General features: G+C 42.6%; 1 protein-coding gene across 1 annotated transcript; it reads right to left on the minus strand.

The window, feature by feature from the left end:
* Window positions 1-394: 394 nt before the first annotated feature.
* Window positions 395-102905, minus strand: DCX (doublecortin). The gene is made up of 7 exons (XM_075835829.1): window positions 102818-102905; window positions 96646-97029; window positions 73481-73821; window positions 35802-35904; window positions 27159-27275; window positions 3501-3595; window positions 395-911 (listed from the first exon to the last, which is right to left on the minus strand). Exons 2-7 carry the CDS (start codon window positions 97007-97009, stop codon window positions 855-857), a joined length of 1077 nt encoding a protein of 358 aa, XP_075691944.1. The 5' UTR covers window positions 97010-97029; window positions 102818-102905; the 3' UTR covers window positions 395-854.
* Between the last annotated feature and the right edge of the window lie 41274 nt (window positions 102906-144179).

The following is a 144179-nucleotide window of genomic DNA, read 5'->3' on the forward strand; positions in this document are numbered from 1 at the left end:
GGAGTGGAATTGTGCTGAGGAATAAGGAGGCCATCTGGTGCGAGTTAGTCACTCCCTGCACTGTATTAAGGAATATTTTCCGCTTATTAATTTAACCACCCAAATCCAACATCCGTGTAAATATTAAAATGGCAATTGTTCATTATATTCAGTTCAAAGACAGGTGGAGGAGTATGTCATTTTTTAAATTTTTTCAATGAAAACTGATTGAAACGCTTGTACAAGACAGTGACCAAAACTAGTGACAAATGGTCCCAATGACAGTAGTGTCAAATTCTTGTCTAATTGTCATGAATTTTTATTTTAGCTGTGGACAATTATTGGTGCTTGGGATAAGGCTTTATTTTAGATTTAAGAACATTGCCTAGTCTGTATAAGTAAAAACCAATTGTCATTGAGCAATTTGATTTAATTTCTTGGTACAGAATGTAATAGGGGAATCTTGGTTATCAATATAAAACATACAAAATAATCAACAACATACACTCAACATTTCCTAGTAGACCATACATGTGCCTTGATTGTTACATCATGATATAATGATGCAATTCACAAAAGCTGGTGATAGCTGTCATCATTTACAGCCATTACAAGCACCATGATTGGTACTAGGGTCAACTCAAGAATGGCACACATGCATACAGTACATCATTTTGAAGCCTGCTTCATCACTATAAAACAGTTGGTTATCCCTGTCAGGTTGGGTCACATGTAATTCATGACACAAACTAAAAATCACATAAAAATAAAAATAACAGTGAAAGCTGTAATTGGATCCTTTAAAAAAGCACCAAAGTGCCGGTCTGCTCTGACGTATGATCCTCCTCATGGGGGATACAATACACTGTTACTCTTTACATGGAGTCCCCAAGGGAATCAGAGTCATCCAGGGACAGGGGAAGGTACAGATCCTGTAAAAAGAAACAAGAGCGGCATTTGTTAACTTCAAAGAAAATTAACTAATAATGAGACATGAAAACGTATCTTCTCACTGGAGCTAAAATCCCTCATACAATGTATACTGGGTCGACAACCATAAACTGTTCAACGTATGCAAAATATACTACGCAGCTACACCCTGTATGATAGGTTATGGTAACAAAGCTCCTACTTGGGTATCTCGCCACCCTTCTATATAGAAGGGAAAATGGATTTCAGATGTAGTGATTGCTACATCTAGTAGTACCCTACAATCTTCCTGGCACAGAATGCTAATGGATTATTTTTTTTAAACCCTGCAGTTTTGTGTAATATTCACAGTATACGCAGGCACGGTACAAAATTAGAGAAAATATAGAGCAGATAACTCACAAAATCCAGAAGAAAGGAAATTTATTTCATATACTCATGAAAACCCCAAGAATTAAAAAAGGTATATCAAATTCAATATAAAAACACGGGGCACGCTGAACACAGCACTTTCGAGGCTTTCCTTTCTTCTGGATTCGTGAGGTGTCTACACTATATTTTCTCTAATTATATACAGGGCTGCTTATGATGTAGATACTCCATCAACTTTGACGTTTTTTAAAAAAAAAATCCATTAACATACGGCCCACAGGAGATCATGGCGAACTACTTGACACAATCAATCACTCCATCTGAAATCCAATTTTTTGTATATTGGAGTTTGGTGACTATCAATTTTTTGTGCTCTGCTTAAGTCCACTCGGATACGGGCTGCCGCAGTTCTATTCATTCTTTGTGCACATAAACCTGAAGTTAAAAATATATAATATTAACATTGGCATTCCCGCAATCTTTTTAATGTGCTAAAATGCCCTATTACTCAGGGATTTACCTAGGGTACTATGGATTACATGGATCAAATTTTGATTCAGGTTTTCTTTTATTTGCATAGCTTTAAAAAGGTATTGGCCCCATTCAGATGGCTCCTAGTATTGTGTGTATATCACACTGGTTTCTAAATGTAATATCCACTGTGAACAAGTTACTGCTCCCTTAACCGGTTCAGGACCGGGCTATTTTGATCCTTCAGGACCGTTTTTAGCACGCGTTAGTTAAACAGCTATAACTTTTTTAATTTGTTGGGCTAGTGACATGATTTTTGCAATGTTTTTTCTGTAGCCAATGCAGGTTTCTTTTTTTTATACACATCGTCTTTGCCATTTTAGAATTTTTAGGCTTAAAGTTTGAAAATAATAGTAAAAAAATAAGCTTTTTGACTTTTTCGCTTTTTTTTTCTGGTAATAACATAGTTATACCCTAAAATAGTATCGTCCTTGTCTACTGTAAATTGTAATATATTACATGTCTATTTTAGGGTAATTGGCTCAGGACTAGCGTTACGACAATGATTGGCGGAGACGACAAAGTTTTTTTTGGGGTGGATATTTTATGTGTATTTATTATAAATTTGTTTTGCACTTTATTTTACTTTTATATTTTTTTATTATTATGGTCTGTCCCTCAAAGGTCAGAAAAGGCCTTTGGGGGTTTTTTTTTTTCTACTTCTTTTATTGTCACTAATAGGGCTGTGCTGGGTCTAGTGAGACCCAGCCGCAGTCTGCCACTAACGGCATGCCGGCGATAATGTGACCAGTCACATGATCACCAGGACCAATAGGAGGCAGCGGCAGTGCTCATTGAGCGCTGTGTAGAAGAGATTAGAGCGAAAGCTGCTTCTATCCTCTCTTCAGGGTCCCCGGCAGTCACTGACCGCTCAGGCAGCAAGCTAAAACCCGCTCCGTAAATAGTCTATGGCGCAGGTTTTAAGAACCCGAACGCTCGCTGTGAATTTACGAATTTAAGGGAACCGTTTAAAAGCGTTTGTACAGTCATAAGAAATTGATGGCCTATTCTCAGGATAGGCCATCAATATCTGATCGGTGAGGGTCCAACTGTCGACACCCCCACGATCCGTTTTGAACGGGGCGTGGGGCTCGTACAAGCGCTGCTTCCCTTCATTTCTTTCCTGCTTGTATTGTGAATCGCCAACAAACTTTTAGTGGCGGTTCACAATATTAAAGCCTTCTCCCAAGTTAATGGGAGAAATGTGTAATACTTTGAACCACCGCTTCATGTAAGTCGGCGATTCACAGTATGAGCAGTGTCAGTAATGAAGGGGAAGCAGCGCTCGTATGAACTCCACAGCCCCTTCAAAACAGCTGATCGGCGGAGGTGCTGGGAGTCGGACCCCCACGATTAAATATTGCTAATAATACTGCGGTAGGCATAAAATAATTGTGCTTTAGATATAGATTTAGTATACATGATGATATAGAATATTACTGAAGCAGGTCCAGCATGTCACCAAAACAGGTGGTACAGTCAATGGGTTTATTAAAATTAATTAAATATGTTATAATATAATCATTTAATACTCATTCTAATAATAATAGTTTTATCCTTCCTTGTAGCAAAAAACTAAAATTGTTCTCTTTCATATATATTTTCCTGTCAATTATTCTAGTAAATCAGGCATAATTGTGTAAATAAATTGCAGCATTAGGGATCAATCAGGAGAAGAAACATAATACCTTGTGCTTGCGAAGACTTCCAGGACTGGTTGGGGTAGAGATTGGAGACTGCTTGGATTTAGGTGTGGATAGTTGACTGCTTGAAGTACCATTAGCTGTTAAGAAAGAAACACAGATTTATAATATAACATGTTGGTATATCATATAATTACTCAGCCTTCACTCACCTACAGTAGTATTATTGAGGAAGAATGAACCCGGAATCCCACTTATAACACATTGTTTTGTTAGTAATGTAAATGAATAAAGCCTTTGTGAGCCAAAAGCCTGTGTCCTGCAAGCCTGGCTCAAGATTCATGAATTGGGAAATCAGGAATGTTCTGCCAAATCATATGACACGTGAGACAGCCCCACTATATAAGTTAAAGTCATTAACAGCACTATAGATACCAGTGTAGAATTTTATTACCCTCTTGTTTCTTCCTAAGGTTTGCTGGTCTGAATTTTACCCCTGGCAGCGTTCTCTGTGTAGAAGACCTAGGAAGCACAACAAGCAATCCCGTATTCCTGACCAGCCATATACTTTATATATTCATTGACCTGCCATAAACAATTTTCTGTCCCCCTTCTATATCATTCCCTACCACGATATATTTGAATTATGTGATATTCTAAACCCCTCCAATTATTAATTTAGGTTAGCTGCGTATACAGCACTCCAGAAATTTTCTATTTGTAAGGCTCCATTCACATCGCGTTAAGGCACTACGTTAATCTTGTACGTCGGGAAAGCTCCCGACGTACAAGATAAATGTGTCCATAGGGCTCCATTATCCTGACAGAGACCAAAAGAGTTTCCTTTTGGCCTCCATTGGTCTGGTATACTTTTTTTTTTTAAGGATTGATTAGCGTAGTAGACTATTCCATCCTGAGGGATCCCGCAGAAAAAACGTATACCACACGTTATACGTTTTTTTAACACGGGAGCCAATGTACGGCATCCGCCACAGGTACACATTAAACATATGCCTCGGGGAGCTCCCAACATCACAGTATATATATGGACAGTGAAGTCAGGAGCTTCCACAACGTTGGAGTGCTTGGGCAGAGCGTTGGCTCTGTCCAGGGACTCCGGACCTGGGAAAACTCCTGAAATCACAGTCCATATATTAACAGTGACTTCAGGAGTTCCCGATCGCTGGATTACCTGGCAGAGCACCAGCTAATGCTCTGCCCGTGGACTCCTGCACTCCTCCTGACGTCACCGTCCATAAATGGAGAGTGACTTCAGGAGTTTTGCCAGGGCCGGGCCCCAGGCAACGTATCCCACTGTATGCCATATAGTGGTATACGTTCAGGCCTTTTGTACTGATGCATACGTTGGTGGTCTTCCCGACGTGTACCCCCTGACGGAAGCCCCTAACACAATGTGAATGAGGCCTAACAGAGGTAAGAGCTAACTACTAAATAATTGCCATTTTGCTGTGCTTTGTTTGCAGAATTCTAGAATGATTTCTTCTGCAATATGGACAGAATTGCCAAAAATAATGAAACATTTCAGTGCTCTGTACCTGCAGAATTAAAAATTTTTGTATCCACAGAATCTAACAATGAGGGGTTAAGACATTGACTAAGTGACGTGTATTAGCCCTGTTGCACACGACCGAGTGCCACTCGGACGGCATACATGGTCATGTGCATTAGGGAATAGATATAATTGTAGAAACTCAAATCTACAATAAGAGATGTGGCAAATACAGTATATAGAGCTAGAGAAGTCCATGGTAGTTCTGCATTGTGAAGACAAAATATTCACAATAAAAAATCGTAAGGCACAGTGAAACATCCTTGACCATGTCTAGTAGACCACACACACACACACACACACACACACACACACACACACACACACACACACACACACACACACACACACACACACATCGATTAATTTACTAAACTTTTTCCAGTAAATACATATGCTTAATAATCTAGTATTGTGGTAACTGCTCATGACATAATGCATTTACTGTATATAAATAGTAGAATCAAGTATGGCCTGTCTCACCTGCATGATGATTGCATTTAAGATTTCTGTACATTTACAAGGCAATAAATAGGTTTGTGTCAACCATAGAGGTTTGCCTGTTATGATTAGGGGTTCCTTAAAAGATTGAGTATTGTATTTTAAGTGGGTTCCCAGCTGTTATCATTCCTCATAACAGAGTCTTATGTTCTCAGCACTCATTCCCAACTAAAACCTGTTAGCTTTTCGGCAGGGTTACCATTTTACTGAACAGTGCTGAAACCTCTGAATAAACACAACTTTAGGAACCAAGTCTTACTTTGGAGATCTTTTGCCCCCTGGCATTTGTCACAAGAAATATTTCAAATGTTGGTATTCAGCAATGATTTAGATTTCACGGTATGTCAAATCTCACAGCAAACTAAAAATATATTACGTACCTTGGTATTTACAACATTGGCATATTGTGCCCGGGCCTGCTGGAGGCCAGACCTTAGCCACATCACTATTGCCTTGACATGTACAGAATAAGACAGGATGAAAGATATACAGAGGGCAGAATAAATATCCAATTTCTACATTTCTGCTAAATGCCGCATATCTCTAAAATTATGTAGACAACTGCTGACATTTAAGGAAAAGGTAAAAAAATCACCACAATGAAAACATGTCTGAATCATCCAAAATACAGAAGGTAAATAAATTTCAGGCTAACCCGTTAGTGACCGCCAAAACACCATTTCACGGTAGCCACTAATGGGCTTTATTTAGATGAATACGCCTTTTCACGGCGCTGCATCGGAATAAATAAACAAAGTAGGTAGCCGTTAAATCTCCCTGCTCTCAGCTACCTCCGGTAGCTGAGAGCTGGGAGCAGCCCTGCACGAACAGGCGAGATCGATATCAGTATCGATCTCACCAGTTTAATCCCTTTCTCACCCCACCGGCATCCTTAGATAAGATCGCAGGATGCTGGTGGTTTCTATGGCAGCCGGGGGGCCTAATAAAGGCCCCCAGCTCTACCACTAGTTATGCCTGTTATGCCAGAGGCATGGCCAAGCAGATGTCTGTCCATTTTATACGGACAGGCACAAATACACTGCAATACAAAAGTATTGCAGTGCATTATAACTGTGATCGGAGGATCGCATAGTGAAGTTCCCTAGTGGGACTAGTAAAAAAAAAAGTTGCATAAAGTTAATAAAAATAAAAAAAAAAGTAAAAAAAACGTACAATTATTTGGTATCGCCGGGTCCGTAACGACCCCAACTATAAAGTTATTACATTATTTAACCCGCACGGTGAACGCCGTAAAAAATAAAATGAAGAACAATGCAAAAATTGCTGTTTTCTGTGAATCCTGCCTTAAAAAAAATGTGATAAGAAGTGATCAAAAAGACGCATCTACTCCAAAAGGGTACCAATAAAATTGTCCCGCAAAAAAAAAGCCCTCATATAACTGCATTGACGGAAAAATCAAAAAAGTTATGGCTCTTGAAATATGGAGACACGAAAACAAATTTTGACAAAAAAAGGCTTTTTACTGTGTAAAAGTAGTAAAACATACAAAATCGATATAAATTTGGTATCGCTGCAATCACAACAACCTGCTGAATAAAGTTAGTGTTATTCATATCACACGGTAAACGACGCAAGTTTAGGACGCAAAAAGTGTGGCCAAATTGCAGTTTTTCTTCCTATTCCCTCCCAAAAAAAAGTTAATAAAAGTTAAATCAATAAATTTTATGCACCCCAAAATGGTGCTATTAAATAAAAAAAGTTATAGCTCTTTGAATGAGACGATGGAAAAACGTAAAAAATAGCTTGATCATTAAAACCTAAAATAGGCTGGTCACTAAGGGTTTAAAAGTCTTTTAGAAGCTTTGCAAAATATTTTAAATGAAAGTAAGCATCAACTAAATGTCAACTAAGACTGGCCAGTCTCGACTTATCCAACTGCTGACCCGCTTCTAGAAAAAGACCTGCGCCATTTATTTATAATATGAATGCTGCCATAGTGGACGGTCAAATTGTTAAATAATGTAGGATTTTTTGGGATTTTGCATTAAGTATCTTTTATACATTAGATGGTTGTTTAAACACAAGAAAAGCGCTGTTAGTGCGTCTGCTTTTATTAACTTTCTATGGCAATGCACGATTCACCAGGTTAGGTAAAGCAATGCCCTGAATATCTTAAACTTCTCTTTGATTATATTATTATGGTTGCCAGAAGAACCTTAAGATTCTAAATGGGATAAGGCCCTCTTCACATCGCCTTTATGCCTTCTGTCGGAGGCATACATTGGGAGGACTCCCCACGTATACCTCTGACTGAAGGCTGCAACGTATCTCACTGTATGGCAAACAGTGGGCTACGTCGGCCCAGAAGTCACTGTCCATTTATAGATTGTGATGTCATGGGGCTTCCCCAGGGCCAGACTCACAGGGGAGAGCAGCTCTGCCTAATAGTGGCATCTGTCACCATAAGCTATCATGTTAAAAGAACGTATACCACGCAGTATACTTTTTATGCGCAATCCCTCAGGATGGAATAGCGTAGTCTATTACGCTATTCCATATTTAAAGAAAAAAAAAAAAAAGGTATACCAACATATACACTCCATTGGCCTCAGTAGGGCTAATGGAGCCCTATGGACAGGTTTAACATATATCTTGGGAGCTTTAAATGTAGTTCATAAAACGCGATGTCAAGAGGGCCAAAAACGTTGGAACTCATTTATTAAACATTTTTAACTTATATTTCATAGTCCACTCTTATTCTAGATCTATAATACACATTACTAAATTTTTCACTGACAGGTTTTAATATCAGAAAGTGATTTACTTAAGACATAACGATTACGGAGATAAATCGTACTACATAGACGCTGCTTATCTCTTCCTGCAGACATGACCTGGCACATATCGATTTTGAAAGAAGCTCCTTTTCCTGAGTAACTGACATGTAATTCTCCCTCGGTCTTTAAAAAGAGGTTCTTCAGCAGCTGCAGTGTATATTATACAATTCTGTGTCCACATCTTCTACAGAAAATTAGAATACACACACCTTAGATAATAATAATAATCTTTATTTTTATAGCATCTGCAGATTCCGCAGCACTTTACAATTTAGGCCTTTATAATTAGATACTGTGGACATTTTTGAAAAGGATGAGGATGTTTTATATCTAGGTACGGGGTATAGAGAAAAGACCACGGCGCCACATAGTGTAATTCAGTAAGGTAGGCTGATGGAGGAATGAAAAACCATGCTCACCAGATTGCCGTAGGGTAAAAGCGGATAAGCCACGAGTGCTGCTGCCAGATCCAATCCGGTTACCGAGGGAAACCGCTGATTTGTAGTAGGTTGGTGGAGATAGATCCGTTTTTCTCTCCACCAACCTACTACAAATCAGCGGTTTCCCTCGGTAACCGGATTGGATCTGGCAGCAGCACTCGTGGCTTATCCGCTTTTACCCTACGGCAATCTGGTGAGCATGGTTTTTCATTCCTCCATCAGCCTACCTTACTGAATTACACTATGTGGCGCCGTGGTCTTTTCTCTATACCCCGCACTTAGATCGGTTCCCATCGGCTCCCTCCGAAGCTGATATCCCGATTACAGGAGCACCTCTACCTGGGCGAGATCTTCTTTCTTCTTACCCACTGGTTGTTGGATTCCCCTCCTGCACTGGCAGCCGCATGAACCTTTGAGAGTTACCAGGACATCATCTATATCATCATCTACCACCACTCGTTTACTCCTCTAACACCTGATTTCTCCAAGAACTATGTTGGACTTCGTCACCAACAGAAACCTACTACGGGAACGGCTCATTTTGGAATCAATTGGAAACGATGTTCTACCTGGATCCCCTCACATAGTGAGTACGAACCTTTCTGCGGTACAAACCCAGAGGATGACTGACCTTTATTTATCCCTAGAGGATGCCTTGAAAAAGGAAGCTCTACAGAGCATAGACTGCCGTTTTCTATTGTTGTACATTTCTGAGAATATTGCACCTAGAGGTCTGAGGATTTTAACCACTAACCCTTATCCTGACGACACTGTCTTCAGCACTGACTGGAAAACCTTCACCGACTCATGCCATACAGGCTACTTAGAAAGGCTACATAACAAACGTACCTCACTTAGCAATAAACTTAGCTCCGAAATTATGTTGATTAAAGACCAACTCCTAAGCTTTGAAGACCAGTGTGATTTCTACAAACTAGAGAAATCCACTAATAATAGGCTAATCATCTATGAGAAAGAACTCATCTCTAAGAAAGCGAAAAAATTGCTGAGAGACCGTGCAGACTATAATCTTAATCCCTCCGGTGAATGGAGACCCATTTCCCTCCCTAGCTCTCACAAGAACCCCACCGTGCCCGAATTTAACATTGTGCCGAAAGGGAACAAATTAATTCAGGCTAATCCTATTACTCCTCGCGAGAAGAGTTTTACATACAGTAGATCTTTCAGGAATAGTTCCAAGACTAGACCAACCAACATTGGGGCAATCCCCCAAATGCAAGTTTGTGACACCATTGTAAATAAAAAACACCCCTTGACTGACGTCCCCAACAAACCAACCAAAAGCGCAATTCCCAACATCATAGCCAACATTTCCCGTCCCCAAGGATTTAAAACTCAACAAATACCCATTAACGCTTTTAAATCCTCTGACCTAGATCTTCATCTCTCTAGACTTATTTCCACTACTGAACCAATGGAATTGCCCCTCACCAGCAACTCCCCTGTATTCTCCTTCAACGACACGATGGACGACAGCAATTCATCTCTATTACAATTATCTACCCATAACTCCCCTCAGTCCCCCAATCCGAATTCACCCGTCATCATATTTCATCAGCCTCCAGAAGGTTCAGATCCACCTCATAGGTATACCACCACGAATACTGAGACAGACCTAGCCACCTCTGCCCTTGATTATACTTACACAGCAACATCTTTTTTAGGTCTCCCCTCACAGTTAGTCGGCCCCCCTCTAACTCCCACAATCATGAGCGAGGAATCACTAATGCCATTCATCAGGAGCCCGAAAGCCCAAACAATCACCAACCTATTTTCCATGCTACACAAAATCTCTACGAAAAGAAAGCTGGCCACAGACCTAGAGGACGGAGAGGAGGAAAAAACCGAAACAAACAAACCTTCCCTCAGCAAAAAGAGGAACCTTGTCCCCCACCAGGAATAATAAAAATATTCAACATATCCTCTTATACTTTGAATACTCATGAACACAGTTTACTCAGCAAAGGTCTTTCATTTTGCCCAACATCATCAATTGATACTTTCGAACTATTCATGGACCTCAACAGATTCATACGTAAACTAACCCTGACAAGACATTTTGCTATGGCCAAACACACCACCACTCCTGTGGATGCCTCTGAACAACCCCTAAACAGTCCCCTTACCAATGCCATCCCGGTAGATGTCCACCCGAGGTCAACATTTTACCCAACTCATCACCAGGGGCCCTTGTTGGAAACTTTTTCCACCCTAGTCAATAACGATTTCAGGTCAATCGAAACACTAGCACACCACCCTGATAACCTAACCCCAAACGAAAGAAAAGCTTTGAAAACTCTCCAAAAAAATGCCGACATTGTCATCCGCCCGGCAGATAAGGGAGGAGGCATAGTTATCCAAGACAAAACAAAATATCTCTGCGAAACCACAAGAATCCTGAGTGACACCTCATTCTACCACACACTTGCCTCTAATCCATTATCCACGTACATATCCGAATACAAAAACTTCATAGAAACTGCTGCCACCGATGGTCTCATCACTAAAAAAGAGAAAACATTCCTGTCCGTCCCTTTTCCGAACATGCCCTTCATGTATCACTTACCCAAAATTCATAAGTCACTTTCAGACCCCCCAGCACGCCCGATTATATCTGGAATTGGCTCCCTTACCAGCAACCTGTCCCATTTCGTCGACCTTCACCTGCAACCATTAGTACTCACCCTACCATCATACCTAAAAGACTCCACGCAATTAATCAGAGACTTGAACAACCTCAATTTTGATCCCCTCACATCCCAAATTAGCTTTCTGACAGCCGACGTCACCTCGCTGTACAGCAACATCCCACACAACAAAGGCATTGAAATAACAGAATCATTTCTGTCATCCAACACTGCAATCCCTGAGTCACAAGTTCAATTCATTATCAACTGCATCAGATTTATTCTCCACCGTAACACTTTCAGTTTTAACAATAAATTTTACAATCAAGTAAAAGGATGTGCAATGGGCACTCGGTTTGCACCAGCCTACGCAAACCTCTACATGGGTGCCTTTGAAAATACATACATTCATGGCCCCCATCGATTCAAGAGCAACATATTACTATACAGACGATATATAGACGACCTATTCATAGTCTGGAGAGGAAGCAACGAAGAAGCTTCCCAGTTCATTGAGAACCTCAATAGCAACAACTACGAACTAACCTTCACACACACATTTTCCCCTGTCTCCATTGACTTCCTTGACCTTACTATCAGCCATGATAGAGTTAGCAACCAATTCATTACACAAACCCACTTTAAACAAGTAGATGTTAATAGTTATATCGATTTCAGAAGCGCCCACTACCGCCCGTGGCTTTTAAACATACCGTTTGGCCAGTTTAGGAGAATCAGGAAAAACTGCAGTACAGATAACCATTATCAAAAAGAGTGCAATGTACTAGAAAAACTTTTCATCGACAAACACTTCCCCCTAAAACTAATAGAAGGTGCAAGAACTAAGGCCACTGAACTAACACAAAACTCCTGCCTAAATCCGCCCCTCAAAAACTCAGGGCCTGCTAAAAACTTCAACACCAATTTCATCACCACGTATAACAAAGGAAACAAAATTATCAGGACAATTTTGGGCAAACATTGGCACATCATCAAGAGTGACCCCTTTCTGAAAGACCTGATTCCGGCCAAACCCAGTATCACTTTTAGGCGGTCCCTAAACCTCAAAAATATTCTAGCCCCTAGTAGAATCAAGAAGCAAGTATCATCAAACACGCATTTCCTGTCCGATCTGAAAGGATCCTATAAATGTGGTCATTCCCGTTGCCTATGCTGTAATATCATTAGTAACAAAAAACACACATATACATCCACAGTCACCAACGAATCTTTCCCTATCAGAACATTCCTCAATTGCGGCAGTTCATACGTTGTTTACCTTATTGAATGCCCATGCCAACTACAATACATTGGCAGGACCACCCAATGCCTGAGAACCCGGGTCAATAACCACCGCTTCAATGTTAACACCGGCTTCGTGAAACACAGTGTATCTCGCCACTTTGCTCAGATACATAAATGCCAATTTAACCTAATCAGTATTACTCCTATAGAACACATCCATCCAGATGTTCCAAATAGGTTCAATAAACTAAAACAACGGGAAAATTATTGGATTTTTAAAATGGACACACTACATCCAAGGGGCCTGAACGACATTTCGGAATCAGCCTTGGACTAACCCTACCAACAGCAACTATCCCTCATGCATTCACGATTCTATAGCCAATCTACTTGTTGTAAATACACTACTAGTAAAACTCACGATGCTCCCGTTATTCAAAATCCAGACAATTGAAGTAAAAACATCTTTACAACTATCCCCCATATACACATATATTACTATATTACTGTATTACAATATATTCCCCTTACCTACGTATCCTCAGCAGAGGTTCTTCATTCTTCTCCTATTACATCCACACGAACCCCCGTGGTTTGCGTGTCAACGTGCGGGCCACCATGCGTTCCACCACATGCGCCCCACCTCCTAACTTTGGTCCCTCCCGGCCACCGTAGTTTACATGGTCTCCTTGACAACGATTCAAACACTAAGAAACTGAAACCGACACACTATCTAAATACCTAATTCTGAGAGAAGTAAACAACAACAAACACACATTATTGCCGTCCTAAGTTTATTAACACTGTTTTGGGAACTATATCCTATTTTTCAATAAAAGGCTGCGTTCCCATTAGTACCGCAAATCCAGATGTGACACGTATCCCGTTTTAGCTTATCCTCCATTATACATTTTAATTGTGTATTTAACCAAGTACCATTTGTTTTTATTACTTAACCTCAGTATATATTGTTTTCTCTGTTGTTTGCCTATTTTTATCTTGAACTTTGACCCCCAAAGTTTTTTGGCTTTTTTTTTATGTCAACTTCTGCCTCATCTGAATTGGGCCAATCACTACTCAGTGGTGTGTATTTATACTGTCCTGTTTTAAAACAATTTTATTCCAGTTCGGCGTCGAAACGCGTTGCTACTGCAATAAAACATTCATCAATATTACAAGAGACTACTCGTTTCTCCACCGACTTGTACCACAAAGCAGCGCCGAGATAGATCCGTTTTTATATCTAGGTAGCTCATCCTTAAATCAGCGTCTAGTGTAAATTCTAAGGATTAATGTACTCCCTACTATAAATTATAAAAAATATTAGAAAGCACCTTCAATTTCTGTGGATTGTATAAACGCACTCAGTCTGTGGCCTTGTGTTTGTACATGGTCACAGAGCTTCTTGGTAAACTTCTTCAGGGAAGTCTTAAGATACATCTGTCTGAGCTTCTCTTCATGTTCCTCATTGTGTTGTAAATGAATAATACTGCATTTAACGTTTTTACACTGTACTTTCCCAGTAAACTGAGGGGAGAATCTATCAACCTTTCTACGCCAGTTCTCTGGCCCCAAACATCGCAAATTGCCCTTAAATATGCAACTCTTAGAAACGTTGTGCCTCCCTCGCCACTTTTGTAAAAGGGGGCATTACTTCCCAAATAGGGGTGGGGCCACAGCAGCTCGACAAATTTATTATAATTTACACCAGAAAAACTGCCATAAATTATAGATTTCCTTCAGTGGGGCATAGCAAGGTAGAGGCCAGTGCCAGGGAAGCATACCTTACCCCCCCCTGTTTAGACTACACCCCCTTTCACCATCCCCATCGGACAATTTAAAAAAGAAAACAAAATAATTATTCTCACCTCTCCTCTAACTTCTCTCCATCCGTGTCCCCTCAGGCTGCCACAGCATGCTGCGGCTCATATAAGGTCCTGACAACGAACAGCTTCAGGATGTCGTATGTAAGTCAGCACTCAAGACGTTAAGTGCTGCATTGCATTTAAGGCCCAGATGCTGCTCGGCGTCAGGACCTTGTTTGAGCCGCAACATGCTGAGGGAACCTGAGGAGACATGGAGGAAAGAAGCAAAAAGGAGTGGTGAGGAGAGTTTAAATTGTTTTTAATTTATGTCAAATGCCGGGAAGAGGGGGGGGGGGGAATGAATGTCGCACTGCCGCTGGATATACCAACAATTTTAAAATCCTGGATAACTCCTTTAAACATAATTTTATAATTTACATATATTATTTATCTACATAAAAAAGTTCTGTAACTTTGTAAATACACTTCATTACTTATCTTGTACTGATCTTGAGTTCTATCTCGTATTATAGTCCAGAGCTGCATTCATAATTCTGTAGGCTTTAGAGCTCAAATCTCGCAGCATTTCTTGGTAGCTCAATAGGTGCACAAAGCTTGCTCTGATGATTTGCATTTTGGGAAGTATAGTCATTCAATAGGAAATATACAGTAATCCAATATAGGAGAAACTGACTTACTGCATTATAGGAGCTCAGCTATGGATATATCTATCAACAAGCTTATTGACTGTTTTAATAGCAACCAGCAACCTGAATGATATCCCATTATCTATCACTTTCATTGCTTGTCTGAAATGTTGCCACAAGTACATGCATTGCACTTACAGTATGTATGGAAGTTCATCAATTGACCTGGTATGGCCATCAAAAGTAGATATCTTTGTGATGCTTCTTGAGTGAGATCACTCTGGGTGGACTATTCATGAAGGGATTTGAATGTTAGTTCAACCTTTTAATCCGAATGCTGTTCCTACTTCCTTTTGTTCTCGGAAAAATTGCTTGATCCTTGGCAGTGAGATCATAGACACATTCCCAAAAACAATCTGTGGCGTGTGCATGGTTGTTGTATGTGAATGGATCAAATGAGGTTGTACTTTTTGAAGTTTCCATGCCAGACGAGCCTCATTGCTCGATGACTATTAAGCCTAGAAGCCAACAGACTCCCTTGTTTGCCCGACTACTCCATGATTTGTTATGAAATCATAAGTCCAAGGAAAGACAGCTACACACCACCAGGTAAGGTAAGCTGTGTGACGGCAGGTATAGTCCAGCCAGTGGGGCAATGTGGTTGGCATTGTAATTGGTGTGGCTAAAAGTAGAAGGTGTAGGTCAGTGGTGGGTCGAAGATTAATTTACCTAAAGACCCACATGAATTAAGAGCTGGTCCTACACACACGGCTTTCCGTTAATATGAATCATTCATCACTAAAAGCATGTCATGAAGAGTATATTTGGAAATTGCATCAATAACAGCTCCTCATGATATTATTGTTGTTTTTTTGTTTTTTTACATGTAATGGTTATCCAGTGTATTGTTAATGGGCTGCAGACAGATTGATGTAAAACAGCCATTGGCTGCTGACAAATTTATTACGAAATTAATTTACAAGAATTTGATTTTCCATGCAATACTGCAAACTTTTATAGGGACAATCCAGCTGTATTTTCAATAATAGCATTAGATTGTGCAATTGCGATTTCGGCAATTCTCTAATATAATCCTAAAATGAACTACTTAGAGGACAACATTGAGAAAGTGGAGCATACTGTATCCAAGACTACGATCACATACTATATACTGGCTGTAAGATGAATTTAGTGCTAAGGGAGTTACACAATTAGAACAATAGACAGTTTGACTTAATGTAAAAAGTGGCAACTAGGGCTTTGGCATGCACAAAATATAAGGCTTCCAATCCCCAGAAGAAGCAAAACATTTCAATCTAATAAAGCACGTAGGAATATTTGTTTCTTTTGCAAATACTTGTTATTTCTTTATCAAAATATCCACTAGACAATAAATATATGAAGGTTATTGTTAAGGATCTGCCAGGCACAGCTTCTGTATCCACACCCATAGGTAATCAGTCTGCACCTACTTCTATGTCTGTGAGACTGACTCCATCTTCCACCACTCAGGATGGCAGGCTTAGGAGTGGGAGAGCCTATCACAGCCTGGCCAGCCGGAGCTAGCTCCCGCCCTCTGTCTATTTATACCTGCCTTTCCTGTTCCTCCTTGCTTGTGATTCTTCTCGTTTTGTTTCCTGGCCCTGCTGCAGCTTCTTGAACCATTTGACCCTGCTTCATATTGACCCTGGCTTACTGACTACTCTCCTGCTCTGCGTTTGGTACCTCGTACACTCCTGGTTTGACTCGACTTATTCACTACTCTCCTGCTCTGCGTTTGGTACCTCGTACACTCCTGGTTTGACTCGGCTCATTCACCACTCTTGTTGCTCGCGGTGTTGCCGTGGGCAACTGCCCCTTTTCCCGTGCTTCTGTGTACCCTTGTCTGTTTGTCTGTCGTGCACTTATTTAGCGTAGGGACCGTCGCCCAGTTGTACCCCGTCGCCTAGGGCGGGTCGTTGCAAGTAGGCAGGGGCTGAGTGGCGTGGAGATTAGGGCTCACTTGTCTGTTTCCTTACCCCCATCATTACATAATCACAAGCCAATATACCTACTCTACCCCGGTCCCTCACACTACTATGGACCCACTTGAGACCCTGGTTCAGCAAATGCAGGGTCTCTCCCTACAGGTCCAGGCCCTGGCTCAGAGGGTCAACCAGCCTGATGCTACCATGGTAGTGCCCCTCACCTCACCTCTTGAACCCCACCTCAAGTTGTCTGACCGGTTCTCAGGGGACCGGAAGACTTTTCTCTCCTTTCGGGAGAGTTGTAGGCTCTATTTTCGTTTAAAACCCCACTCCTCAGGTTCTGAGAGCCAGCGGGTGGGTATAATTATGTCCCGACTCCAGGAAGGGCCCCAAGAATGGGCATTCTCATTGGCTCCTGACGCCCCTGAACTTTCCTCCGTTGATCTTTTCTTTTCTGCTCTCGGGCTCATTTATGACGAGACTGACAGTACTGCCTTTGCCGAGAGTCAGCTGGTGACCTTACGTCAGGGTAAGAGACCTGTTGAGGAGTATTGCTCTGACTTTAGGAAGTGGTGCGTAGCTTCTCGGTGGAATGACCCTGCCTTAAGGTGCCAGTTTAGGTTGTGTCTGTCGAACGCCCTGAAAGACCTGCTAGTTAGCTATCCCTCTTCTGACTCCCTAGACCAGGTTATGGCTTTAGCGGTACGACTTGACCGACGTCTCAGGGGAGCGACAACTTGAACATTTTTGTGTTTTCTCCTCTGACTCCCCCATGATGCCTCCCGAGGTTCCGTTGCTTCGTTCTTCCACGGAAGACTCGGAGGTACCTATGCAACTCGGGGCCTCCGTGTCCCCCCAACAACGTAGAGAGTTCCGCAGGAAGAATGGTCTCTGCTTCTATTGTGGGGATGACAAGCATCAAGTGAACACCTGTCCTAGGCGTAAGAATAAGGAGCCGGAAAACTTCCGCGCCTAAGTGATCATCGGGGAGGTCACTTGGGCGCACAGGTATTTCCCGTAAATATGAAACATAATAAAATCTTGCTTCCCTTTCAGGTCTCTTTTGGTGGTAGGTCTGCTACCGGCAGTGCCTTCGTGGATTCAGGGTTGTCTGCTAATATCATGTCTGTGGAATTTGCTATGTCTCTAGCTATGCCTTTGATTGATTTGCCTAAACCTGTCCCGGTAGTGGGTATCGACTTAACTCCTCTTGCTAATGGTTATTTTACACAGCATACCCCTGTTTTTGAACTCCTTGTTGGCTCCATGCATTTGGAGCAGTGCTCTGTACTGTTGATGCAGGGATTATCGTCCGATTTGGTTTTAGGCCTTCCCTGGTTGCAGTTGCATAATCCCACGTTTGACTGGAATACTGGGGATCTTACCAAATGGGGTAATGAATGCTTGACGTCATGTTTTTCTGTTAATTCTATTTCTCCCCCTGAGGAGGTGAACACGCTACCTGAGTTTGTTCAGGACTTCGCTGATGTTTTCTCTAAGGAGGCCTCCGAAGTGTTACCTCCTCATAGAGAATACAATTGCGCTATCGATTTGGTACCAGGAGCTAAGCTCCCTAAGGGTAGGATATTTAATCTCTCTTGTCCCGAACGTGAAGCCATGAGAGAGTATATCCAGGAATGCCTGGCCAAGGGTTACATTCGCCCCTCTACTTCTCCGATAGGTGCTGGCTTCTTCTTCGTAGGGAAGAAGGATGGTGGTCTTAGGCCATGCATTGACTACCGTAACTTGAATAAGGTCACTGTAAGGAACCAGTATCCCCTTCCTTTGATTCCTGATCTCTTTAATCAGGTTCAGGGGGCCCAATGGTTCTCTAAGTTTGATCTACGGGGGGTGTATAACCTTATCCGCATCAAAGAGGGGGATGAGTGGAAGACTGCGTTTAACACGCCCGAAGGTCATTTCGAATACCTCGTCATGCCCTTTGGGTTGTGTAATGCTCCTGCGGTCTTCCAGAATTTCATAAATGAGATTTTAAGAGATTACCTCGGGGTATTTCTTGTAGTGTACCTTGATGACATACTTGTGTTTTCCAAGGACTGGTCCTCCCACATTGAGCATGTCAGGAAGGTGCTCCAGGTCCTTCGGGAAAACAAACTGTTTGCGAAGACCGAAAAATGTGTGTTTGGGGTGCAGGAGATACCATTTTTGGGTCAAATCCTCACTCCTCATGAATTCCGCATGAACCCCGCCAAGGTCCAGGCTGTGGCGGAATGGGTCCAACCTGCCTCCCTGAAGGCGTTACAGTGCTTCTTGGGGTTCGCTAATTATTACAGGAGATTTATTGCTAACTTCTCGGTCATCGCTAAGCCTCTTACGGACCTCACTCGCAAGGGTGCTGATCTCCTCCGCTGGCCTCCTGAGGCTGTCCAGGCTTTTGAGGTCCTTAAGAAGTGCTTTATCTCGGCCCCAGTGCTGGTTCAGCCCAACCAAATGGAGCCATTTATCGTGGAGGTTGACGCGTCCGAGGTGGGAGTGGGGGCTGTCTTGTCCCAGGGTACCAGGTCCCTCACCCATCTCCGTCCCTGTGCCTACTTCTCCAGGAAGTTTTCGTCCACTGAGAGTAAGTATGATATTGGCAACCGCGAACTCTTAGCCATTAAATGGGCATTTGAAGAGTGGCGCCACTTCCTGGAGGGGGCTAGGCATCAGGTAACGGTCCTTACCGACCACAAGAATCTGGTTTTCCTAGAATCTGCCCGGAGGCTAAATCCGAGACAAGCTCGATGGGCGTTATTTTTTACCAGATTCAATTTTTTGGTTACCTATAGGGCTGGGTCTAAAAATATTAAGGCTGATGCACTGTCGCGTAGCTTCATGGCCAGCCCTCCTTCGGAGGAAGATCCTGCTTGTATTTTGCCTCCAGGTATAATCATTTCCTCTATTGATTCTGATTTAGTCTCTGAGATTGCTGCTGATGAAGGTTCAGCTCCCGGGAACCTTCCTGAGAACAAGCTGTTTGTTCCCCTGCAATTCCGGCTAAGGGTACTTAGGGAAAATCATGACTCCGCACTATCTGGTCATCCAGGCATCCTGGGTACCAAGCACCTCATTGCCAGAAATTATTGGTGGCCTGGGTTGCCTAAAGACGTTAAGGCCTACGTCGCCGCTTGTGAGGTTTGTGCTAGGTCCAAGACTCCCAGGTCCCGACCAGTGGGCTTACTACGTTCTTTGCCCATTCCCCAGAGACCTTGGACCCATATCTCCATGGATTTTATCACCGATTTGCCTCCATCTCAAGGCAAGTCGGTGGTGTGGGTTGTAGCAGACCGCTTCAGTAAGATGTGCCACTTTGTGCCCCTCAAAAAACTACCCAATGCTAAGACGTTAGCTACCTCGTTTGTCAAACACATCCTGCGTCTCCATGGGGTCCCTGTCAATATTGTTTCTGATAGAGGGGTACAATTTGTTTCTTTGTTTTGGAGAGCCTTCTGTAAAAAGTTGGAGATTGATCTGTCCTTCTCCTCTGCCTTCCATCCTGAAACTAATGGCCAAACCGAGAGGACTAATCAGTCTCTAGAACAATATTTAAGGTGTTTTATCTCTGACTGTCAATATGATTGGGTCTCATTCATTCCCCTCGCCGAATTTTCCCTTAATAACCGGGTCAGTAACTCATCAGGGGTCTCCCCGTTTTTCTGTAATTTTGAGTTTAATCCATGGTTCTCCTCCGTTTCACCTGGTAGTTCCAACAATCCCGAGGTAGAGGTCATTCATCGGGAACTGTGCATCGTTTGGGCCCAGGTTCAGAAGAACCTAGAGGCGTCCCAGAGCATACAAAAAACTCAGGCAGATAGAAGACGTTCTGCTAATCCCTTGTTTATGGTCGGGGATCTGGCGTGGCTATCGTCAAAGAACTTGCGCCTTAAAGTCCCGTCCAAGAAGTTTGCTCCCCGGTTTATAGGGCCGTACAAGGTCATTGAAGTCCTCAATCCTGTCTCCTTCCGACTGGAGTTGCCCCCATCTTTTCGAGCACACGACGTGTTTCATGCCTCCCTTCTTAAACGCTGCTCCCCGTCCTTGGCTCCCTCGAGGAAACCTCCTGTCCCCGTTCTCACCCCTGAGGGGGTAGAATTAGAGGTGGCCAAGATTGTGGACAGCAAGATGGTCCAAGGCTCCCTCCAGTACCTGGTCCATTGGAGAGGATACGGGCCTGAGGAGAGGACTTGGGTACCTGCCTGGGATGTTCACGCTGGAGTATTGGTCAGGAGGTTCCACCTTCATTTCCCCAATAAACCAGGTCCATCTAGAAAGGGTCCGGTGGCCCCTCATAAAAGGGGGGGGGGTACTGTTAAGGATCTGCCAGGCACAGCTTCTGTATCCACGCCCATAGGTAATCAGTCTGCACCTTCTTCTATGTCTGTGAGACTGACTCCATCTTCCACCACTCAGGATGGCAGGCTTAGGAGTGGGAGAGCCTATCACAGCCTGGCCAGACGGAGCTAGCTCCCGCCCTCTGTCTATTTATACCTGCCTTTCCTGTTCCTCCTTGCTTGTGATTCTTCTCGTTTTGTTTCCTGGCCCTGCTGCAGCTTCTTGAACCATTTGACCCTGCTTCATATTGACCCTGGCTTACTTACTACTCTCCTGCTCTGCGTTTGGTACCTCGTACACTCCTGGTTTGACTCGGCTTGTTCACTACTCTTCTGCTCTGCGTTTGGTACCTCGTACACTCCTGGTTTGACTCGGCTCGTTCACCACTCTTGTTGCTCGCGGTGTTGCCGTGGGCAACTTCCCCTTTTCCCTTGCTTCTGTGTACCCTTGTCTGTTTGTCTGTCGTGCACTTATTTAGTGTAGGGACCGTTGCCCAGTTGTACCCCGTCGCCTAGGGCGGGTCGTTGCAAGTAGGGACTGAGTGGCGTGTAGATTAGGGCTCACTTGTCTGTTTCCTTACCCCCATCATTACAGTTATTCCCATGATTTAACATCACCCTGAGTGCCAAGTGGCCATAGAACATCCAGATTAATATTTATCCCTGGGAAGTCATGGTTTAGTGCGGAGACTTCACGAGAAGGAAAAGTTGGTACCTTGCTACGCCGAAGACGCCAACATGAACCTGGATCCTGCGTGTCAGAGACTCGCAAAACCAGTGTTCACCGAAGCCGTCAGTCCTGCTGACCTGACTAATTCGGCTGTGACTAAGATATTGCTTATATGTATCCAGGATATATAGAAGTTCTATCTAAAAAAGTAAACTTTTTTTTTTTTTTTTAAACAAAACCCATTTGAAAACTTGTTTAAAATACAATAAAACTTTGATTTATATTTTAAAAAAAACAGCTTCAAAAAGGTTTACATAGTCTTTAAATCATCTGAATAACCTACATGTATTTATTGTCTTCCGGATATTTTGATAAAGAAATAAGTATTTTCACAATAAACATAAGGCGTTACATAGTCATTATTTTTCTCTTTTTAATAAAACATCTATGGAATCCCTTCCCATCTGTCAGTCTAAATAACCTGTATATTTCTATGTTAGTTTTTTTGCGTTTATAACAATAATTCTGTGCGATTTTATTAGGTTTTGTAACATCCATTTAAACATCAGGTTTCATCACCTTACAGACTGACATATGCTGTCTCTGTGGTGCTGCCATCTTTAAAAGCCCGAGGGAGCAGAATGTAAAGTCAGGACCTGATAGACACTGTATCTCTAGTGTATAATTGCCGCAGCCTTGTCGAAATGCTTTTGTCTCCTTTCTCCAACCCCTCCATTAAGGAAGCATGAAATTAAAGCCCGGAAAACATCCCTTGCTGATTAGATTTTCTCGTTTGCAGGATTAATTTAGAACTTTTACAATTCTAGGCATCCTGAATTGCTTACAAAAGCGATGTAGTGTCCTTACTTTACTTTATTATAAATTAATAACCGAATAACACCACTTAAATTTTCAGGGAATAGAAGCCAAAGGCATCTAAGTGAGCAGGTTCTAAAATCTTGTCAAGTAACAATGGTTACACATAGCAAAGCTCTTGTGATATCAGAATGGAATGAATCACCTATATTATTTTTACTAATTAAAACCAGATAGTGAAACATCATTTTTTTTTCTAAGGTGTTTTTATTTCTTGATTCTAGATTTTTTTAAACTCTATTTTCAGTACATCATTTTTGGGGCAGCCATCTTATCTGTATTACCTTATATTGTAATGCGGTCTGTGATAATGAAACTGCTGAGAAGTGATCTCTACAGAACAGGAAGTGTCTGTCTATTGTGAGGCTCAGTGGCCAGAGTGAAAACTGCAAGATATGAGGATTATTTTTTAATATAGATATGACATCGAAATTATTAAAAAAAGAAAAGTAAAAAATATGTTTAACATAAAAACTTGATTTAAACAATAAGTAATTTTCTGATGACACATTCCCTTTAAGGCAGCCAAATGCTTAAATATCCTAAATGAAACAGTTTCAATGGTCTAATCTGATCATTTCCATTACATTAAGGGTCCGTTCACACGTTGCATAAATACTGTGGATTTTCTTCAACAGAATTAGTTACAGTAGCAGCAAAGTGGATGAGATAGAACAAATCTCATCCGCACGCTGTGTAAATGCGGAGCAGAAAAACGCTCAGAAATTGACATGCTGTGTGGAATTTTATTCCGCAGCATGTCAATTGTATTTGCGTAAAAACTGCTTATTTGTTGTGGGTTTTCCCCATTGTATTCAATGGGGAGGTAAAACCTGAAACAAATAGCAGTTGTTGCTTATTTTTGCAGCAGAATTAGGCTATGTTCACACGGGGTATTTTGCCGAGTTTTTTGACGCGGAAACCGCGTCGCAAAACTCGGCAGAAACGGCCCGAGAACGCCTCCCATTGATTTCAATGGGAGGCGTCGGCGTCTTTTTCCCGCGAGCAGTAAAACTGCCTCGCGGGAAAAAGAAGCGACATGCCCTATCTTCGGGCGCTTCCGTCTCCGACCTCCCATTGACTTCAATGGGAGGCAGGAGAAAGCGTATATCTCGCTGTTTTATGCCCGCGGCGCTCAATGGCCGCGGGCGAAAAACGGCGCGATAATTGCCGCGAAAATCGGCGTGCAGGGAGAGGAATATCTGCCTCAAAGTTCCAAACGGAATTTTGAGGCAGATATTCCTCCCCCAAAATACTCTGTGTGAACATAGCCTAACAGCGATTGCTCCGCAAAAATGCAACTAAGAAAAAAAATATCATACTAACCGGAAGTCTGTTTCTTCCTCCATGCCGGCCTCCTGGAATGACGTTTTATTCCATGTGACCACAGCAGCCAATCACAGGCTGTAGCGGCGTTCACATAGGATGAAATGTCATCCCAGGGGGGCCGGTCTGGATGACGTCTCAGGGCAAGCCTCCTGGAATGACGTTTCATCCCATGTGACTGCCACTGCAGCTCATCCCAGGAGGCCTAAATGCTGTAGTTTGCCGCAGCGGACTATCCGGGCGAAAAACTGCACCACATTTTGATGTGGTTTTTCGCCTGGAATTCCGGGGCAGATACGCAGTGTAACTTTATGCAGCGTAAGTATGATGCGGGGATCGTAGTTATTTCTGCACAAAGCACCCCACTGAAACACCAATGTACAAATGGAGGGGGCAATAATAAAAAAAGTTCTGTGGAGTTCTTCTTTAACTGCAGTACAAGAAACAATGAGGGGGCCCTTTAATTTTACTCCAAGTGCCAAAACCCACTAATTTTGCGGATCGGTGGTAGTCCCGGGGGTCGGTTCCGGCTAATTAAAAATTAATAGTCTATTTTAAGAATAGGTTTTCAATGTGTAAAGGAGTTGTCTCAGAATTAATTTAAAAAAAGAAAGAAGAAGAAAAAAGAAAATCAGACATAATATAGTGCATGACGATCTCTTTTTAACAAATAACCGGCTCGGTATCTTATATGGATCCAGAGATCTCCCCATTCATTGCTCTGCTACATTTTCTCCAGGCAGGCAGCTCAGGGGGAGTGTCCCTTCTGCTGCAGCTCCTCCCCCTTCCGGTCATAGCTTGTATTGCCAGATCCTTCTGTTTCACTGCCGCTACCTCCTCTCTAGGAGAAGCTTTATAAATGCCCCCAATTACATGTCTTTTTAGACGGAGAGCTCAGCCCTATATAACTAAAGAAGACAAGTTGCGTTTCTGAAAAAAAGCTTCTTCTCTACTTCTTTACTGACAAGCAGAGAATAAAGCATTTTCTATTGGCTGGTGGCAGTTAGGGAGTGGAACGGAGCACGTGCGTCCTCCCTCAATCAGCTCAGTAGGAGGATGTGCACAATACTATACAGATTGAACATCAGGGGGCGCTATTATCATGAAGTAAACAATATCTCGCAACTGGAGCACATTTGTAACATAAGGTAAATTACAAAACTGTTTAATTTTTAATGCTAAATTATATTGCTATATCATTTAAAATCCTGAGAATGCCCTTTGAATACAACCCTAACTTTGTTTCCCCCTTAAAAAAAATTAAAATAAGCTATTTTAGGGACCACCAAAATCTGTAGATGCAGTATTGCTTACAGGGATATCACATCTTAGGTATTTATGGCATATCCCCATTCCGAAAGTTCCAGCCGCCGCATTCTCTCTCTACAGCACTGAGCTCTTTCCATAGATCCCCTAGACTTCAATAAAGAGGGCTGTGCACAAGCAGGGAATATGTCATAAATGCTTAAGGCCCCATGCACACGAACGTGCTTTTGCGGCCGCAATTCCCCCGAAAATCCACGGGAGAACTGCGGCCCAATTCATTTCTATGGGGCCATGCACACGACCGTAGTTTTTACGGTCTGTGCATGGCCCGGGAGCCCGCACCGCAGAAAGAACGGACCTGTCTTATTACGGCCGTCTTCTGCGGTCCGGGCTCATTGAAAATAATGGCCGCGGCCATGTGCATGGCCCGCGATATGCGGGCAGCTCGCGGCTGACAGTCCGCTGTTGGCCGACCCGAAAATCACGGCTGTGCACATGACTACGGTCGTGTGCATGAGGCCTAAGATAAGATATGCTTTTACGATGTGCTTCATCTGTGGAAGGTGAGAATACCCCTTTAATGAGGATGTATTTTGTAAGTATTCATTGGCCGCCCTGTTGTTTATCGGTCATCCAACAATTCAATTCAAAGCTACAGTTTTCCAGATAAGAAGAGAATCTCAGATCCTGGGTTCAGGAGTATAAAACTACAGATCTCTCAAAAGCACTGTGACGCTTTAAAGCGGGTGAGGGACAGTGTCGGAACTACCGCTGTAGCAGCTGATGCAGGGCACACACTTCAAGGGGGGCCTAGGCTGCCCGGCTTGGCAAAAACCACAAAGGTGCGAGCCACGGCCAAAGGGGAAGGGGGACCTAGCCCGCTTACAATGGTGGAGCAGAGAGCCAGTGGCTCCCTACCCCACCACTTACTCTAGTAAGCCACGGGCTGTTTTAGGACTGTGACCTGCTAGAGGACGGGAGGATGTCTGCTTGATGTCCTGGCACAGGCAGCGCTATGATGTCACTTCATCGCTTTTCCTGCGCCGAGCAGAAGATCCAGCAGCTCATCTTGGGAAGTGGAACAGAGTTAGGCGAGTTTAATTTTGGCCTTGATATACTAGGTTTTGTTCAGTAACAGTATGGTCATATTTGTTCCTTGTATAGTGAATAATGGTATTATGTGGTAACTTACTAACTGTACAATTTAGAGGTATATTATCATGAATGGAGAATGGTCTTATACCTACTGTATATACCAGAGGGGCCCGCTCATCCAAGCTACAAGCGGGGTCGGGGGGGGGGGGGGCCTGGGGTTCACGTGCAGAATTTGTCATGGGGCCCATAGGACTCTAGTTACGTCCCCAGTGGGGGGTTATAATTCTGCATAATGAATGAAGATTTATATGCTATTGAGGATCTGTTGAAAGTAGACTGGCCTCTGTAGTGGTTGCCATTACTGTCTATAACCTTTGAAAAACCTAGACCTGACCAAGATAACCCATAAGAAGCTGAATAGAATATTAAAAGACTTCACACAAATAAGGAACTTCTATTTTTTTTTTTATTTTAGACAGAAATATTTTCAATATCTTGCCATCAGAACTGTTCCCCACCTGAGTCAGCAGGAGATTTGCTGCGACGCGTTGGTGCAGGGCTCTTGGCAGAACTTTTAAGACCACTAGAACTTGATTTTACAGTCTGTGGTGGAGTTCCTTTCATCACACGACACTCTGAAAGGTGAGAAATAGAATATGACTGGGATATAATGAAAAATGCAAAAGTTATCCAGGGCTGCATATTGTCCTTGAAAAGCAGAAAATAATTAAACAAAATGAAAAAAACAAAAAAAACAAAAACAAAAAGGTAAAAAGTACACTGAGATTTGGCCAAGCACAAATAAAACGTCTGGTACGAACATACATGATTTATATATAGAAATCAAAAAGAAATACATTCCAATGTATTCCCCCTCTAGCCCTGAATGTGCCAGACAACAAAATCTGTTTGCGCCTGGATTTCCAGCCGTGGAGTTAGTTGTGAGGTCAGGCAGAATTCATATTCAGTCGCACAATGCCAGGTTTTCACACTAAGTGCAGAAATGAGATAATACAACGGCAAAGAAATCTGCAACATGTCAGCAACCTCCCCAAAGCCGAGAGATGCTTTGCTGCACATTTGTAAAAAGAAACATAGCAAAGTAACAGTTCTTACGATGTCCTCAGAGGAGAGTAAACTTGTCAAATTAGGTTCTCGACAAAATAAGTGCTGACTAAGAAGGTCTGTTCACTCTCACCACCGCCTGGCCAGCAAGGTTTAGGGCATGCCCAGACGTGGCGGATTTCTTCCGCAACTGTCCGCATCAATGCCGCACAGAATCTGCGTTGCAGATTCTGTTGCGGATCTGCCCAAAATGGGCAATAAATTGATGCGGACTAGCCGCTGCGTATTGAGGTGAAAGTACTTCCCTTCTCTCTATCAGTGCAGGATAGAGAGAAGGGACAACACTTACCCTAGTGAAAGTAAACAAATTTCATACTTACCGGCCGTTGTCTTGGTGACGCGTCCCTCTTTCGGCATCCAGCCCGACCTCCCTGGATGACGCGGCAGTCCATGTGACCGCTGCAGCCTGTGATTGGCCTGTGATTGGCCTGTGATTGACTGCAGCCGTCACTTGGACTGAAAAGTCATTCTAGGAAACCGGACTGGAGGAAGAAGCAGGGAGTTCTTGGTAAGTAGGAACTTCTATTTTTTTTACAGGTTGATGTATATTGTGATCAGTAGTCACTGTCCAGGGTGCAGAAACAGTTACTGCTGATCGCTTAACTCTTTCAGCACCCTGGACAGTGACTATTTACTGACGTCGCCTAGCAACGCTCCCGTAATTACGGGTGCACACACGTAGTCACCCATAATTACGGGAGCCCCATTGACTTCCTCAGTCTGGCTGTAGACCTAAAAATACGTAGGTCCAGCCAGAATGAAGAAATGTCAAGTTAAAAAACCAATACGCACCGCAGCACACATAACATCTACATAACATCTGCGGACTTCATTGCGGAACTTAGAATCTCCATTGAAGTCAATGGAGAAATTCCGCAATGAGTCCGCAAACAGTCCGCCACACGTCCGCAACAACCATTGTATGCTGCGGACACCAAATTCCGCACCGCAGCCTATGCTCCGCAGCGGAATTGTCCGCAACGTGCAAACGAACCCAACCACAAAGCTGTGGAAGGCAATGGAGAAACGGGTCCGCTGCGGATTTCCTCTGCGGAGTGTCCGCAGCGGAATTCCAGAGCAATTCCGCTACGTCTGGCCATGCCCTTAGGATGAACCTTCCAAAAGGCAGGACAACAAATCGCCTCAAAGAAGATGATATTAAAAATGAATGTGCGGACTATTGAAGTGTATTTTCGTCACATGCACTTTTTATGTGGCTATTTTGGGGGGGGGGGGGGACAAGTCTAAAAAAAAACTCCAGTTTTCTTTTATACAGTCGATGCATTTTTTGTTTTTAGGACGTTCTTTGTGCCGTTTTTTTTTCAAAATAGTTTTTTTTAAAGTTGGAAATTTTACATTACAAATCATGTGATTTAGTGAAACAAGTTTTTTTGAAGACGAAGAAAATACTATGGCGGTCCATGGGTAAAAAAACCGCCACAAATTGCTTGAAAAAACGCCAAACCAATCCCTTGCTGCAATTTGCAAAAACCGCCACGGAGTAAAAAAACTCAAGACTAAAGAGAAAAAATGGCAACAAAAAACAATGCAATGGTTGTAGTGCTTTCAATATTTCTCTAATGACTATCAGTCAACATCTGGCCGCAGCATTTTTGCTGTAAGAAATGCGGCAAAAAAAAAAAAAGGCCCCCCAAAATTGTGTGTTTCCTAAAAAAGCTTTGTGTGAACGTACGCTAATATTAGTATAATGGGGTTCCCAGAGTCCTATGTTGAAGCTCCTAGGCCCCAATGCATGCAACTTTCTAATATATTTTGTGTTAAGATCCTCACCATTTTCAATATACTGGTTTGCTGTCGGTGAATGAGAATACTCTCGTTTACAATCAGAGGGAGCATACCTATAGATAGCTAGTTCTAATCTGGGAGTGCAGTCTATTTTTGTACCTCTAGTTCTAATTTCGGAGATGCTCTGTGAGCTAAATACAGCAGCAGATGCCCAAATCTCTCAGGTAGTTTGCTGCAATGTATCAGTCTGGTGTTCAAGCTGTTAAACTCACAAAATAATTGCCTAGACGGGATATAGTTGCATCCATTTCTCAGATGAGAGCAGGACTAAATGTGTACACCCTCTGAGGTAAACAAAAGTTTCATCATTCACTCACAGCAAACAAATATCTTGAAAATGTTGAGAAATGTAATCACAAAGCATATTACATAGTTGTAGAACATTTCATTTATACAGCGATTAGGCTTTGTCTACATAAAACTTGAAAACCCATTTTAGGTCGCACAGATATTATGTTATGTGATGGCATCTCTCAATGTATATCGACAACCCTTTCTTAGAATAAAGAGGTCCCAGCGATTAACAGATTGCCGTGGGACTAGTTTATAACCCTCCACGATGACATCTAATGACTGAAGTTCCGAGCAAACGCTCATGTCACCTGCAGGGAACAAGGAGTATTACATGGCGCCATTCAAATGAATGAGCACCCATCTAATATATGGTCACATTGAGTCCTCCAGAGTGGTAGCTGCTCTTTACATCAACTCTCCGATTGGGTTCATAAATGGGATGGACCCCCCTCTAAGATGTCATATGACCTAATAGGGCATATAGAAATGGGTTGCCAAGATTGGATAACCACTTTAAATTGCGCTATAACTGTAACGGTGGGGGGGGTAGGGAAACGGACAAGTGAGCCCTAATCTACCCGCCACTCTGTCCCTGCCTACTTGCAACGACCCGCCCTAGACGACGGGGTACAACTGGGCGGCGGTCCCTGCGCTCAGTAAGTGCATGACAAACACGACAAACAAACAAGGGAACACAAGCAAGGGAAATGGGCAGTTGCTCGCGGAAACACCGTGAGCAACAGAGTAGTGAACGAGCCGAGTCAAGCCAGGAGAGTGCGAGGTACAAAGCGAAAAGCAGAAGAGTAGTCGGTAAGCCAGGGTCTGTATGGAGCAGGATCAAAAAGTAGCAGGAGCTGTAGCTGGGCCAGGAAACCTCAAGGAAAGAATTCACAAGCACAGATGGACAGGAAGAGCAGGCTTAAATAGACCGAGGGCGGGAGCTAGCTGAGTCTGGCCAGGTTGCGATAGGCTCTCCCACTCCTAAGCCTGCCAGCCTGAGTGGAGGAAGCTGGTGTCTGTCTCAGGGATGTACACTCAGGTGTTGACTGATTAATTCTGGGAGTTAACCCTGAAGCAGTGCCTGGCAGATCCTTTACAGTACCCCCCCTTTTATGAGGGGCCACCGGACCCTTTCTAAGTGGACCTGGCTTACTGGGGAAACGCAGGTGGAACCTCCTGACCAATACCCCAGCGTGAACATCCCGGGCGGGTACCCAAGTCCTCTCCTCGGGCCCGTATCCTCTCCAATGGACTAGGTACTGGAGGGAGCCTTGGACCATCTTGCTGTCCACGATCCTGGCCACCTCAAATTCCACCCCCTCAGGGGTGAGGACGGGAACAGGAGGTTTCCTCGAGGGGGCCAAGGACGGGGAGCAGCGTTTCAGGAGGGAGGCATGAAACACGTTGTGTATACGAAAAGACGGGGGTAACTCCAGCCGGAAAGAGACAAGACTGAGGACCTCAATGACCTTATACGGCCCAATAAACCGGGGAGCAAACTTTTTGGACGGAACCTTGAGACGCAAGTTCCTGGATGACCACCACACCAGATCCCCGACCACAAACAGGGGGTTAGCAGAACGTCTTCTATCGGCCTGAGCCTTCTGTATGCTCTGGGACGCCTCTAGGTTCTTCTGAACCTGGGCCCAGACTGTGCACAGATCCCGATGAACGACCTCCACCTCGGGATTGTTGGAACAACCAGGTGAAACGGAGGAGAACCGTGGATTAAACCCAAAATTACAGAAAAAGGGAGAGACCCCTGACGAGTTACTGACCCGGTTATTAAGGGAAAATTCGGCGAGGGGAATGAAAGAAACCCAATCAAATTGACAGTCAGAGACAAAACATCTTAAGTATTGTTCTAGAGACTGATTAGTCCTCTCCGTTTGGCCATTGGTTTCAGGATGGAAGGCAGAGGAGAAGGACAGATCAATCCCCAACTTATTACAGAAGGCTCTCCAAAACAATGAAACAAATTGTACCCCTCTGTCAGAAACAATATTGACGGGGACCCCATGGAGACGCAGGATGTGTTTGATAAACAAGGTAGCCAACGTCTTGGCGTTGGGTAGTTTCTTGAGGGGCACAAAGTGGCACATTTTACTGAAGCGGTCTACCACCACCCACACCACCGACTTGCCTTGGGATGGAGGCAAATCGGTGATAAAATCCATGGAGATATGTGTCCAAGGTCTCTGGGGAATGGGCAACGAATGCAGTAAGCCCGCTGGTCGGGACCTGGGAGTCTTGGACCTGGCACAAACCTCACAGGCGGCGACGTAGGCCTTAACGTCTTTAGGCAAACCAGGCCACCAATAATTTCTGGTAATGAGGTGTTTGGTACCCAGGATGCCTGGATGGCCAGATAGTGCGGAGTCGTGATTTTCCCTAAGTACCCTTAGCCGGAATTGCAGGGGAACAAACAGCTTGTTCTCAGGAAGGTTCCCAGGAGCTGAACCTTGATCAGCAGCAATTTCAGAGACTAAATCGGACTCGATAGAGGAAATGACTATACCTGGAGGCAAAATACAAACAGGATCTTCCTCCGAAGGAGGGCTGGCCATGAAGCTACGCGACAGTGCATCCGCCTTAATATTTTTAGACCCGGCCCTATAGGTAACCAAAAAATTGAATCTGGTAAAAAACAACGCCCATCGAGCTTGTCTCGGGTTTAGCCTCCGGGCAGATTCTAGGAAAACTAGATTCTTGTGGTCGGTAAGGACCGTTACCTGGTGCCTAGCCCCCTCCAGGAAGTGGCGCCACTCTTCAAATGCCCATTTAATGGCTAAAAGTTCGCGGTTGCCAATATCATAGTTACACTCCGTGGGCGAAAACTTCCTAGAAAAGTAAGCACAGGGGCGGAGATGGGTGAGGGAGCTGGTACCCTGGGACAAGACGGCCCCCACTCCCACCTCGGACGCGTCAACCTCCACAATAAATGGCTCCCTTTGGTTGGGCTGAACCAGCACGGGGGCCGAGATAAAGCACTTCTTGAGGGTCTCAAAAGCCTGGACGGCCTCAGGGGGCCAATGGAGGACATCAGCACCCTTGCGAGTGAGGTCCGTAAGAGGCTTAGCGACGACCGAGAAGTTAGCAATAAATCTCCTGTAATAGTTAGCGAACCCCAAAAAACACTGTAGCGCTTTCAGGGAGGCAGGTTGGACCCATTCAGCCACAGCCTGAACCTTGGCAGGGTCCATGCGGAATTCATGAGGAGTGAGGATTTGACCTAAAAATGGTATCTCCTGTACCCCAAATACACATTTTTCGATTTTGGCAAACAGTTTGTTTTCTCGAAGGACCTGGAGCACTTTCCTGACATGCTCTATGTGGGAGGACCAGTCCCTGGAAAACACCAATATGTCATCAAGGTACACTACAAGAAATATCCCCAGGTAATTTCTCAAAATCTCATTTATGAAGTTCTGGAAGACCGCAGGGGCATTGCACAACCCAAAGGGCATGACGAGGTATTCGAAATGGCCTTCGGGCGTGTTAAACGCAGTCTTCCACTCATCCCCCTCTTTGATGCGAATAAGGTTATACGCCCCCCGTAGATCCAATTTAGAGAACCATTGGGCCCCCTGAACCTGATTAAAGAGATCAGGAATCAAAGGAAGGGGATACTGGTTCCTTACCGTGACCTTATTCAGGCCACGGTAGTCAATGCATGGCCTAAGACCCCCATCCTTCTTCCCTACGAAGAAGAAGCCAGCACCTACCGGAGAAGAAGAGGGACGAATGTAACCCTTGGCCAGGGATTCCTGGATATACTCCCTCATGGCTTCACGTTCGGGACAAGAAAGGTTAAATATTCTACCCTTAGGAAGCTTAGCTCCTGGTACCAATTCAATAGCGCAATCGTATTCTCTATGAGGCGGTAATACTTCGGAGGCCTCTTTAGAGAAAACATCAGCGAAGTCCTGAACAAACTCGGGTAGCGTATTCACCTCCTTAGGGGGAGAAATAGAATTAACAGAAAAACATGACGTACAACATTCATTACCCCATTTGGTTAGCTCCCCAGTATTCCAGTCAAACGTGGGATTATGCAACTGCAACCAGGGAAGACCTAGAACCAAATCGTACGATAATCCCTGCATCAATAGTACAGAGCACTGCTCCAAATGCATGGAGCCAACAAGGAGTTCAAAAACAGGGGTATGCTGTGTAAAATAACCATTAGCAAGAGGAGTGGAGTCGATACCCACTACCGGAACAGGTTTAGGCAAATCAATCAGAGGCATAGCGAGAGACATAGCAAATTCCACAGACATGATATTAGTAGAGGACCCTGAATCCACGAAGGCACTGCCGGTAGCAGACCTACCACCAAACGAGACCTGAAAGGGAAGCAATATCTTAGTACGTTTCATATTTACGGGAAATACCTGTGCGCCCAAGTGACCTCCCCGATGATCACTTAGACGCGGGAGCTCTCTGGCAGCATTCTTACGCTTGGGACAGTTGTTTACTTGATGCTTGACATCCCCACAGTAGAAGCAGAGACCATTCTTCCTGCGGAATTCTCTACGTTGTTGAGGGGACACGGAGGCCCCGAGTTGCATAGGTATTTCTGAGTCTTTAGGGGAGAAACGAAGCAACGGGACTTCGGGAGGCATCATGGGGGAGTCGGAGGAAAAAACACATAAACGTTCACGTTGTCGTTCCCTGAGACGTCGGTCAAGTCGTACCACTAAAGCCATAACCTGGTCTAAGGAGTCAGAAGAGGGATAACTAACTAGCAGGTCTTTCAGGGCGTTCGACAGACCCAACCTAAACTGGCACCTTAAGGCAGGGTCATTCCACCGAGAAGCTACGCACCACTTCCGAAAGTCAGAGCAATACTCCTCAACAGGTCTCTTACCCTGACGTAAGGTCACCAGCTGACTCTCGGCAAAGGCAGTTCTGTCAGTCTCGTCATAAATAAGTCCGAGGGCAGAAAAGAAACAATCAACGGAGGAAAGTTCAGGGGCGCCAGGAGCCAAGGAGAAGGCCCACTCTTGGGGCCCTTCCTGGAGCCGGGACATAATTATACCCACCCGCTGGCTCTCAGAACCTGAGGAGTGAGGCTTTAAGCGAAAGTAAAGCTTACAACTCTCCCGAAAGGAGAGAAAAGCCCTCCGGTCACCTGAGAACCGGTCGGGCAACTTGAGGTGGGGTTCAAGGGGTGCGGTGAGGGGAACTACCAAGGTAGCATCAGGCTGGTTGACCCTCTGAGCCAGGGCCTGGACCTGTAGGGAGAGACCCTGCATTTGCTGAGCCAGGGTTTCACGGGGTTCCATAATGGTGTCAGGGACCAGGGTAGACTAGGTATAGGGCTTGTGAATTTGTAACGGTGGGGGGGGTAGGGAAACGGACAAGTGAGCCCTAATCTACCCGCCACTCTGTCCCTGCCTACTTGCAACGACCCGCCCTAGACGACGGGGTACAACTGGGCGGCGGTCCCTGCGCTCAGTAAGTGCATGACAAACACGACAAACAAACAAGGGAACACAAGCAAGGGAAATGGGCAGTTGCTCGCGGAAACACCGTGAGCAACAGAGTAGTGAACGAGCCGAGTCAAGCCAGGAGAGTGCGAGGTACAAAGCGAAAAGCAGAAGAGTAGTCGGTAAGCCAGGGTCTGTATGGAGCAGGATCAAAAAGTAGCAGGAGCTGTAGCTGGGCCAGGAAACCTCAAGGAAAGAATTCACAAGCACAGATGGACAGGAAGAGCAGGCTTAAATAGACCGAGGGCGGGAGCTAGCTGAGTCTGGCCAGGTTGCGATAGGCTCTCCCACTCCTAAGCCTGCCAGCCTGAGTGGAGGAAGCTGGTGTCTGTCTCAGGGATGTACACTCAGGTGTTGACTGATTAATTCTGGGAGTTAACCCTGAAGCAGTGCCTGGCAGATCCTTTACAATAACTATATTGTCTATATGGTATCTCAACTCACCATTTTCATCCAGGGAGAAGTCATCCTGAGCATATCTAAATTTTTCTGGGCCACAGGCAATAAATACGTCATCCTCGCCAAAGAAATCATGCAGACAAGTAACCTGGAAGAGGAAGAAGAAATGCAGTTGAGCAGGCAGGATAGTATGGACACGGTTGTGCTTCTTTCTTGGAAATTCTATATCATAAATATCATTTCATTTTATTATGTTGTCCAGTTGTAGATAGGTATAAAGCATTTGTGGACACAAGCAGATTGACACCAAATGATCTTGGTTGCCAAGATAGGAGGGTAGAAAATAATCACTGTATATTATAGTGCAGTTCACATTGCTACACAGCATCATCTTTCTTAAAGGAGTTGTCCACTACTGAACAACTGATGACCTATCCATCAGATCAGTCATCAGTACATCGGTGCGGGTTCGACAACCGGACCCAGCAACGTTAAGCCGCTCCAGCTATCTCCGGGCACTGGATGTTATGGCTTATTATGCTATGTACGGAGCAGGAAGCAGTTGGCTCCGTACAAAGCATAGCAGCCATGCTGCAGTACTGCGGCTCTGCTCCTATTCACTTGAATAGGACCAAAACTGCAGTACTGCAGCTCGGCCGCTATTCAGTGGCCGCAGCCAACTGCTTCCGGCATGTACATCCGATGCTCGGAGGCAGCTGGAGCTGCTTAACGGTGCGCGGTCCGGGTGTCGGACCCCCACAGATTATGCACTGATGACCTATCCGGTGATCATCAGTTCTCCAGTAGTGGACAACCCCTTTAAATTTATTCTAACAACATACAGACATTTTCAGTGCTGGCATCTGGTCCCTCATAAGTCCACCTTTAGCGTCAATGTAAATTACACAGGACACATCAGGAATAAGATCTAATAGGTTATTCTTAAAATAACCCCAGAAAGTAATGGACCCCTGCAGCAAATGACCCACTTTGTCAACTGCAGATGGAATTATTTGCTGCTGAACCTCACGAGCCTTGTTATGGCTCAGCTTCAATATCAGGTCAGTGATCCCCTGAGGATCCTCTGGTCTTTGGGTGGGCTAGTCCAACATTGCATTTGCAGCCTTCAGCCTTACAAAGAATCTTAATAGAATGTGTAGGGCAGTCCTATATTTCACTTGACCTTTACGCTAGACATGCCTCCAGCTCTACATCGGACTCTAGAGTCAATACTTCATTATTCTAATCATTATCATCATTTACTCAGTTCTTAGGGATGAATTTTAACAGAATGTGTGAAGTTCATGTAATCAGTGATTTCAATCCGATTTATTTATTTCCATAGAATCCCTTTAAATGAAAATAGGAATATAATGCTCTAAATGATGATAATACATACTGTAACTATATGCTAAATCAAAGAGGTGCCCCATAAAAATGTATTCTTATAAAAATCTGAAAAAGCCCTTCTGCTCCTTCTTTGCTCTTTGCTCAGTAAAACCTGGCAATGACGGACGGACCCTGTGCAAGAACAGCATGTGTACGGGTACAGGTATGTGTATGCTGTTTAAAAAGGGTTGTCCCACGAAGATAATTGATCACCTATCCACAGGATAGGTGATAAATGTATGATCGACTGCAGGTCTGACCACTGGGGCCTCCAGCGATCACTAGGGTCCCGTGTACCAGATTTGAATTGAGCAGCGGTCGCGCTATTCATTCTCTATAGGACTGACTGAGATAGGTGAGCACTATACTCTATTCATTCTCTAGGGGACTGATGAAAATAGCAGAGTGGTAGTGTGTCCATAACTCAATTTAAAGAGGGACACTGGACAGGACCCTCGTTCTTGCGATCTTGGGATTTTCGTAGGACAACCCCTTTAACAACTAATATGTCAAGGCTAAATTGATCACTATATAAATCCTATCTAACAATACATTCAGTAGTGGGCTACTTTCTCTGGTATATTCTGACCAACCGGTTGTGAGCCAGTGAAATTATTAAACACAGTTCTTTACCTATTTTATTTTTTTAAATTTATTATATTTGTTCATAATTTTGGGGTATTAAAGATTTCACCCAACATTGAATTTTTACCTGCTCCGGTCAAGTTTAACCAGAACACATATTGTGTGAAGAGCTGGGGATTATCATATATTTAAGTTCTATACCTGTTTTCTCCTAGAGCGTTGTTTTTTTTCTAGGGCCCCTATGCAGCTGCACAGGCTGCCCTAGTTCGGCTCTTTCACCTTGGTGCTGTGGTTTCCTCTTTAATAGTATCCATGATGGATATGACGGATCTGTTATGATCGCTTTGCCCCCTCCCATTGATTTTATAATTGTCAGTCAGATTTGCATTTATTTTACTGAATAGAACAGCAGAACATGCTACGCTATTCTGCCCTTCAAATAGCAATGGAAGTGTGAACAGAGCCTAATTTGGCCATTAGTTGATGACCTGAGTATTCTAAGAGAGACTGGTTGCTAGGGATGCACTGCTTACAGCAACTATTTAAAAGGTTATTTCTATTAGGTAATGTATCCAAGGCAACCAATCTGATACACCAACTGGTCTGACAATGTGCTGAAAGCAGGGAAGGAAACATTTCCACTTTATTCTCCTAATTAATCCGAATTATGTAAAAAATGCATTAAGATGGGGGACCTCAATTCTTTTAATTTTGTGTTGCTTACTTATTGTGCACAGTTTGAATGAGAATATTGTAATATTGCAAAACAGTGAAATCATATAGTCATGCTTGCTTGTAGATTTTCAGGAATCTGTGCAAAATCCCATGCAGAGAATAAATATATTTTGAATAATAGGATCTCAATGAACTCCTCACCATGCAGAGGTCTGCAATTCACCCCTAAGTCCCCCCCCCCTCTAGTAATCGAGGAGTTAATCATCTTAAATGCTGCCTTGAGCTGCCAGCTCAGAAGTCTTATGGCGCTAGGATGTGAGCTGGTAACAGATTATTGCTGGGGGAAGCAAGCTACTAATTTGATTCAAATTTCTCCAGCTCATTATACTGTGTATTTATAGCAACGGTTTCCAGAAGCCTAGAGGCAAAGAAGATCTGAAATTGCACATTTTGTCTGAGTTAGGAAAACAAAGAGAAGCTGGATGAGGGACCTCCCGTCACAGCAAGGCTGTCACAAACAATGGCGGTTCAGTCATTAATAGTGGCGCCACACCTCCCACATTGTAGTGTTCCCGTCCTTCTCTTTATAGTGAGGGTGATGCCAACAATCACGATTAGGTTTACAGGATCACAGACAGGCAAGGATTACTCACTCATTCCATAAAGGAATAATACTGATGGAGTAGAATTTATTACATTAAAACTGAAGCGGACCATAGACAGGAATTTTTGTCAATTTAATTGTAACACCACAAGGGATTTCAAATACTCTTGATCATATCCAGAAAATCCACAACTATTCTCTTTAATGCACCATTTCTATAAAATCATTGCTCACTAGTCAGATTGGAAATACAGGTTCATACCAGTTTCATGTCTACGATTATGTATTAATCAAAACGTTCCTTAAGGTTTTAAAGGTATTTTAGTTATTTTTGTCTGATGACTTTAGTGCCAGAGATGTAGCAATTATTGTTAATAATTGATATATTGTGTGAATCATGTCTATTATGATGTTGATGGCAATCTCTAGCCAGTACAAAACTCATATATACAGCTACTTTGTATAAAGCTGGCTATAGTTTTCCTGATGTCTCAGTAACATGAATGATCACTGGGACATCTGTCTGTCCTCTAAACCCTCCTAAGTCATCAACAGCGCACAGGGAGACTGCAATATAGCAAGGCTTTCCAATGCCTAGATTCAGTTTGCGATCCTAGTCCTGTATGTAAAATACCCAGGCCAACGTAGATAAGCTTTTTGGCAGCCCCTGGCACTCCGTACCCTGGGCACCCCCAGCTATGCCCCTACAGCAATGGTCTGATACTTTTCTAAACACTCAGTTTTAAAGAGGCTCTGTCACCAGATTTTGCAGCCCCTATCTGCTATTGCAGCAGATCGGCGCTGCAATGTAGATTACAGTAACGTTTTTATTTTTAAAAAACAAGCATTTTTGGCCAAGTTATGACCATTTTTGTAGTTATGCAAATGAGGCTTGCAAAAGTCCAAGTGGGTGTGTTTAAAAGTAAAAGTCCAACTGGGCGTGTATTATGTGCGTACATCGGGGCGTTTTTAATACTTTTACTAGCTGGGCGTTCTGATGAGAAGTATCATCCACTTCTCTTCAGAACGCCCAGCTTCTGGCAGTGCAGATCTGTGACGTCACTCACAGGTCCTGCATCGTGTCGGACACATCGGCACCAGAGGCTACAGTTGATTCTGCAGCAGCATCAGCGTTTGCAGGTAAGTAGCTACATCGACTTACCTGCAAACGCCGATGCTGCTGCAGAATCAACTGAAGCCTCTGGTGCGCTCGTCTGACACGATGCAGGACCTGTGAGTGACGGCACAGCGTGATCTGGCAGAAGCTGGGCGTTCTGAAGAGAAGTGGATGATACTTCTCATCAGAACGCCCAGCTAGTAAAAGTAGTAAAAACGCCCCGATGTACGCACATAATACACGCCCACTTGGACTTTTACTTTTAAACACGCCCACTTGGACTTTTGCAAGCCTCATTTGCATAACTACAAAAATGGTCATAACTTGGCCTAAAATGCTCGTTTTTTAAAAATAAAAACGTTACTGTTATCTACATTGCAGCGCCTATCTGCTGCAATAGCAGATAGGGGTTGCAAAATCTGGTGACAGAGCCTCTTTAAGTAGTATTTTGATTGTACAAAACACTTGACTTTTTCATATGGGGCAAGAAAATCCCCATCTCTGACTACAATTATTATTTGTCTGATTGGCATCACAGAGATGCTGACCCACCAAGACTGGTATGTTATGGTGTTGCCGAAAAACGCAGCCTCCCTTTATAATTATTTTCTAATACACATGAATTTTAAAATAATTTGCCAATTCCATCGTTTTGGGTACTAGTCATGGGCATGAGGAATTCAAAACAGCTGTACAATTTCTGCAGGTATGAATATTTCTTATACTGAAGTTCCAGTGTAAAAAGGTAACCACTTTTTAATGATTAACAATAGTCACAAAAACATAATTTACAATGGGGGCGGGGGGGGGGGGGGGGGTCATTTCTTAAGATTAAACGCTGCAGACAATATTAGAGTAGTAGAGGCGCAAAAAGGACACAAGCACACTATTTGTATAATATACGAACATCACTTTTTTCTCTTTTACATTCGGCCAACAGTTTTCGGTTTGTGGGCATGTTTGAAAATGGATCAGACTGGCACTTAATGCAAATACAGAATGACATACAAAAGCATGAGTGACATTTTATAGTTTTTATGATCCAACTAGTGTCAGCTTTGAGCCGTCATATATTGTGCATATGAGTTTTTCTAAATGGTCAAATGGTACACGTTGGCATTACCAAGGAGATATTTAATCTGTTATATACCAGCAAATGGCATGTCTGTTTGTATTTACGTGTCATCCTTACTGGGACATTTTTGTGTCATAGATTTATATGTTACTGTTGTTCATTACTATAATACCCAGTGTCCTATATGTTACTGATTTTTAGTGGGTCTATAGAAACATATAATATTTGGGTCAAATTCAAGTAGATGCATGCACTTTCTCTGTATATATGGCACACATCCGATATTTTTGCTGACAAAACTGGCAGCAAAATGACACTGGATAAAATGTGTCCATTCAGGTTTATCAAAATCTCTCTTATATGAATTAATCTGCGGTTACATTAATTTCTTACAATTCTGACAATGTTGAGAGATACATGGCACGACTGGGCAGACCATTCAAGCAGATTAAATAAACAGCTGTTATCACAGTGCAGGAGGTGTCATATCTCACCATAAAGGTCACAGCCATGCAGCTAAAGGAGTTACCCACCATACACATACTTATCTGCGGCAGAATTAATAATTATACTCATTGCTGTCTGTCCTGCTGCCAGTAATTACCCACTGCCAGAAGGAATGGCCAGGAAAACTGATGTCATAGTTGGCGCAGAGGCTAGATTTTAACCCCCTTACAGAATATTTCTGTTTCATGGAAATTTACAATCACTTTCATAGATATACTAGTATAAATGGTTATACACCAGCAGTTCTGGATAGATAGTTGGCCTAAAGGAACGATTTTCACGTCTTTGCCCACTATTGAAGTTATGTCTCCAATTTGCTGGATAACCAATAGAAGTGAGCTACTTAAATACCGTCTGTTGTAGGAAGTTCTTGCTGTATTTTTTAGTACTGGAACTTGTTTGGTTTGTTGACCGATAAAAAGGAGCGCAGCCTATGTTACAGGACTTCTACAAGCTTCATCTGCCTGTACATGGCTGGTACAGTAATAGGAAACAATTAGGCCATGTCGTTCCCTTGAGGTTACATGTATAATAAGTAGACTTTTGTATTTATTTGGGTATATTAATGTCATGAAGTGATGCACCTAGGCTGTAATAATAACAACGTGACTTGGATAGAAGATCAGGACTTGGACATACTAGTCATAGTAACATATTAAGGTCTAGGCCCCATCATGAATACGTGTAGAAGTTTGATGCTCTACACTGTAAAAAGAATATAGGAGAGCTGGAGAATGTCCAAGGCCGGGCAACTAGATTATAACTAAGATGAGTATTCTCGCCTATAACGAGGTTGGAAAAATTAGGATTAATTTGCTTGAGGAAACCTTAACCATGATTTTATTAGTATGTCTAAATATATACAAGGTCAATATTATAATTGGCACATGAAATATTAATTTCAAGAACTATACTGTGCAACCACAGGATATTATTTACAGGCTGAGGAAAGAAGGTCCCATAATCAATATAGGAAAGGGCTCATTATAGCAAGAGTAGTTGAATTCTGGATTGCCTGACCACATCGTAAAAAAAATAAAAAGACTTAAAGGGAGTCAGTCAGTAATTTATATGATACCAAATGGATGCTAATGGGTAATGGGCGGGGGACATACCTGTGTTCCTGGTTGCATTAGTGGAAAAAATAAGTTTTATTCTGTCGTGCGTGGTGCCAGCCGAACCAAGAAGAGTCCGGCATCTAGTACTCCAACCCCCCTACTCTCCTATGCAGATGATTCAACAGTCAATGGACTGCATAAAAGAGGGAAGGGGTTGGAGAGCTATATGCCAGACTCTTCCAGGTTCTACTGACAGACTCCCTTTAATTAACAAAAATGTCTGAATATCTCTTGACTAGTGATATTGAGATCTATAATTCATAAGAGAGCAGATTGATGTTAAAAAGATCCAGGTAAAATTGGCAACAATTGGCCTAATGGTTTTGCTTTACCTTCCTCTAGATCAGATGTGTCTTTTTCCATCCGAAGTAGCTATGTAACCATAAAAGAAGCCATTTTATCAATCCTAGTTGTGTTGGTCTGGCAGATAAACAATGCCACTTATGGCAAGCCTAAACTTTTTCCCTTTTCCAATAAAGCCATGTAATGGGATAGTGGCAGTATTTGGTAACGTGGCCTAGATTTACTTTAGTGGGCTATGCTTTTCTGCAGTGATGCAGGATTTAGTGCACGTATTTAGAAAGGAAATGTAACTACCGCATCCTAAGCTCATAGTTACCAGCATTGATTATCTCTTATGTTTCCTCAATGTTTGTGCACATTGCCTGCTGAGACCCCCTTTCAGTGCACGGTTTTGAACTCTTTATAGGAGACAAAGGAAGAAAGATCTGCTCTGATTAGTCCATATATAAAAGGGTAACAAACCCATCGTTTTGTTTTTCATGACTGCACAGAGGCATAAGTCCTTTATTGGACAGATAATGAACATAATGACCTACATAGGTTTGGTGGAAAATCCTTTTATGTTTTCTATTATAGAATTTGTGTAATTGGATTACTTACAACAGGTCAGCTGAATTGTACTTTGCAAATAGCCTCTTGTTGGTCAGATTGGGCAAGCAGGAAAGTTGTGAGGAAATTCACTTTCCTGCTGCTTCCTTGTCGAATAGCAGCCACAGGATAGTTTACTATAGCGGGTAGTGGTTTTTGCATTAGGGATAGGGACGTATATTGAGAGACGGGGTCGCCATAGCAAAGATCGAAATGTGGCATCTTTCTTGTACCGGTTAACACCGTCGCATCCCTAACCACCGAAGACAAGAGGACTTGATGCTTATTTACCCCTCATTTCCTTTTCATGATCCCCGAGTTGATTCCTTACACCCTTGTTAGTAGGACCTGTGGAGAGAAAATCCCTGCTAAGTTTCTCACCACCCTTTAAAGACAAGGGATAAGGCCAACCTGGGCTGTGTAGCTTCTCACCAGGGACCCCATATCAGCCGCATGGGAGTCTCTATGGTATTATGCCTTTGAAAAGAGTACAGGCTGCAAAAAATACCTATAGCGATGAATTTGATTTTCCCACGGTTCTTTGTTCTGTTTCTTTTATCAATCCAAGTATACAAAATACACTATCGAATATATCAGTGAAAGGCTTACTGTATATAAACCAATGATTCAACCTTATATTGGTTGTTTAGTTGTGATCTTAAAAATTCGATGAAACTTTGGGTAATGCTTACCTACGAAATCATTCTTTAATATTGACTTTCTTTGTGATTTTAAGCTGCACCATTATGGAAAAGCTGGAACCTGTGACCACAGCTTAGCTAGATACAGTGCTAGTTGGAAAACCTCCTCCAGGCTCCCATATTAAATTTGACTTGATAATTTAATGTAATGCTATAGACAACACAACTGGACGCCAGGCAAAGATGATGTTTACTATGAGACAATATTCCATGGCCTTCTGCTCCTTTGGAATGCATTATCCGTCATAAAGAATGGTAAACATTGTATTCACATGGCAATTCATTAAATATGCTCCTATTCAGTGACTGTATGAATAATTCCATCACAGTAATGTATAATATATTGTGACTATTGCTACAAGAAACGGGGTAGTGAAAAATTCTTCCCCTTTTCTAGGTGGAAAATATGTCAAATTTTATTCCCTTATGGTACTCCAGCACATTGTAAGGCCTGTCTGTGCCATTTGTATTCATTGTAAGCAGTGCGGTAAGAGTGCAATGTGTAATGTTAAAAACAGCCAACTGCATAATTGACTGCAGTGAATTAGAGCGCTTATAGAAAAAAAAACCTGCTTGACAGTTTCCTCACGTCGTCTGCCGGTTTTCAGCAGGCAGACTTCTCTTGGACAGCATCCAATTCAACTCCAAGGATTCAGAAGACAGCCATCTAATCTACCTTATACAAGATGGGAAACAGGAAATACAGGAATGCAAGCCAGTCGCTTCCTGGGACATATAGAATTAGCTGCGTGCTTGATCACTGTCAGTAGGAATGAAACTGGATGAAAAGGGGTTAAAGAAGACCCGTCAGCTCTCCTGACATGACGGTTTTGTAAATACATGTATCCATCATAAAATAACCATTCTGGAGCATCTTTTCTTAGAACTCTGTACTGCCGTTCCTCTGTTATACCCCCTCCAAATTTATGAATAAATTGACACCTGGGTGTTATTAGTTAAGGGTGTGTCCCTGCACAGACCGATACTGTCCAATCAGTACTCACAGTCTTAAGGGGGTTTTACACTGGACAATTATCGGACAAACGATCGTTCATAGAATGCTCATTGCCAATAATTGCCCTGTAGAAACGGGGCAGCGATCAGCAGATGAATGAGCAAACGCTCAATCATCTGCTGATTGTATCGTTTTAAAAAAGTTAATTATTATCGTTGTCGGCAGCACATCTACCTATGTAAACAGGGAGACGTGCTGCCGACATGTATGGGGACGAGCGATAGGAGTAACGACCGCTCATCCTCATACATAGCTCCTTGTGACAGGTTCAGGCAAGCGTCGATCAACGAGCGGTCTCGTTGATTGGCGCTCGCTGCACCGGCCAAAATTGGCCGATGTAATCGGACCTTTAGCCTGTATAGGGACAGGCCACTTTGACAAGGGGAATAGTAACACTTCCTTTTCAATTTATTCAAAAATTTCTGGGAGGAATACCAGAGGAACAGCACAACGCAGAGTGCTAAAAAAAAAAAAAAAAGTGCTTTAGAATTGGGACTTCATATGGAATACAAGTATTCTCTAATACAAACATGTCAAGAGAGCTGACAGGTCCTCTTTAAATATGAAACGCTAAGATGAACATTACAGGACCGCTTGCTATTAGTCATGATTGCTTTTTATGGTCAACCCACTGTGCTGTACAAGGGGAATCTATTCTAGATCACCTGAAGGACCCTGAGGGACTGGCTTTGTTGAACACGGACATTACATACCTGGCTTGCTATGGTCAAGAACATGAATAACCACATTGTTGTTAGTTGTACTTTATTGCACTTCTGTTTTGTCATTTGGTTCCACATTTGTTGTTTGACCTAAAGTTCCTGCAGGGACACCATCCCACATTTAAATTAACTAGTTGTTACTGGGGTATGGAATAACTTGTTACTTCCTGGTGGCAGTTCTCGATGGATCTGCCCCTCCCTTTCTTCACAGCAGGAGAGCGACGCTTTACAGTTAAAGTAATATAGTCTGGAATTGAGATGAGCAGTGACATCACCAGCCCTCCCCTGATAAATCTGCCTCATCACTCTGCTGTTTGCAAGCTTTCTTTTTTGTCTTAGGGTATGTTCACATGGCAGCGTCCATTACGGCTCAAATTACGGTGTTGTTTTCAGGAGAAAACAGCACCGTAATTTCAGCCGTAATGGCATGTTGAGGCGCTATTTCGCTGCGTCCATTACGGACGTAAATGGAGCTGTTTTTCCATGGAGTCAATGGAAAACGGCTCCATTTACGTCTGAAGAAGTGACAGGGACTTCTTTGACGCGGGCGTCTTTTTTACGCCCCGCCTTATGACAGCGGGGCGTAAAAAAAATGACCGTCTGCACATAACATCGTAAGACCCATTCTAATGAATGGGCAGATGTTTGCCGACGCTTTGGAGCCGCTATTTTGGACGTAATTCGGGGGAAAAACGCCCGAATTACGTCCGTAAATAGTGTGTGTGAACATACCCTTATATAAGGAAGTAACTAACTGTAGTCTGTAGTGCAGCTTGTTTGGCAGAAAATCACATGAAGACAATTTTTTTTTAATTTTGTACAAAATAGGTCACTTTCTGATAATAGTGGGCCTCTTAAATTCCAAAACGATTATATGTCCTAGTATTATTATTATTATTATTAATTAAAAAAAATATGTATATACCTAGGTACCTAGGGCATGTTAATTTACGAGAGTCCCAAAATAATTTCCAAACTGGTCATCCCAAGAGCAGATGTATAACATATGCATACATAAAAGTATTCAATTATTTTTTTGGGTGTTGCAATTAAAAAACTGTGGAGTGTACACACATATATATATATATATATATATATATATATATATATATATATACACACACACACACACATATATAAATATATACACATTATATATATATATATATATATATATATATATATATATATATATATACACACACACACACACACACACACACACACTTGCCTGAGAATCAAGCTAGATTATGCTCTACTCCACTGTGCATGTCAAGCAAGTGATAATTACAGTCATCTATCAAATCCAGACATTCCGCTATTTTGTATACTCTTATCCTCCCTAATGCAATTGGCAGGCAAAACAGAAAGGCAAAGGTTTCAGTCTTAAAGAATGACAATAAAAAAAAAAAAATGTAAAAAAAAAAAAAAAAAGATCAAAACCAGACATCAGCCCATTAGATAACAGGCCAAACATGACAGCTCTCGTCACTCTAGTATCTCAATAACATCCTTATTGCTTGCCTTGTTTTGACAAATGTTCTGACAAGTCAAAAGTGGCTTGGAAATATTATACTTCAAAGCCATGTGAAATGAAGGTTCTACCTTCTAAAAACCAAACAAGCATGTTAAAAATCCATTCCTAGAATCCTACAATTCAACGTATTAAAGAAGTTTTACTTTTATTCAAACATAAAGCCGTCAGTCCCAAGAAATACATAAAATAAAAGCTGGAAAATAAGTAGGATGATGTTATGTTACTCTTCAGGCTTATTCATTTATTTTCCTCATCAGAATATATTATTTCTCTCCATCAATTAATTGTTAGCTTTTTTAAGCTAAAATGCATGCAAATTTTTTAGTTTAAATGTATATAAACGTCCAGAGCTTATGCAACTGTGGCCAATCAAATATCAACTTTAGGTTAGGGCTACACAGCAATTTTGGCCCTGTCTGCATTTTAGGTAATGAAAGTTAATGCATCGTTTTGCGACCTGCTAGCTTCCACAACTGCGAGCAAGAAATACAAAAAACCCAGTGGACTTCTTGCGGTCGTGAAACATGTGGGTCGCAAAGTGAGCACATTCATTCACATTACTGCAATGTACACAGCACCACACTGCCACTTTGGACATGCGACCTATGTCACGGATAAAGTTGCCATGCTGCTTTAGCCTTAATTTTTGCAAGACTTATATTAGGCCCTTGCATTTATCTCTGTGGCTGTTTTACTTTGTCTTGTTGGCACAGCGAAAAGTATAATGTGAAAGTGGCCTTAGGGCTCATGAACAAAACTGTGGCCTTTGATCGGTCCGCAAACTACGGATCCTAGTTTCCGTATTTGTGTTTGTAATGCCTCCAAGCTGCTTCCACAATTTTTCTGTACGTACATATATTACTAGGGCTGGTGTTATGGGGGACAAACTGGGCAATTGCCCAGGGCTCCTTTCTTCTCAGGTCCCCTGCCCATGGCTGCTACAGGGTCCTAAGCATGAGGAGACCCACACCGCCTGGCACATAACATTTATGGGCCGGGCAGCACGGGCCCCCTCATGCCCGGTGGCGTCGCTAGCACTGGGGGAGCCCCGATACTAGTGACTGCCACATTCAATTGTATCTGCGTCCTCAGACGCAGATACAATTGAATATTATAGGCTGCAGGCCACGTTAGGCCTATAAGTCCCTGCGCAGGCCAGCGTGATAATGTCACTCACTGCATCACGCTGGCCTATGCAAGGAGGCCGTGGAATGCTCCGTCCATCGCGAACGGGGTTAGGTACAGATGTAGCCGTCTTTACCTTGACTTTTAACGTATTAAATAAACAATGGCTAAATCTCTGATCTTGACTTTTTCAATGACTTTCCAGTGGCTTTTGTTGTGCGATATCACGCTGCAGCAAGTTATCAGAATCAAGTTAAAGATGGCTACATCCGTAAGTATATATTATAATTTTTTTTGTGGGGGCTATGTGGCACTATTTACTAGGGGGCTGTGTGACTAGGAGAGGGGGCTGTGTGGCGCTATCTATAGGGGGGCTGTCTGTGGCGCTATGAATGGGGCTGTGTGTGGCTATACAGGGGAGGGCCGTGTGGTGGTACCGACAGGGGTCCGTGTGTATGTGGCGCTATCGACAGGTGGCCGTGTGTATGTGGCGCTATCGACAGGGGGGTGCGTGTATGTGGCGCTAACGACAGGGGGCATTATTACTGTGTGTGGGCATGGTTTACGGAGGGGTTACTTCTATTGAGTCGAGCACTAAGGGACCATTATTACCATCTGGGGCACTGTGGACTATGTATAAGTGGGGAGGGTGCTGGAAAAGCAAGAAACCAACATGTCTGTGTGCCAAATTCTGCAGAGACGAGTCGTGGCTGGAATAAGTTGTGACAGTGGTCTGGGCCGGCTGGAGAAAAGAAGGGAAAGTGAACGACTAATCAGAGAAAACATCACCTGTGAGTCACTGGATATAAATGTGCTGTAATCACTTATATGGTCCACAGAGCTCCTGTGTATAACTGGCATCTACCATTATATAGTCACTATATGGGGGTAATATTATATGGTCTGCAGTGCTCCTGTATATAACTGGCATTCACTACTATAGGGTCACTTTATGGTGGTAATATTGGTCTTTGTGTAGTGGTTTTTATTCAGTAACAGTATGAGGATATTATTCAGTCACTATGTGGTTATGATGTGGCGGTATTATGTAGTAACCACATGGGGTATTATTCAGTCGCTATGAGGTTATGGTATGGCGGTATGATTTGGACCTTATATTGTGTTATTATTGGTAAAATTGGTCTTATAATAGTGGACACAGGTCCAAAAAATGCGGATAGCACACTGAAGAAAAACACGGTCCTGTGCATGAGCCCTTAGGCATTATGCACACAACCGTGTTTTTTTTTGTCCATGTGCTGTCTGACCCATTCATTTAAAGGCCCCATGTACACGACCGTGATGTTCATGGATCCGTGTAGGGGCCGCAAAAACTCAGGACATCTAATTTTACTGTCCTTATTTGCAGATCATGTGACCTACTCAGGGGATCGGGACAGATTGCTGACATCAATTCCAGCCTTCCTTTTTTTTTGTTCAAATCCGTGAATACTGATGGCCCCATGGAAGGTTTTTTGTGGACAAGTCACTTGCAAATGCAGACAACAGATCTGTGTTTTTTTGGACTGCAAAATCACCACGGTCATGTACATTAGGCCCATTTTTTACACTTCCTTTTAATTGCTTTGATGTACTTATTTTGTACTGTGTATGAGATATATCTTGTTTTTGTCCCATTTACGCCAAAAGCACAAATGAAAAATTTGACAGTTTTTTCCTGAAATGTGTTTTTTGTAGATTCTCTGGTCTCTAGACCAGTGCTGTAAACTAACAGCTTAAACCTGTGTCATTGTCAACTTTACTCCCACAGACTTCAATGACAACAGGAAGAATGTTGAATTAACCTTTGGATGTGAATAAAGAATATATAATTTTGCTGAAAATCAGTAGGGAAAGCAAAGTATTTGCAAACGTACTTGAGAATTCATGAATAAATGGTAAAAAAAAACAGTTTTTAAAAGTGGAATTTGCGGTTGATTTAGAATTTGCACAATGGTGTATTTTACGAACTAAAACGAGAAATGTGTCCCGTCGTGTCACAATAAAATAACCACTCACGCATTTGTTTATATGAAGGTTATTCTTGAGCTGTGTATGCAAAGTCCCCTGTGCGGCAATTTTAAGTAAGCTACCTGTTCTTTAGTCCCTATTACAATACATCAGTCAAGTGCTATAAGCATAAATTAAGTCCCCCACCAGCAGGACAACATCACACTGAATGTCTCAATCTTTTGTGAGTTTTAGTGCTATTTATAGTTGTAATAGCTATAAAAGAAATGTAAAAATCAAGGCAATGTAAGAATTGTTATTCTTATCAATAAAAAATATTGGTCTGATTTGTTATCTAACTCTGATCTCTGATGCAGAAGAAATTTGACATTTATGGGAATTCTGCTCAGCTCTACAATTTATCAATATAGTTGCAAAGGAAAAGAGTTGCAAATAGCAACCAATCAGATTACACCTACTACTCCACTTTTCCATGGCACCAGGTTTGATAAGCCTCACCCAATGGTTGTCATATTGGATTGGTCTTTGCTACGGGGAAATCCAGTCAAAAAGTATCTAACATTTCAAAGCTGCATAGATGTTAGCAGGTCACAAAAGTGTAATCTGAACTTTGGCCAATATTACATTTCCAGAACAAAAAGACTTCTGCACGCTTTAGTGTGCCTAAACATCATTGCTCTGAGGTCACAGTAACTGGACATATCCAATTAAACTTTGTAAGCAAATGATCTCTGAGCGACACCAAAGAAGATATTCTATAGTTATGGAAACGGAGGTCTGAGCTTATGGACACTAATGGCATATCCTCACGTGTCTCTAGAATAGTTACGCCTCATGCACACGACCGTAAGGGTTTTTACGGTCCACAAATATGAATCCAACGGCTACGGATACACATCCGTAGCCGTCCGCAATTGCCGTAGCTCCCATAGGACTTCTATGGGAGAGTTCATTACGCAATTGCGGACAAGAAAAAGATGTTCTATAATTTGCGGATCATTTCTACGGCCCCGACACACATCCGTAAATATACGGAAAGGTGTCCGTGGCCAATATAAATGGATGTGTCTGTAATTTCATCCGTAATTACAGATTCCGTAATTACGGTCGTGTGCATGAGGCCTTAGAAAATGCATTTAGAGGGGATTTCTCCCTGTGCAGAGAAAAACTGGACCAAATGACGTTCTGATATGTCATAGATACAGAGTGTAATCTAATCTCAAACTCCACTGGTTTCCAGAATGAAAGGGTTAAGGCTTCGTTCAAATCTGCGCTAGGGCTCTACATTCGGAACGGAGCCCAGACAGACACAAACGGAAACCATATGTTTCCGTTTCCATCACCATTCATTTCAATGGTGACGGATCAGGTGCCAATGGTTTCCATTTGCCTCAGTTCTGCAAGGGTTCCGTCATTTTGATGGAATCAATAGCGTATTCGACTACAATATTCATTCCGTCAAAATGACGAAAAAATTTCCGTGTTTCTGTCAGTGGACGTCGGAACGGAGCCCTAGTGCAGATGAGAATCAAGCCTTAGCTCTAAAAACCTGTTCAGCCATCTAACCTGTACAAAGCGGAGTGCAGCTTCTGCCAATGGTAGGTGCAAATAGGTGTTTGGTCCTTAAAGAGAACCTTTCACCTGCCCATACATGTGCAGCTGAGTGCAGCATGTAATGGGCAGTGCTTCACAAACACTCACTTTAAAAAAAAAATTAGATCTTCCTCCATATTTACATATCGGTGCCATTATATTTGGGGCCCGATATGTAAATAAGCGCCATAACTATCAATGGGGCATCTCTATCTAACTGGCGTGGGGGCGTGATGTCTTCGCTCTGACACTGTCCAATCAGCTACGGACACTGTCAGGGCGGCTTGCGCGGTGTTCCCTCCCGCAAGAACACACACACACAGACTGGTGGTTCTGCAGAGAGCGCTCCCTCAGTCTGTGTGTGTTCTCACGGGAGGGAACACAGCGCAAGCCGCTCTGACACTGTCCGTAGCCGATTGGACAGTGTCAGAGCGAAGAGATCACTCCCCATTGACAGTTCAGGGGCTTATTTACATATCGGGCACCAACTATAACGGCACCGATATGTAAATAACGGAGGAAGATAGGAAAAAAAAGTTAAGTGAGACAGTGTTTGTGAAGCCCTGCCTATTACATGCTGCACGTGTATGGGCAGGTGAAAGGTTCTCTTTAACACGAAGTTCTCCTGATCCATGGAAAGTAAAGAGTTCTCACAGTCTTATGAAACTCACTGTTTTGGGCCTTCTCATCTCCCTCCAGTTCATTTACTTAAAGGGTTTCCCAGGTTGACATTTTTCCTGGGCTATGTTAGTGGTAAACCATCTATGACCTAGTAGACCAGTGGAATGGAATTGCTTATCGTATCTGAAATTGTGCAAAGTCAGGTATTCTTTAGTATGATCTCAGCTCAGTACTAATTAAATAAATGTGTTCTCTTTACCAATATCCAAAGTCTCCACTTGTGTTTCCTTGAAAATCTTGTCAGCATTCTCATAGATGAACTGCATGTGAAAATTGTAGAGTTACAATAACTTGTCCTTACCCTACCTCTAAGATTAGTCTATGAATAGTGTCAGTAGCTACATATTTGAAAAAAAAAACAGAGGCATAAAAACAGATCTAGATTAGCATAACCAACCATAAAAGACAGAACATCGTCCACACAGTAGCCAAAGGCTGTATTAATTGTAATTAGAAGTGTTTAATTCCAGCTAATCTTCATTAATAAGACCGTATTAGCAGTGATTGAATGTGATTTCCACACTTCCTATTCAACAGTATTTTGCACAGAGACATGGGATTGGTATTGTTTTCCAGCATATTATTATTATTATTATGAAAGGTCCACGTAAATGCTACAAAATGAATAATGATTGCATATAATAACGTTGCCAGAATCTGGTGGATATATTTATTACATAGTCCAAAGTATTGCATATCTGGCCCCAAAAAGATGAGCATTTTTGTGGATTCCAAATGTCTAAAAATTCCGTCACCGAACACCATAATGAATACCATAAAAGGAAGATATGGAAAAACGGTAACACATATTTAGGGTGGGAAGAAGAATTTGCAAATGTTATATCGTAGAAAATGTGGTTTAGAAACACCTCATTACAGAAACCTATAATAGGCTTTCAAAAGAAGAAGTTCCCTACCCTACATCTTATATGGGTAACAGTTCAGTGAGCAGAAAAACACAGTGTATCCATTAATAATAAATGACTGCAGTTCTATAACATATGCCTTCTCCATGCGTCATCAAAAGTAGACACGAATTTAAAAAATAAAATCGATCACCAATTTGTTCAGATTTCAGTGCCACAGATAGATGGTGCTACTTTGGGGAGTTAATATTCACAGCAAATACATACACAATACACAATATAACCATGACAGAACAGAATTTCCACAGTAGCAGCCATATAAGAAGAGGAGCCTCCTCAAAGAATGAAATCTTATGTAGTATCTTGGCATGTGAGTACGTTCTACAATAGTAAAGGCACGATGTATTCAAACAGGACAATACTACAACGTAAAAAAATACAGTACCAGCTATATGCATGAACATGTTTGGGGGTTCATTTTGAAAAATATTTTACCTATCGGAATCAAAATAATACGGCAATGAATAGAAAATATTTTACCACTGCGTCTAAGAAGAGCATAGCAGTTATCTCGCACTGTCTCGGATAAGAGATCCCACCCTGATGCACTTACAATTTATTTGCAAACTTATTCAGAAAAATGTATTCTCTCTCATCTAGCATCTGGGGATGTGGCTGCTTTTATTTTTTGCAGTGCACAAATAAATCGATTTTTAAAAGAAACACAGCACTTGTGAAAAATTGGCTCAGATAGCTTTGTTCTACTACTGCTAGAAATAATCCCACTGCTCTGAGAAAAATACCCAGGAGGTTGGCATGAAACGCTTTACTCTCTGCTTGTAGAACTGCCAATCTCCAGATTTAAAGCTACTATGTGATTATACTTATGGGGAAACCCCAGACATTGAAAACGCTCTTTTGTTACTAGATGTCAGATAAAAATCATTTGCCAGAATCTCCCCTGAGCTTTTATGTTCTCCGTTAATATTTACACTTAAAAACTGTATATTCTACTTTCGGCATCTCTTTCAATTCTTTGAGGGAATCCGGTCAGTGCTTACAAGCCATTTCCTGAGAAAAATTAAAAAGAGACTTTCACCAATGTAATATATACTGGTGCAACAATTGCCAAACACCTAAATACAATATTTAAAGCAAAAAAAAGGCAATGTGTGTGAAAACAAACACAAAAAACAATGCAATTGTGCATTCGAGTTTCATCAACAAAATACTAAGGCTTTTATTGCATTTTTTAACAGACCCAAAAAGGACATTAAACTAAATTCTAAAAAGTACTTAATAAGTACATAAAAAAATCGGCAAACATAGGGGTGCAGACCCTGATAAGATGCTACCACCTGGACCAAACCTCCAAAAGATATAAATTACCAATAAGATTTCACGAAGATGGTATGAAGCACAAAGCGACAGCCATATACAAATAAATTACCAAGTTGTATATAACATCAAACCATGTTACTGTAATGTGTGGGAAATGCATTCCCAAGTAAATGGGGCCATTGTGTTGATCTACTATACCCAGGGCCTTAATATGTCTTGTGGTGATTTATTTGGTATTGTGTCTTTAAGTGCTACTGTATGACTGTCTTGCATTTTGGGGTTGACTGAGAGCAGAGCGCGGAGTCTGAGGAAAGGACTGAAACCGAGGTATCATATGAGGACTAGTGAGAACCGGGCTAGGTTGTATCTGTGCTAGGGCCTATAGCTGCCTGAAAGCAAGCAGTGGTTGGGGAAATTGGCCACACTCCATAAAGAGCTAGCTAGGCGGTTAGAGGCAGAACACAAGGAGACCTTCGGGGTAATCATAGTGAAGAGTAAGGCTATGTTCACACGGGGTATTTTGCCGAGTTTTTTGACGCGGAAACCGCGTCGCAAAACTCGGCAAAAACGGCCCGAGAACGCCTCCCATTGATTTCAATGGGAGGCGTCGGCGTCTTTTTCCCGCGAGCAGTAAAACTGACTCGCGGGAAAAAGAAGCGACATGCCCTATCTTCGGGCGCTTCCGCCTCTGACCTCCCATTGACTTCAATGGGAGGCAGAGAAAGCGTATTTCGCGCTGATTTATGCCCGCGGCGCTCAATGGCCGCGGGCAAAAAATGGCGCGAAAATCGCCGCGATAATCGGAGTGCAGGGAGAGGAAAATCTGCCTCAAAGTTCCAAACGGAATTTTGAGGCAGATATTCCTCCCCCAAAATACTCTGTGTGAACATAGCCTTAGTCTGCAGTGTCGAGCAATAAGAAAAGGACTTCGTGAAAGAGCCAGTTCTCATCCCATAGGTCTAAAGGGGCCTTCTTAGTGAACAGCCATAATAAGTACGTGTAAATGGATAATAAGGTTTCCAAAGGATAACATTTTTAGGTAGTGGAGGAGAGGTCCATGCTTCCTCAGGTTTATTGTCTAGTGTATGTTCAATACCTTCTATATCATGCCATAAAGTAAATGAATACAGACACCTTTGTGTTAAATTACCATTGTGCCTACCAATGATCCACCATTGTAAAGCAGCGTGATGCATAATTTCTGCATTCATTTCTAGTCCGGTCTCACTGCGCCTACGAGATTATTCTCACTTGTGCTCTAAAGTCTGACAATATTCTATTCACACTAAGTTCAAACACATGCACACAAGAACTTGTGAAACATTACCTGTAAAATACAGAAGAATAAGCCCTTCGTATACATGGCTACTAGAATAGTATACAACAAATTATCTAACAATAATTATATATAATTTTTATAGAATAGTAATCTTATATATTCAATTTGTTCGTTTGTTTGTTGGACTAAATGGAAATCTCCACTACCTAAAAATTTTATCCTTTAGTGATATTATCCCTTTATACATTGTTAGGCCCAGTTTTTTGCAAGCAGAATAGGCAAAATACGCTTTCTCTGCCTCCCATTGTGTCAATGGGAGGTCAGAGGCGTAAAACGCCCGAAGATAGGGCATATCGCTTTTTAAAGCGAGCGTTTTTTACCGCGGTAAAAAAAAACGTGTCCGCCTCCCATTGAAATCAATGGGAGGCATTTTCGGCAGTTTTTGGGCGCGTTTTCCGACGTGGTTTCCGCGTGTGAACAGGGCCTTATTGTTGTGACATGGTTTTATGTTATATTAAGGCCTGATTCACACGAACGCTGTGCATCTCGGACGTGAAAAACTGCAGTTTTTCCACGTCCGAGGTGCATCCGTGCTCAGCGCTGCGGGACGTGATGTCACGCATCCACCATAGTTGAGAGTCTATGGAGGGATGCGTGATGCGTGAAAAGATAGGACATGTCCTATTTTCCCACAGACCCCTCACACGGTCCGCTGAAACAACGGCTGTGTGAACGGCCACATTGAATTACATAGGTCCGTGGGACGGCCGCTGTTTCAACGGCCTTCCCACGGACGTTTAACACGTTCATGTGAATCAGGCCTAAAAACGTAAACATTTCTTTGAATATGGCATACACAAGTTATTTGGTGCTTTACAACTTGCTAGTGGCATATTATTGGTCATTTATATATTTTGGAGGGTTGGTCCACGTGGCAGCTTATCAGGGTCTGCACCTCCACGTTTGGCAATTTATGTAAGTTTTAGATGATTTTAACTTTTTGTATACGTTAATTAATACAATAAAAGCTTCTGTATATTTTGTTTTTATCAATTGTGATTTTTTTTTTATACATCACTTTCTTTTTTGCTTTATACAAGCCTTGTTCTTACATTATTAATCACACTAATACCTCATACCCCCAGCCATATTCTGGATCAGTATCAGACAGATCCTGAATACAGTTCTCACACAGCACATGAAGTACAATATGGGTCTGTACCTATAGTGCAGTCCAAACACGACCATATGACTTTGTGCACATGAAATTAATTTGTACATGAGCCCTAATACACAAAGACTATAAAGAATTTCTAGGGGTTCATGTATTGTCTGAGAGAGTAAGTAGCCATGATACCCATTTTATCCATACATGGTCTACTTTTCATCTCTCTGGTGCAGTTTGGACAACAAACTGTGAACTTTAATTGATTGTGAAGGGCAACAAGACCACTTCTTGATGGAGCCAGTTTTAGTAAATTTGGCCTGTATAGAAAAAGCCTGAGCATAAAATCAGAGTCCTTGGCAAAAATTACATTTTAGTCCAACAATAAAACGACCAAACCGGTACAAAAAAAAACATTTAGTCAATGCACAACTGGCCGTGTGTGGTGTGTGTGTGTTTTTATATATATATATATATATATATATATATATATATATATATCTCTAACGCACACATACACACACACACACACACACACACACACACACACACACACACACACACACACACAGTACATTGCAACTCTGTAGGTAGGACTAGGTCTGTAGGGGCTTTCAGCCTCCCAACATGAGAATGTTTTTGCTCTTCTTTATATTAAGCCATGTCAGCATGCGGCAAAAAATTTGCAATAAATATAGTCACATGCCAAACCATTTCAAGATCGGAATACCCCCTTAAGTAATGTGTTCTAATGTGAAAATATACAGCACATATAGAGCAATAATGTCACAACTGAAATGCACAACAAAGCCGACCTTCATATCACTTGGAAGGGCATACAATAATCTAGTTTAATCTGATTTCTTAGCTGTCTCATGGACATCTTCAAAGATACTGTGGTCAGTGAAAAACAACTTTCAGGATCAGGGCCAGCTCCAGGCAGGACACCACAGTTGTTGGCCTGTGAAGATGTGCAGCTGGTTTATCCTCCGTGAAGAACAGAAACAAAAGCTCCAATCGCGATGGGGCTTAAGAACATTTACTAAAATGAATCAAGCAAAGAGCATTAAATGGGAAAGACAAAACAAAAAGTTTGAAAACTCGACCTTGGTTGTTGTGTAATTTAATTGTGAAGAAATATTAAAAGGATCATCTCTTGCCCTTCCATGTGTTAAATTGCTGGCCATTCATTTGAATGACCAGTATATAACACAATATGTGCCCTGCAGCGGCTGCTGCAAGGGAATATATATATATATCTATATATATAGATATATATATATATAAATATGCCCAGATGCAGCTTCCCCTAGCAATAACAGCTGATCGCTGGGGTTTCTGAAGCCAACATCAATTTTAAAAGGGGTCAACTTGATGAGACAACCAGTTTATCTTTAAGTTCTCTGTAGATTTTGCATTTTTTTTAACCACTTAGTAACTAGAGACTTGTATGAGCTGTGCTTCTACCAATCTAGTTCTATCTGTTCTTTCTACAAGTGCCTAGAGTAATTAAAAATGATAACAGTGGATAGAAATGTTCATACTCTGTAAATAACAAAAAAGAAATAAAAATAAATTTTTTTTGTATATATGGCTATTCATATGAAAATAGGATGTGGAAAGTAGGAAAGTTGGAACAGGCGCCTAGTTTAGTATTTGCATCTAATATTAAAAACATGTACTAGAAATGTTTACACAAAATTTCATCTATCATCATGTGAACCAAAATAAGCAACTTTCTAATAGTAAATTTACATAAAATCCGTCTGCTGATCCCCCTGAAATGGAGAATCGGAGGGAATGAATTAAAAATCTACCCAGCTGTTTCAAGGATGACAAATAAGACCGATCCAGCTGAGGGCCCTTTGTGTTGCCGAGGCTGTTTCCTAGCAACCTGAATTTGCAGCTGCCAGACTACAAGCTAGACTATAGTAATATATGTAACGAGGGAAAGGTGTGACCACACGAGCCAGCTCTACCTCGCAGATATACATCACAATGCTATAGAAGCATCTAGAAATATGATGAAGGATACACTGGCAGCGCCAAAGAGAAGGTTATTAGTTTGTAGGCTTCTGCTTTGGATATGATCAATGGATTTACTTACAGTACATTTAATGGAAGAAAAAAAAATAATTACGATAAAAAACTCCGTATGAGCTTTCAATAGGTTTGATCTTAACATTCAGCCCCTGAGACTGTAGATGTATGGACTGTAGATGTATGGAGTTTATTTACACATATATGTCCTTATAGCACAATCGATAGAGGTGCCGAATACATTGTATGCAAGAGACTAAGCAGAATGGACGTGTGCCGATAAACACAGCTCCTCCACAAAAAACAATGGTGAGATAAAATCATGGAAGTCAAAGGACTTTACCATAAGGAACATTAGTTAATACTATGGCATTGTTTTGTGAATTATTTTTTAAATATTATAAAATATTGTAAGTAGAGATGGCAGAATTTATTCTCCATGCCTAAGAGTGCTACCAAACTTTTTCATATTTGCTCATCTTTAGTTGCGAGATGTGATAATTAGACGCAACATAATAGTTTAGATTTAAAGTGTCAATGTACAGTATTTTGCTCCCCCATCTGATCTTACATCAGACAGGGAGATAGGCTAGTAGCACGCCGGGCGGTAGAGTTGCTGACACAACTGTAAGGCCAGGTTCCCACGTGTAAAAGCTGCGGAATTTCCGCAAAGGAAGTGTGCGGACATTCCGCAATTTTTACAGTAGCAGCAAAGTGGGTGAGATTTCGGAAAAAAAACGTGATTGTTAATAACATGACCTGCGGTGCAGAATTTAATTCCGCAGCATGTCAATTTATGCTCCGTTTTTGTTGAATTCATTGGGGAAAACCCACAACGAAAAATCAATGGGGATGCAACCCTTACAACAGAAAGCCAAGCACTGTTACTTTTGCTGTGTAAATCGCAGTGGTTACGCCGCCAAAAATTACAACGCCGGAAGAAAAAAAATAACAAAATCATGCTTATCTAGAATGCCCTCCTCCTTCCTGCAGTCCAGCCTCCTGGGATGACGTTGCATCCCATGTGACCGCTACAGCCAATCACAGGCTGAAGCGTCACATGGCCGCAACGTCACCCAGGGGGGCCGGAGCGGATGTCAGAGGAGGGAGGGGGTAAATATTAACGGCATTCTTCCGCAGCAGAATTTCCGTCAGTGTTGTGGTGCAATTTGTCAGACGGAATGTCCTGCGGGTTCCAGGTCAGACACGCTGCGTGATTTTTATGCAGCGTATCCATCCCGTGGGAACCCGGCCTAAGACGCCCATGGAATCTTATGCAGGAGTACTAGACTCCTCAGACGTCGCATTGTTGCCTTTGCAACTGTGGTGCCCAGTGTCTTTCTATGTCCGATATAAGATGGGAGGGGGCAAAGTTAGTAACACTATAACATTTTTGGAAAAGAAAAAAAAAAGTTTAATATTAGAATGTTTATATTTATTCCTGATTATTAATTATTTCCGTTTGGAAAATAAAATGGGCAATTGGAGTCATGGCTACAGGACACAACATAAAATTGTAGTTGCAGTAATACTGATAGGATTGACATTTTCAGAGCCCCCTTATTCCCTTAAAGTGGTCCTTTACTATAATAAGTGATCAGACACAACAGATTAAACATTTTTCTAGCTGAAAGTTGTACTCAGCAGTTTGTGCGTTCTGCTGTAAGTGTTCATTGTATTTAATTTACAAGTGTTTATGAGCACCCAAGAAAAAAAAAAAACACCGTTGACCCCACACATTGTCTGCTAAATCAATATGCAAAATAGGTACCTCATTTTATTGACCTATATTAAGCGCATGGCCATACGACAGATGCCAAAGCCTGAACTAATGGCGACCTTTGACTTGTCTTCCCCCACTGCCTCTATTCCCATAGATTACACTTTTAATCACTTGGAATATTATACTCCAAGTGATATTGAAATATACTGAATATGACATTCTACGATGTCAAAACATGAAAACAAGTTAATTACAAAGTCATATTAAAAGGCTAATTTTAGACAGATGCTAAAGTTAAAATTGGGAAATGTGGTTTACCTTTGATCTATATATAAAAGACTAGGCGTGAAAGATGAATATATACAGGCATATGTTCAATATGTGTTCATAAATGTTCCAAAAATGTATTGTTTATATTATTTTATCTTTAGCAGTAAGTGACATGAAACTTTAAAACCTATGCAGGCATACGTTATAAGATGTTACTATTATTGGTCTAATCTTGTAGATAAATGGGAACAGGAATTCAGGACACTTATAAAAACTAAATATTGATATAAAGATAAAAGCTATTAGTTCGTTTTAGCATCTCCAGCGAGAAGTTGAATTAACACATAAAAATGATTTCATTCTATTCAAATTAATTCATTAGGGCACATAACACGACTGTTGAAGTCCTTACAAATGGAAATGTGGGGGGGGGGGAGGGGGATTATGTTACTATGGTATAGAAAACTTCTTGATAGCTGGTTAAAAAAAATATAAAAATGTAAATGTAGGGATAAATGGATTAAAGAATTTGGTGGTCTCAGAATCGGATTGGGATAATATGTTAAGAGGGATAGCAAAAACCTTATTTAATAGTTCAGTTTATGACACAATTTATTCTAGTTCATCATTTATATACAGTGGACATTCCGGATGAAAAAATGCACCACAATTTTGTGTGGTTTTTCGGCACAGGACTGGAAAAAAAAAAGAGGGGTGATTGTTGTGATAAATTCGTGGGTTCAGGGCCAAATATGGTACATCTTTTATGGAGATGCCCTTAGCTCCATAACTATTGAGCACAAATTATGGAGGTTGTGGAAAAAAAAAAAGTGTAAAATATTAGAGATTCAGATCCCTGGATATGTATTTAAAAAAAATAAAAAATTGATATTGGCATCAACATTATTGTTTTTGGCATGTAAATTAATCCTATATTTTTGAATTAAGAGAAACCCACCATGTATAAAAGGGATGGGTTCGATTAGTGGACTATGTTGCTAGTAATAAAAGTGTTAGATTATATATAGCGAGAATTTTTTTTTTTAAATTTCCTGGAGAAAAGAAAATAGAAGTAGATGGGTATAAAAAAAAAAGAGGGTGGGAGAGTGGAGGAGCCGTCTTTTTCCCCTTGGTATGGTAATTTGTGTATGTAAAGGATTTGGCTGTGTCTATAGTTTTCTGTATCTTTGTATAATTGGAAGACACAACAAACTGGAAAAAAAGGGGCTAATGTTATACAGATGCTAAAGTTAAAATGAATATGGTGTTTAATGCAACTTTTGAATTGTTTTTTTTTATAAAAAAACAAAAAAAACTAATCTGTCAGGTCAGCAGGACTGACTGCTTCGGTGACAGCAGGTACTGTATGTCTCTGACACGCAGGATCCAGCTGTTATTTATTGCATTAAACCCCATAATACATCGCTTTATATATTTTTTTAAATTAAACAAAGTGTTCAACGGTTTACATAGCCTTTAAGCTATATATAAAATGTTAGACGACATAGATGCCTCCAAACAGGCTTTTATTTATGTTACATAAATGTTACCAATATGTAACACGGAGCTAAAAGCCTCACCTTAGATTAGATTACATTTTTAGATATTTAGGTTGAGATCATGTACTGTACACTTCATACGCAGCACATTTATTCATCTTTCCTCATTTGCCTGCAGATGAGCAGTTAAAGAGGCTCTGTCACCAGATTTTGCAAACCCTATCTGCTATTGCAGCAGATCGGCGCTGCAATGTAGATTACAGTAACGTTTTTATTTTAAAAAAACGAGCATTTTTGGCCAAGTTATGACCATTTTTGTATTTATGCAAATGAGGCTTGCAAAAGTACAACTGGGCGTGTATTGTGTGTGTAACATCTGGGCGTTTTTACTTCTTTTACTAGCTGGGCGTTAGGAATGGGAGTGTATGATGCTGACGAATCAGCATCATCCACTTCTGTTCGTTAACACCCAGCTTCTGGCAGTGCAGACACACAGCGTGTTCTCGAGAGATCACGCTGTGACGTCACTCACTGCCTGCCCCAGGTCCTGCATCGTGTCGGCCACATCGGCACCAGAGGCTACAGTTGATTCTGCAGCAGCATCAGCGTTTGCAGGTAACGCCGATGCTGCTGCAGAATCAACTGTAGCCTCTGGTGCCGATGTGTCCTCGCTCGTCCGACACGATACAGGACCTGGGGCAGGACGTGAGTGACGTCACAGCGTGATCTCTCGAGAACACGCTGTGTCTGTGCACTGCCAGAAGCTGGGCGTTCTGAAGAGAAGTGGATGATACTTCTCGTCAGAACGCCCAGCTAGTAAAAGAAGTAAACACGCCCAGATGTAACACGCATAATACACGCCCAGATGTAACACACATAATACACGCCCAGTTGGACTTTTACGTTAAACACGCCCAGTTGGACTTTTACTTTAAACACGCCCAGTTGGACTTTAGCAAGCCTCATTTGCATAAATACAAAAATGGTCATAACTTGGCCAAAAATGCTCGTTTTTAAAAAATAAAAACGTTACTCTTATCTACATTGCAGCGCCGATCTGCTGCAATAGCAGATAGGGGTTGCAAAATCTGGTGACAGAGCCTCTTTAAGTGCTATTACAATTAATGTGGTTGTCCAGTCTGAGCCATTCTCAGTGCAGCTTTGTCCATTGATTTCAGTGAGTGTCTTCCAATACATTATTTATAAATACACTGACACAGCGGATTCCAAGTCAATAATAGCTGATGGGGATGTCCGAATGAGAAAACCCCTTTAAGTAATAGATAAAAAAAAAAAGAGTATACTTTTCCTTTAAGTACAAATGTGTTTTTAAGGGGCTTGGATGTGTGATAAGCATAAGATCTGATTTATAGAAGTATTTTTGCTAAGGAACTAATTAATGTCGGTCTGTGTCTAATTTACATTGTAATCCATGAGTCTGCAGCAGTTGATAAAGTTTAAGATATGGCAAGGAGGCTTAATATAAAGATTAATTTTGGCGTTTCGTCAATTCAGCTATTTTTGAAATGCTTGTTATATTAATCTTTTCATGGATTTCAACGCTTAAGTACTATATGTCAGTGTCCTCTATTTTCACAGCTGCCAGAGCCTTCCGCACTTAGAGATGTCCTAGTAATTTCTTAGGTCAGGATTTATAGTAAGAAGGGATTCAGGACCATTGACTCTAAATATTGTAGATTTATTGACAATAAAAGTGTATTTGTACCCTATAAAGTATTATTAGCTGATATATATTTACTGATGCCTAAAATGCTTAAAGAGAATGCATCACCCTATTTTTACTGATTAAAACAATACACTAAAACATACTTTATTTACATGGGTATGGGGGCAGCATTCTTGTCTGAGAGGCTGCAACATCAGTTTGCTTTACAGTAGTCCCCTAGACCTAAGAAAAGAAACCTACTGGCTCCTGAGAAGAGCTTTCCACATCACCTATTTCCAATGTGAACCTCTTATCTGCCTCCAGCTTTATAAAAGATCTTACCTTTCATTGTAATCCTGCCTGTGAAGATAATGAGATGATTGCTGAGAAGTGATCTCTACAGAACAGGAAGTATCAGCCCATGGTGAGGCTCACTGGCCAGTGTGAAAATTGCAAGATTATAGGATTTAAAAAAAAAAGATAGTAACATGAAAAAAATCACCATCATTTTAGATTTAACATAATAACTTGATTTCAACATTAAGTAATGTCTGATGACGCATTCCCTATAAACTCTATATTGTCCATTGGTGAACCGAAACAAATTTTGAAAAAGAGAATGGTTTACATAGTAGTGTTCAAATATAGTGTTATAATTGAAAGCATTGTCTTTTATAGCAGGGTCCTTTTGCTTGTATTCTGTTGACAGAAAAACCAAATGGAATTTATTTTATCCATCCCACGTTTTGCATAATGTTTTACTAAAATGCTCCTGCCAGTAAAGGCCCTTTTATAGAACGCTTCTTGCCATGTGTGAACAGGGCAGTGATCAGCAGATGGATGAGCAAACGCTCGTTCATCTGCTGATCGTATAGTTTTAAAAATGAAAAATATTAATCGATGTCGGCAGCATATCGATTAATAAGCAGGGAGACGTGCTGCCGACATGATAATGTATCGGGATGAGCGATCGGAGTAACGACCGCGCGTCCCCATACTAGCTGTGACGGGCTTTGTGAGAGGATCTTAAGGGAGGACTCTAACCAGCAATGGTGTAGACGTGCGATTTAGGGTATGTTCACACGACAGCGTCCGTAACGGCTGAAATTACGGGGATGTTTTCAGGAGGAAACATCCCCATAATTTCAGCCGTAACGGCATGTGCAGGCGCTTGAACGCCGCGTCCATTACGGACGTAATTGGCGCTGCTTTTCATTGGAGTCAATGAATAACGGCTCCAATTACGCCCAAAGAAGAGACAGGTCACTTCTTTGACGCGGGCGTCTATTTACGCGCAGTCATTTGACAGCGGCGCGTAAATATACGCCTCGTGTGAACAGACAAACGTCAGCCCATTGCTTTCAATGGGCAGATGTTTGTCAACGCTATCGAGGCGCATTTTTCGGACGTAATTCGGGGCAAAATGCCCGAATTACGTCCGTAATTAGTGCGTGTGAACATACCCTTAAGCATTGTCCTAACTAACAGTCATGTAGCTTCAACACATGTGAATCTATAGTTTAAATAAAAGTTGCATGACTTGGCTGATTCAGTATTAAAAAATGGCAGGAAAGTATATTTGTATTGGATTATATCCCAGAAATTCAATGGAATGTCTATGTTCTGTCTAGGAAAGGTAAAATAAAGCAGAGATGCCTAGGGTCTTTTTGATAAAATACTAAAAAAACATTATTACTCATTTTAGATTATTACGTTTTGCAGCAGCAGCCAACAAAGTAAAATTAATTCCCCACTGAACTTTCTGGAATGGGCCATTTTGGTATTATATCTTACAATAATCGACATGAGAAGGTCCCATTCACAGTTCAAGTGTGGCCAAATACTTGAGAAGTATTGATCGCAAACAGGACCACTTGTTACTCTGGTCCAAATGGAGATACTGAAACTGCTGCAGGTAGGGGTTATACATTTTCCCTCTTAGATAGCATTCAGATATTTTGCTGCAATCAGTACAATCTTTGAAGTTACTTATGTCCCTAAAGTGATACACTAGGCTTCAACATGTTTAGTAAAGCAACGTCAATTCCTGTTAGAGTGGAGAGTCATACTATAGGTATACCATGGGTAAAGTAATTGGTCTATGAGGCCATACTACACCTCCGTATGTCTCAAATTTCATACAGAAGCATATGGGGAAGTTTTTATTCTGTTCAATTTTTGCGGTATCTGGCAGAAAAAAATGGCACAAAGTATGTTGACACCCCTCCTAATTTTTAAGTTCAGGTGTTTAAGCCACACCCATTGCAAACAGATGCATAAAATCAAGCACAGCGCCATGCAATCCCCATAGACAAACATTCCTAGTAGTGTTGCTTCTAGCGGAGATTATCTCTGTGATATGGTGCCGTACGGAGCCACCATATGGAATGTAGAACTTAGTGGTAGAGTACGGAGTGAGTGCTGCCATACAGGCTCTGCTGTATACATTAGGGGCTAAAGATAGGATGCCCGCAATTTTTTCCATCAGAGGGCCTGGATTTACAATGTCTACCTTAGAAAAATCAAAAAAGGTCAAATGATTTCTTCCTTATTAGACCCAATACAGATGCTTCAGCTGCACATTATAATAATATGTTTCATCATTTAACTGTAGAGCCCTTTCATTTTATCCTATATCAATTATGGGTAACTTATGTTAAGCATGATTTGAATCTGCCCTTTGATCTTTTATCAGATTCCAACAACTATGCCAACCAGCTCAGGAAACAGTGAGGAAATTAAAAATAAAATGTACGGAATTATTCAGATTTTTTTTTTGTTGCAAATAATAATAAATTGAGAGCATGAAATGCAAAGATGGAATTTTCATTATACACTGCTATAGTAAGTACAAATAGACAGATTTGTTCTTCAGACAGAATTCCTCATGGAAGAGAACAGGCTCTCGGGATGTTTGTCAGCCTGGCAGCACAGTATTTGTATGTTTATCTAGTTTGTAAAGCTGAACACACATCATGAAGAAATGTTCCGTTTATAGGTGAAGCATCTTATCAATACATGTGTTTCTGTTGAAAACCTCACTGGATGTAAAATGGTGGAACAGACGGCTGCCTTAGGGTAATAACGCCTTACTACATGGCTCAAATATAGACATTCACAATGCATTCCTGCATCTCAAAACCTGTGTTTACTCTAAAACCAACAATTTCCCCGTCCTTCTCTTCCCACAACCCAAATTGTACCTCATTCACATTGATCTGTCCACAAAATTCTCGAGGTTGTACAATTCCTATCAAGCGATAACACATATGGTGCTTGTGGTAAACAATAAGCAGGTAAATTTAACCAGCTGCCTAGTCTATGAATGGTGGTCAAATCACAGCTGTGACTAGCGCAACAAAGAACGTGTGTGACCAGGTCACTGGTACCTGGTCTACTCATTGTTCTACCATTTGGTTTATTCCTGCAGGGATGGTTTACTGATATTATAGCCTCAATGTCTGCCAAATCACAAGATTTATATTGAGGGTTCTGTGCTAGGTTCTGCATCTGCGTACACACCGAATGGTCGAGTTATTAGAGACACCTGCCCTTTCATGATTCGAGCTTCCCTGTATAGAGATTAGACACGTGACCCCGGAGTGCAACATAAAATCAAGTTAGCAAGTTTTCCGTAGACCAGTTTCAGTGTGAATCCACATTAAAATGGGAAAGTCAAGCGATCTGAGTGACTTCAAAACAATGCATGGTCATCGCTGATAGACTAGCCGGGGAAAGTATTAAAAAAAAAACAACTCACAATCTTGTGGGGTTTTCTCCTGCAATAGTGTCGAGAGTATACCAAGATTGGTGTGATCGAGGAAAAATATCCAGTAAAGGAACATCCGGTGGACATCAACAACTCGTTGCCGAAAGGGGTCAGAGGAGGAGGTCAAAAATCGTTCTGATGAACAGGCGACGCACAATAAAGAAAATTGCAGCTGAATACAATGCTGGTGCTCCAACTAACATGTCCGTATGAACAGCTAGTCGTTCCTTAGCACGAATGGGCTATAACAGCAGACAACTAGTTCGAGAGCTATTGCTGTCTAAGAGAACCAGAAAGGCAAGACTCCAGTGGGCACAAGAGCACGAAAAGTGGATCACGGAGCACTGAAAAAACATTGTCTTGTCAGATGTATCTAGATTTATGTTGCATCATACTGGTAGTAGTGTCAAAATTTGGTGCAAGCAGCATGAATGGATGAACTTTTCCTGTCAGATGTCAACAGTTCAGGCTGGTGGAGGTGGAGTAATGGTGTGGAGAATGTTTTCATTGGCACACCCTGGGCCCTCTGATACCTGTGGATGGACGTTTTAACAGTAGGGCTTACCTAAGCATTGTAGCCGACCAAGTTCACCCATCCCTTCATAGCAGCTATTTACCTAATGTCAGAGGAACGCTTTAAAAGCTACTGCAAGAAACTATCCTGTCATCACAGGCCAATATTCCTACAGAACAAATTCAACACCTAGTAGAATCTATGCCACGATGAATTGCTGCAATTCTGAAGGCCAAAGCGCTACTAGATGGGTTTCTCTAATAAAGTGGCCATTCAGTGTACAGTGTAACTCACACTATAGTGTGTGTGTGTGTGTGTCATTACATATATATATATATATATATATATATATATATATATAAACTCTTATAAAAACTTTTTCTGCTAGCCTTGGTTCTTCTGCGCTCTGTTTTTTGTACAATTGGACCTGAGAGCTGGTAGGACAAAACGGACGATATCCATGTGGATCGTGCTATGAAGGTGTACTACTGAGTTTCTGCTGTTGTCAGCACTGACATCGCTATTGGACGATTTCATATTTTACTCCTACCAGTCTTATGCCTAAAAACTGGATGTAACGGGTGTTCTGAGACTTGCATAGCCACCCCATCAGTGTTCAAATATATCTGCTTGGCAGTTCACAGTTTTGTGCAGAATTTAGTACAGAATAACTGCATAATTTCTGATAATAGAAACAATGAACAGTATAACCCTGTGTAACTTCACAAATGTCGAGCTTCACTTAAAAAAATAAAAAAAAAAAGTGAAAAAAATAAAAATTGAAACCTTCGTGTATTGTCTGGTTTAGTAATAGTCTTAATTGCTTCAAGATGCTTCACATTCATTCTTAGGCTCAGAGAACACAGAGATTCCAATTGAGCAATTCATAATTGTCTTAGCAGGAGAAGTAAATGTGATATTTTTAGAAAAGTACAGTTGTTAGCTGTTGGAAATTGAAAATCCAAATGTAGTTTGAGTGTCCTAATTAATTTGTGCACTCTGTTCCTTCTAGGACTAAATGCTAAAGGATCCATTTCTTTTGTTCTGAAAGCCGCTTACACCAAATCTTTATTGTAATGGCTGGCTACACTATATTAGGAACTTGATGGTGCATGAAGATATAAAAATGAAATGAGTGCAAGGTTACCCTGATTTATAAGGTTACGTGCAGCAGCGACCTCAGTAAAAAAAAAAAAAAAAAATTATACATAAACCTCCTTCTGCTCTCCTAATACAATATATCTGCCACAGCATAAAGCTTATATCATATTACTTTGAGTGCACTATTGTTAACACTTTAGAAACCAAACTAAACGCCTTTTCTTTTTACTTGTTATTTTTATACTAAGAAGGATTGACCACAGTTATTGTTTAGGCTGGATTCACACGAGCATGTTCGGTCCGTAAAGGACGGAATGTATTTCGGCCGCAAGACCCGGACTGAACACACTGCAGGGAGCCGGGCTCCTGGCATCATAGTTATGTACGACGCTAGGAGTCCCTGCCTCGCTGCGGGACAACTGTCCCGTACTGTAATCATGTTTTCAGTACGGGACAGTAGTTCCACGGAGAGGCAGGGACTCCTAGCGTCGTACATAACTATGATGCTAGGAGTTCGGCTCCCTGCAGTGTGTTCGGTCCGGGACTTGCGGCCGAAATACGTTCCGTCCTTTACGGACCAAACATGCTCATGTGAATCCAGCCTTAAACACCATGCAATGATATGTTAAAAACATAATGCCATGTATTTATGAAAAATACCCCAATAAAATACCAGTTGCCTTCCACCGCCAATTTTTTATCTATTAAGATGTAAGAAAACATGCCAACGAGATATTTTCTATCGAAGCTAAGTAATTTTATAGTAGAAATAGATCTTTTACATATGTGTAAAATAGATGTTAAGTAGATGTTAGGGCAGAGTTTCCCAACATTTTCAGGCTTGAGGCACTCCTGGAAAAAAATAAAAAAAAATTCCTCAGGGCACCCCTACCAAAAATGGTTTACAAAAAAGACATGAGACGGCTAAAAACAAGATCTACACTCTTAGGGTATGTACACATGGCATTTTTTGTAAGGCTGAAAAAATCATTCAGGAATTTTGAGGCAGATTATGAATTGACAGCGTTGTTTGATGATTTTTTTTTCACGTTTTTTTCTATTTTGTTTTTTTAAGCCGTTGAAGCTGATGCAAAAACCGCAGGCAAAAAGCACTCCAAATGAGCACCACAGGTTTTTTAAGCCTCTTATTGACTTTAATGGAAGGTCAGATGCAGAAACCACTCGAAGACTATCAGCCCCCACTCACATTAAAATGACCATCAGCCTCCCACAAACAGAAAAATGACCATGAGCCCACCTCTGTAAAGTGACCATCACAGACAGAAGTTCGTTCCTTCTTCAGCAGTAAGCACACTATAACGTCGCTACAATCAAATCATAGAGATGTGATTGTAACGGCACAAAAGTGTTCTTATTGCTAGAGAAGGAATGAATACTTATGCTGCCCAGGACCGCAGTGTTAATGGCTCCGCTCAGTCGGGCTCTTCTGGCGGGAAGTGGTGGGCGGTACTTGTAGCAGACGTGCATGCGTCATGTCTGCTACAAGCATAGGTTGGAGAAGTAAGCGTCGGGGGCGGTTCTTGTAGCAGACTTGCGTGCATCACATCTGCTACAAGCAGAACCATTTTTTTATGGTAGTGGATGAGCGGAGTGTAGCGGCACTCCAGGACGGTTCTCACGGCACCCCAGTTGGGAAACACTGAGTTAGGGTATATAATACATTGCATCATGTCGTGAATAAATTAAGATTTTGGCCACCTAAATAGAAAAAGGAAATAATAGAACCTCAGATTGGGAAATTAAACCAATTATTATGAACAATGGCGTTTATTCGTAGAATTAATCTCAATATCATTTATGGCAATAAAAAAAAATATGAATTTATAAATGTTCTGCTTTGCCTTTCTGTGGAGCAACAAGAAATGAGACAGATCATGGCATGCAGGCATGAAGTGTCCCATGAACTTAGAGCAGGCAGGAAAACCTCCAACATCTGTACATGACAGAAAGAAAAAATTATAGCTACACTATAAGGGCAGATTCAGACGAACGTTGCGTTTTTGCGCGCGCAAAAAATGCGCCGTTTTGCGCGCGCAAAAACCACTTGACAGCTGCGTGTGTCATCCGTGTATGATGCGCGGCTGCGTGATTTTCGCGCAGCCGCCATCATAGAGATGAGTCTAGTCGACGTCAGTCACTGTCCAGGGTGCTGAAAGAGTTAACTGATCGGCAGTAACTCTTTCAGCACCCTCGACAGTGAATGCCGATCACAATATCGAGAAACCTGTTAAAAAAAAAAGAAAAAGTTCGTACTTACCGAGAACTTCCCGGCCGTTGCCTTGGTGACGCGTCCTTGGTGACGCGCCTCTCTTGACATCTGGCCCCACCTCCCTGGATGACGCGGCAGTCCATGTGACCCTGCAGCCTGTGATTGGCTGCAGCCTGTGTTTGGCCTGTGATTGGCTGCAGCTGTCACTTGGACTGAATTGTCATCCCGGGAGGTCAGACTGGAGGAAGAAGCCAGAAGTTATCGGTAAGTCAGAATTTCTTTTTTTTTTTACACGTTCATGTATATTGGGATCGGAAGTCACTGTCCAGGGTGCTGAAACAGTTTAACTCTTTCAGCACCCTGGACAGTGACTATCTCCTGACGTCGCGTACCGGAATTTTTTTTGCCGGGTTCGGTTCGGTTGTCCGGGTTCGCTCATCTCAAAGACACTCCGTTTGGATGTTTGGAAACAGAAAAGCACGTGGTGCTTTTCTGTTTACATTCATCCTTTTGACAGCTGGTGCGCTGTTTCAGTCGGTTCGCACGGAAGTGCTTCCGTGAGACCTGCGTGGTTTTCACGCACCCATTGACTTCAATGGGTGCGTGATGCGCGAAATACGCGGAGATATTGAGCATGTCGCGCTTTTTGCGCAGCGGACAAACGCTGCGCAAAAAGCACGGACTGTTTGTACTGCCCCATAGACTTGTATTGGTCTGTGCGTGGCGCGTGAAAACCACGCGGCCCGCACGGACCCAATACACGTTCGTGTGAATCCCCCCTAAGTGGCACAAGGTATTAATGATGCACCCTGTTTATCATGAATGCTATATTTTACTTCAAAAGGTCTTACTTTACTTTAAAAGGAGATGGCCTATTCTGATAGTTGTCTTAGCTTTAGCTATAATCCCCAAATAATCCATAAATACGTCAATAACTGTACAAATCGTCCCCTACCTGTTTTCCATCCAAGGTGTACAGCTTCTTTACTACTCCAGTCTCCAATTTAATGGCTTCAGTGATATCAGTGAGGACTTGTTCAAAGGAATGGGCTGTCTTCTTGTTGAGCAGGACACGTACAGCCTTACGAGGCTTTACTCCACTACGAATGATAGTTACCAACTTGGGACGGACAAAGTCCTTGCTCTCCCTGGATTGGGTGTTGTTGCAGGTACCCAGGGACTGTGGGCTCTTTTGACCGGCTGAAGTCTTCACATTCACCGACCAGTTTGGGTTAACATTCTTTGTGTATTCCAGTTTCTTGAAAAAGTTATCAGATGAACAAACATAGCTCTCTCCTAAAAGATATAAAACATAAGTAGAATTTTAATAACCTATATTTCATCTGCTGATATTATTTTGTTGTGCATGTAGATATTATGGTTTTATAGTTTTTAAGCTTCACTTTGGTGCCACTTTACATAATATGTAAGGGGTTTGTATCATGAACAGTTAAAAAAAATAAAAAATAAAATAGTGTACAGTGTACTCCAGCAGAGAAACAAAGTGCCCTTACACCCTTCCTCTCCCAAAATTATTTGACCAGCAATCCACGACAACATGCTGACGGTAACTAGATGTGTAGGGAAAGTTGTTGGATTGTTACTGTGGTTTTTGACATTCAGGGCCGATTATAAGAACGACAATCTTGGTCATGATCTCCAGAAGGGCCCAAAAAAAAGATTGCCCTCTTTATAAAAGCTGACAGCCATGGAATGGATCAGGGAAAATCAGATAAGAATGGCAGCCATATGGTGTGGCATGTAGCAACTGTTGTAGCTGTTTGGAGACCTGATGCTCTATATTTCACTAATAGGCCCCTTTTACATCACATTCGGGAGATCTGTTCTCCCTTATGGAATTTAGATCAAAAGGAGGTTCCGAGCACAGCTAAAAGGAAATATTTATTTTACTTGAGTCATGCTCTAATCTTCCGAGTATGATGTAAAAAGAAGGCCTTAGTTTGGGGCTACACACAAGATGTATGTTACTTATATTATTTCTGAAGATAAAATTTGCACATGAATGCAACTGGTCCTAAATTTTCCATCAAAATGGGAAATTTCTGAGAAATTTCTGAGAAATTTACATGTATAGTAGCATGCAATTTTCTCATAGGAAATAATGGACCGCAAGTGTGAAGTCACAGCAGAGAACCAGGTATATTCAGACGTTGTTTCACTCTATTATTTATGTGCTTTTTGGCACGATTCTGTACATGTTATGACGAATATTACCAAATCTATTTATGGAAGTTGGTTCTGTTGCTGTATCAATGCACGGAGCTTGATTCTGGAACATAATCAACATACTGAGCTTGGTACTGGTATTGTATTTATGCAGTAGCATTGGTTCTGGTACGGTTTTTATGCCATAAGATAAGTGCATAGATACATTAACGAAACCAAACTTGGTTCTGTTACGGTACTGCACTACACCTATGTATTTAGGGGCTGGGGCAAAAGGCTTTGAAATTCTGAGGCTGGAGATGTGCCCACACTATCCAGACTGACCAGGGCCCATGGCACCCTTAACCCGCCCATGTTGACATTTGTGTTGGTTTAGGATTCACCGCCTGGAAGAACGATTAAAAAGTAGTTTATTAGTTGTATTCATAAAATTGTGGCTCTACCAGCCGTTGATACCAGACCAGGCTTAAGCAAGTGATTGGCGACAAGAAAGGTGGTGTAGAGTGATTGATGTCTCCTTTCCACCCAAATCACCACCTATCTGCTTGTAGTATAAATAACGCTATATCCTTGCCATTGATAACTGTCTATCTAAATCCTACGCGTTTCATCATCACATACAAGGTGATGCTTCCTCAGGGATTGATAGATTTCGATTTATTTCAAATATCGTTAAATTCAAAAGTAGTGAAGAGATAACAATGTTACAGCACTGGATTGCACTGTTTATGTGCTGATTCGTAGCCTCCAGACGCATGCACGGCTCTGATACACTGGCCGTACACGCGCCGGAGATACTAAGGACTTAAAAGGCTGAGAGCCCGCCCTCCAAAAGTCGTCCCCTGAATGAGCCGCCAATCCGCATATTACACGGCAACCAGTGACGTGCCAGAGGCGGCGTCCCGGGGACCTAGCAACCTAAGAGGGTTACTGGACGATCAAAGCGTCCATGGTAACTAGGGGACGCTAGACGCGGCTCCTGGGTTGTCAGTAAACAAAAATACATCGTGTGAATATTGTGGTAGCACACGGCCCTGTGAACAGACAAGGCCGTGTGGATGCAGGAGGAGGAACTCAGACGTACGGAGAACCGTCTCGTTCCGAGACTATCTTACCAACTGTGACACCACAAGTGTCCTTATAGTATCCTAAATAAGCCCGGGATCACAATGAATAGTGTCCCAGGGCATCGTAGGCAGGAATAGGTTAGGAGAAAGCGGCCATCCCGTACCGAATAATCCACAGGAGGGCGCAGCGCCCGGATTAAATTCGTAGCTCATGTTAACCTATCCCATAGCGAACCTATAGCAAATTAAATCAACCGATACCGGTGCCGTATGTGGGATAATGGGGTATTAAATTGTGTTAAGAGCCAGCAACAGACCTTGTGGAGAAACACGATAAAAAACGCGATAAAAAACGCGATAGGAACCGCATAGTGTGCATGAGGACATAAAAATTGCATGCATAGATGTGTTGGAATAAGGTATACGGTACAATATATGGATGCCCAGACCAGTAATCAGGTGGTGCGGTTAAAGGAAACACGAATACGAGATTTGTTCATTAATGCCATGCGGGTTGATAGTCTGCATTTTGAATATCCATTCTGCCTCTTTTTGGAGTATTTTCCTATCAAGGTCCCCACCTCTAGGGAGGGGTCTCACATGTTCTATACCCTGGAACACAAGAGCCGTAGCATCCCCGTCATGGCAGGACCACACATGTCTTGATACAGGGGTATCCACTTTCCTTCTGACGTCCCCAATGTGGTCCCGTATCCTTCTCCTAAATTCCCTTTTGGTCTTGCCCACATATTGTAGGCCACATTTGCATGTCATGAGATAAACAATGGCCTTTGTTTTACAATTTATGAATGACCTGTTGTCAAAGGTTTTGCCAGTATGGGTACTCGTGAAATTCTTGCTGCATAATAAAGACACACAGGCTTTGCATGTTCCGCATCTGTATGTCCCTCTAGCACTATTGTCCAGCCAAGTGCCACATTGTGTAACCGGTTGTAAGTGGCTATGGACCAATCGGTCCCTGAGATTACGTCCCCTCCTATAGGTAATGAGCGGGATGTGTTGGTTTACTTATAAAACTTCGGGACCCCACGCACAAAATAAAGAAGAGGTTTTGGTGTATGTGTCCTTTTCGAGTAACTGGGGATTGGGCCCTAATGAAGGAGGATTGGCAGCAGGCAGGGATTTTTGGCTCCCTGCAGTCAAATTTAGATAACTGCTTAGCAAACAGCATCAACAATGCCGAAGGACTCCCACACAATATCCTTTGATGTTATAATCATTCCCTTAATAAACCGGAGCACTTGGATATTACAGCACATCAGCAGCAAGGACAAAATTATTATGACATATAGATTAAGCAATCGCAGCACATGTTGGAGTTATTCAGTTTGGGGAAAAAAAACGGCTATGGAGCAATCTTAATCACTATACAAAAATAGTAGAGCGACAGTAAAGAGAGATATTTCAAATGATCTTTTTATACCTAGGCCTGTAACCATTACAAGAGGACATCCTCTATGTCTGGAGGAAAGAAGGCTTCACTATCATCATAGGATTCTTTACTGTAAGTGCAGTGAGAATATGGAACGCTCTACCTCAGGATGTTGTAATGGTTAATTTGTCTAGATGCTTTTCTTGAAAGTAATGATATTACAAGTTATATGTGCTAGATTACTGGAGATGGGTCATTGATTGAAGGATTTATTCTATCGTATTTAGAGTAGGCATCACTTGTTCCAGACTAATACAAGGTAAATGACAACTACCGCATGGTAGTGTTGTTTACCTTCCTCTGGATCAACACTGTAGAATTATAGGTTGAACTCAATGGACTTGTATCTTTTTTTGACTTTTCTATGTAAACATGTTACATTAAAAAATGGCGTTTGAAAAATAGAGGTCTGTAGAAGCTGTACAGCAAGTCAATATGGAAAGAAGAGGTGTTGTTGGGATCTTAAGAACAATGCATGACAAGACCATTGGTGCTCCATACAGACCATAGAGAATCACAGATGCCTAATAAATACTGCATACTCTGCAGGTTAACTTCTGCTGGTTTTAAATGGTTATCCAGAATGGGAGGTATCTTTAAAATAGACCCAGGCAGAGGCATTATTCTACACTTTTATCACGTCTTACAATTGACCACATATAATTTCTATATAAATTCTATAAAAAAAAAGTGTGAGCTATATTTTCATGAACACAGAATCACAATATCTGTATATGGTTTGGAGCCAACGCATCATCATAGTTGTAGAAGGTGACACAGGAAAAGTATTCTAGATGGTTATATTTGACTTGAGTATATGTCTGGCATGATACAGCAAGTCTCATATAACATAAACCCCATATTTGTTTTTTCTGTCTCTAAAATAGATCTCATAGCTCTATATGTGGTGTTGTTTTTCATCCGTCCCGTTGAGGAATCTCCCATCTTAAGAACTAGGAAGATTAATGAGACAGATCTTTCCACACTGTATTTTCTCAGCTCACTATTTCATTGCAGTAGTACAGATCTTCTTAAAGAAGTTTACTTCAGAATCCATTTACTTCAAAGACAAAATAATCCCTGTTTTTATAATGAGCAGTGACCCTAAAATGTTAAAGGGGTTGTCCACCTTCTGACAATTGATGACCTAGCCACCAGATAGGTCATCAGTATGTCATCGGTGCAGGTCCGACTCCCGGACCCCGCACCGATAAGCCACTGCGGTGGCCTGTGGGCACCGGATGTTATGGCTCATAATGCTATATACGGAGCCCGGAAGCAGTTGGCTCCATACATAGCATAGCGGCCGTGCTGCAGAACTGCAGGTCTGCTCCTATTCACTCCTATTCAGAGGCCAAGGGCGACTGCTTCCGGCATGTACGTCCGATGCACGGAGGCACTAGACCAGCTGATCTGTGCAGGACCCGGGTGTCGGACCCCCACAGATTATGTACGGATGTTGTCATCAGTTGTCAGAAACTGAAAACCCCTTTAAGCAGTACATGTAAAACATTAGAGCTACAGATCCACCTATTTCAGGTGTCTAATGAGTAAAATACATTTCTGCAAGTGGAAAGACAATGGATCCAGCAGCAGGCGACAATTGTATCAAGGCTGTGCAAGGTAAACCTGAATCTGTTGCCATAGAAACAATGCGAGTTATAAACAGCGTTCTACAAAAGGCGGTCTGAATGTGTATGCAGCTACAAGACGGGGTTAAAAACCTTCAGTTCTATTAATGGCATTTATTTATCAGAAAAACGCCTTGCAAAAAAAAAAAAAAGCTTCACATAACTGTACCTATTTCCTGACATTTCTAGAAGTATAGGAGAAACGGAGGCTTCTTATAGGATTAGCATTGCTTGCCAGTCCCTCTAAACACATATCATACCCATCCGTTTTAATTTCTTTCAGCTTCTAGGCCTCAATGGGATTTGCAAATTAATTGGAGCGGTTTTAGCTTTGCCGAAAAAGAGCACATGCTTATCTAAACAGCCCCTTCATTCCAGCAGCCTGTATCCTATTCATGAAATCTCTACTGCGTGACTGTCATGAATTTCTGCCATATCCCTCCCGCTTTCATTTATAAATATATATGCTAAAATATTCTGTTTTATACCTCCCTGTCAGTAGGACCCGCAGCACTTTCAGCTTTAATGTATTCACTTTTTTAGACCAATATCTAGTACAGATTGTGAGCTAGGATTTATGTGTATTTTTAATTGGAAATCATTAATAGACAACGCTGCTAATTACTCTAAAGAAAGACCCCGAATAGAAAGAATATTTAGTGTTACATTGCACCGCTTTATTATTTACACTTGTATAACGTATGCCATATAAACTTCATTGCAATCAATGTGAGGTTGGGTGTATATATAGAGGCTATTCAGGATGGAATCAGGGTTCTGTATCCAACAAATTCACATTGAAAAAAATAGGTCAATGTTATTTAAGAAAGAGTTGACTTTTTGCTGTATTTTGACATTGATTGCTGTAAAAAGTGACACACTTCCATTACAACGCTGTCAAAATCGATTTACCTAACATAGCCAACCCTGTAGCTCAGTGCTTTGCATTGCGGTTTTATTATTACATTAAGAAAAAAAATCTACCTTTGGCCATGATGTACCACGAAGTAAGCAGAGGATCCTCATAAGTCACCAGCAAATCGGGGAACGAGATCACATTCCACTGTGACCACCCTCAGCACCGAGTTCATAATATGAAAAGCATTGGATTATTTTGCCTCTATCCTGTTCTAGGCGTCTTTCCTTCGTTCCTACCCATCTGCGTGTTTTTTCACAGAGCCTTCCATTCTTCTCCTCCATCATCCTATGTGATTCTCTAACTGTACCTTAGCCTTTAAATGTAGGTGGGATCACTAAGCTGCTATGTCTGCTACCTTGGTAGTTTACACTCACACAAGGAAGACTTGAATGGAACCTGTCACCAGCATTTCACCTATTGAACTCTACTCACCCCTCGCTGGCCGCTGCGGTCAAAAGTTCATTGCCGTTATCCCCTCTCCTAAACTCCTCCTCCGACCGTAAATAACGGCCTGCAAACAAATCGTGCCCTTTATGCCAATAATACGTCAGTCTAGTTCGTTCCTCTTCTTATGCCCGCCCTGAATGCCGAAATCTCGTCTGAGATTGCGCGCATGTGTCAATCAAAAGTAACGAGGCGGGGTTAGCTCGGAAAGGCTTGAGGAATGAAGATATGACTCATTAGCTCATTAGCATACGGCACGGGAACACTAAAAAAAATGGAACACTGAAAGGTACAGAGCCTACTTAGAAGATAATTATGGGTTACATAAAAATAATTTTTCACCCACTATCACCGGGTATTGCTGGTTTAATAAGTGAAATGCTGGTGACCGGTTCCCTTTAAAGGTGTGGTCTCATAAAAATTCTTTATCACCTATCCACAGGATAGGTAACAATTGTACGAATGCCCCCCAGCAATCCCAAGAACGAAGGTACCGTGTCTCCCGTTTCAATGAAGCGGTGGTCACATGTGCGCTTCATTCGCTCTATGGGACCGACAGAGATAATGGAGCGCTGTACTTGGCTATTTCCATCGGTCCTATAGAGAATGAATGGAGCGGAAATGCACACGTACATTCAAAGTTTCATTTAAACAGAGGGACACGGGCCCTTTGTTCTCATGATCACTGGTGGGGTCCAGCGGTTGGAACCACAGCAATTATACATGTATCACCTATCCTGTGGATAGGCGATAAAGGATTTTAAGGAGACCGTGCCTTTAAAAGGAGTTGTCTCAAAGACAATCCCTGTCAATATGCTATTATTATGGCATATGGACATCATATATGGGGCACTCCTGCTCGGGACCCCAGCAAAGAACTCTTCTGTAAAAGTGGCTTTTCACTCTGGCGGACCCAGCTTAGTCTTTGTATTATATTTTCAAACCAGGGAACAGAGGAGTAACAGTGCTATAGACGCCTAGATGGGGAAGAAGTGCAATGCATGGGATTGTGGGAGGACACAAAAAAAGAGAATTTAAATAGGTAAATGAACATTTAGGTTTCTAAAGAAAAATGTGATTAGGTTGATATAAAAAGGATCTGTTGCCTCTAAGAACCATGGGAGAGCTATAGTATCCTGGAAAATTGTTCTACATCTCATTGTTCTGATATTCACATGTCTGGGCATTGGGAAAGGGGGAGGTAAAAAGGCATGCGACCGAGCATACTGTGTATCTCCCTGGGTATTCCTGCAATTTAAACTCTGAGTATTGCAAAGACGTGGGGAATTTAGGATATTTTCTGGGACTGTCCTAATTATTTGTAAGGGGCTTGCAAAAATCCATTCCCATGCTGCAGAAAAAACAATTCAGATGTATGGAATGGATTTTCAGTCGCATACATTTCTGTAACAAATCTGCTGGGAGTGAATATACCCCGAGATTGCTTTGCATGTTGTTCCATCGTATAAACTTTAAAGTGGGTCCAATATGGAGCTTTACTTTAATATCGTCACATTGTATTATTTTTTTCTTATATTTCCAGAACACCATGGCATTTGGAATAATTTTATGTATTTATAAATTTGTACTATATAAATCAGGCCTTTATAAAATTTGTTACAATGTGTATTATATCAAGTTTTAACTATGCTTTACTTAACATGGCTGCAAGGTTAAACAGATTGTTCAGTTCCTGCCTACTAATATAAACTCTGATCCATGAAATTACATAGGAAGAGAGTCATGAAAATGCTCTGCCACCTGCCATTACAATGCAAAATCTGCCTCTTTTTACTAGACAAGGCAGCCTCCCAGGCAGAGGGATGCTGGTCTGCCAAGTCAGTACTGCAAGGGACAGATGGCCCAATGGTAATGACAGCACAGAAGACGCAGTGAAACTAATGAGTGATTATATGCTTTGTTCTTATATGGACATCAAAGAAACTTTCCAGTGTTAGGCCGGGTTCCCACCTAGCGTATATGCTGCGGAATTTCCGCAACGGAATTCTGTGCGGAACCTCCGCAGAATTTACAGTAGCAGCAAAGTGAATGAGATTTAGAAAATCTCATGCCCACACTGCGGGTTTTTCCCATTGAATACAATGGAGATGCAAATCCCGCAACAGAAAGCTGTGTACTTTTGCGCAACGTATCTGTCCTGTGAGATAAGACTTGAAAATGCTCTCACTTTGTACATACCCTAATAAGTTATGGATCATTTATACTACTACTCTAAGAGCACATGCCTACAATTTGGAGAATGCAAATAGTGTAGATTCACCTTTTGAGTTGTTTTGTGTTAAAGGGTTATTCCCACCTTAAAAAGGCGACAGCATATTGCCAAGATATTCAATCACTTTATGAATGGTGGGTGTCTGACTCCTGGGACCACACTGATCCTGAAAATGAAGGGACAGCAGCGCTGAATAAGTGATGAAACCCCTTCACAGTTTTTTCATAGACAGCAGCGCCCAAGTCACCCACTTATGGCGATATGCCATAACTTTAGAAGATGGGAATACTCCTTTAACCTATTTATTTATTTCAATCCAGTCCTGATTTTTGGCTAAAAACAGCAATACTCATGAACATTCCAGTCCAGAAGCCTTTTATGGTGGATTCTTATGAACATTATTTTAGGTATTATATTTTTGTTATTACAAATACATAGTCCGCCCCGTGTGCAGGTATTCGTAATATCCAAATCACATGGAAACATTTAATACCAGATCCAGTAAATAAGTGTGTAAAATTCTACAGCATGTTATTTGCAATGTCATCAACCATATAAATGTATCCTCATTGTATACCAACATGATCGCTGCAGCCAATCACAGGTCTCAGTGAGTATACGGCACAGGATCGCTGAGGCCAGTGCTTGGCTGCAGCAAACACTTGGGTATATGGGGATGTCATCGCTGCAGCTATGTCAATACACAGCAGTGGGGAGGAATGGAGCGGCGGCGCTGAAACGACAGATCTGTGTGGTAAGTAATGGCTTTTTTTTTCTTTTTTTTTTTGCATCCCTCCTACATTGGCCAATTTTTTAAATAACTAGGAGAACCCCTGTAATATCAATAGCGGAATGAAATCAGAAAAAACATGGAGAAGCTTAATATAAACTAGCTACCATACCTCGGAATAAATAAAACACAGCATAATCATGTTAGCATCGAGTGACAAACAATCATGGTTAGATCTTACCTATCCTGTGGTTTACGGCTGTCACTTGTTTCCATAGTTGGGGGAAAAAAGTGGACAGAATTGTTATGGGGGGGGGGGGGTATTATGACTTTCCTGGAGTAGACCCTGGGACTTGCCCTTTTGCGATAAAGCAAAAGTTATCTGCCATGACAAGGGGTGAACCTGCCAGGAATGTCAACCTGTATAATCCGTCTTTGGCGCTAGTCCACAAGACTGGAGTTGGATGTTTCCAAGTTAATTTAGGTCTTTATATTGTTTTAATATCATTGCGAATAACAAAAATCTTTATCACCCTGCTGTGATTCATTTGTGGGCTTTATCTGGTCAACATGTGATCTATGATAGCATACCTCTTTATTATATGATGCCATAACACAACGTTTTTCATTTATGTTATACTCCAGCATGACCATTTTAATTTCGGTCCCCCTCCCTTTCAGTAGGGTAACAGTCATCACTTCTGGGTACGCTTTCCACTAAATTTTGGAACATGGTTGTTGAGATTTGCATTGGTTCAGTCATAAATTACTAGTGAAGTTAAGGCCCCCTGCACACGACCGTGCTCTTAATCACGGTCCGCGATTATGAGCACGACCGACAACAGCCACCCGCATTTGCGGGCCGTGCTCCCATTATGAAGTATGGGAGCTCAGTCCGTAAAATCAAAAAATAGGACATGTCCTATTTTTTGCGGAGCCTTTCTATGGCCCAGACACCTACCTATAACCATACGGGAAGGTGTACGTGGTCAATAGAAGTGAATGGGTCCATAATTACGAACAGGAATTACGGACTAAAAATACGGTCGTATTTGAATGGGGCATGGAAGAAACAAACTGGTGGGGTAACAGCTGCTGTTCCAATCTTTCAGAAAGATGTTAAATAGAGTTGAGGTCAAGGTTCTGGGCAGGCCAGTCAAGTTCTTCCAAATGAGTCTATTACTACACGTTTAAAATCACAGTTCTATCAAATGTTATTTCATGCAGTAGCAATAAGATTTCCTCTTTTTGGAACGAAGAGGCCCAGTTGAAACTAGGAAACCACTCCAGATCATATTTCCTCCTCCAAAAAAAAACAAAACTTTGTAGTGGGCCTTTGACCAAGAAATGTTCTCCTAGAATCTGCCAGGTCAACATTTGTATCTCAAACCCCCAGGTAAGGCCCCATGCACACGACCGTAGAATTACGGATCCATTCACTTCTATTGCCCACGGACACCTTCCCGTATATTTACGGGATGGTGTCCGTGCAGTAGAAAGGCTCCGCAAAAGATAGGACATGTCCTATTTTTGCTTTTACGGACCGTGCTCCCATACTTTATAATGGGAGCACGGCCCGCAAATGCGGATGACTGTCCATGCCCGTAATCACGGACTGTGACTACGGGCACGGTCGTGTGCAGGGGGCCTAAGAGATGTGATTCATCACTCCAAAGACCAGATGAACAATTCTTCTGCTGACAGAGCAAGTAATAGGACAGACATTTTAGGCCCCATTCACATCACGTTTTTGGCAAACGTTTAGCATATTGCAGGGAAAACCTCCCGACGTATACGTTAAACGGAGTCTGTGAAATATGCCTAACAGTGGCATCCGTCACCCATAGACTATTATTGCATCCGTTTAATATACACGTCATGAAAAGCTCATGACAAATATGTTAAACGGATGCCCTACTGTGGCAATAGTATACGTATGGAATAGTCTACTAAGCCATTCCATACCTTATTTTGTGGTATATTGACATCTACCGTTCAGACGAAGGCTAAAAGGAAATTTATGTTGGCCTTTGTTGGGATAATGTAACCCTATGGACATATTTAGCGTGTCCGCCAGGAGCTTTCTTGGCGTACACGCTAAATGTACATGACAATGATGTATAGAGAGTTTACCTGGGCAGTCACTAGATATTTCTTTTAGCACTGTATATTTTGTCCAGTATATCTAACTTAACCGCTTTCATATACTGTAGGGGATTATGGAAAAATACATAATGTTTATATAATATTTTCCGACCAGTGAGTTGATCATATTGGGAGTTTCCAGTAAATGAATGAATCTGATAAGAGCAATAGTTTTGTGTATTTGTGAAATGGAACATACCATTTCCTGTGGGAATTTCTACATTTATATATGAAGATAATTGTTTCCAACTAGTCTTCAGGAAACCAAAGCATTTAACTTTATGTTTATGATGATGGTAATAATGAATAAAGATCAATATACACTATATGGCCAAAAGTATGTAGACACACCTATACTTGGTAATTAAGAGGGATTTCAGTCACACCCATTGCAAACAGGTGCCTAAAACCAAGCACAAAGCCATTTTATCTCCAGAGGACAAACATTGTTAGGCTTCGTTCACATCTGTGTCAGGACTATGTTCATGGATTTCGTCTAAGCTTTCCGTCAGGGGAACCCATGAACCAAATACAAACTGAAACCATAGGTTTCAGTTTGCATCACCATGGATTTCAATGGTGACGGATTCAGGGCAAATGGTATCCGTTTGTCACCGTAGTTTAAGGGTTCCGTTGTTTTGACGGATTGAATAGCCCTGTTGACTACAGTATTGATTCCGTCAAAACAACGGAACCCTTAAAAAACAGTGACAAATGGTGTCAGATCCGGTGCCAATGGTTTCCATTGAAACCAATGGTGATACAGTTTCCGTTTGGATTCCGTTCACGGGTTCCCCTGATGGAATTCACCAAGGGAACCAATGAACGGAGTCCCGACGCAGAAGTAAATGAAGCCTAAGTAGTGAAAGCATTTAGGACTTTCAACACCTCAGCCAAGAAACAGTAGACCAAGCAAACTCACAGAGGATGGTCGCCGAGTGCCAAAGTGCATGACGCTTAAAAACGTTCTATCCTCTGTTGCATCACTTGCTATAGAGATCCAAACTGCCTCTGGAAGTTACATCAGCACAAGAACTGTGCATCAGGAGCTTCATGTAATGGGTTTTCATGGCCGAGAAGCTGCACACAAGCCTAAGATCAGCATGTGCAATGCCAAGCGTTGTCTAAAGTAGTATAAAGCACGCCGCCACTGTACTCAAGAGAACATGTTTCCACATCTCCAGAGTAAGGAATCACATTTCATTATCTGTCAGTCTGATGGATGAATGTGGGTTTAGCGGATGCCAGGAGAACGCTTAGTGCATGGTGCCTACTGTAAAATCTGGTGGAGGAGGGATAATAGTCTTTCTGCATTTGGGTTAGGCCCCTTATTTCCAGTGAAGGGTGATATTAATTTTACAGCATACAAAGACTTTTTAGACAATTGTATGCATCCAAATTTGAGGGAACAGTTTGGGGAAGGTCCCTTTCTGTTCCAGCATGGCTGTGAACCAGTGAACAAAGAGAGGTCCATAAAGACATGGTGTGACGCGTTTGGTGTGGAGGAATTAGAGTGGCCTGCACAGTTTTCTTACCTCAACCCCATCAAACACCTTTGGGATAAATTGAAACGCCAACTGTGAGCCAGAACTTCTGATCCAACATCAGTGTCTAACCTCACAATGGCTCTTTTAGGTGAATAGGCACAAATTCTCAAAAGACACACTCCAAAATCTTATAGAACGCCTTCCCAGAAGAGTGGAGGCTGTTCTAGCCGGAAAAGGAGACCCAACTCCAAATTAATCCCCATGAATTTGAAATGTGATGTCCAACAAAATCTTATAGGTGTGCACATACTTTTAGCCATATAGTGTATATTAACTTACAGCATAATTAATATTTATAGACGTTGAGCAATTCTAAGAATAATTACAATGAAAATTAATTAATTAAACCTGCCCTCATTGTTCATCGCTATAAGGGTATGTGCACACGTAGTGACCAAAAACGTCTGAAAATCCAGAGCTGTTTTCAAGGGAAAACAGACCCTGCTTTTCAGACGTTTTTTGACCAACTCGCATTTTTCGCTGCGTTTTTCACGCCGTTTTCGCGGCGTTTTTTTACGTCCGTTTTTGGAGCTGTTTTCATTGGAGTCTATGAGAAAACAGCTCCAAAAACGTCCAAAGAAGTGTCCTGCACTTCTTTTGACGAGGCTGTATTTTTACGCGTCGTCGTTTGACAGCTGTCAAACGACGACGCGTAAATAACAGGTCGTCCGCACAGTACGTCGGCAAACCCATTCAAATGAATGGGCAGATGTTTGCCGACGTATTGTAGCCCTATTTTCAGACGTAAAACGAGGCATAATACGCCTCGTTTACGTCTGAAAATAGGTCGTGTGAACCCAGCCTTAGAAAAACTGAGAAATACAAGTGAAATAGCTACAGGCAAATCACAAATAGGAGGCATGACCAAGCAGTTCGTGATATGATCAATACATTGCTATTTCATGCTCCACTTGCATTGTTCAATTTCCAGTAGATAGAATGCAGTGTAAAGCACTCAAAACCAATGTTAAGCAGCATAAGGGCAAGCCTTATATTTTTAGAATAGAAAATACTGCAGACATTTATAATTCACACAACAGGAGACTTAAAAGTGATTCATATTTTTTGAATCTACTGAATAAACAATTTTCCCTAAAAAAATAAAAATAAACATTATTAGAATTCCAACCAAACAGGGTATAAAAGATAGATAGATATATAGATAGATAGAGAGATATATAGATAGATAGAGAGAGAGATAGAGAGATAGATAGATAGATAGATAGATAGATAGATAGATAGATAGATAGATAGATAGATAGATAGATAGATAGATAGATAGATAGAGAGCCGCATAGCCAAAATAGCAATAGTAGGCGGTGCAAGCCCGCCAGGGACACGACCAAGGTCACCCAGATGTATAAATCCAGAAAATCAGGCAGCACTCCAGAGATATTGCAAATAACGGTTAAGAGTGCCTTATTGATCCATCAGTTCAGTGCAACGTTTCAGCTCTACAATAGAGCCTTTCTCAAGCATGAGATATATATATATATATAGAGAGATATATATATGAAACACAACTGACAACTCGGCACACTTGGGAATGAACCTGTCCACCAGACACCAAAAGAGGTTACCGTCATACTTCCTAAAACTTTCTAACACATATCGGGCAGAATTTATACTCAATGACAATCCACTGAAATCTATAACCCATACTGTGATTTAATGCTATTTATGATGGTTTTTGCCGAGGTCTCCATTGCTTGTGATTTTTAGAGACTAGAACTGGGCCGAAGCAAAAGTGTTATTTTTCAAAGGACATAATTTCAAATGACTGTGTTTTAGGCTTTGTTCACACTGGTTTCTTAGCCATTTTGTCAGGAATTCCGGTATTTTTGGTGGCAAGAATAGTGCAGTCTGTAGCACTATTTTTCCTTTTAAAAAAGCACAGAATTCAGATGGAAATCTGATGGACTCTATTCTGTTGAGACTCCTTCAGAACCAGCAACATGGTCATCCATTATAATGATAAGCCATTGCAATAGTGTGAACAAAGTATGTCATGTACCAAAGTTATACATTTTGGGGTATGCTTTAAGAAATCATGGTTCCATGAGTAAACTACTGCAGTCATGATTCTCTCTTTTACATATATAACATTGTTAGGGTTAATTGTATATTCCTTATTTTACAGCTGTATGAAAAAAGTAATTGTTTTGGAATAGAAGCAACTCCGATATGTGATGGTTAAGGACACTTGAGGATATTAATAAAAACTAAAACATATGGTAGCATTCAATGGAGCTGTACTTCAAAAAGATATAGCGTACCATTGTAATAATAGCCATCTTATCTTACTCAATGACAGAAGGTCAACCCAAGCTGCTCTTTTTCTCTTGGCTAACCAGTTAGGACATGATTTGAGGTCCAATGCAGTTAATCTTTTCAACAAAGTAACTATGACATTACTTTTTACATTAAGCAGGGCCTCATAATTCTAGGCCGTGATGTGACCCTTTAATACACAAATTAGTAAAAAAAAAAATCTGCTTAATGAAATCCACGGTCTGCTATTCAGCAAAACATAATTTATTTTTTTACTTTCATAAATTCTCTAGAATATGCTGGGTCTTTGATCTTTGTAAGATAAAAGTACTTAGCTTTGCAAAGTGACTGATCCCATATTAAGACACCATCAGAAAGCAATTATATGAGATGAAGTAAGGTAACTCTGCAATGTTATTAAACATGATGTAAAGAAAACTTCCATGAGACAATTATGGGAGTGTGTAAACTTAAGAAACTTGTCATAATGGCAAAAGGTACAGTAGGCACACAGCTAAGTTATATGAAATTGAATGCCAAGTGGTTACATTCCTCTGCAGTACAAGAGTCTATAATTGGTATCCAAAGCCGAATAAAAAAATTACAACTGTGTACAAAACCTATATTCCTTAGCAAAAGCCTTAAAATGTTTACACTTGGACATTTGTATTATAATGTCCTGATATATACTATACTATGGTCCTCGGCCCCATGCAAAATTTGTACCCGGGTCCTTCACCTACAGTACCAAGGGGTCTTTTATTTGGCGGAAGGGTCCTTGGGCCCTGGTACAACTTATATCTCTGAACCCCTAATAGTACACCGCTGCTTAGGAGGGAAAAATTAAAATGCCCCCATGATCACCAAGTCTAAACTTTGCTAAACCATAACAAAGATGTTAATTTCTTCCTCCATCAATTGTTACATTTGTTCTAAGAAAGTGAGCTAATATGAAAATTTGCAGTACTCCAAGAGTGATTGAAGCTGGCCATAAATGAATAGTTGGCCCTCCTTGATTGTCATGCAGCCCGAGGAATGGGCTGTAACTGGGCCAGCAGATGGTGGTGTGAACCCTCCTTGACTACAAAGGATTTGATTTGGGGCTACTCTGGGAGTTGAGTCTAAGGGAACCCCAGGGCTTCACTCTTTAACCCCTGTACAGGGATGTGGACTTTGCTGTGGGGGTACCCCAGATTGCTACATCTGGAGTAGTCTCCCTTGGTGAAGGCTGACGTGAATAGAAGCAGAGTGGTTAGGAAAGCTAAAAGGTTAGGGCAGGCTGCAGGGGTTTGTTACGGTAAACGTAGTTATAGGTCAGAGCAGGCATGGATGGTCAAGAACAGGCAAAAGGTCGGTACACAGGAATTCAAACACTAAACAGCAGAAATGACTTGGAACACAAAAGGAAACAAATTGCTTTGGCGAAGTGTATTGGGAGAGAATGTCCTTTATACCTATGGTGTCTGGGAGAATTTGACTTTGGCACACGGTGCGCCTTTAAGAATACATGGGTCATCGCGCGCTAGCACCCAGTGACTAGCGTTGGTGACCACAGCGGTCGCCAGATGCAGAGCGAGGACTGAGAGGATGGCAGCATGAACCGGGGAATTGTAAGTACGAGGCAGAGAGTGGGGCGCGCTACATTGATATGCCATTTTCCACTTTCTGGATATACTTGATTTATAAGCATTTCAAATATAATGGATTGATATTGATTTTCATGCCTAAACTTTGGCTCTTCATAACATATAGACATGGTTAAAATATATATTACAGTTGCATTTTTCAGCATTTTTGCATACAGCAAGATCTAGAATAGATGATACATAAGTATTTAAAATTTGACCAATTTTATCCTTTACATTGCACTGGGTCGGGTATTTATTTTACAGTATTGTAAATTAAATTTTAACCGGATATGACATATATAGATGGGTATTCAGGTTTAAATATAGCAGAATATTTTCTGTCCGCAGATGTTATGCCATTTGCACCACTGCTTTTGAGGTTTTTTTTTTTTTAAATCAGCTAGGGGTTTTCTAAAATGAGCCATAAATGCTTTTTAAATAATGTGTAAACTCATCAATCACAGAAGAGTGCGGACCTCCTGGAGAGACTAGGCATCATATGCCAAGCCCCTAAGTGGTTTCCAACATTCAGAGCAAGCATTTATTGCTTTCTAAGGCAACCTTATCCAACTCCATAGCAGGAAATAATCCAGCCCAGAGGCATCTAATCACCAAAGTTAATAGCAAAATGTTTCCTGGGAGGAACAATACAATATGTGGACAAAATTCTATATACAGACCCAATGCAGTGAAGTCAGTGTCTGTCTGTACAATTTGGAAACAATTAACAGACGTAAAGCTCAGGTGACTGAAAAATATTCTCAACCATTATTACAATCTCCAATTTTCCATGATACATTGGGCACTGGGGGGGGGGGGGCATATTTGTTGTATCTTGCCAGAATAAAACATATATTAACCACTGATCACTAACTTAGAGCTGTTTTTTTTAATAGCGGTTACAAATGGAAGACATGGTGTCACAAATGACAACCAATCAATACAATTCTGATAGCTTGCCATCCATGGGGCTAGCTTCAAGCTATACTAGGAGATTTAGGCTGGACTTTTTTATATTTTTTTATATCTCAAGCTGGTCAGGAACGTAATGATTATCATTAACTGTCCAAAAGTTTTATGATTGTTACATATAGTTACATAGTTAAGGTTGAAAACAAAGACACACGTCCATCAAGTCCAACCTCTAATCCTAACGTAGTGATCCAGAGAAAGGCAATAGCCCCATAAGGTAGATGACAATTGTCTTATTAGGGTAGAAATTGCTCCCTGACTCCAAATATGGCAATCAGAAAAAATCCCTGGATCAACGTCCCATCTCCAGAATCTAGTACTCCTAACCTGTAATATTATATTTTTCAAGAAACACATCAAGGCCCTTCTTGAACTTGAATATCCTGTGGCAGAGAGTTCTATAGTCTCACTGCTCTCACAGTAAAGAATCCCTGTCTGTGATGAAGGTGAAACATTTTCTCCTCCAGACGTAGAAGATGCCCCCTTGTCTTTGTTACAGGCATAGGTGCAAAAATATCATTAGAAAGATCTCTGTACTCTCCAATTATATATTTGTACTAGGGCTTTTTTGCCAAAAAATAAAATCTAGAATTTTTTTTCAACCCCATGGGCGATTTTGGATTTGAATCTCGATTTTCTTAAAACTGTTAAATAGATTGAAAAAAAATCTTGAGATAATTTAATAAAATTATTTTTTTTACATAAATTACTTTTTAAACATATATTACTATAATAACTGTACGTAACGTAACACAATTTTATCAGAAATACAACTGGAAAAATGTATATCTAATGGATTATAACTTCTATAAACCTGTTCCCCGGCAGGGAACAGGTTAACAGAATCTGTAATCAATTATGCACTGCGTCCACTAACATCCATCTTTGCCCCTCATCACATCAGCTGGTCTCCGACATTGCGGGCGAGACCAGTCTAAATTGCAGCAGGGCCAAGCCGATAGCCCTGAGCGGCTACTTTGGGGAGAGATTACATTATAGTGTCCAAGTCGGAGCAGGACACTGTAATGCAAATGTCCAGATTCACACGACTGTGATTGGACTGTAAAAAACGGTCTGTATGTCAGCTGGATTTCCCAGTCTAACCACTGTGTATGTGAACGGGACTCCTGACATCATAGTCATTTAGGCTACATTCACACCACAGTGAAAAAAAATGGGCATTAAAAACGAAGAGTTGATCAATAGCCGTTTTGCATCAGTTTGTCTCCAAATTTTCATTCATTTCCAGTCCATCTGTCATCAGTCTTTCATGGGCGTTAAAAAAACAAAAAACGTATGGATTCCATTTGTCAGGGTTTTTTTTTGTTCCAACCCCCTGAAAACACCACAGTGCCGATGTAGAACCGCAATGACCTGGTGGGTAGTACCTACATAGACAGTGCCAGCCGTAGATAGCACCACATTAGCTGCCTCTATCGGGAGTCCTTGAGGTCTGTCTATATAGGGACAGTGGCGTCAGGGGCTCCCTCTAAGAGCGGAATCCCCTGCCAGAGGGTCGGCAATGCTCTGGCCAGGGATTTTGCTCCAGGAGTAGCCCCTGACACGTCAAGGGCTTTCCCAAGACAGGAGTCCCCAGCCAGAGATCTTGCGATGCACTGTCCAGCGGCTCCGCTTCTAGAGGGAGCCCCTGACATCACTGTCCATATGGCAAAGACATCAGGGACTCACTCTAGGAGTGGAATCCCCGGCAAGAGCGTCGGCAAAGCTCTGGCCGGGTATTCCGCTCCTAGAGGAAGCTATCGTGGTGCTATCTAGAAGGGGGTATGGCACAATATTAGGAGTTCCATATTATGCTGTTCCATACTGTATCATTTTGTTCAGTACAGATCAGCAGTTCCATGGGGAAGCAGGAACTCCTAGCACCATATATGACTGATGCCAAGAGACCCGTTCACACGTACCGTGGCCCGGCTGGGAAATCCAGCTTACACATGGGCCGTTTTTTCACAGCCCAATCAGGGTCGCGTGAAACGGTAGAGGCAGAGCCGGGACAGAACAGGGAGCAGATAAGGGCGACGGGGTGCAGCTTCTCAGACGGGGCGGACCAGGCATGTGACGAGGCAGCAAGGCGGAGCTTCCTCCTTCAGCATGTTGCCACTAGGGAATCGATTCAACGATTGTTAAAAATAGAATCGTCAGAAGCCTTGAGGGCGAATTAATTTGATTAATCGTCCAGCCCTAATTTGTACATTGTAAAAAGATTAAGCCATCTTTTTTCTTAAAGGGGTTTTCCCATGAAGGACATTTATGACATATCCACAGGATATGTCATAAATGTCAGATAGATGCAGGTCCCACCTATCTCTAGAACGGGCCCCATAAACCCCGTTCTAGCTTTTTGTGCTCACGTTGCCTCCCAGCCACTTACTGATTACATGGTCAGGAGTTACGGAAACAGCGTAACTCGCTGAGCTATGTGGTCTTCGTAACTTTTATGGAACTGAATACTACTTACGAGAACAGCGTAGCTCGCATGTTATGCTGCCTCCGTAACTGCAATTCACTACTATGGGAGTTACGGAAACAGCGTAGCTCAGCGAGTTACGCGGTTTCTGTAACTCCCGACCATGTAATCAGGAAGTGGCCGGGAGTCAGCGTCAGTGGGTTTTGTTCAACTTTATAATTAGTTTAATTTTTAAAAAATTTACTTTTTGAGATACAGCTGCTCTGTAGCCTGTATACAAAGCAGCTGTATCATGCATTAAGACCTGAAGCCGCCAAGTCCGCAGGCCTGACGGGTTCAATATCAGCAGGTCCTGCTTGTCTGACACGTAGGATCACATTTATGTTATGAACTTAGATTTGATGGATAACAGGTGAATCCTGCATGTCAGAGACATGCAAGACCCGCTGACACTGAACCCGTCAGTCCCGCGGACCTGACGAGTACAGGATTCAGCGTAAGATACAGGTGCTCTGTATGCAGCATAGAGAGCAGTTGTATCTCAAATAGTAAAAATGTATTTTTAATAAAATCTAATTATAAAGTTGCTCAAAACACACTAAAAGTTAAAATAATGCCTTTCAAACATGTACATAGCCTTTAACCAGTGAAGTGTCCTGAGCTTTTGGCATTAAATCCTCCCCTCTGCCTTTGAATGATGGGTGTAGTGGCATAGCTCCCAACCATCCCGGATCCGGCGGGACAGTGCCGGTTTTTCACCGCTGTCCCGGGAGGTCTCGGGCTCCCTGTTGCCAGCCATGCCCTCTCCCCTCTGTAAGGTCAACGTAAAGCAAATTGAATTTGCTTACGTTGACCTTACATAATGCAGGCAGCTCACGAGTCACGGTCTGACTGTGGTTCGTGAGCTGCCTGCTCCCAGCGTGAGTACGTCACTACGACGCTGGGCGCAATAGCACTATGTTTGCCCGGAGTGAGGATGCAGGACACGCACTCAACATTTATAGGCACCACGGCACCAAGTCACCGGTCAGTAAAAAACAGTGTGGTGAGTGAAGTAAAAATAAACAGAGTGCCTGGAGACACTAGCGTTTCTAACATCATAAAATGAATGACATTTATTTATTTTATTTTAGCAATGCTAGTGTCTCCAGGCACTGGCTTCTTAAATATAAAAAAGCCCAAGTGGATCATGCCCCATATAGAATTAAAGGGGGTTTTCTCACAAACATTTATCCCTAATCCACAGGATAGGGGATACATGTGTGATCGCTGGGGGTCTGACCCCTGGGACCCCCAGCGATGAGGAGAATGGGGAGCCGAAAGTCCCCCGCAGTGATCCATAAAAATGGAGCGCTGATGTGAAAGCTCGACCATTGCGCCATTCATTTTTATGGAGTTGCCGGAGAAATCGGTCCGGGAAGTCCTATGGAAATGAATGTAGCGCTGGCCGAGCATGAGCACCAGCGCTCCATTCTTATGGAGCACTTCGGGGGACTTTTGGTCCCACGTTCTCCTCATCGCTAGGGGGCCCCAGTGATCACACATTTAACCTCTTATCCTGTGGATTAGGGATACATGTGGTTGTGGGAAAACCCCTTTAATTTGTAATACATGATGTTTCAGATCCTGAATTGATCACGTACTGCTGCAGCCAATTGCTGGCCTCAGCGGTGATACTGCCATGAACGGCACATGATTGCTGAGGCCAGCGATTCGCTGCAGCTATGGTGTATTATACTCTATGGGGTCCGCTATGGAGCACTATACTGTATGGGGGCATCTGTGTGGTAATTATACTGTATGGGAGGCACGATGGTGTATTATACAGTGTGGTGGTCCCCTGTGTCATACTCTGGCCTATCCAGGTGACCGCTACCGCCTTAACTCAAAAGCAGAGGGGACGGTTTTGGGAGGGTAGATAGATAGAAGTTGGAATCTAGCTGCTTGCAGTTCTTACTTGCACTAGTTTTCATATACTGTATGAGCCCAGTTACGTTTAGAAATATAAATCAGTTGCAAATTTGCAACAGGGAAAGATCGAACCACCACTTTGAGTCAGGCAGGCAAGGATACGCAGCCTCTACCAGTACCATTCTTTAGCATTGACCAAAATTCCAAAAGCAGCACTGCCCCACTATTCCCCCCTCCAGGATTTGCAGTGCAGACCCTTTAACACTACACAGCACTTATGTGCCGCCAGGCAACAGGAGAGACTGATTCAGCAGATCTGACGGAGAAGGGACTCATTTTACGGTGGTGCCCTCTAACTCCTGACCATAAAAAAATTTGGTATAATGAAAAGTTCCACTTAATATATTTATCCTGTTTATTTAGCATTTACATAAATGTATCCATGTATGATTTGAGAATGTGATATACATACACGTAAACACAGATAAAACATATTTCTGCAAAAATATTAAATTTTTTCATATAGTTCATAAAAATGTAAGAAAACTTTAACCCACCTTCCTCAAGTTCATCCATACTGGAGATTTTGTTGATTCCATCAATAGTGTAAATGAAGCGAACACCCTGGGGCAAATTAATATTATCAGAGAGTGACCTGGTCAGGTCAGCTAGGAGGGCATCAAAACTTCGGAACCGATCAGTAGACACAGCATACACTATTCCCTTGAAATATCGATCTCCATTACGGTAGAACCGGACCTTTTTGGCTTTCTTTTCGTTGCTGAGAGCTTGCAAAGTGCGGGTTCTGTAAAAACTGCAGTGGGCACTGTGTGTAGGACTGGGCAATCCGTTCATTCGAGATGTTCGTGCATTCCTGGAAGTCTTATCCCTTTCATCAAAGTGACCAAAATCGAGCTCCATGTCTGAGTTCCTCTGGAGACCTAGAAGAGTCATTCAAGCAGAGATGAGAATGTTTCTCCCATGTCTCGCCCAGAGATACTACAAAACAGGGCAATCCCCATGTAACATTAATAATTCCTTTTACTTGTTACAGGCACATTCTCATGTTACTCAAAGATTGTGAATAATTTATACCAAAAGTGACTCAACTGAGGCATGGTGAAAAGCACGGATTGCTAATTGAGACAAACAGCAGCCATAACACCTGAGCCCATACAAATCCTGGGCATTGTCTGGTCCTTGAAGATTAATGAGCTTAGTTTATTGCTACAAAGGTGACATTTTGTTTGAGGATTTTTGTCTTAAATAGAATTTTATAGGATTAGTTAAAGACAAAGAGACAGAAAAAGACAGGGAGTAATTCTGATATTTAAAGTTTTTGTACGGTTTTAGGAAATTAATGTTATTTTTTGTATAATTAAAAGTTATACAATTTTCCAACATAATTTCTGGGGTTTTTTTGTTTGTTTTTTTAAGATCTCTGCTTGTTGTTGTTCAGCAGGAACATTCATGGTTTACTTCCACTGAATAAAATTCTCTCCATGGTCATGTGATGGACACACAGGTGCATGGCTCGTTACAGTATATGCATCAGAGCTGTGTCTTCTAAGGAGCCGATCACCTGTGTGTCCATCACATGACCATGGACAGAATTCGAACATTATATTTTTGGGACATTATCTGCCACATGTCTGCCCAAAAATATTGTCTGCTGCATTTTTTTTTACCAATGGCCGACAGTTTCCGTCTACACCCATTCACACCCAGGTCCAATATTAGAGCAGGAAAGTCACTGGAAAATTAAATCCTAAAATCGGCTTTCTTGCAGACTGTCAGCAGAGGTAGATATTTTTTAAGACAAGGCCTAGTCAGAATAAAGGACATTATAAACAGTAAACTGCATGATGGATTCACAGTAAATTAGGTTTTTGGGCCAATGCCACACCTTATTATAAGATTGCCACCCTCCTTTGAAAGGAAACCATTCCAATAATAGAAGTGCAGTGTATTAGAGTTTTTGTATGCAGCTACATTATATTCAATCCGGGGTACACTAAAGAGAAAGATCACTAAAAGTTTCCAAACGTGTATAATCCAGTAAATGACATTCATCTGAAGGTATACAATCCCTATTTTTTTTCGGGTCGTATAAGAAAACTTGACAGAATGTAATAAATAAATCTGCGTTGGACACTCCTGCTTTTTCACCATGACACAGACAGCTGATAGTTGTGTTAACTGCCAGGAATTGAATGGGCATACCAAATGTTTATATTATATAAAAACTAGAAAATAAAATATATAAAGATCCATAAAACAAAGTTCTATAAACGTCTCCTATAATACTAGATATAATTAGGAGATTTCAGGCACAGCTGAAATATTGTCTCTTCTATATTATGGGTATGATCCAAAATGTTGGATTTCATTTTACTTACACATCATCATATAAACGGATCCTGTACATTATGGCAGAAGTGTGAACACCACAAAATTGTCTCCTGTGTTTTATTCCCAAGCCTTTACTTCTATAGTCTTATCGTTTGCCTATAAAAACGCTTTTATCAAGTGCAGTTTACAGTGTTTCCCATGAGTCATCTCCATGAATCTGTTTCATTCTTTTACAAGCCACCACATTTCCTAAATATAAAAGACACTCCTAGCACATGTGGCATGATGTCATCTATTTGATTCTGCCGCAGCCTTAGTCGACACAAAAGAATCAGTTGCCATGGCTGAGAGATGCAACAAGAAAGCCAATTATCACATGGCATGTCCTACAAGTCGTATGACCATAGGCAAAGCTGCCAGCCAAGACATCGTGTGAGACAGGACATTCAGATGGGATTAAGGAGCTGTCTAAAGCTAACATGATACTGTACGAATCAGGATTACAAGACTAATTTCAGAGGGAAAGACTAAATTCCCTGCCTAACAATACAGATTATTTATTGCAGTGTATTTCAGTTAATGCTCATTTGTGCCTATTTATCCATAAAGATCACCATAGACGACATTTTTGTACAGAAATGTAACAGAAAAAAAACAATATTTTTTTAAAATAACAATATATAAAATAAATACAAATGTCCCATAAACAAAACCATTAAATAATAGCCGTAATATTGATCCTCTACTAAGACATCATGTCCAGTATGTTGGATATGCCTCATTCACAAATCAGGAGTCATCAGATTGCCAAATATATGTCAAAATCAAAGGATTACAATAAAAATGAAAACATTTTCTCTCTCTAATACTGTACTTTTTCCAAATGATTCAGAGAACTGCACTTGATCATATGCGATTATTGTACTTTAACAGAACTATTACAATGGCTCAATATTGGATTTACAAATCCTCATGTCTGTGGCCACCTATCCTTTACCATTATCTGATCCAGCTCATAAAGGCCCTTTTACATCGGCCGGTGCAGCGAGCGCTGATCAACGAGACATCGTTGATCGGCGCTCGTTTGCTCCTGTCACGCGGATCTATGGATCGGGACGAGCGGTCGTTACTCCGATCGCTCGTCCCTATACATTATTATCATGCCAACGATAATATTTTACTTTTTTAAAGCGATATGACCAGACGACGATCGAGCGTTTGCTCGTTCATCTGCTGATCGTTCCCCTGTTTACACAGGCCAATTATCGGCAACGAGCGTTCTATGAATGCTCGTCTGAACAATAATCAACCAGTGTCTCCCTTAAGATGTTCTGCATGTCAATTTAGATTTAATGTGACTGACACTGAGAGGCCTCACACGTCCCTCAGTCATCATGTCATGGAGTTCATTCAGCCAGGACGACCAAGCCGTTTGCTTTTATTTCTCTTTATACTTGCCAAAATCATTGCAAGATGGCCACAAACAAGCCAGTAAGATTTGGTTGTAGCTCTGATTCAGCTTTATCATCCTCTAATATTGTCTGTGTTATTTCTATGTAACTACTAGACAAACCATTGTTTGGGCATCTATAGCGGTCAACCCAAATTCTTAAAATAGCAGAAACATTCGACTCAGTCAATGTGTATATTACTTCAATAGAGCAAGAGGGGATGAGCAGCTGCCAGATAAAGCCAGTGCAGATCTCCAGGGGATCATTTCACACGATGGCAGCCCTTGTACAGGCCCCATAGACATTAGAATGTAGATTAACCTGACAATAAAAATTGAATGTCTAAGTGACTATACACCAATGTTCACTTTCTTGGACCTCCACATGTAAATTTAAATTTCCTTTTTTTCCTCACAGAATAATTAGTAATTTTTTTTAATTACACATTAAAATTTGGCATTTATTTCTACCATCAATAGTATAAAATATTCAAATAAGTGGAAAACTACTTCATGCTAACCTGTGGTGTGGTGCTGGAGTCCATTTTGGAAACTGGAGTTTTCAATTGTAATTATTTATTGAAAAGCCTTTCACACTGGGTGATGAGTAGTTTCCTACACCATGATGTTTTTGGGCCTCATACGTCCGTCCAAAAGTTGTAGATCCAGAGGGGTCAATGACATACAGAACAGGAGTTGCAGGTGCCCGTTTATTAATTTAGATTATGGTTGCCAGCGGAAGGAAGATGGCAGCCGGAAACCAGCGCTGGATTTGCCACCAAACAAAGTCTTCTATAACTGATTGTATATCGAATTCTAGTTCAGTTTGTATTAGAGTGAACGGACGATATAGTAAAGAGATTCATTATGTATTTTGTAGCTAAATACATTGAACTTTAATTGGTCCTTAGAAAATCAATAGAATTTCTTTACAGTCCCAATGCGGGAGATTTACTTAGACAGGAGTTTCACAAACCAGTCTAAAAGCAAAATAGGTTGGTGTAAAATGCGCCTGATTTATTAAGAGGTGCACGTCTCTTAATAAAGAAGGTGCATTTCTGGCTGTACATGCGCCAGGAAGGGGGAATCTACGCCAGCTACAAGCTGGAGTATATTTCGACTATAATTTTGGCCAGTTTCTGGTGTGAAATATGGAAAATTTGTCAGCCTGTGGAAGGTCCACCCACTTTTCGGTAAAATGGTGTGTGTAACACAAATGCTGCAAGTCACATTTTTTTGCAACTTTCGCGCCATTTATTTTTCCAGAAAACTGGAGTAAAACTATTTATCAGTTCACTCCAATGAACTTAGGCTTCATATCTGCAGTTTACAGACCCTACAATGGTCAACCTATTGTCCATCGAGCTCAACGGACTAAAAAAGTATGGTGTCACTTGGCATGGCGTCACTTGGCATGGCGTCACTTGGCATGGCGTCACTTGGCATGGCGTACCTCTTCCTATTTTTTACAGTAATAAATCTACACCAGTACCTGCTTATCGATATAGGTGCCTTTATGTAGGAGGATGGGTATATTCAAACCATGAATTCTGAATGCCACCTTGGCTAATTTATGCAAATCTGAACACATGCACCTAAACACTATTGTTCCTGAAATGCATACCACTAAAACATGGGTTCATAGGGCCATCTCCCATTAACAAAGGATTATTAATCAACAGCCGACACAGATAACCCTCACCCCTTCTCATATCTATAAGCCAAAAATACTTCTCAAGATTTGCTATCCAAATTTAACAAAATAATTCCTTTGTGCCAGGTAAGCACCATTAAGTCTTATGAAAATACACAGTCCAAAATTAGAGTCCATATTTGATAGTGAAAAGATAACAGGTCCTGAATCTGCTCTCTATTGTTTCAGAGCGGAGTATGTGACAAAATGTACATGTGGATTTAAATAGACATCTTTTACATCTCTATAAGCTCCATGCTGCAGAAAATGGGTGGAACAAGGCAACTGTTAACACATCCCATCTGCAGCATAGAAGAATGCCCACCGAGGGGTTAAGCCCATATGACAATTGGCCTCTCCCATAGTCTATATATTTTCCAAAATATCCCCAACCTTCACCTCCCACTATGCTGAAAGATATATTATTACACTACTATATGGCGGCATTAACAATGGGTCCACACCTTTCCATGTATTCATTGTCTCAATACACTTTTATCAGTAGGAAATTATTATTCCCTTTAAACCCTTTTTTATGTGGTAAATAGGTAATAATTTTATTCTTCGTGCCATGTGTGTCATATTATTGGTATATCACATTTTATTATACTGTGGGTATTTTATTAGACGTTACATTATTATATGTACTCTTTCGGCATTAATCCTTATTTCACGTCTTGTCTGTCAAACTCACCGTTACCGTAACAACCACCCTTTAGGTTGGGTTCCCACAGTGCAGATTTGCTGCAAATTTTGCATGCGTTTTTTAAGTCAAAACCAGGAACGGAACCTAAACAGACGAAATATATAACGGATGGGCTTATAGGTCTGCTCTCCTGGATCCAATTCTGGTTTTGGCAAAATCTGCAGCAAATCTGCTCTGTGGGAACCCAGCCGTACAATTGCCACCACACGTATTTGATCACTGTCACCTATGTGATACAAGGAATGACAGCCCTCAGTAGATCCTCTCGATGCAGCCCCATGCTTCCTATGCATTTTTCTCAGCACAGTATTAAAATGTGTGCAATATACGTGCTCAGAATACTAAAAGGAATAGATAATAGTGAATCATTGATTTTGACTCCTGATTTGGATAAAAGTCAGTGGTCTGAATGAACGCAGTGAATGAGAATGTTCCAATATCGTGATGTTCTATACATTTCCCACCATTGTATACTGTCCCTTTAAAATGCACATGCAGAGATGTTACTGTAAAGCTGCGACTACTCACCGGACTAGCACTGGTACAAGCGGAGGATGCTGCTGGAATGACTGCAATTTCCAATCTGCCTTTGTTATCCAAGCTTCAAGCCAAGGGATTCCTGCCAGGGTGGGTGAGACTGCTCCCCGGTCCTAGTGCCTAAAAAGAGCGGACTCCTCCTGCTTTGCTTTAACCCTTTGTCTGCTGCTATTTTAACTCCTATTCTGCTTCTAGAATTTATTCCCCTGCTTCATCCCATTTTTATCATGCAGCTACAATATCATACAACCACTTTGTCCATTTGTGTATATATGTGAATCTTTAGATGCTATGTTAAACAATCGCTGATGAAGAGATCTAGGTAGTCTGGAAAGTGTGCTATTTGTTATCATATATATTTTAGTTAGCCATTAAAAGGTATCATATAAAGATGTAGCAGGCCTAAACGATCCATATAACTCTTTTGGGTTGCACCATTTTAGCACCAACATAAGGCGAGTTTCAGACGGCTGCTGTGTGGCTACATTTTGCAACCTTATGCGATTCTGCTGAACCAAATTTAGATCGCCATAGAACCTGTTGGTGATCTAAGTCTAGTTCAGTAGAACCACGGGGGCTCTAGGTATCGTAGTTGTAATACAAACACAAAAAAAATATCGGCTAAAATAATGCAGATAATGCACTCATATTCCAATATAAAACCCAGTCATGGTGATATGTTAGCAAGTTGTGCCACATGACAAACTCATGCTGTCATTTTATTTCTACTTTTGCCCTATAATATATATACATACCAAAGACTAAATACATACTATATATATATATATATATATATATATATATATATATATATATATATATACATAGCATACGCCTCTCATTACAAGCCATTTTATGATCACTTTATGTTCTGATCTATCCAGATTCACTCTTGCACAAGTAAAGCGAGTTACCATTTCACAGTTTAATAAGATAATGTGTGAGTGATTTATAAGCTGTAAAATGAAAATATCACCACATTTGTTAATCATTTTAGTGCACTAGGTCCTGTATGATCATCGCCTTGAGGATATTTTGATGTAATGTATTTTAGCAGGGGATACTTGGCTTCGAAACATTGTGAAACGCTGCAGTAGGTTAATTAAATAATACATGAATTCTTTGATATACCACTGTACAGATCCATTCAACTTAAAATAAAAAATAAAAAAAGCAATGGTAATTATAACGTTTTGTTCATTAGATCTGTTTTTGGAAAAGCTGGGTGACAGGAAATATGTTTGCCATTAGTGCTCCTAATTTTTCCTGAATCTTGAAAGGGAAGTATGCCTTGTCGTATAACATGTGGTTGTACTTATGCATAAGTAGGTAGATTTGCCATTCTGGAGCCTGGGGAAGCTGGATGATTACCCACTGTGGGATATTTAAAGAGGCTCTGTCACCACATTATAAGTGCCCTATCTCCTACATAAGGAGATCGGCGCTATAATGTAGATGACAGTAATGCTTCTTATTTTAAAAAACAATCTATTTTCACCACTTTATTAGCGATTTTAGATTTATGCTAATGAGTTTCTTAATGCCCAAGTGGGCGTGTTTTTACTTTAGACCAAGTGGGCGTTGTACAGGGGAGTGTATGACCAATCAGCGTCATACACTTCTCTCCATTCATTTCTTCAGCGCATAGTGATCCTGCTAGATCCTTATGTGCTGTCTTATACTAACACATTAACGATACTGAAGTGTTTAGACAGTGAATAGACATTCCACGGGATGTCTATTCACAATCTCTGCACTTCGTTACTGTTTCTATGGTATTTACAGCAGAGCAAGCATAATCTCGCGAGATTACGCTGTAGATGACAGGTTACAACGAGATTACTCTTGCTCTGCTGTAACTACCACAGAAACAGTAACGAGGTGCAGGGATTGTGAATAGACATCCTGTGGAATGTCTATTCACTGTCTAAACAGTATCGTTAATGTGTTAGTATAATACAGCACATACTGATCTAAAAGGATCCCTATGCGCTGACTAAATGAATGGAGAGGAGTGTATGACGCTGACTGGTCACTGATTGGTCAGCGTCATACACTCCTCTGTACAACGCCCACTTGGTCTAAAGTAAAAACACGCCCACTTGGGCATTAAGCAACTCATTAGCATAAATCTAAAATCGCTAGTAAAGTGGTGAAAATAGATAGTTTTTCTAAATAAAAAGCACTTACTTTTTGAGATACTGCTGCTTTGTATTCTCTATACAGAGCAGCTGTATCTTTCGCTATGAACTGAATCCGTCATTCCCGTGGACCTGACGGGTTCAGTGTCAGCGGGTCCTGCGTGTCTCTGACACAGGATCCCCCTGCAATCTATCACATCTAAGATTTGATCTTAGATGTGATAGATTACAGGTGGATCCTGTGTCAGAGACACGCAGGACCCGCTTTCACTGAATCCGTCAGTCCCACGGACCTGACGAGAGCAGAATTTAGTGAACGATACAGCTGCTCTGTATAGAGAATACAGAGCAGCTGTGTCTCAAAAAGTATTTTTTTTTTTACAATAGTAGAAATAAAATGACAGCTTGTCACGTGGCACAAAAAAAAAATGCCATTGAAGGGTTTACTTAGCCTTTGAAACACTGCAACAAAATGCATTTAATTTCAGTAAAGCTCACCCCATTTTCCCTTTCAGAATATATTCAGGTATTGCTTAACTAGCTATTCAATAATAAAATCCTATTATTAAAATTCCTCCCTTTAGCAACAAAAGCAATGTAATAGATGGCCATAACATGACCACCAGACACAGACCACTGCGGTTCTATTGGGCCGAACTTAGACCACCATAGCAGACTAAAAAAACGGAAACATGGAAGTGTACACGGAGTACACACAGGAACCACACTGATACAATCACGGACACACGGATCCGTGAAAAACGGCCGTGAAAACGGTGATGGAAGTGCGCATGAGGCCTAGTTTTCAGAATTCAGTTCAGAAGAACCACGGCATTAGAAAAATGTATTCCGTGGTTTAAACATTTTTTTTCATTATATATTATGATTTTTAATACAGTTGGAGTTGCAGGATCCCAACCTATCCTAGTAAAACGTAGACAAACGTATGGCAAAAGAACACTCAAAGTCAAAGTCTATGGTCATGTTGGCGCATACTTCGGGAGATTTTCCCAGGTTATACGTGGACCATAACAGATGTAGTGTAAACTTAGCCTGACCGATACCACACGTAATCAAAATGAACACAGATATAATACAAAAAAAATATCAAAAATATGTATGTCTGGCTCCACGTCTGTGTAAATATAAAGCACTGTGATATGCTGTGTGTCTGAATAAGATAGTAAAAATATATATAGCACTATGGCAGACAACATGTCTGTAATAAAATAATATAAATATATAGCACTATGGAAGGCTATTTGGATCGCTTGCAACTGCTTCCTCACTGTGCTGTTGGCGCGAGCACAAACCTACACAGACTTATATAGGAGAGTCGTGTTATGTGACACAACACTGCCAAATTGGCTGTTCAATATCCCAATTCGCCAGCAGCAAATCACACATTGTAAATAACATGCACGACAGATCCCAAACTTGGAATGTAACATGGGGTTGCTGGATTGTTTCCCCTTTAAAAGAAGACAATCACAGACCAAAGGGAATTAGAAAAATGTATATAATGGCACATAAAACCTTATGGTTACTATCTCTTTAAGGCCAGATTCACACGAACGAGTGCAAACTCAGACGTGAAAAAATGCAGTTATTTCACGTCCAAGTTGCACCCGTGCGGGACCCGTTTTCACGGATCCCCATAGACTTGAGTCTATCGAGGGATCCGTGAAAACGGACGGAAATGGGACATGTTCTATTTTTCAAAGGACCCTTCACACACTCCGTTAAAACAACAGCCGCGTGAACAGCCCCATTGAAATATATGCGTCCGTATGATGGCTGTTGTTTTAACGGCCGTCACACGGACGTATACTACGGTCGTCTTAATTCGGCCTAAGAGGAACAATATGCTTAAATGGTCACTAACTTTTAAACAAACTTTGCATAAGTGCACAATGTGGCGATACGGGTGGGGCTTTTCAGTCCCCTTTTCCCCACCTAGGATGTCATGCTGCATATTTTCACATATTCTGGTATTTATTACCCGTCTGTTTTGTACTTATCAGGGTGGCCAAATCCTCCTTTATAAGTCATTTTTAGCATGTGTCTGCTATTTTAAATGATTTTAACTTTGTACATTTCGTATTGCTGTTGAAATAAAAGATTTTTATGGTACTTTTTATGTTTTCACTATTTAGTTGCCATATACATACTCATTTCTTTGTTGGTATTGTAGTTCGTGGTTTATAGGGTATGTGACATTCTTATTTTTGCGGTGCCCGCTGGGGATACTTTCCTATGTTACTTCACACAGTCTCTGTTAGGCTCTCAACGTTCACTGTGTAGTGGCGACAATCCCTCTCTTTCTGTACCCCTGTTCTCAAAGGTTCTCCCTTTCATGGTCACAGATCCCTGCGTCTCAAGGGTTCTGTCTCTCACACGTTGATTTCCATGCCACCTATCCCATTGTCTACTCCACCAAGTCCTGTCTAGTTTAGGACTACACTACCAGGTCACATCTCAGGCCTGCAGGGTAACTAGTCCTCAATGTAGTTACCTGTAAAGGATCTGCCAGGTACTACGTCTGTGTATACTCCCGGGATTAATCAGTCGACACCTGAGGCCAGACCTCTTAGACTGACACCGGCTCCCACCAACCAGGGTGGCAGGCTCAGGAGTGGGAGAGCCTATCGCGGCCTGGTCAGTCGGAGTTAGCTCCGCCCCCTGTCCATTTATACCTGCCGTGTTCTCTTCCTCAGTGCTTGTTATTCTTCTTGGATTCCTGGCCCCACTGCTGCCTTGCTCCAGCCTGCTTCTGCCGTGCTTCTGCCTTGCTTCAGTTCCGCTTATCCTGCTTCGCTTTGCCCCTGGCTTGCTTCCTGCTCCGTGCTCTCGTTGGTATACTCCACTACATCCTGATCCTGACTGACTCATTCACCGCTCCGTTTCCTCGCGGCGTTCCGTGGGCTACTGACCCTTCCCTTGCGTGTTCCCTGTTTGTACTCCCTTGCACTTAGACAGCGTAGGGACCGCCGCCAAGTTGTACCCCGTCGCCTAGGGCGGGTCGTTGCAAGTAGGCAGGGACAGGGCGGTGGGTAGATTAGGGCTCACTTGTTCCCTTCACCTCCTTCCTGCCATTACATAATAACAAGCCCATACCTAGTCTACCATTTCTCCTACGCTGACGCTATCATGGACTCCCTTGAGATCCTGACCCAGCAGATGCAGGGCCTCTCCCTACAGGTCCAGGCCCTGGCTCAGAGGGTCAACCAGGGTGATGCTGCCTTAGTAGTACCCCTCACCTCACCTCTAGAACCCGACCTCAAGTTACCTGACCGGTTCTCATGTGACCGTAAGACTTTTCTCTCCTTCCGGGAGAGTTGCAGACTTTATTTCCGCCTAAAACCTCACTCCTCAGGTTCCGAGAACCAGTGGGTGGGTATCATTATATCCTGACTCCAGGAAGGGCCCCAAGAGTGGGCCTTCTCCTTGGCTCCTGACGCCCCTGAACTTTCCTCCGTTGATCGTTTTTTCTCTGCCCTCGGACTCATTTACGACGAGACTGACAGGACTGCCTTAGCCGAGAGTCAGCTGGTGACCTTACGTCAGGGTAGGAGACCTGTTGAGGAATACTGTTCTGATTTTAGAAAGTGGTGCGTAGCTTCTCGGTGGAACGACCCGGCCCTAAGGTGCCAGTTTAGGTTAGGATTATCTGACGCCCTGAAGGATCTGCTGGTTAGCTACCCCTCTTCTGACTCCCTAGACCAGGTTATGGCCCTAGCAGTACGACTTGACCGACGTCTCAGGGAACGTCAGCTTGAACGTTTCAATGTGTTCCCCTCTGACTTCCCTGCGATTCCCCCCGAGGTCCCGTCTCCTCGCTCTTCCACGGAGGACTCGGAGGTACCTATGCAACTCGGGGCCTCCATGTCCCCTCGACAACGTAGAGACTTTCGCAGGAAGAATGGTCTCTGCTTCTATTGTGGGGACGACAAGCATCTACTGAACACCTGTCCCAGGCGCAAGAATAAACAGCCGGAAAACTTCCGCGCCTAAGTGATCATCGGGGAGGTCACTTGGGCGCACAGGTATTTCCCGTTAATATGAAACGCAATAAAATTTTGCTTCCCTTTCAGGTCTCGTTTGCTGGCCGGTCTGCCACTGGCAGTGCCTTCGTGGATTCTGGCTCATCTGCTAATATCATGTCTGTGGAATTTGCTATGTCTCTAAAAATGCCTTTTATTGATTTGCCTTATCCTATCGACTCCACTCCTCTTGCTAATGGTTATTTTACTCAGCATACTCCTGTTTTTGAACTCCTTGTTGGCTCCATGCATTTGGAGCAGTGCTCTGTACTGGTGATGCAGGGATTATCGTCCGATCTGGTATTAGGTCTTCCCTGGTTGCAGCTGCATAATCCCACGTTTGATTGGAATACTGGGGATCTCACCAAATGGGGTAGTGAATGCCTGATGTCATGTCTTTCGGTTAACTCTATTTCTCCCCGGGATGAGGTAAACACGCTTCCTGAGTTTGTTCAGGACTTCGCTGATGTGTTTTCTAAGGAGGCCTCCGAGGTGTTGCCCCCCTCATAGAGATTACGATTGTGCCATCGATTTGGTGCCTGGTGCCAAGCTTCCTAAGGGTAGGATATTTAATCTTTCATGTCCTGAACGTGAAGCTATGAGGGAGTATATCCAAGAATGCCTGGCCAAGGGTTTCATTCGCCCCTCGACTTCTCCTGTAGGTGCTGGCTTCTTCTTTGTGGGGAAGAAGGATGGTGGTCTTTGGCCGTGCATTGATTATCGGAACCTGAATAAGGTCACCGTAAGGAACCAGTATCCCCTTCCTTTGATTCCGGATCTTTTTAATCAGGTTCAGGGGGCCCAATGGTTTTCTAAGTTCGATCTACGGGGGGCATATAACCTTATCCGCATCAAAGAGGGGGATGAGTGGAAAACTGCGTTCAACACACCCGAAGGTCATTTCGAATACCTGGTCATGCCCTTTGGGTTGTGTAATGCCCCTGCCGTCTTCCAGAATTTTATTAATGAAATTCTGAGAGATTACCTGGGTAATTTTCTTGTAGTGTACCTTGATGACATACTGGTGTTTTCCAAGGACTGGTCTTCCCACGTGGAGCATCTCAGGAAGGTCCTCCAGGTCCTCCGGGAAAATAATCTGTTTGCGAAGACCGAAAAATGTGTGTTTGGGGTACAGGAGATACCATTTTTAGGTCAAATCCTCACTCCTCATGAATTCCGCATGGACCCTGCCAAGGTTCAGGCTGTGGCGGAATGGGTCCAACCTGCCTCCCTGAAGGTGCTACAGTGTTTTTTGGGGTTCGCTAACTATTACAGGAGATTTATTGCCAACTTCTCGGTCGTCGCTAAGCCTCTTACGGACCTTACTCGCAAGGGTGCTGATGTCCTCCATTGGCCCCCTGAGGCCGTCCAGGCTTTTGAGACCCTCAAGAAGTGCTTTATCTCAGCCCCCGTGCTGGTTCAGCCCAACCAAAGGGAGCCATTTATTGTGGAGGTTGACGCATCCGAGGTGGGAGTGGGGGCCGTCTTGTCCCAGGGTACCAGCTCCCTCACCCATCTCCGCCCCTGTGCTTACTTCTCTAGGAAGTTTTCGCCCACGGAGAGTAACTATGATATTGGCAACCGCAAACTTTTAGCCATTAAATGGGCTTTTGAAGAGTGGCGTCACTTCCTGGAGGGGGCCAGACACCAGGTAACGGTCCTTACTGACCATAAGAATCTGGTTTTCCTAGAATCTGCCCGGAGGCTTAATCCTAGACAAGCTCGTTGGGCACTATTCTTTACCAGATTTAATTTCTTGGTCACCTATAGGGCTGGGTCCAAAAATATTAAGGCTGATGCACTGTCACGTAGTTTCATGGCCAATCCTCCTTCCGAGAAGGATCCTGCTTGTATTTTACCCCCTGGTATAATCGTTTCTGCCACTGATTCTGATTTAGCTTCTGACATCGCGGCTGATCAAGGTTCAGCTCTCGGGAACATCCCTGGGGACAAACTGTTTGTCCCCCTGCAATACCGGCTAAGGGTACTCAGGGAAAAGCATGACTCCGCACTATCTGGTCATCCTGGCATCTTGGGTACCAAACACCTCATTACCAGAAACTATTGGTGGCCTGGGTTGCCTAAAGACGTTAGGGCTTACGTCGCCGCTTGTGAGGTTTGTGCTAAGTCCAAGACCCCTAGGTCCCGACCTGCGGGCTTACTACGTTCCTTGCCCATTCCCCAGAGACCTTGGACCCATATCTCCATGGATTTTATCACCGATTTGCCTCCATCTCAGGGCAAGTCGGAGGTGTGGGTGGTAGTAGACCGCTTCAGCAAGATGTGCCACTTTGTGCCCCTTAAGAAACTACCTAACGCCAAGACGTTAGCTTCTTTGTTTGTTAAACACATTCTGCATCTCCATGGGGCCCCAGTCAATATCGTTTCTGACAGAGGGGTACAATTTGTTTCCTTATTTTGGAGAGCTTTTTGTAAAAAGTTGGAGATGGATCTGTCCTTCTCCTCCGCCTTCCATCCCGAAACTAATGGCCAAACGGAAAGGACTAACCAATCCCTGGAACAATATTTAAGGTGTTTCATCTCTGACTGTCAATTTGATTGGGTCTCATTCCCTCCCCTTGCCGAATTTTCCCTGAATAACCGGGTCAGTAACTCGTCAGGGGTCTCCCCGTTTTTCTGTAATTTCGGGTTTAACCCAAGGTTCTCCTCCGTTTCTCCTGGTTGTTCCAATAATCCCGAGGTAGAGGACGTTCATCGGGAACTGTGCACAGTCTGGGCCCAGGTTCAGAAGAACCTAGAGGCGTCCCAGAGCGTACAAAAGCTTCAGGCTGATAGTAGACGTTCTGCTAACCCCCAGTTTGTCGTCGGGGATCTGGTCTGGTTGTCGTCCAGGAACTTGCGCCTTAAGGTCCCGTCCAGGAAGTTTGCTCCCCGAATTATTGGACCTTATAAGATCATTGAAGTCCTCAACCCTGTATCCTTCCGTCTGGAGCTGCCCCCATCCTTTCGCATACATGACGTCTTCCATGCCTCCCTCCTTAAACGCTGCTCCCCGTCCTGGTCCCCCTCGAGGAAACCTCCTGTTCCCGTTCTCACCCCTGAGGGGGTGGAATTCGAGGTGGCCAAGATTATGGACAGTAGGATGATCCAGGGCTCCCTCCAGTACCTGGTCCATTGGAGAGGATACGGGCCGGAGGAGAGGACTTGGGTACCTGCTCGTGATGTTCACGCTGGGGTATTGATCAGGAGGTTCCACCTTCTCTTCCCCACTAAACCGGGTCCTCTTAGTAAGGGTCCGGTGGCCCCTCATAAAGGATCTGCCAGGTACTACGTCTGTGTATACTCCCGGGATTAATCAGTCGACACCTGAGGCCAGACATCTTAGACTGACACCGGCTCCCAGCAACCAGGGTGGCAGGCTCAGGAGTGGGAGAGCCTATCGCGGCCTGGTCAGTCGGAGTTAGCTCCGCCCCCTGTCCATTTATACCTGCCGTGTTCTCTTCCTCAGTGCTTGTTATTCTTCTTGGATTCCTGGCCCCACTGCTGCCTTGCTCCAGCCTGCTTCTGCCGTGCTTCTGCCTTGCTTCAGTTCCGCTTATCCTGCTTCGCTTTGCCCCTGGCTTGCTTCCTGCTCCATGCTCTCGTTGGTATACTCCACTACATCCTGATCCTGACTGACTCATTCACCGCTCCGTTTCCTCGCGGCGTTCCATGGGCTACTGCCCCTTCCCTTGCGTGTTCCCTGTTTGTACTCCCTTGCACTTAGACAGCGTAGGGACCGCCGCCAAGTTGTACCCCGTCGCCTAGGGCGGGTCGTTGCAAGTAGGCAGGGACAGGGCGGTGGGTAGATTAGGGCTCACTTGTTCCCTTCACCTCCTTCCTGCCATTACATTACCTCTCCAGTCCATCAAGAGAGGGATCCTTCTAAATCCCCAAAAGTACCTAACTACAGCCACCCCGGGTTTGTACTCAGTTCTGCTCACCCGACCACTGGTTCTCATACCGGGCTTACCATTTTCTACAGCCCCAGAAAACTTCCCAGAGCTAAACACTCTAGGCTAACAGTACTTTTCAGCCGCCCCCGCTTCAAAGGCAACCTATATGATACAACTATAAGCTTACCCCTTTCGGCCCATAGACAACCGGTGATCACTTTTTTAGCCCGCCATCCGTTCCGTGACTCACATCCCAGACCTCTATTGATAAAGCAGTATTGCTCTGCACAGAGACTTGCTTACTCTTGGCAGCCCCTCTCATCATCTCTGCTCAAGCCTTCTGTCCACCAACTCCTCAGCTAGCAGAAGCACAAGCTTGCTTCCTATAATTACCAGGTCCCGGTTTATTATTGCAGAGACCTTCAACACTCCGGTTAGCGCACACTTACCCAAATGGCACCAATCCTTCCTCGTGGGCTCTCACTTTTCCACCTGACTACATGATGATGCAGCGCATTAGTGTCAGCCGACCTACATGACAAAAGATTATATAGAGTGCAACACAACATATATAAACAGTGAACATGTAAACAGTCTATAAGCTGCAAATGGAGGTTATACCGTTTATCCTCCTTACAGGTAGATTTAATATGCAGTAAATAGCATGGTCAGGAAATATACTAGGTTTCGACCAAACAATATACAGTATATCTGTAATGTCCGTGGCTGCGGGCCGTCAGCTCCACTCCCCCCTGACAGTCGGCAAGCGCTGGCCCCAGCCTCTTCCTCAGGAGATGCCAGCACTCACTTCCAGTCACTTCAGCCGGATCCCGTAGGGTGCGCGCGCACGCTCGTGCCTGCTCTTAAAGGGGCAGCGCACGCACCAGACTTTTGATGAACTTTGAACCTGTGAGTACCCTGGACTATAATAGGGGTCCAGCCCCCTGCTTCTATGCCTGAGCGTTGTTGATGTTTTCCAAGTTTGTCTATGTGATCGCCTCCTAGTGTCTTCCTGTTCCTATTCCCTGCATTCCATACTATCCTGGTCGAGCACTGTGCTGTGCCAAAATCGTGTCATGCTGTATCCCACGTCTGATCTACTTCACCTCCTCTGACGTCTATCTGCTGCCTAGTCTCAGCCGAGCCTGCCATACTGCTGTCCGAGCTGCCACAGGTACCTATACGAACTATAGACATTGACCTGCGCCCTGTTGGCCAGCTGCCTTACCGCCAAGGCGGTACGGCCCAGTGGGTCCACAGACCCTTCATGATAATATCGTAGTAGTGAATTATTTTGAAACTGTAATTTGCCTAGCTCTAGATGGGTTAATTCGTGGTAGCTTCCACTGTTATGACATCTTACAGTTGTAAATATATGCACTTCCCAAATTTGTTCCTTATTTGCATATTCTATTTTAATTGGTACTTCAAGCTGTACCATACCTAGAAACACACACTTCATGCTCAATTTATCAGGACTACATACTTAGTACTTCGTTGGGACGCCTTATGCCCATATGTTGTAATTTCCACTATTGTACAGTACATAGAGATATCTGACTTTTTCCCTGATTAATACTATCTGTTATTTGACAAATTGTTTGCTTGTACACATCTAACAACCCTCTGCTTCAACATCCAATTGCTACTATACAAAATAAATTTGGCCCCTGTCTCCAACGTTTCCTCAAGGAGGACCAGGCAGACTCCCTCACAGACTCCACTTCTGCACCTGTAGGAAATATACAAATTGTGTAACACTAAGATCTAAGGACAAAAGTTGATTATTGTAAGTTGATCATAAAATCACTTACAGGATTTCTCCAAGTGGTCTTCTTCGGCATGCAAGCTTTGACATTCTTCTGTAGTGGACTCCTAAACCTACAGACTGAACCAGTCCTGTTTCATTTACCCCTTTTGATTCTGACAATGTACCAAACCCTAAAGCTGTCATATGTGTGTACATGAGGAATAACAATATTTCTGGCCATTATATTACTTTTCCCCTGCAGGCTCTATCTCTAAATCTCAGTTTTTTCTTAGCTAGTGGGTGGGTCCTAACTTCTATGATGTCTACGATATGAATCATGGAGAAGAGAGCATCCTGCTCCCCATTCTTTGTGTAGCACAAACTCCGAAGCAGCAGCATGGAGGACATTACACAGCAGTACCGAGCAATGGAGATGTGAATCAAGCACTAGGGTGACATAGAACACAAAGTGGAAGCTGTAGCATTGTCTATGAGTGTCTTTCTCTGACTCCCTCCAGTAGCTTCCCCCCTCGCCCCTCTCCATAGACTTCTATGGGCAGCTGTATTCTGATCCCTCAGTGAGCTAAAAATCTGTCTTGTCCTTCAAGTATTTTAGCATTGAATTTAGAGTGAATGATCAGTGCAGGAGGGATGGTGCTGGGGAGAAGTGCCTGATAAGTGGAGAAAGTGGCATTTTTCTCTAACAAGATAAATTACAAAGTTTCTTATATTCACTTGTACTATGTATTTATGCAGTTTGTTGAAAGGTTAGTGACCGTTTAAAGCGTGTCATTTCAGGTGACTCTTCAGAATAAACTGTCATGTGTGTGTACATGAGGAATAACACTATTTCAGGCCATTAAATGACTTGTATAAAGCATCTTTCACCAGTTTTCACCTCTGTATGCTCTCTCTAAATGTCAGGCTTCCCAGAGCTAGGGGGCGGGGACTAGCTCATATGATGTTCCCCATGTATTGCATAGAGAGGATGTCCTGCTGTCCTATCTCTCTGTAGCACACACTCAGAAAAAGCAACATGGAGGACATTATAGAGCAGTACTGAGCAGTGTAGCTGTGAATCCAGCACTGGGTAAGATAGAACATTTACTAGAAGCTGAAGCAGCGTCTTAGTGTGTCTGTCTGACTCTGTCTGCCTGCAACAGCTCTCTCCCCCTCCCCTCTCTAAAGACTTTTATGAGCAGCATGTAACCGGATTGCTCAGTGAGCTGATATAATCTGTCTCCTCTCTCAAGACATATTTTAGTAAATTGAGAGTGAATAATCAGTGCAGGCGGCAGGGTGAAGAAGAGGAAGTGGCTCATAAGTGGAGAAGGAGGCATTTTTCTCTAATAAGCTTTATTAGAATGTTTCGTATATTTGCTTGTATTATTGAATTATGCAAAATTTCTTAAAACAGTGACAAATTAAGACAAACTCTAGCCTAGAATTTATGAATATCCATAGCAGACAACATACACAAGCACCTGTCTATATGAAAATATCCACTGTTAAAGGCTAGTAAACCTTTTGAAAGGCAAAAAAAAATGTTGTTTTTTTTTACTAAAAAGGTGTATCAGTGTGCTTTGTGTAACTTTGTGAATACTTTTTATTAAAAATAATTTTTACTATTTTAAATACAGCTGCTCTGTATTCTCTATACAGAGCAGCTATATCTAGCGCTATTCCCTGAATCCGTCAGTCCCGCGGTCCTGACAGGCTCAGTGTCGGCGGGTCCTGCGTGTCCTGTAAACTGAGATGTGAGCTGTGAGCCGTCACTGAAGCCGTCAGGTCCGCTGGACTGATGGATTCAATGAAAAGCTCTAGATACAGCTAAAAAGTAAAAATTATTTTTAATAAAAGGTATTTACAAAGTTACACGAAACACACTGATACATCTTTTTATTTAAAAAAAAAAAAAAAAAAGATGTACATAGCTTTTAAGGCCACTATTACCTATTCCGTGAATGACCTAGTGGTAGATTTTGCATATCAGTCAAGAATTTTGAAATTATACGGAACTCTACTTTTCTATGGCCACATGCACACAACCCTGATTTACACGGATTGGTGTGGGGGCCACAATTGCGGAACGCAAAATCTCAGGACAAGTCATTAAACGGTCCGCAATTGCGGTGAATGGTTATGGATCCGTGGGTCTAGATGACACATGGATGCACAGCAAGTGTTGCGTTATAAAGTGGATGCGTTATGGCCACAATACTTCTGTGGTTGTACTGAGCCAAACTTCGGTTTCTATAGTAATCTAAATCTGATTCAGTAGAACCGCAGGGCAATCTGGGTTTTGCGGCCTTAAAATCCAATGAATAGAAAAACTAGTATCCTGCTACTTATTCATTTCAGTAATTTAAGCCAAAATAAATTTAGTGCATATATATATATCCCATAAGGAAAAAATAATGGCTGATTCACAGCATGTATCATGATGAGACTGACCTAATACAGGGGCCAGTCTGCAGCACACAAGGTAACACATGAGAAACACTGTCATGCTGCGCCAGCAGATGACTGTTCATGTGTAGAATTCTCTGTGGGCTGTACGGCTCAGCTGTTCTTTAGGGATACTAGCCTTCCAGCCGCATACTAGAAATAATTGTAATTCAGCTGGACTAACTTCCTGTTACCAGCTCTGACAGCTGAGAGACCATCTCTGTTTAAAGGGCTGTCCCGTATCTGCTACCCGCCTCTCTCCTGGTTAATGCACGAATAAGCTAATAAAGAGTCACTTTGGAATCCCTCATCACTGCACCACCTGCTCATTCATTTACTGCTATTTTATTTGTTAAAGTCGGCTTTAGGGATTAAGAAATGTGTTTAAAGGGCTAAAATTCACTGCACATTGTTATCCTTTTACAGAGAAGCGTAACTTGAAGCACCTGGGCCACCAATGCAAAATCTGTAACAGGGCCCCCCCCCCCCTACCATGTGCCATTCGTAAAACTGGGGTCCCTCTATACAAAAAAGAGAACAAGGAGTCATATACCATTTATAGTATGAAAATTGAAAATCTAAATCTTTATTATTACACATAAATATACAATGTAAAAACTAAAGAGGATCCAAAACAGGATTTGACTGTATATGAGCTACTATGGAATATATAGGCATCAAGATGGTACAAATCTAGTACATCGGTGTGATACAGTGCTAGAGATATACTATATAATTGTGCAATGAACCTATATAGAAGATACCAAATGGTGTGCCTAGTGACATACACTAAATGTAAGCTGTAGCTCATGCTAATATGGAATATAGGAATAGTGCGAAGTAATCAATGGCATATCCACAGAAGAAAGGGTATATAATGGTATAAGTTTGGAAAAACTTTTACATATGGTGGAGGTAAAGATTATACATTGATGGAAAACCTTAAAATAGTCTGCCAATAGTGCAGTTCCCCAAACAAGAGTACATGTAAACAAAGTCCCATTGGAATATCAAATAGCAAAGTGCATTACCCATAAATATAGTGCAGTCTAAGTGGCTAAGAAAAGCACCCGACGCGCGTTTCACGTATAGCTTTATCAAGGGGTGATGACAATGGAAGTTGTGTAAAGACATGTGGTACATTATAGGCTAATCATGACCTGGGTCAACAGCGTGCTTTATCGAAATTATACGAGAATATAGCCTCAGACCATCAAACGCCTCTGCGCATGCGCCGCAGCCAAGACGTGTCACTAAGGAAACGGCGCAGGCACAGAGTATCGGAAAGACAGCCTAGAATGAAGACTCCGCAAATCGATTCACAGCGCTTGCGCATCCCCAAAGAAAGATATGCATAAATCAACTAAATATGAAAAGGAGTATATATCATGTACATTATCTATCCACCCCTGGAATACCCCTATCTTCAGTGAGTATATAGTGCAAACAAGTAGTATAATTACAGTACAAGTCGCTACGGCAAAAACCACATAGCTAAAATATGTAATACATAATTACATCAAGAACAGTGAAAAAAATATATATTATTTTAAGATACAATTGCTTGATTCGTAAAGTGAAATTCCAATCAGTACAACTAAGTACTAAAGTGAAAAAAGTGGTCACGGAACAACATGCACAATAACAATTACATGCTTTACCTTAAACAATACAGGTGCGTAAAAAAATATACTGGATGCAAAAAAATGGAACACAAAGGGCGTGATTCCATCTTCACATGCACAGTATATTTTTAAACACATATAAAATGTGATAGAAGTGGAAAAATCTGCGAGTGGAGTAGTACTCAATAAAAATGAACTATTATATATATAAAATTGAAAAATAACAAGTGAAAAAAATAATAAAAATATGTGTATGATAAATGTGAGAAGAAAAAATAATGACAAAATAAAAATGAAATAGAAGAGGAAAAGAGGTATACTAAAGATGAAGACAGTGTCACAGCCATGTTGTATCATCAATACAATATAAAAATATTATAGAGGTCTTGCATGCTTTTGATCCACAGATAGAAAGGGGTAGTTTAAATTGTCAGGGAGTATATATCTGGGAGAACATCATCCAACGCCATCAGATCAGTAGGGCAATAAGAAAATATCTAATCATACAAGAGAAAGTATAAAAATGCCCTAAAACGAAATTTTTCATTGAGCCCAGTAGGGACCATTGTACCAAGGGTTATTATCTATTTACACTCTTTCTGAGCCAGTAACTTCCTCGCATCTCCTCGTCTGACTCCACAGTGTACTCTATGAATCCCCCATTCTTTAAAAGTTCTGGGGTCACATCCATGATGTAATTTTAAATGTTTAAGAATTGTTTTGAGTAGGGTTAGATCCTTCACCTCCTTTGCCGCAATAATGTCCCACACATGTTTCCTAATTCTAATTCGTAGTTGTCGAGATGTCAAACCTACGTACACTATTCAGCAGCCACAGGTTGCATAATAAATCACAAAATATATATCCTGGTATTACAGGATATATATCGCCATATTTTAAATTGCCGCCCGTCACTCATTGATTCGATCGTAGTTGCCCGTTTTATGTTGGCACATGACACACACTTACCACATGGGTAACAGCCCCAAGTTGGACCTCTTGAGGAGAAAGGGTTCTGTTGTTTTGGTACATAATGACTTTTCACCAGAAAGTCCTTAAGATTCCTACTTCTCCTTGCTGTCATTAAAGGGAATGTGTTGCCAGAAAAACATGTTTTTTTTTTTAAATTAAACATTTAGTGTGTGGGTGATTAAACATTGTTCAAATTTTTTTTATTTTTTTCACGAGTCAGGAAATATTATAAATTAATTCTAATTTATAATATTACCCATTTCTGGTCACTAGATGGAGCTATTCCCAAAATTGCAGCATTGCAAAATTGGGTAAAAAGCCCTCGCTCTAGTGAGCTCTCAGCATCCCCCCCTCCTTTATCCTGGCTAGTGCCGGGATAAACGAGGGGTTTGAACGGTGTAACCTCCTACACTGTGTGTCGCCATTTTTTGAGCTAACACACAGTGTAGTAGGTTTACATACAGTAGTAAACACACACAAACACGAACATACATTGAAATCTCTTACCTGCTCCTGCCGCCGCGGCTCCCTCCGGCCCGTCCGCTCCGTCTGCTGCCGCTGGTCCAAGTGCACAAATCCGGAAGCCGCGACCGGAAGTAGTAATATTACTGTCCGGCCGCGACTTCCGGTCCACAGGAAAATGGCGCCGGACGGCGCCAATTTCGAATTCGACTGTGTGGGAGCGGCGCATGCGCAGTTCCCACACAGACGCCGTACACTGAAGTCAATGGGACGGGAGCCGTTCGCAGTCCCTATGGGACTGTGGCTGCCGTATTCCATGTCTGTATGTGTCGTTAATCGACACATACAGAAATGGAACAAAAAATGGCAGCCCCCATAGGGAAGAAAAAGTGTAAAAATAAGAAAAAGTAAAACACAAACACACAAATAAATATAAACATTTTTAATAAAGCACTAACATCTTTAACATATAAAAAAATTATTTGTGATGACACTGTTCCTTTAAGGTTTTTTTTTTTACAAGGTCAATGCAAGGGTGAGTTCTGTCTGTAATATAGGGCAATGCCTATTTAAAATAGTTCTCATTGGCTGCCACTGGTTATTGAATGTCTAAATAAATCTGGTAGGATGAAGATCCGATTGTTTCTTCCCTGATGAATGTAATAAAGATTTACGTTCAGTAGGCTTTGCGTGTCTATACCCTTGCTTAATGCATCTACGGCTGTATCCTGTCTCTAGAAATCTATTATCAGGATCCCTCGATTGACTTTCAAATTTGGTCTCAGATAAGCAGATTTGCCTCATCCTGAGGAATTGACCAACTGGGACAGCTCCTCTTGTGGACTGCATGTGTGCCGATGTTGCGTGTAGCAGGGAGTTCACAGATGTCTTTTTCCTGAAGACATCTGTTTGTAAACCTCCCTCCTCATCCACCTCAATGGCAACATCCAAAAAATCCACTTAACTTTTTGACAAAAGTATACGTCAATTTAATATTGAGATCATTGGTATTAAGTTGCTGCATAAAATGCAGCAACTATGTTTCAGTACCCTGCCAGATTATAAATAAATCATGAATGTATCTCAACCAGCACTGCACATGGTCAGCAGATAGCGCAGGTGCCATCGCCATGAAAAACCTGCCTCTCCCATAGCCCCAGAAACAGGTTCTCATACAATTGCGCGCAGGCCGCCCCCATGACAGTGCCTTGTTTTTGTGAATAGAACACATCTTTGAATACAAGGACATTATGAGTTAGAATGTATTGTAATAGTTCTAATATAAGTTCACAAACATGGCTGTCCCAGTTGCTCATCCCCAGGAAGAGGCAAACTGCATCGACACCATCCTTGTGTCGAATCAGTGGCGTAACTACCGCCGTAGCAGCAGTAGCGGCTGCTACGGGGCCCGCAGCATGAGGGGGCCCGTGTCGCCCGCCGGCACGGGCCCCCACCATGGCCGGAGGCTCCGCTAGCAGCCGCTATGGCTGCTACAGCGGGACGCCACTGAACACTACGGCAGAGCAGGGAGGTATCTCCCCGCTCTGCCATTAACTGGTTCCCGACCGCTGACTGTATTTTTACGGCCAGCGGTCAGGGTCCTTAAAACCCGAGCCATAGACTTTCTACGGTTCGGGTTTTAACTTGCTGCCCACGCGATCGGGCAGCTGAATGTCGGGTCTCCGGCTGTCAGTGACTGCCGGGGACCCTGAGGAGAGGATAGAAGCAGCTTTCGCTGCTTCTGTCTTCTCCGATCACTTGTACACAGCGCTTAATGCGCGCTGTGTACAGGAATAGAGACAGCAGCAGCGGCGCTGTCTCTATTCCTCCCGGTGATCATGTGACTGGTCACATGATCGCCGGGTGCCGTTAGTGGCAGACTGTTGCTGGGTCTTACTAGACCCAGCACAGCCCTATTAGTGACAATCGTCACTATGAGAGGGCTGATTTCCCTTGTAACTGGGGCTGCTGTGCAGCTCCAGTTACAGTGGAAAAACATGGTGTAAAAGAAAGAAAAAATATATATAAAGTTCCCCAAAGGTCTTCTTTGACCTTTGGGGGACAGACCATAGTAATAAAAAAAGAATAAAGTAAAGTGCAAAAAAAATATAAATAATAAATACACATAAAATACCCACGCCAAAAAAAATACCGTTCCCCCCGCCAATCATTGTTGTAACGCTAGCGCTGACCCAATTACCCTAATATAGACATGTAATATATAAAAATTTACGGTAGACAATGACGATTACAAATAAAAGGTCTATTTTAGGGTAAAACTATGTTATTACCAAAAAATAAATAGCTGAAATGTAAAAAAGCTTATTTTTTTACTATTATTTTCAAACTTTATGAATAAAAATTCTAAAATAGCAAAAAAGGTGTGTATAAAAACGATAAAAAATGAAACCTGCATTGTCTACGGAAAAAACTTCGCAAAAATCACGTCGTTAGCCCAACAAATAAAAAAGTTATAGCAATTTAACTAACACGTGCTAAAAATGGCTAAACGGTGTCTGGTCCTGAAGGCGCAAAATAGAGCAAAAGACACGTATCCCCCCCCCCTCTCCACAGGACACGTATCCCCCCCTCTCCACAGGACATGTATCCCCTCTCCACAGGATCTCCACAGGACATGTATCCCCCCCCCCCTCTCCACAGGATCTCCACAGGACAGGGGATACATGTGTGATCGCTGGCATTGATAGGGAGAACGGGGGACTGAAAGCCTCCTGAAGTTCTCCATCACAAACCTCGGACTTCCGGGATCTGTGTCGGCAGCTCCGTAGAAATGAATGGAGCGCCGGGCGCGCTTGTGCGCATGCGTGACCAGCGCTCCTTTCATTTTTATTGAGCTGCGCAGACGCCGGAAGTCAGAGGTTAGTCATGGAGAAGTTCAGGGGACTTTCAGTCCCCCGTTCTCCCTATTGCTGCCAGCGATCACACATGTATCCCCTCTCCTGTGGAGATCCTGTGGAGAGGGGATACATGTATTTTGTAGGACACACTGTAGGTCGCATTTTTTTGAGAGGGGTGACGCTGTATGGCGTTCCCTACAGGGGGGGGGAACGCTGTATGGCGTTCCCTACAGGGGGGGTGGCTGTATGGCGTTCCCTACAGGGGGGGAGCTGTATGGTGTTCCCTACAGGGGGGGCTCTATGGCGTTCTCTACAGGGGGGGCTGTATGGCGTTCCCTACAGGGGGGGGCTGTATGGCGTTCTCTACAGGCGGGGCTGTATGGAGTTCTCTGCAGGGGGGCTGTATGGCGTTATCTACAGGGGGCTGTATGGCGTTATCTACAGGGGGGCTGTATGACGTTCTCTACAGGGGGATGTATGGCTATATCTACAGAGGGGGGCTGTATGGCGTTATCTACAGGGGGGGGCTGTAAAAAAGGCACTATCTACAAGGGGGGGGGGTTGTGTGACACCCAGGGGAGGGGGGGCCCCAGTCAAAAGTTTGCTATGGGGCCCAGTCTTTCCTAGTTACGCCCCTGTGTCGAATACTGGTGTAAAGGGATTCTACGTCAGTTGTAACCAAGAACACATCTGGATCCAAAAAGATCCCGTCTATTCTCATTAACACATCTGTTGTATCCTTCACAAAGGAGGGCTGGCACTCAACCTTTTGTATATGCTATATTTTGGAGTTTCTATTTTTGACTCTTGGAGGTGGAGTGCAGTATACAGGACTCACCTAGCCACTGACACACTGCCTTGGGAGACTGTTTATTATGGTGTCCCTCTATGTAGCAGAGGGACCTTAGTACCCCCTTAGTACCCCCTCCAGCACCAACGGAAGAAGCATCTACTTCTACACCGTGTTCCAAATTATTATGCAAATGTTATTTTTCGCTGATTTTCCTAAACAGTCGATGCAAATGACAGTCAGTATATTCTTCAAGTCATCAACCGTTGGAGTATAATGCGAATTTTATTGAACAAATCTGCTAATGATAACAGATTTTTTTTAGAAGTAAAAAACTCAAAATGCACTGTTTCAAATTATTATGCACAACAGAGATCAAAACATTTTAAAGGTTGTAAAGAGAACTAAAATGGTAATTTGTTGAATTTGCAGCATCAGGTCGTCATATTTACAGAAATCAAAAGCTCTTTCAATCAAAAAAAACTTAACAGGCCAAGTTACATGTTAACATAGGACCCCTTCTTTGATATCACCTTCACAATTCTTGCAGCCATTGAATTTGTGAGTATTTGGACAGTTTCTGCTTGAATATCTTTGCAGGATTTCAGAATAGCCTCCGAGAGCTTCTATTTTGATGTGAACTGCCTCCCACCCTCATAGATATTTTGCTTGAGGATGCTCCAAAGGTACTCAATAGGGTTGAGGTCAGGGGAACATGGGGGCCACACCATGAGTTTCTCTCCTTTTATGTCCATAGCAGCCAATGACACAGAGTTATACTTTGCAGCATGAGATGGTGCATTGTCATGCATGAAGATAATTTTGCTACGGAAGGCACGGTTCATCTTTTTGTACCACGGAAGAAAGTGGTCAGTCATAAACTCTACATACTTTGCCGAGGTCATTTTCACACCACCAGGGACCCTAAAGGGGCCTACCAGCTCTCTCCCCATGATTCCAGCCCAAAACTTGACTCCGCCACCTCCTTGCTGACGTTGCAGCCTTGTTGGGATATGGTGGCCATTCACCAACCATGCACTACTCCATCCATCTGGACCATCCAGGGTTGCACGGGACTCAGCAGTAAACAACATGGTTTGTAAATTAGTCTTCATGTATTTCTGAGCCCACTGCAACCGTTTCTGCTTGTGAGCATTGTTTAGGGGTGGCCGAATAATAGCTTTATGCACACTTGCAAACCTCTGGAGGATCCTACACCTTGAGGTTCGCGGGACTGCAGAGGCACCAGCGGCAATGGCATTTTAGCAGCTGCTCTCCTAATCCTATTAATTTGTCTGGCAGAAACCTTCCTCATTATGCCTTTATCTGAACGAACCCGTCTGTGCTCTGAATCTGGTGAATTGATCAGGATGTCGTCCAAATATACACCACACAGACATACAGAAGATCTCGGAAGATGTCATTCACAAATTCCCGAAATACCGCTGGAGTGTTACACAGACCAAAGGGCATCACGAGATACTCATAGTAACCGTCTCGGGTGTTGAATGCGGTATAACATTTGTCACCTTGACGGATCCGGATCAATTTATAAACCACGCGTAGATCCAGCTTTGTAAAAATCTTGGCACCACGAATTTGATCAAAGAGCTCTGAGATTAGCGGCAAGGGTTACTTGTTTTTGACCGTGGTCTGATTCAAGCCACAGTAATCGATACATGGTCTAAGTGATTCATCTTTCATTTTAACAAAGAAGAATCCAGCTCCGACCCGTGAAGATTTTTGGATAAACACCCTTTCAAGTTTCTCCTTGACGTAAGCCGACATGGCCTGGTTCTCTGGCAAGGAGAAAGGATAGACCCATCCACGCGGGGTGAAGGAATCAGGAAGCAGTTCAATAGGACCATCATAGGAATGATGGGAAGGAAGAACCTCTGCCTGCTTTTTACTAAAGACGTCTGCAAAGCTGGCATAATGTGTATGTAGTCCAGAGAGTGACTGAGGCAGTAAAGGCAGAATAGGATGAACCTGTGGCAGGCAGCGATGAAGAAATTTGGATCCCCATTGGAGGATCTCTTTGGAAGTCCAGTCGGGAACCGGAGCATGTAGACGAAGCCAAGGAAGGCCCAGCAGAATAGAGTTGATAAATTTTGGAAAGACGAAGAAGGCAATCTGTTCCGAGTGGAGGATTCAGACTACGGTTCCGTGATGGAGAGGATAGGATTGGGCAGTGGTTGCCCATTCAGAGGCGACTGAGAGGGGTCTCTCCAGAGTAACCGTGGCCAGATGGAGATGATCTACTAGATCCTGCTGAAATTTTTTTACAGCCGCTCCGGAGTCCAGATAAGCAGAAACGGTATGTGATTTCTCACCAGAGACAATGGTTACTGGAATGGATAATTTGGGAGAGGAATTGGCATTTGGTGTCGTTCCACCTAGGGTTGTCTCTCAAACCAACGCTAGGTACTGGAGTTTCCTGGCTTCTATGGACATTGATGCACAAAATGGGCTTTGTGGCCACAATACAGACACAGACCTGAAGAGCGTCTGCGCTGTTTCTCCTGATCATATAATTTGCATTGGCTCTTCAGGTGGAACAACTGAAGAAGGCAGTAGGGGGTCTCTGGAAAGTGGTGCCAGTCTATAGGGCCGTCTCTCCCGGTGAACCTCCTTAGAACGTTCCTGGATCCTCATGTCGATCCAGGTTGCCAACAGGATAAGGACATTCAGGGTGGAAGGAAGGTCACGTACTGCAAGCTCATCCTAGATGTGTGAACTAGTCCCTGCCAGAAAGTCACCACCAAGGCCTCATTATTCCATGCCAGCTCCACCGCCGGTGTACGAAAGGAGATTGCATACTCCCCTACAGTAGATTCCCCTTGTTTGAGAGTCAGCTGTGAGGCAGCGGCAGTAGATGTTCGACCCGGTTCATCGAACATTGTACAGAAAGTCTCTAGAAATATTGACAGATCAGAGAATTATAGACCCTCTCGTTCCAAGATGTGGTTTGGCCATGCCAGGGCTTTGCCGGAGAGGAGAGAAATAATAAAAACAACTTTGGCCTCATCAGAGGGGAAGAGGTGAGCACGTATCCTGAAGTGAATAGTACACTGATTGATGAACCCTCTGCAAGTCTTGGGATCCCCGTCATAGCGAGGAGAAAGAGGTAATGAAATTGTAGGGCCAAGGTAGGCAGGAGGGTTAGCAGGTGATGGAGCAGCGGAAGCAGCCAGAGGAGGTGCAGGAGGATGATCGAATCAACTTATGATGGAGTTTACCACCTGTAGTAGATGATCCTGGCGTGCTCGGAGGTCACGCATATCCGTTTGCATAATTTGAACTGCGGACTTGGGTTGACCAACGGGTTCCATTGCCTGAGCGTACTGTCACGATTCTGTGGTATGTGGACCCACCAGGCTGCTCCGCTGTAGCGGAGTGGCAAGCTGGCTAAACAACAGTCAATGTAATTCTTTAGCACAAGAGTACCTCTATGAGAGTTCTGACAGACACGAGATGTAACAGATGCTTTGGCACGGATGATTATTGGGGAAGATTCTAATGTTGCGTGCTGGCCCTTTAAAAGGACACCAAGGCGCACGCACTCTACTGGAGCGAGCAATGGACGGGTGCAGTACATGCCGGCGTCCTCGGGGAGGAGAACGTCGGCGCACAGGTAACAAATGCTGGCGTCTGCTAGGAGAAGCCGAATAGCAGTGGACTAATAGCTACATGTACATCCACCAGTGTCCTTCTCTTCTCAGTAAATACGGCAGTGTCCTTCTCTTCTCTGTATTTACACCAGTGTCCTTTCCTTCTCTATACATACAGCAATTTCCTTCTCTTGTCTGTACATACAGCAATTTCCTTCTCTTTTCTGTACGTACACCAGTGTCCTTCTCTTCTCTGTATGTACACCAGTGTCCTTCTCTTCTCTGTATGTACACCAGTGTCCTTCTCTTCTCTGTACGTACACCAGTGTCCTTCTCTTCTCTGTGCATACACCAGTGTCCTTCTCTTCTCTGTACATACACTAGTGTCCTTCCCTTCTCTATACATACAGCAATTTCCTTCTCTGTACATACTGCAATGTCCTTCTCTTCTCTGTACATACACCAGTGTCTTTCTCTTCTTTGTACATACACCAATGTCCTTCTCTTTTCTGTACATACACCAGTGTCCTTCTCTTCTCTGTACGTACACCAGTGTCCTTCTCTTCTCTGTACGTACACCAGTCTCCTCTTCTCTGTACATATAGCAGTGTCCTTCTATTCTCTGTGCATACACCAGTGTCCTTCTCTTCTCTGTACATACACTAGTATCCTTCCCTTCTCTATACATACAGCAATTTCCTTCTCTTCTGTGGACATACAGCAGTGTCCTCTTCTCTGTACATACAGCAATGTCCTCCTCTTCTCTGTACATACAGCAATGTCCTTCTCTTCTCTGTACATACAGCAATGTCCTTCTCTGATCTGTACATACAGCAATGTCCTTCTCTGATCTGTACATACAGCAATGTCCTTCTCTGATCTGTACATACAGCAATGTCCTTCTCTTCTCTGTACATACAGCAATGTACAGGTTCTGACTGTCCAATCAGCTTCAGCTAATCTCTCACACAGCTGTAGACTCTCCAGCATCTCACACTCTCTCCTCAACTTCTGCCACCTGCAGCTTTCTCCTCTCTCACTCTCAGCCAATTAGAGAAGCTTGTGTCTCTGGCTACTCAGGGAGGCTATTATACTACTGCACCCAGCCAGCATGTACCTGTGTAACAGGTGGAAGGGAGTTTTGGATGGTAACCGCTCCGCAAAGAAAATGGTGCATCGAGAACGTCAGCTACCACAGGTGTAAGATGCTGAACTGAACATTACTACAACAGAGGCACGATCTTCATGGTTACAATAAATCACCACTATACTTGGCGATTTCTGATATAACATGTGATAACTGAACACCGTGTTGGCTATGGTTGAGACCATAGTTAAATTTGTGGCGCAGGGCATCTTCATTCCGCCTAGCAATACAAAGTCTCTTTGGTGGATCAGTCACTTCCGTCCTAACTGACTATCCAATCTAGCAGCTCTCACCCTGCCCGGTTATCCAACAACAGCTCATGCCGGTCTCCGCAAGTCGATCCACTTTGTACAGACTTCTTTCTCCCTCTCCTGCTTGTCCCACATACTTCATTCTTCCTTTCTCTTTCCTCAGTCACAAACCAACTGTAGCTCTAAAAAAAAGGTTATTTTTCTTAAAGACTATGCGCCTCCCTTGTTTTTCCAAAGAAGCCATATGGTGGCGTAGTACAGCGTATGCACTCTACAACTGACCTCTTACCTTAATGTGCCTTCCTTCACAGTGTCCGGTCCATACAAAACATATATAGTGCTCTATGGAAGAGAACCTGTTCTAATACAAAGACAGTATGTTAAGATATAACGTAACATTAGGGACTTGTTTCACAGCATGTTACACGCCGTGCGCTGAAAATAAGGTCACATGTTTTTATACCAAGCAACAGCATGATGAACACCGCCCAATATGCTGGGAAATACCACATTTCACTGAAGAGACTTAACTCAATTCCTCTTACTCAGTCCTTCAAGGAAAATACTGAACACTGGCACATAACATTAAACTGAACGTTACCTAACATATGCAGATGGGTGGATTTCGGGCACACCGTACACCTGGACAAAATCACATTTAAAAACATATACAGTTAGGTCCAGAATTTTTTGAACAGTGACACAAGTTTTGGCATTTTAGCTGTTTACCAAAACATATTAATATACAGTTATATAATCAATATGGACTTAAAATGCAGACTCTTAGCTTAAAAAAAAGTGGCATGCTCATTCTTGGAGCTGTTACCGCCTCTGACATAACGGGAGGCAGGAAAAAAACGCAACGCTCTTTTTAAGAATTTTTTTGGCGCAGTTTTTGCCAAAAAAGGGCCTTTTTGTATTTTGTTTCATTTAAAAAAACGCCTAACAAATACCATGGCAAAATACGCCTTTAAAAAACACAGCAAAAAAAGCGTAAAAAAATGCTGGCATTTCAAAATCTGCCTAAAAAATACTGAAGGAACTTTGAGGCAGAACTGACACATGCATTTTTCTAGCATTTTTTAGAGCCAAAAATACTACGGCCAGATATATACTGTATAGTTTTAGTCAGTAGGAATATCCCTATAGGGGGGAATTATTATTAATGCCGTTTCATGCACCAGTTTTAATCTAAAACAAACTAGAGAAAGATGTGCCTAATTTATTAAGAGGTTAGGAGTTGGCGTAGATTTGCACTATAATTTACGCCAGATTTTGACATAAATTATAGTAAATGTATTAGTTTTTTTTTTAAGTGGCATGAATTGCACAAAGGTAGTCATTTGGTTTTGCTCAAATTCCGCCATTTGCATCTTTTATAGGCCAGAAAACTGTTATAGAACGAGTAATAAATTAGTTTTTTTGGCAGAAACAATAGCGCAGTCGACTGCGCTATTGATTTCGTCAAAAAACAGAAACTTTACGGAAGGTCTGATGGAACCCATCAACGGAAACCGAATGCTGATGTGAACAGGCCCTAAGAGATAAGAGATGGGCTTTGCCCCCTGTTTATGCTCCAGGTTACTGTATTTTGATTGTCGAACTTTGAACAAGTCACTGAAACTCAGGGTTAATGGTCTAGTTTATAATATCAAATATTATGGACCACAAATGGCGGCCTAACATAAGTTTCATATCCGCTTTATCTCCTCATTGTTGAGTTGATTAGGGTTTTACAAAAAAGCCCCTTATAAGCTTCCCAAGTATAATTTTATAGCTTGGACAGCAGCTGCCGAGTGACCTCAGTCTGGGAGTATTTAGTTAAATGGGGATTGTGGTCACATGTAGTGTGACTAATCTTTAAATCTAAAATAAAAATAACACAGCAATGCCAACACAAGAATCATCAATTGCCACAGGTATTACCTAATTAAAATTGGTAATATAGATGAAATTAGATTTATTTTATTTTATTAACAAAAATACACACAGACCCTATTATTTGTCAATACCCCCATTAGTGTCTGCCATAAATACCCTTACTCAGTGCCGGCTCCAGGTTTATGTGGGCCCTTGATCAACACAGACTTAGTAGGCACCTTTGCGGTAGTAAAATGGCAGAAAATGGCACTTTGTGCCCCCATATAGACGTTAGGCCCTGTTTCTGCCCCTATATAGAAGTTAGGCCCCCAGTTTGTACCCCCATAAATTTAGTGCCCTCTGTAGATAGTACCAGGTAGTGCCACACAGCCCCCCAAGTAGTGCCACACAGCCCCCTCCCTGGTAGTGCCACACAGCCACCCCCTGGTAGTGCCACACAGCCCCCCTCCCTGGTAGTGCCACACAGCCCCCTCCCTGTAGGTAGTGCCTTTAGGGTTCCCTCTAGGAGTGGAATCTCCAGCCAGAGCATTGCTGAGGTTCTGGCTGGGGATTCCACTTCAGGAGAAGCCCCTGACATCACTGTCCGTATATGGACAGTGTTGTCAGGGGCAACCCCAGAGCCATAGTCCCAGGCAGAGCACTACTAGCACTCTGCCTGGGACCAGGGATGTAGCTAAAGGCTCATGGGCCCTGGTGCAATAATTCAGCTTGGGCCCCCCTACCCCTCCCCAACACCACCAGACCCCTGCACATGCCTATGCCCAGCTGCCTTGCCTGACAGACCCCATGAATGCCCCCATAGTATAATGCCCCCCATAGCTGCCCCCACAGTATAATGCCACCACACAGTATAATGCCCCCCATGGCTGACCACCACAGTATAATGCACCCATAGCTGCCCCACAGTATAATGCCCCCATAGCTCCCGCCCACAGTATATTGCCACCCATAGCTGCCACATGCAGTATAATGCCCCCCATAGCTGCCCCATACACTATAATGCCCCATACAGTATAATTCCCCCATAGCTGCCCCATAAAGTATAATGCCCCCCATACAGTATAATGCCCTCCATAGCTGCCACATACAGTATAATACCTCCCATAGATGCCTCATAAAGTATAACGCCTCCCATACAGTATAATGCCCCCCATAGCTGTCTCATACAGTATAATGCTCCCCATACAGTATAATGCCCTCCTTAGCTGCCACAAACAGTATAATGCCCCATGCAGTATAATGCCCCATACAGTAGAATGCCTCCCATACAGTATAATGCCCTCCATAGCTGCCACATACAGTATAATGCTCCATGCCGCATAATGCCCCCATAGCTGCCCCATACAGTAGAATGCCCCCATACAGTATAATGCACTCCATAGCTGCCACATACAGTATAATGTCCCCCCTAGCTGCCACATACAGTATAATGGCCCCAATACATTATAAAGCCCCCCATACAGTATAATGCCCCCATACAGTTTAATGCCCTCCATAGCTGCCACATACAGTATAATGCCCCCATACAGTATAATGCCCCCCATAGCTTCCCCATACAGGATAATGCCCCCCACAGCTGCCACATACAGTATAATGCTCCATGCCGCATAATGCCCCCATAGCTGCCCCATACAGTAGAATGCCCCCATACAGTATAATGCACTCCATAGCTGCCACATACAGTATAATGTCCCCCCTAGCTGCCACATACAGTATAATGGCCCCAATACATTATAAAGCCCCCCATACAGTATAATGCCCCCATACAGTTTAATGCCCTCCATAGCTGCCACATACAGTATAATGCCCCCATACAGTATAATGCCCCCCATAGCTTCCCCATACAGGATAATGCCCCCCACAGCTGTCACATACAGTATAATGCCCCGATAAAATATTATGCCCCCTCAACAGCTACCATATAAGCCCCCTCCCATACCCAGTATAACGTCCCCATATGTATGTACCTAATAGAAAAATAATATAATTATTTACCTATCTCCGTTCCCAAGACGGGTGGAGGAGATCCTTTTCCTCCTCTGCACTGTGATGTGAGCAACTCGGCGCAGACAGGCGAAATTACGTTACTAAATCGCGCCTGCCTGCGCCGAGCTGTTCGGGTCACAGTGAATGCTAGAGCAAGGCTCCAGCATTGAACACAACTGAATGTGCGTCCTGTGGACGCAGATTCAGTTGGAAGCAGGACCAGCGCAGTCAGCGCCGTGTGGCAACTGGGCTTAGGGGCCCAGTCGCAGTTGTGACCCTATAGCTACGCCACTGCCTGGGACACTGCTCTGCTGCTGACAACACTGTACACATATGGACAGTGATATCAGGAGCTTTCCTAGAGATGGAGTTCTGGAGCAGAGTCGCTCCTAGCGCTCTGCCTGGGACTCATTCTCTCATCCTGACATGATTGTCCATATATGGACAGTGATGTCAGGAGATTACCCCGAGACGGAGTCCCGGAGCAGAGCCGCTAGCGCTCTGCCTGGGACTCCTTCTGTCCTCCTTACATCACTGTCCATATATGGACAGTGATGATGGCAACGTCAGCACCCGGCGGCTAAGTGGGCCTCCCCAAGTGTAGTGGGCCCCGACACTTGCCCGGGTTCGCCGGGTGCTGAGGCCGGCCCTGCTCCTACTAATGCCTGTCACAGATGCCCAGTCAGTGCCTGCCTCAGATACCCACATAGTGTCTGGAATAAAGCTGTGTTTTAATTGCGACATAGCCAGGGCCGAATCTAGCTTTTCTGCTGCCTGAGGCAAAAATTTAAATGGCGCCCCCCAGATTTTGATTGACATCCCCCTGACTGTTCTACATCACTATCAGCCACCTCCATCTCTTTCGGATGCGCCGTTGCTTTGTACTTCCCTGGCATGCGCGGTGCAGCCTGGCAGAGTACACCTCTCTGCACGGTTTGTGCCCAAGGAGTACAAGGCAATGACGCATCCAAGAATGTTGGAGGAGACTGGTAGTGATGTATAATAGCCGGGGGGATGTCAATCACGTATGGAAAGGTGGGTTTGATGGGACTATGTAACTCTTCAGGATAGCTGCACCGCCCCATGACCCTTTAATGAGTAATTAGCATATAGTGTGCTCTATTTTAAAAGTTGATATTATAGATTTTGCTGCATCTGAAAAAAACATACAAGGGAATGTTTGGAAATATTGTGAGGCCATGTATTACCGCATGGTGGCGGTTCAAGGGGTTAAAACTATTTGTCATACCATGAACTGAAAACAACTCCATCTGCCCTGTAATTTTGTTATTATTAATATATCATATCCTACATAATTATAGCTTCAGAACCAAGCGCAGTACATAAATACAACACCAGAACCAAGCTCAGTACATATATACAACATGAGAACCAAGCTCAGTACATAAATACAACACCAGAACAAAGCTCAGTGCATAAATACAGCACCAGTACCAAGATCATAACATATGTACAGCACCAGAACCAAGATCATAACATATATACAGCACCAGCACAAATACAGCTTAATTTAGTGCAACCACTACCGTATAGGTTTGCATGGCGTAAAACTACAGCTCCCAGCATGGTTCGAACAATGATAAGGCTTTGCTGGGAGTTGCTGTTTCACCAAAAAATAAATCATACCACGAATCATCTCACTGCAGACCATACAGTGACTACAGTACTGATTAGAAGCAGAATAAACATCACCAGTGACGTCTCAGATTCTAGTTCTTTTTCGCTTTTCTTCTCCATCCGGTCCAGATAGTGCCCCACATACAGTCCCCTGTAGATAGTGCCCCATATATAGCCTTCCCCTGTAGATAGTGCCCTACATATAGCTCCCCTATAGATAGTTCTCCACATATAGCCCACCCCTGTATATAGTGCCCCACATATAGCCCACCCCTGTATATAGTGCCCCATATATAGCCCACCCCTGTAGATAATGCCCACATATACAGTGAAGGAAATAAGTATTTGATCCCTTGCTGATTTTGTAAGTTTGCCCACTGTCAAAGACATGAACAGTCTAGAATTTTGAGGCTAGGTTAATTTTACCAGTGAGAGATAGATTATATTTAAAAAAAAACAGAAAAACACATTGTCAAAATTATATATATTTATTTGCATTGTGCACAGAGAAATAAGTATTTGATCCCTTTGGCAAACAAGACTTAATACTTGGTGGCAAAACCCTGGTTGGCAAGCACAGCAGTCAGACGTTTTTTGTAGTTGATGATGAGGTTTGCACACATGTTAGATGGTATTTTGGCCCACTCCTCTTTGCAGATCATCTGTAAATCATTAAGATTTCGAGGCTGTCGCTTGGCAACTCGGATATTCAGCTCCCTCCATAAGTTTTCGATGGGATTAAGGTCTGGAGACTGTCTAGGCCACTCCATGACCTTAATGTGCTTCTTTTTGAGCCACTCCTTTGTTGCCTTGGCTGTATGTTTCGGGTCATTGTCGGGCTGGAAGACCCAGCCACGAGCCATTTTTAATGTCCTGGTGGAGCGAAGGAGGTTGTCACTCAGGATTTGACGGTACATGGCTCCATCCATTCTCCCATTGATGCGGTGAAGTAGTCCTGTGCCCTTAGCAGAGAAACACCCCCAAAATATAATGTTTACACCTCCATGCTTGACAGTGGGGACGGTGTTCTTTGGGTCATAGGCAGCATTTCTCTTCCTCCAAACACGGCGAGTTGAGTTAATGCCAAAGAGCTCAATTTTAGTCTCATCTGACCACAGCACCTTCTCCCAATCACTCTCAGAATCATCCAGATGTTCATTTGCAAACTTCAGATGGGCCTGTACATGTGCCTTCTTGAGCAGGGGGACCTTGCGGGCACTGCAGGATTTTAATCCATTATAGCGTAATGTGTTACCAATGGTTTTCTTGGTGACTGTGGTCCCAGCTGCCTTGAGATCATTAACAAGTTCCCCCCGTGTAGTTTTCGGCTGAGCTCTCACCTTCCTCAGGATCAAGGATACCCCACGAGGTGAGATTTTGCATGGAGCACCAGATCGATGTCGATTGACAGTCATTTTGTATGTCTTCCATTTTCTTACTATTGCACCAACAGTTGTCTCCTTCTCACCCAGCGTCTTACTTATGGTTTTTTAGCCCATTCCAGCCTTGTGCAGGTCTATGATCTTGTCCCTGACATCCTTAGAAAGCTCTTTGGTCTTGCCCATGTTGTAGAGGTTAGAGTCAGACTGATTAATTGAGTCTGTGGACAGGAGTCTTTTATACAGGTGACCATGTAAGACAGCATTAAGTTGATTTGGAGCGTGTAACTGGTCTGGAGGAGGCTGAACTCTTAATGGTTGGCAGGGGATCAAATACTTATTTCTCTGTGCACAATGCAAATAAATATATATAATTTTGACAATGTGATTTTCTGTTTTTTTTTTTTTTTTTTAAATATAATCTATCTCTCACTGGTAAAATTAACCTAGCCTAAAAATTCTAGACTGTTCATGTCTTTGACAGTGGGCAAACTTACAAAATCAGCAAGGGATCAAATACTTATTTCCTTCACTGTAGCTCCCTCTGTATATAGTGCTCCACATATAGCCACTCCTGTATATAGTGCCCCACATAAAGCCCACCCCTGTATATAGTGCCCCACATTAGACCACCCCTGTATATAGTATCCCTCATATAGCCCACCCCTGTATATAATGGCCCACATATAGCCCACCCCTGTATATAGTGTCCCTCATATAGCTCACCCCTGTATATAGTGTCCCTCATATAGCCCACCCCTGTATATAGTATCCCTCATATAGCCCACCCCTGTATATAGTGCCCCAAATATAGCTCCCTCTGTAGATAATGGCACTCACATTTTTCTTAGAAAAAAACAACTTTATATTCTCACCTTGATCCCGTTCCCACGCTGTCCGGTGGCAATGCAGACCTGCTCTCTTCTGAGCAGGTTTGCTGGGGATGAACGAAGAAAGGCGTTGATTGACAGGGCAAGTCAGTCTGCCCTGCCAATCAGTGCTTTTCAAAGACTCAAGCGGCACGATGACATAATCACGCCGCTTGCGCTGTTGAAAGGCGCTGATTGATTGGCAGGGCAGAATGACTTGCCCTATCAGTGCCTTTCAACGACGCAAGCGGCGCGATGAAGTCGACGCGCCGGTTGAATAGTTGAAAAGCGCTGAATAGCCGGGAACAGCGCTCGGCCATTAATCGTTTATGCAATTATAGTGCATGAGGGAGTGGTGGCGGCGGCTGGTTTCAGTAGCGCCGCCGCCTCAGAGAGGCCGCAGACCGCCGCCTGAGGTGAGATGCTCATCTCGCCTCATGGACGGTGCAGCCCTGGACACAGCTTTGGTTGGGAAAGATAGCTGTTGGCACATATACATTGTAAGGCCAGATTCACACGAACATGGAACTCGGACATGAAAAATGGTTCAGTTTTTACAGATCCCCATAGAATTGAGTCTACGGAGGGATCTGTGAAAACGGAACAAAATAGGACATGTTCTATCTTTCAACGGACCCTTCACACGGTCTGTTGAAACAACGGCCGTGTGTACCGCCCCATTGAAATACATGTGTCCGTGTGATTGCCGTTGTTTTAACGGCCGTCACACGGACGTACCCTAAGTTCGTCTGAATTCGGCCTAAGGCCCTATTCACACGAATGTGTTTTACGACCGTGATACGCTCGTGAAAATCACGCTTGTCGCACGGAGCTATGTTAGTGAATGGGGCCGTTCAGACAGTCCGTGATTTTCACGCAGCGTATGTCCGCTGCGTAAAACTAATGACATGTCCTATACTTGGCCGTTTTTCGCACATCACGCACCCATTGAAGTCAATGGGTGCGTGATAATCGTGCACGGCACACGGAAGCACTTCCATGTGTCGTGCGTGATTCGCGCAATATAGATAAAGAAATGAAGGGAAATATAAAAGCACTTCCTTAATTTCTTTTTCTAAACTTCAAAACCGCGTGTCATAAGCATGGCATATGCGTGAATATCACGCAGCCAACACTGATGACACGGAAGTGCAACGCAGCCCTTTGCTTCTTGGGTACTTGTTAAGATTAAGTCAAATGGTGCATAGAAATCAGAACTCAAATTATGTCTTTGTAAGATTATGTTTCCTTTAATATAGAAGAGTGGCTGCATTAGGCCTCAGTTACACAACAGATTGATGCAGCTTTTGATGAAGCTGAATCCTAAACAGAAGCTTTGAAATTGGCTTTAGTGTATGTGACAGACAGGAAAATTAGATTCTGAGCCCCATTGGGAACAGGGAATGTGAATGTTGACAATCTCTATAAAGAGCTGTGAAATATGTTGGCCCTGTTCACACAGAGTTTTTTGCAGGCAGAAAAAACTAGCCTCAGAATTCCTTCATGCACTTTTGGTTGCGTTTTTCGCCCGCGGCCATTGAAACTAATGCAAGGACCGTGGGAAAAAAACGCAGCGAAAAACTCTCATAAATGCGTTCTTCAGGTTTTTTCTGCTTCCCATTCAATGGGAGGTCAGAGGCAGAAACCGCAGCAACAAAGGATATGTCGCTTTTTTTTTCCGTGAGCGGGCACTAGCCGCCCAGGAAAAAAACACCTCTGCCTCTCATTGAAATCAATGGGGGCCGATTTAGAACATTTTTTGGTGCTGATTCCAATGTGGTTTTCGCTGCAAAATCAACGCCAAAGAAATAACTTGTACTTCTTCTACTTTTCATCCTTGGTTTTGGGGTTGTCTTGGTTAGACAGCCCCTATAAACTATCCTACTAGGGTTACCTGAGACAAAAGAGGGGAATTATGATTTGGCGCCATATTTATTAGCCTCAATTGGTATTAAGCACACCTCTCTGCTCTAGAGCAGTTGTTCTCATACTGGGTATGCGCCACAGGCTCAGGGGGTTACCCAGGTACTAACAAATCAAAAATTGAAGGCTGCCCCAGCATCGCACAGTGTTTCATTGCTGGCTGCTAGGCCACCGATGTGCGAGCATTCTAAATCTCCCCCACCTCAAGAGGCCTGCTCTGCTGCCACCGTTTCTGTGAGTTTCCCACTCTATGAGAGTCCCACCACTGCCGCCCCCACCTCCTCCTACTTTACAGGTCTATTTAGGGAAATGATCAGAGTCTGATCTGTGGGTCTGTCATTATTAGGGAGTCTGATCTGGGGTCTGTCACTATTAGGCATTCTGATCTGTGTTCTGTCAGTATTACATACTTGCCAACTGTCTCGAATTTGCCGGGACTGTCCCAAATTTACAGAGACTGTCCCGGCAAATTACTGTCCCGGGACTTGTCCCGGCAACTGCTACATTTAATTGTGTCTGTGTCCTCAGGATAAAAATACAATTGAATACTATCATTACTATGCAGAGCAGGAAACTATCCGCTTCCTGCTCTGCCATTCACTCCTCCTGCAGCGAAATCCCAGGCCAAAGCGTTGCCTACGTGCTGGCCGGCGATTCCGCTGCAGGAGGTGTCACTTACGTCACTGCCCTTATATGGACAGTGAAGTCAGGGCTCTCTCTATGAGCGGAATTCCCGGCCAGGGCATCAACAACGCTTTGGCCAGGGTTTCCGGCGCTCCAGAAGTAGCCCATGACTTCACTGTCCATATAAGGGCAGTGACGTCAGGGGCACCTCCTGCAGCAGAATCACCCGCCAGAGCATTGCCGACGCCTGTTCCGGGGATTCTGCTCATAGAATGAGTCCTTATAAGGGCAGTGACGTAAGGGGCACCTCCTGCAGCGGTATCCCCAGCCAGAGCATTTACGACGCTTGGCCGAGGATTCTGCTTAAAGAGGGAGCCACAATGGCTCAGGGGGTGTGGGGGCTATCTACAGTTGAAGTATGTGGCACTATCTACAGGGGGAGTATGTGGCACTATCTATAGGGGACTATGTGGCACTATATACAGAGGGAGTAGTGGCACTATCTACAGGGGAAGTATGTGGCACTATCTAAAGGGGAAGTATGTGGCACTATCTACAGGGGGAGTATGTGGCACTATCTACCGGGGGAGTATGTGGCACTATCTACAGGGTGAGTATGTGGCACTATCTACAGGGGGAATGTGTGACACTATCTACAGGGGGCTGTTGTGTGGCACTATCTACAGGAGGTCTGTGTGGGATCATCTACAGGGTGTTTGTGTGGCATCATCTACAGGGGGTGTGTGTGGCATCATCTACAGGGGGTGTGTGTGTGGCATCATCTACAGGGGGTGTGTGTGGCATCATCTACAGGGGGTCTGTGTGGTATCATCTACAGGGGGTCTGTGTGGCATCATCTACAGGGGGTCTGTGTGGCATCATCTACAGGGGGTCTGTGTGGAATCATCTACAGGGGTTGTGTGTGGCATCATCTACAGGGGTTGTGTGTGGCATCATCTACAGGGGGGGTATTGCACTATCTACAGAGGGCTTTGTGGTATTATCTACAGAGGGCACTGTGGCACTATCTACAGGGAGCAATGTGGCACCATCTATAGGAAGCAGTGTGTGGCGATATCTACAGGGAGCAGTGTATGGCAATATATACAGGTAGCAGTGTGCAGCAATATCTACAGGGAGCAGTGTATGGCACTATCTACAGGGAGCCGTGTGTGGCAATATCTGGCTTTTTCACGTCCGAGTTGCCCCCGTTTGGGTCCTGTTTCACGGAACCCCATAGACTTGAGTCTATCATGGGATCTGTGAAAATGGAACAAAATAAGACATGTTCTATATTTCAACAGACCCTTCACGCGGTCCTTTGAAACAATGGCCATGTGAACGACCCTATTGAAATACATGCATCCATGTGACGGTCATTGTTTTAATGGCCGTCACACAGACGCATACTACGGTCGTCTGAATTCGGCCTTAGGGTAGGAACACACTAGCCGTAAACACAGCGGATTTTCCGCAGCAGCTTTCATTGCGGAAAACACCTAAACAGAGAAACATACAAGATGAGAGTAAAACACTGAAAAAGGAAGGAGACATATAGGGTCACTGTCTGATATAACCATGAGCTCACATTGCCTAGCAACCAGTTTCCCTTTACGAAGCAATCAGTTGTATGTAATGATTAACAATTTCAGCGCCAGCATCCATTTAGAATTGATGTAAAAAATGTCCTCCTTGCAAGCTTGAACTGCAGAAAGATATTCATCATTGGTTTATAACATATGTGTAGATTGGACTCTAGCACTTCATTTTACTGTACAGGATGGATGATAAATGTTGGATTGGTGGGGGCGGCTCCATACCAGTCTATGGCCGTGTTCCCACAGGTCGGATACGCTGCGTAAAAACTGTGCGGCGTATCCGACCTGGAACCCGCAGTAGATTCTGTACGAAAAATCGAACCACATCGTGGTGCGGTTTTTCTGACAGAGTTTCCTCTGTGGAAAGCAGCACTTAAAAAAACATAGATACTTACCCCCTTCCTCTTCTATGCGCGTAGTCCGGCCTCCTACGATGACGTTGCAGGCCATGTGACGTTGCAGGCCATGTGGCGTTGCAGCCTCTGATTGGCTGCAGCGGTCACATGGGATGCACTGTTATCCCAGGAGGCCGGACTGCGGGAAGAAGGAGGACATTCTGGGTAAGTATGATTTTTTTTTTTTTTTTCTGTAGTTGCAATTTTTGCAGTGTAATCGCTGCGAACATGTCACAAAAGCCGCAACACTTGGCTTTCTGTTGTAGGATTTGCATCTACATTGAATGCAATGGGGGAAAACCCGCAATTGAAAATCAAATAAAATGCAGCATAGTTAAATTCCACACCGCAGGTCAATTTATTAACGTTTACACTGCGTTTGTGTTCTGCAGCGTGGGCATGAGATTTTCTAAATCTAATTTGATGCTACTGTAAATGCTGCAGAATTTCCGCACAGAATTCTGTCTGCCCTAGGGTGATACGGAAACAGATAACTGAGAATGCTCGGCTCTTTCCGCATCTTGCATTGACTTGTAAATGCTCAACTATCGCTCCATACAATTCCTCCCCAAGGACATCAATGATCTTTTTGTGTATATAAATATGGCACTTATCTTTATGACTACTCACATTCCTTTGTATGATAGGAATGTTTTTTATATGTTGCTATGTAATTTCATCATATGGTTAGTTAGTGTAATTGTCTGCTTATTTTAAGTAGACTGTACCTCCCATTATTTTAAAGTTAACGAAAACATTTGGATACTGTATTCTCCGCTCCTTTTTAATGTATGTAAGCAGCATTTTCTGCACTAAGGAGTTATGATTCTCCCCATTCTCCTTGCTGCCCCAAAGGTGTCTGATCCATATACACTTGTATACAGCTAGTATTGATCTTAATGGGAGCTGCAATTATATGCAGTCCGCACCCCCTAGTGGCAAAAGTAGCTCGCACAGATATTTGTAAGTAAAAAGGATGGAGAAAGGAGAATTGGTCATCTGTAGTACTGAAATGGCGCACACAACACTGAGGAAGTATGAAGAATCCTTTAGTCACATGCCATGGAGCCTGAGGAGGCCCAAAAGTTTGTTCTGCCTCTTATAAGGAGAACAGGACTACGAATGATGTGTGATAGTTGGAGGAGACAGTGTTACACATTCTAAAGGCCTGGCCATTAGATTAGATTTGGTACGAATAAATTCGTTGCGAAATTAAAGTGCACGAATTGCACTGAAAAGTCGTGTATGACACTCTGAGGTCTTCTATGACTGTATCCAACTTATCTAAAGCTCTTTAATGCCAAGAAAGCATTAGTAATTTCTGGGTGACAGCAACATATATATGGCTTTGGGTAAACGGATGGTAGACAGTAGTAATAGAACACACAGCACTGTCAGAATTTTTTATGCTTTTTAACCCCTTCCTGATGTATGACCAGGCTCCCATCCCATCCTGCACTATAATTGTATCTGCGTCTATAGGACGCAGATACAATTACATGCATAAGCACTGCATAAGCGCTGAATGGCACAGCCCTGCTATTCTGCGCATTTCTATGACGCAAGCAGCGCAATTACATCATCGCGCTGCTTGCATCTTTGAATGGCAGGGTGCCATGACGGGCTAATCAGCATGTTTCAATGACGCAAGCGGCGTGATGACGTCATCGCGCCGTTTGCGTCGTTTTACCCCAGCAGACCTTCTTAGTAGAGAGCAGGTCTGCATTGCACAGGAACAGGATCAGGAGAGTATGCAAAGTTTTGTTTTTTTTTCTTAAAAGTGTGAGTGCCATTATCTACAGGGGGGGGCACTATCTACAGAGGGGGCTATATGTGGGGCACTATCTACAGGGGCCACTATCTACAGGGGGATCCATGGGGGCCACTATCTACCGGGGGATCTATGTAGGGCACTATCTACAGGGAGATCTATGTAGGGCACTAGCAACAGGGGGCATTATCTACAGGGGGCACTATGGGGGCAATATCTACAAGGGCCACTATCTACAGGCGCTCTATGGGGGTCACTATCTACATGGGGCTCTATGGGACAGTATCTACAGGAGGCTGTATAGGGGCACTATATATGTGGCACACTGTATTTGGGGGGCTCTATGTGGGGCACAATCTACAAGGAGCACTGTGTGTGTGTGTGTGTGTGTGTGTGTGTGTGTTTGTGTGTGGATGGGACACAGTGTACTGTGCTATTATAATCAGGGACACAGTGTATGGTGCTACTAGAATTAGAGGTGCAGTGTATGATGCTATTATATTTAGGGGCATTGTGTGTGGCACCGTGAGAATTTTATCTTCGTTTATAGGTGCAAAAATGTTTGAAAAGTGAGTAGCTGAAGACATCTGAGTGGCAAACTGCAGAAATGGGCTATGGCCAGGAGCATTGATCATAGAGGTCTGGACCGGATAGAGAAGAAAAGAGAAAAAGAACAACTAGAATCTGAGAAGACATCACTTAATGTAAATGTTTATTCTGCATACAATCAGTACTGTAGTCACTGTATGATCTGCAGCGAGATGATGGGTGGTATGATTTTTTTTGTGACACAGCAACTCCCAGCATATCCTTACCATTGTTCGAGCCATGCTGGGTGCTGTAGTTTTACGCCGTACAAACCTATACGGCAAGGCACTAAATTGAGCTGTATTTGTGCTGGTGCTGTATTTAAGTAGAGAGCTTGGTTCTGGTGTTGTATTTATGTTCTGAGCTTGGTTCTCGTGCTGTATTTATGTACTGAGCTTGGTTCTGGTGTTGTATATATGTACTGAGCTTGGTTCTTGTGCTGTATATATGTACTAAGTGTCACGGCTGTAGGGTATGTGGACTCACGAAGCCGCTCCGCTGTAGCAAAGAAGAAGCTGGCCAAACAACAGTCAATAACAGTCTCTTGGATATGAGTACCTGGGTAGATGATCAGGCAGATACTCGAAGTAGCAGACACGTGGTGAAGCAGGCACAGATGACGCTTGGCGTGGCAGATGACACTGGATGTGGCAGATGACACCAGACGTGGCAAATGGCACCAGACGTGGCAGATGAGGCACACACGA

This window comes from Rhinoderma darwinii, chromosome 8, assembly GCF_050947455.1.
Source record: "Rhinoderma darwinii isolate aRhiDar2 chromosome 8, aRhiDar2.hap1, whole genome shotgun sequence".
In the NCBI taxonomy this organism is placed as follows: domain Eukaryota; kingdom Metazoa; phylum Chordata; class Amphibia; order Anura; family Rhinodermatidae; genus Rhinoderma; species Rhinoderma darwinii.

Excerpts from the sequence above, each read along its gene's own strand:
- DCX (XM_075835829.1), bottom strand. The coding sequence starts at position 97,009 with ATGGAGCTCGATTTTGGTCACTTTGATGAAAGGGATAAGACTTCCAGG. Across the intron at positions 27,276-35,801 it reads CTTCTCCCTGGATGAAAATG|AGTGTCGTGTGATGAAAGGA; the intron begins GTGAGTTGAGAT and ends CTCACCTTTCAG. Across the intron at positions 912-3,500 it reads GAAGTCTTCGCAAGCACAAG|GATCTGTACCTTCCCCTGTC; the intron begins GTATTATGTTTC and ends TTCTTTTTACAG.